Consider the following 144,179-nt stretch of genomic DNA (forward strand, 5'->3'; position numbering starts at 1 on the left):
CTGCACCAGAGGTTTTACTAATAATTAAGGGAAATACATTCTTCAATATTTTTTCTTTCCTAGAAAAATCTTTCACAGCCACAATATTGTCCTTACCCACTGTGCCAACATTTATGATAAAAGAGCTCCAAAAATCCATCTGGACCCGGTGCTTTATCACCTTTCATCTGGAAGATGGCACTGTTCACTTCTTGGTCCGAGATAGGGGCCAATAACAATTCATTTTCAGCACTCGAAACCACTGGACCATGCGCACAAGGGAGAGAATCAAAATGCACTTCATCCTTTGAGAGAAGTGAATGAAAATAATTACGACATTCATTCTCGATTTCTTTCTCATCAGTCACATAAGAGTCATTAACAGCCAGTCTATGAATGTTATTGAATTTTCTCCTACCTTTCACCGAGGCCATAAAGTAGAGTTCTTATCTCCTTCCTTGAGCCACTGGAGATACAGGATTTTTTATGCCATTCAGATTCTTCTTGAAGGAGAACCTTGTCAAGCTCTTTCTTGAGAGAGATCCCCAGATTAATATCATCAAATGTGGTGCTGGAAAGTATCCATACGATGCTGCACCAAGGTCAATTGCTCACGAATAGAAGTAGCTTTGTCTTCAAGACGTCTACCTTTTAAGCATATCTGAATTGTATTTCTGACCTCATCCAGTTTATTAAGAACTCTAATCACAGGGCAACACGTCACATAAAAGTTCCAACAATCAGCAATAATGGCCATAACATTCTGTTTCAGAAAACCACCAAGAAAAGAATTTAAATGAAGACCGATTATTCTGTCTAATCACTTCCAAATAAAATGAGTAAATTGTTGTCTGCAACTGATCTGGGGAAAACTTTCAACATGCTACGTACCCATGCCCACGTCATCAAACCATGGATAATTAATAAAGCATCTGTCAAGTGTGCATTGAACGTTAGATAGACCCTGCTGGTTATTAGACCACGTAAATCTGGCCTTGGGATCACCAATTTTGAAAAGCCCTCCGGCCGCAATAAATTCATTGAAGTCAGACGAGCACAAAGCATTAGGAGGCGACCCGATTTTCTCTAAAGCATCTAACACAATTAAAATCACCAATGACAACTCATGGCTGACAAAAAGTGCTCCAAAATTGTTGAGATCTGTGTCCATATTGGTTGCTAAGATACAAACCAGCCACCATAAATTTCTTATTGCTTGATTTCTCAAGCAGTGAATACCAAATAAATCCATTATTAATGTGGATATCCATACACTCAACTCGAGATGGATCCTAGAAACACAAGATATACATTCTATCATGAATAGATAAAGCATCATGAACCGTACAAAAATCAAAATACTTAACTTCAACTTCTCAAAGCCAAGAAAAAAAAATCATAGGTTCAATTATGATAATCTCAAGACAGTAAGAATAGATAAACAATTGAAGTTCCGTATGAGCGGAAGGCTTCGCAAAGCCACAAAGATTCCAAGAGAAGATCTTCATTAAGAACCTACTTTATTTGGAACATCGCCACCCAACCCCACCCCATCCCCCGAGGCCTATATGTAAAACCCATAATTTTTTGATATTTTACGAGAAATAATGGCAAATTTAAGGCTAAAATATTATTTAAAATTTAGAAAAAAAACAAATTATAATACAATCATTAATCAAAATTTAGAATAAATTTCAAGTTGAGAATTTATTCTGAATCAGGGTTTTGATTTTTAATCATATCTAGATTTAAATTTAAAATTTTTAAATATGTCTAGAATATTATAATTAGAGTTGAGTTTGATTCGAATCTAAATTAAGACATAATCGAATGTTAATTAAAGTTTGAAAAATATAAAAAATTATATTTTTGTTGAAATTTAATCTAAGATTTTAAATTTAGTTTAGAAGTAATACATGTGATCCTTCAGAGTATTTCTAATAAATAAAATAATAATTAATGATGAATTTTATAAAAAAAAAAGTTTAAAAATACCCTAAGATGAATTATAAGAAACATCTTATGAAAAATTAAGGTTGATTCGAGTTGATTTTAGTGAAATTTGCATTCAGAATTTAGTTTATAAAAAATGATAGAGTTTAATAAAATAACTGGTAAATTGCATCAAAATAAAGTCGACTAGGATTTTAGATGAATCTAGGATAATTTGATATGTTTGCAATGTGAATTCAATAAATTTGAATTTAGTTTGATGAGTTCTAAATCTAATCTACAAAAAAATAAAATAGTAACACAAGAAAGTGTAAGACTTAGAAAAAATATTTAAGTGTACAAAATACCCCTAGATGTCGTAAGGGTTTTAGTGACCATACTAAATTCCTTTTCTTCATAAATTATTTCTGAAGAATTTGAATTATCCTCAGAAAGAATATTTTAAATAAAGAAATTTAAAATACATGTATATTCGAATTTCAATAGTTGACATGTATTTACATTTGAACTTAGTTTAATTTCATTTAGAGTCATTTCATTTAATTTCATATCTGAGTCTTTAAAGAATTGAATTTTAATTTTAAGTGAATTAATTAGAAATTAATCTAGTGGAATGGAATTTGTAACTAAACTAAAGTTAATAATTTTGTAGGAGTCCATAGGTGAGTTGTCCCATCCTATGTGGCATCCATTTTAATTTTTAAAAAGATAAAATAAAAGTAAAGCTTCAAAACCAAGTTAAATTGAAACTTTCTTAAAAACAAGACAAGTTTTGAAAAAGTTAAAACTTACCTTTTTTCGTATACAAGAGAGCTTCTTAGAGAGGGGCATCCCCTCCTAGAGAATTCTAGGAGGAGAATGGCTGGACAGAAAAAATAAGAAGAAAGAAACATGAAAAAAGGAAAGAAAGAAAAGAAAGAAGAAAAAAGAAAGAAAGAAAGAAAGAAAGAATTGTGGAGGAAGCCCTCACAATTCCTTTAACTTGCATTCATTGATTAAATGCCCAATCTCTCCATAGTAGAGGCACTCATCTAGAGTGTAAGTGGGACCTTCATCATCTTGTACACTTAAAGTATTTTCTTGATTCACCAACACCTGGGATGGGACAGGACCACTTTCCCTAAAGTGCACTGCAACCCATATTGCAGCTAGCGGCGCTTGGTAAGGAAATGAGAGTCTGAGTTCACAAGGATGCCTAAGGATAGGTGGAGGGGGTTTGGTGGTCTAATAGTCTAACTAGGACATCTGGCATCCTTGAGTTAAATGTGTATATATATATATATATATATATATATATATATATATATATATATATATATATATATATATATATATATATTTGACATAAATATAAATACATATATATCGGACATATTCAGCCATCGTCATTGTATACAACTTTTCCCTACCTCGGAGATGGTATGAATCTTTGATGATTATGAGCATAGGTTTTTAACTTGTTCGTGTCTCGATATGCATGTCAAAGGTACAAAGTCTCATCCATTATGCTGATGTGGTGTGCTAAAAAAGTTTTTATCGTACTACATAAAGAATGAGGTTAAATTCTCATTTTTGTGGAAAAGGCGACAATCGCGTTGCACGAGTTGAACCCAAACCTAGTTCTAGTCGCGCTTGCTTTGAAAAGAATCAAGTTGTCTCGGTTTATGAGGTTAAAATCCCAAGTTCAAGCTAGCTCGGTCTAACCGAGCCGAACCCAAAAATAAAGGGAAGGGGATTGGTACAAGAAGTCGAGCCGCCTGGTTCAAAAAGAGATTGGGGACCTGGGGTCCAAGACCAAGCTGGGCTCGATGGCTAACTGGTCAGGCTCGGTGTCCCATAAGAGACTAAGCTTACTCAACTGGGCTTAGTAAGAGGCAACCTAAGGCTGCCTCTGGCTGAGCCAGCGGCTTCCGGGGGTGACGGTGGTGCAGATGGCATCGTTGTGGTTCTTTAAAGGAGTAGGGCCCTTGCCCGTTGCAGGAGACACGATAGGGGTTGGCCCTACTTCCTAGCCACCAAGGTTGGCGGTTGGGCAGTCCAACAAGGTTGGTGGTTGGACCAGGCTCAACTAGGTTGAGCCCAGTCCAGTGCAAGTCGACAAGGGGGGCTCAATTGGGTCGGGCCCAATCCCTTGCCCAAGCCTAGGGGCACTCAGGGTGGTGGGTGGGCTCAACTCAGTCGACCCAACCTCTTCCCTCCACTAGAGTTCTAGGCTCAAGTGGCTTCCCAACACCATGCACGAGGCACATAGGAAGGTGGCGAGAAAAGGAGGGAACCGACGACCGGGCCACTGCCGAAGGCAATGGTTGTCGTGGGCAGCTGAGGCAAAAAGAGGAAGAGGGGCGGAGGTGAGTGGGGTGCTCAACTTCCACCCTACAAAAAAAAATAGGAGAGGGTGCCAAGCACCCTCTTGTCTGGTGGGCCAAACCCACCTGGGATGGAGGCTCTGGTTTTCTGATGGCGGTTTAGCAGGGAAGAAGAAGAAGATGATGGCGATGGAGAGGAAGATCACCTACAGTGGGGGGGGTCGGGAGACAACTCCGATGAGGGTCTGTTGGAGGTGCATAAAGGAGGAGGTGAGGGAGAGTGAGAGAGACAACAATCAGAGAAGGTGAGAGAAATCAGAGAGAGAGCGGGAAATGAAATAAAAGAACCCTAGGGGGTTTAAATAGGAATGTAAGGGGGGGTCAGTTTGCGGGATGTCGATAGGGGGTGTCGACATCCTTGGTTGGATCCAATCGGATCCAAGACCACCTATATATATAATTAGGTCATCGTGTGTTTTGAGAATCGATCCCTATTTCTGGGTCCAATTCTAGACTCCAAATGTTTATTAATATGAGTCTCTTTTGAATCCAAATTATTTTAAGGTTGGATCCCTATAATTGATCCAGACTTATGTCTAAATGGTTTCAAGTGATCCGAATCTCCCCAAAGTCCCATTTTTTTTGAAATACTGTGAACTAGGACCAGGTCCATTAAATGGATCAGAGTACTTGTTTTACGGCTCTATAAGTTCGGATCCGTACTGGATTCGAACATAATAAACTAAGAGATTCAGTGAATCTCACAAGTGTCAAAAGTACCATTGGAACCGGTTTTCATGGATGTCGATCTGTGCGGATTCTCTATCAAGATCCAGATTCATAATAAGTTTGATTAAGCACTATACCTTTTTAACATCCAAAAGTTCATCGATTTATTCATGGTCGATTAATTTTTTCATAAAAATGTTGAAGAGAAACCCAAAAAATTTGCAGACTTTATAGTTGTGCTTGCGGGGGGATGTCAATACATATGAACCCGATCCACAATGCTATATACAATCCAAACTGAATGCTATGATCAAAGAGATTAGATCCATTCATAAGGTCTCCATTAGTAGCCAACTCAATAAGGAGTCCTCCAAGCAAGTCGTTTCTCACAAGACAAACCAAGACCATAAGAGTCATGTTGCCAACACAAGTCTAATTGACAAGATGTCTCTCTGTAAAAACGCCAATAAGGGTCATTCTCACGAAGGCTATGGTTGATCTCTAATGTATGGGCTCCTCTGTAAATAAGAGATCCTCTATCTCAAGATGATTGAGTGAGAGAGATAGAGGCATCATGGATGTAGTTCATCGTAACCAAACCACGTTAAAAAAAAATTCTCCCTTGATATGAGTGAGTGCTTGTGTGCGCTTGTGTTGTGTGAATTCGACCTCTTAGCCATGCTTGTCTAAATCCTGACTGTCAACTCGTTTTGTTTCAACTTGCCCTCATGTCATGCCTCCTTGTATATTATTCTTAATATAAAATTACACAATAATGATCAAAGGCAACTCACCAGATCCAGTACAATGAGAATATATTGAGGAGTCCAATCTTTGCATACGAGTACAAGCCACATCCTAGTGTATAGTGGCTGGATTTTGGTATCTGGTTGGCCTACATATTACTTTGCTTCAATTTGAACTATCATCTTTGTTTTGGATATCTAACCTGACTACCCTGTTTTCTAATCAGGTGGTCCCAATGCACGAAAGAAGCATCAATACGTGTGTTGGCTTGAGATCAAAGGTCTTTCTTGGTCTGTCCTAGAAGTCTTCATTCATCTGGTAGGCGTTAGTCATGGATTTCAAGTTGACAAAATGTCACAAGTTCGAAACACAGTGTGCTTGTAGGTAGTGTCCTTTGCAGTTTGTATCCCTTAGGCATGTTGGGAAGTGAGAAAGATGTAGGAAAAGTGATATTAGATGAAAAATCTGTATAGATTTTTCGACCCTTTCAAACCAGAAAGTCTTTTTCTTTGAGAGAGTTTACTAAAAATTACATTTTTTATAAGAAACATCTCCAAAAGAATGTTTCCTATCGAGAGAAAATGGTGAGTTACACTCCTCACCACCCATCTCACCACACCACCACCTACCACCTTCATCCATCATCCATCTCATGACCACCACCACCCATCTCACTACATCTCACCAACACCACCCACCACCACCACCCACCACCACCATCATCCAATAGCAGCAGACCACCATTGCATCCACTTCACCCAATCCCTCCTGGTGGCCCCTAAATCCCGATCACTCTCCCCCTCCAACCTCCTGGATGGCTCTCAATGGCACTACATTGAGTTTCTCAATGTCATGAAGAAGGCGAGGTGGAATGTGTCCTCTTCAGCAAGGACGACTCTACCCTATAACTCGCAATCGCCAACGGCCAATGACCCTAACCTCATCGACATCCTCACTATGAACTGTGTCAACATCTCTGTCTCTAAGAGTAAGGCAGGGAACAACATCCTCAACTTCTTTGCGACCTCTTCTTTCTCTTTCAGAGAGCTCTGGGTGCATCACCCTCTTCTCTTCTCAATCATGTCTCTCTCTTTCTCCCCTCCTCATCATGCACCACAAACAAGTGAAAATTTTTCACTTTAAAAAAAATATGATATCAAAACTTCTCTAGGTTGCACTTTCTCTTATGATTTTTTTTCTCACTTTCAAACGAAGCCTTAGGGCATGTTTGATGGCTTGTCTAGATTTGGACAAAATAAACAAAAAGAACGGAACAGAACATTGGTTCTGTACATTATGTAACAATTGTTCTAAGTCCAACGTTTGTTTGGATCGTACTCAAATGCTACGTTTCAAATGTTTGTTGTTTGATGACAATGTACAAACAACTTGGACAGTAATAGATAATGGGTCAAATTACTTCATTTTGGATTGTATGGATGAACGACTGGAAAAGATCAAATATCCTCCTATTCTTCCCCCTTTTACCTCCATTTTCCTTACTTTCCCTCTCTTACTTTTTTTCCTTCTCTTTCTCTTTTCTCTCTCTTTTTTTAGAAACTTTTTATAGGCCCTATAAGGGAGGTCGCCCCTCTTTTTTTCTCCAGACCTAATGGACTCTCTCTCTCTCTCTTAGTTTCCTAATTTTTTTGAAACTCTCCCAAATGTTACTTTTCCACATTTGGAAATTTTTCCTTTTCAAAACTTTTAAAACTTGTTCTTAACCTCTCTTAAGCAATAATAAGGACTCTTTTAGGAAGTCCTACTCTGCCCAAAAATGGAAACACAAAATTAATATTATTTAATTAACTAATTAATCCATTATTAAATATTAATTAATAAAAATTAACTAAAAACTTTCAAAAATATCCAAATTAACCCAGAAAGCTCCCTAACTTTATTAAACCCCAAAATAAAGTTGTATATTCAATTTAAAGCTGGAAAAACATTGAGCTTAGATTTGGATCCGGATCCAAGATCCAAACCTATATCCAACACAAAAATTCGAACAAGACTTGAATCAAATCCAGATTTGAGCAGGACTTAAATAAGACCCAAATCCATAAAAATTCGGATCCTAGGCCTTGGATCCAATCCGATCCAACTCTGGGTCCATTTTGATAAACTGCTCCTTTTTTGGAAAAACAGGATTTCTTGGCCAACTGTAGCCCAAATCAAGAAAAATAAAATATTGTTGCACTCAAAATTCTGAGATGTATCAAAGGACATATTGCACAAATATCAAAATCTGAATTTCACTTGAAAATAACCTGAATTTGGCTTGAATTTAAAAGTCGGAAATAAAACTTTTTCTCACATTTTAAGTGGCTCGTTTAGACCTAGGTGATGAGAGCTGGGCCAAGCCCATACTCAAAAGCATCGATCTAAAATCGATGTTCAAACGATTTTTTTCTGAGACTTAGCCAAATTTTCGAAAATCTCAAATTTAACTAAGTGTGAAAATATGTGACATTATAGTCTCACTGAGTTTCAGACTCAAATTTAGATATTGTCCAAGCTTCAACATCGTCATTTGGTTTCTTTGATTGGCTACTACGATAATCTCTCTGGAGAGATTGAGATCCATATTCAGTGAAAAATTTCAATTCTAAATCCATATTCAGGGCAAACATGCATGATTTTAGATATAATTGCATAATTGGATTCATATTTGGGCAAAAAACCATAATAAATTTGTTAAAACATGTAAAATAGTAAACAGATCGGGCTATATCCACCATTGTTTTCTTCGTTTTGGATTCATGGTACGGGTTTTCCTTTTGTTCTGGACGGGAAAAAGAGCACGGGTTTATATTCCATGCAATATTTTAGTGAAAAACCATGAGAAAAGGGTAAATATGCATATTTACTCTAAGATTCATGGTGGAAATTTATGTTTGTCCCTCCGAACGTATTTCAGGATATATATATATATATATATATATATATATATATATATATATATATATATATATATATTCGTGTTTATAAGCATGCAAGGATAGGGATTTGGTTTTGATCTTTGATCTGGTAGAATGACATGTATTTCGCATATCTTCGTGATTCATGGCGAATATGTAATGAAGGATCAACACAAGCACATCCTTGAAGATGAAGTTACACATGCACGATTTTGAACCATGTACTTAGGTGTGTAATGAAGCAATACAAATTTCATACGTATGTAGCAAAAATCTATATATGCATGTTAAATTCAGATTTCTGTTATTAATAACATGCAATAAAAATTTGTTCTTATTTAAAAAAAAAAAGAGTAAGGAATGTCCACATTAATATCCTGTCTCATGCATTTTTCTTGAGACAGACAGTGATGTTTTAGCCTTGTGAGAAATCCTATTTCGAAAAAGGTAAGACGTTGTAGGTCTAATCAGCATATGGGAGTTTTGTGTTACTTGAATTTCGATTTCACTTCTTCTCTTCTTGGCAGCCTAACACTACAACAAAGCAGTGGATTAGCGACGACCTCATTCCATCGCTAATCCGTCGCTAAGAGGCTTAGCAACGGATAGCTTACGTCGCGAATTATTCGACGCTAACTGGCGACAGAATAAATGTGTCACCAGTTCCGTCGCTAATTGCGACAAAAAAAATGAACGACATATTTTGTCGCAAATCTGCCGGTACTAAACGGCGACCTCGGCTTAGCGACGAATTTACAGCCGTTGTTAAGCCATCGCTAAATTATATGTATAGCAACGGATATATCGATCGCTAATTCGTCGCAAACAAGAAAAAAAAAGATTTGAAAATTAAATATCGAGAACGCTATAATTTATATTGCCTATACAAGTTATATTTCCTGTAAATAAAAAACAAAGTACACATAAAATTTCATATAAAAGGAAACTAAAACAATTAATCGTTCCAGTTTAATTATTTACAATTCAACAATTATATTTTCGAAACAAAAAAAATAGAACAAATTCAACACGTTAATCTAATCATCGCCAAGATTTTGTGCGTCTCCTTATTCATTGCCTTGATATGTCCCTTCAGCTCCGCTATGCTGATTATCGCTAGCAACCTACACAAGAAAAGAACAGTCAGTATTGATAAACAAAATATATTGAAATAAATTATACACTATATGTGATTTTATCATGTGCTAATATGTGTTCTAAGACAGTAAAAAAAACTCTATATGTGATTCTATCATGCTCATATATGCTCTAAGGCAGGCAAAAAACTCTATATGTGATTCTATCATGAATGATATGTGTTGTAAGGCAGTAAAAAAACTCTATATGTGATTATATCATGCTCATATGTGTTCTAAGGCAGCCAGAAAAACTCTATATGTGATTCTACCATGCTCATATATGCTCTAAGGCAGGCAAAAAAGTTATATATGTGATTCGATCATGCTCATATGTGTTCTAAGGCATTCAAAAAACTGAATATGTGATTATAGCATGCTCATATGTGTTCTAAGGCAGTCAGAAAAACTCTATATGTGATTCTATCATGTTCATATGTGCTCTAAGGAAAAGCAAAAAACTTTATATGTGATTCTATCATGAATGATATGTGTTCTAAGGCAGTAAAAAAATTCTATATGTGATTCTAGCATGCTCATATGTGTTTTAAGGCAGTCAAAAAACTGAATATGTGATTATAGCAAGCTCATATGTATTCTAAGGCAGTCAAAAAAACTTTATATGTGATTCTATCACGCTCATATATGATCTAAGGCAGGCAAAAAACTTTATATGTGATTATAGCATGCTCATATGTGCTCTAAGGCAGGCAAAAAACTTTATATGTGATTCTACTATGCTCATATGTGCTCTAAGGCAGGCAAAAAGCTATATATGTGATTTGATCATGCTCATATGTTTTCTAAGGCAGTCAAAAAAGTGAATATGTGATTATAGCATGCTCATATGTGTTCTAAGGCAGTCAGAAAAACTATATATGTGATTCTACCATGCTCATATGTGCTCTAAGGCAGTTAAAAAGTTATATATGTGATTCTAGACTGCTCATATGTGTTCTACGGCAGTCGAAAAAATGAATATGTGATTATAGCATACTCATATGTGTTCTAAGGCAGTAAAAAACACTAAATATGTTAAGGCAATCAAAGTTACATGAAATCTAACGACATGCAATATATTGCATGAAACTTTCATACCTGAGAGGGACCTGCAATCGAAGTTCCCCTGTTCAGCAAAAAACTATTGAACTCAGCTCGAAGAACGTCGACGACGGTTTCATGGAAGCAGTCATGCATTGTGTTCTTAACGATCTGGCGTACATCATCACCAGAAAGAATAGGATGCTGCATGGAGCTTATGTCGACGGAAGAAGTCTGTGAGCCGTAACTGGAAGAAGCAATAACAAGTGAAGTGTTCATATTACTCCCAAACCCGAACACACGACCCTTTTTGGGTTCACCTGCTGCAGTCACCCATGCTGCAGGATCAAATGATGGATGCTGAGTAGCGTCATCTCCATATCGCTCTACCATCTGTTGCTCATATGCCTCCTGCAAAATAATGTTTAAAGTATACATTAATAATTAATGATAACATTATGATAACTTGCATATTGCAATGATTATTAATAGAATAAATATATACCGTTGTCGTGTTCGCCTTCTCTGATACGAAGTCTCCTGTGGTCTTCCGTTTATGTGTTTCAACAAACACATCCTTATATGGTACAATGCCTCCTTTTTTTGCTTCCTGCGAAGTTGAATGATAAAATATTTAGTTAACAAGTTTGCAACAATACTTATAAAATTAATATTATATATTGATGAGTTACCATTTTCTTCAGGTGACTCCCAAATGTCTTAGATCCACCTGTGTGTAGATGGGCTTCGAGCATTTTTGCTCGATTTTGTGCAGCCTTCGCAGAGCGATTTCGAAATGCATCCCCCACCCACTTGTCGCACATTACATCATAATAATCTATCCTGATAGTAATAGGGCCATGACCCTTCCACTGTAGTGGATCATCTATTCCGCTAGATGCTTTTTTTGTTGTAGTCTTCATATTGTGCAGCATGTCTGCAAATCGATTGGCAACCACCTTCTGCCACACCTTCCTTGCATCATTTTCCTCCACCGTAGATACGAAGCGATTCGAAGCCTATAAATATTTTCAGAAAGTTATTAGACATGACTAAAAAAAAATTAAATATGAAACACATTAATTTTGAGAAACAACTGTATATCATGAATGAGGACCACAATCTATCTATCATCTCTTTTGGATACTCTTTCCATTGAGCGACTGGTCCTGGTAGATGTTGAAGAAGTGAATTTCTAATCTCGCGTACTATTTCTTGTGGCTCAAACCTCGTGTTGTATATGAATTGGTATATAGTAAATATCAATATAAAATATTTATAAGATATGTAATAATTGAAAACGAAATACTTACGGTCGATTATCGATATATACTATTCGAACAAGTCTTCTTGTGCCAGACTGAGAAGACCTTGCATCTTGTGTTGGCTTCTGACTTGTGTGATCAACTGGTGTAGGTGGGCCGTGTACAGGAGAAACATCATCTGTAAAAAAATACGTTAGAAATTCTCAGAATGCGCATTTCAACTAATCAAGCATCCAATTAGTTAAATGATATACCTATCACAGGAGCCCGTGAATATGAAGGTTGGGTCTGGCTACTACTGGATGAACGACCACTGTAACCTCCACGAACCATATTCTAACAAATAACAAATGTCATACAATACATTCAAATAATTCACATTAAATATTACAATACATTCAAATCATTCGCATCAAGTATTGCAATACATTCAAATGATTCACAACAAGTATTACAATATATTCAAATAATTCAAATCATTCACATCAAGTACAATACAACCCATTCATTCTCATCAAGTATTACAATACATTCAAGTCATTCACATCAAGTATTACAATGCATTCAAGTCATTCACATCAAGTATTGCAATGCATTCAAATAATTCACATCAAGTATTACAATGCATTCAAATCATTCGCATCAAGTATTACAATACATTTAAATAATTCAAATCATTCACATCAAGTATTACAATACATTCAAGTCATTCATATCAAGTATTACAATACATTCAAGTCATTCACATCAAGTATTACAATACATTCAAGTCATTCACATCAAGTATTGCAATGCATTCAAGTAATTCACATCAGGTATTGCAATGCATTCAAATAATTCGCATCAAGTATTACAATACATTCAAATAATTCAAATCAATCACATCAAGTATTGCAATACAACTCATTCATTCGCATCAAGTATTACAATACATTCAAATCATTCACATCAAGTATTGCAATGCATTCAAATCATTCGTATCAAGTATTACAATACATTCAAATAATTCAAATCATTCAAATCAAGTATTGCAATACAACTCATTCATTCGCATCAAGTATTACAATACATTCAAATAATTCAAATCATTCACATCAAGTATTGCAATGCATTCAAATCATTCGTATCAAGTATTACAATACATTCAAATAATTCAAATCATTCACATCAAGTATTGCAATACAACTCATTCATTCACATCAAGTATTACAATAAATAAAAATAATTCAAAGCATTCACATCAAGTATTGCAATGCATTCAAATCATTTGTATCAAGTATTACAATGCATTCAAATAATTCAAATCATTCACATCAAGTATTGCAATACAACTCATTCATTTGCATCAAGTATTACAATACATAAAAATAATTCAAATCATTCACATCAAGTATTGCAATGCATTCAAATAGAGGTTTGTATTACAAGATTTTGCTCACTAGCTTGAGAATTCTTCCTCGTCACTTGTTTGACTTTCATATTCTTCTTCTTCTTCTTTATTGTTTACCCATCCACTTGGTATATCATTTGGATCACATTCTTCTATGCATGTTTCATCGTTCAATTGAGATATGACATGCATATCATGCGCAACATTGTGACTATAAGAGAAGTCATATATATCATCTGATTGATAGTAACCACTGTATTCAGCTAACTTGTCTTCCTGTAACTGATCATACTCAGGGTATAGTTTGGACTTCACCTTGCAAACTGCTCACCATTCATTTCTATCTGACTTTTTCATACTCGGATATGAAGTATAATAAACTTGTTGATCTTGTGAGGCTAATATGAATGATTCATATGTTCCAAACCTTGATTTATGATTCACCCCTACAATGCTTGAGGCTTTGTCGAGCCTTGTTGCAGTTGGATCAAACCATTGACACTTGAATAAAGTTACCCTATTATTTATGCCTAAGTAAGTCAACTCCATTATTTCCTCTATAACACCGTAGTGATCATGTTTATTTTCACCATAGCTGCTACCCTTGACACGCACGCCACTATTCATCGTTGATTTGTTTACACCATAATCTTTTGTATGGAATCGATAATCATTTACTATATACTCGTTGTAGCATTGCACAACTTTGGTCGGACCATTTTCTAAATCACATATTCCTTGATCTTTAACATCACCATGGCGGACCTACGCATAAACATAAACAATGATTGTGATCACGACCAATTAAGTAACTTAGTGTTGTTTACAAGTACAAAATTTATGTTAGCGTCCTTACCAACTGTTTCAACCACTACACAAACTTAGTTTCACGTTCTTTTTGTACTTCTGCATCAGTGAGATGTGAAACTTCTCTTTGCAACTCCAGATCAAATCGTCTGCAAACCACAAATACTTATATTATCGAACCATGTATGCACATATAGAACATAAAAGGATTTATAATTGTGTTGCGTCTACATATACTTACTCGATGTATGGGTCGATCGCTAAGCAATTAAAAAGAATATAGATGTGTGTTGCGTCTTGCTCTCGATCTGTCAAGAGCCTTGATCAGCAACTACCAAATGCATACCCAAGTGGTTGAAATATCGATAGCTTGTATGCTGCAGTTACTTGTTCTCCATTATCGTTACGAGGCAGACATGTGTAACGTGTTGGAATGTGAGGTTCAAAATATATAGATGAGAAATTTGAAATCTCTACTAAAGTGTACGCCTCACAAATAGAGTCTTCTACTCTTGCTTTATTACGAACCTTTTTTTTGAGGTCAAACATGCATCTGTCAAAAATATACATCAAATTTGAAATATCTGTCATTAAAGTGACAAATATAAAAAAGCATATACCTTTCAAATGGGTACATCCATCGATATTGCATAGGGCCACCAACTCTTAGTTCATATGGCAAATGTATAATCAAATGTTCCATAACATTGAAAAATGATGGCGGAAAAATCTTTTCTAGTAGACAAACAGTGGTGATGACAGAGTCCTCGAGATTATTCACATTAGATACTACGACTTCCGATGCGCATAATGTTCTAAAAAATCCACTCAACTCAGACAATACCCCCCATATAGGTTTGTCTAACATATCATGTAATGCTAGGGGTATCAATCGTTGTATAATGACATGACAAGCATGGCTCTTCAACCCATATAACTGTCAATCTTCACAGCCCAAGCAATGTTAAAGACATATCCATCCGAAAATCTCAATTGTCTCAACCATTGACATACATGCTTTATTTGATCAGGTCCAAGCACGTACTTTGCCTTAGGTTTCAGTACTTTGCCATTATACTCTTTGAGTTCGAATTCTGGTCTTTTATATATTACTTTTAAATCCATACGGGCCTTCGGATTATCCTTCATTTTCCCTTTAACATTCATTACTGTATTGAACACATTATCAAACACATTTTTCTCCGCATGCATCACATCCAAATTATGTCGTATCAATAGGGTCGGCCAATATGGCAGTTCCCAAAAAATAGATTTCTTTGTCCAATTGTGATTATTCCCAAATCCACGGAAGGGTGTTGGACATCGAGAATATGTTAATGCATCTGGAAAGTATCGCAATCTTTTTAGAATCTCTATGCCAGACAATCTTGTGAATGGACCTTCCATTTCAGTTGTGCTTGCTCTAAACACATTCCTTTATCGTCGAAACAGATGGTCGCTGGGTAGAAATCGACGATGGCACTCAAACCAGCAAGGCTTCTTTCCATGTGTTAATCTAAAAGCTTTGGAATCCTCCATGCAGTATGAACATGCCAACCTCCCATGTGTGCTCCAACCAGATAGCATACCATATGCAGAAAAGTCACTGATTGTCCATAGAACAACGACCTTCATATTGAAATTTTGTTTTTTTTTGGCATCATACGTGGTAACATCGTCATCCCACAGTACTTTTAGTTCATCAATCAATGGTCTTAAATATACATCAAGATTTTGGCCATGTGAGGTTAGACCAGGGATCAACAGAGACAAGAAAAGATTTGGACGTTTCATACACAAGTTTGGTGGAAGGTTGTATGGAGTTACAAATATTGGCCAGCATGAGTATGGAGTTGATCTACCCCCAAATGGATTAAATTCATCTGCACATAGACCGAGTCTAACATTTCGCACTTCCATTGTGAAGTTCTGATGAGTATGATCAAAGTGCTTCCAAGCTTCAGCGTCAATAAGATGTGTGATCTTGTTTTCATCGTGTCGAACTTTATTTGCATGCCATCTCATGTGTTTAGATGTCCTTGAAGACATATACAATCGCTGCAATCTAGGAGTGATAGGAAAGTAGCGGAGCGACTTGTATGAAACTTCCTTTGATCTCGTGCTACCATTGCCTCTTGTCTTTGGCTTGAACCGAGGATGCCCACATGACGGGCATGATATGTTGTTTTCTTGCTCCTTGAAATACAACATGCAGTGATTTGGACAAGCATCAATCTTTTTGTAACCCATACCTAGAGCGTTGACCATAACTTTCGCATGATAGAAATTTTGTGACAATTTCTCATCTTTGGGCAACATACTCTTCACAATCATGCACAAATGGTCAAAACATGATTGACTCAAGTTATACTCGGACTTCAAATTCATTAGTTGAAGAACTGTAGACAAGATAGTGTGACTCTCGCAACCGTTCCAAAGTGGTTCATCAACATCTCTAAGTAAATCATAAAATCTACTAGCTGTATCGTTTGGTGATTCTTTATCTACGGCAGTTCTTACATCACTAGGACTCATAGCAGAACCCAGTTTTGTTTCTGCGGCATCAAATATCAAATCCATATATGGATTATCGTGCACCACATTCACCCGTGCATCAAAATTGTTTCTAAATTCTTCTCCATGAAACATCCAATTCTGAAAATCACTCACAAAACCCTTCCTGTATAGGTGATGTCTAACGCCATGAGGTTTTACAAATCGATTATTCTTACAAATCTTGCAGGGACACCTAATCTGACCTGTGGGATCTACTGTACTGACACTTGTCGTTGCAAATTCAATAAAACTGTCAACACCATCCATATATTCATGCGATAACTCATTGTCCACTATCCTACGGTACATCCATTCACGGTTTGCAATCATTTTCGTATGATGTTACGAATAATAACCTAACCAGTTAAAAGAGAACCATCAGAATGCTATGATGAAGAAAATATCAAATTTATCATGCAATATATGATGTCATACAATAACAAGAATTTTGATGCATGCATTGATAACTTAATATTTTAATGTGCAAACTATTAATGACACGATACGTTCCTTTGAAGCATGCTTTCATTATACAATTTCACATGAAAGTCATAATCAAATTGAAAGTAACTACATGCAAGCATAGATACAATTACATCAAACATTGCAATACATCGAAATCATTCATATCAAACAATTGTCAAACATGTACCTGCAACAAACACACTTCAATATTCCACTAACTACTACCATGCCTAGCATGAAATCCGTACTCCAAAAATAAGAACACTTCTATTCTTATACATTAAAATCATGCTCAGCATGATCTCTGAACTTCAACAAAGCAACCCTAGATATCAACAACTATGTGAGTGTGTGAACAATAAAGTGTTACATCTAATAAATTAAATAACATGTGATGCACTTACACCACTTACTCACCACGGGTATTTACCCGATTTGCATTATTTTTGTCACTTACTTACCACGGGTGGATGAGCACAAGCGGGTTCCGTTGAGAAATCTGCAAAAAGCACAGTTTTAAAATTAAGTCACCACCTGCCGAAAAAAAAAACTGAGGCAAATAAAAACATCTTGCATAGGCCTTGAGAAGCTCAACACCCAATGACCTACCGAAACGCATGGGGTCGACCCCCTGCCAAAAAACAGTAGGGGGTCGACCCCTTGTCGGAACACAGGGGGTCGACCCCCTGCCGGAACAACAGGGGGTCGACCCCTTGCCGGAATAGCGGGGGGTCAACCCCCTGCAGGAACAGCGGGGGGTCGACCCCCTGCAGGAACGCAGGGGGTCGACCCTCTGCCGGAACAGCAGGGGCTTGACCCCCCTGCCGGAAACCGCAGGGGGTCGCCCCCTGCAAGAACAATAGGGGGTCGACCCCTTGCCGGAACAGCGGGGGGTCGATCCCCTACGTTTCGGCGTGGGGTCGACCTGCTGCGTTCCTGCATGGGGTCGACTCTTTGCCAGAAACCTCAAAAGGTCGACCCCCTGCCGGAACAACAGGGGGTCGACCCCCTGCCGGAAAACGCAAGGAGTTTTAAAATTTACCTGGCGGCGGCAGCAAAAGGCTGACGGGGATCGACAACCAGCGACGGTGGACGGTGGGGACCGGAGAGAGGCCGGCGGGAGGAAGAGGGCGGCAGGAGGGAGAGGAAGGCGGGCGTGAGCGGGAGTTGCGAAAGAAGAAAAGAAAAAGAGGGTTGAGATTAGGAGTTATGCGACATTTAGCGACTTATTAATTCCGTCGCTAAGTCGTCATAAATCAAAACACGTAAATGGCGACAAAATATATTCCGTCGCTAATTAGTGAAAGAAGATTTTTTGTCGCAAAATACATTGTTAAATGGTGTGTCTATTATGACAAAATTTTCCCTCACAAAATATGTTGCTAATTAGCGACGGATAAGGCGACGAGATATATTTCGTCGCTATTTTCGTAAATTTCATTGATTATAGCGGCAGATGTGTTTCACTCATTTATCCGTCGCTAACTAGCGACGGAATAATTCCATCGCTAAATTTTGTCGCTAATAACCTATTTTCTTGTAGTGTAACTGCAACACAAGTCAAGCGCTTTTATGTAATTTGGTTACAAATGGCAGGGGGTGACACTAGTGAGATCTGAACCTGAGAGATTTGGTTAGAGATATCCATCAGAATTATTTTGAAGAGTATAAAAAAAATTGATGGTTTGCTAAATCACCTATTTTAGTGCTGCAAGTGCATGGCAATATTGTTATATCAACTTCAAAATTTTGTTTTGGTGCCAGAACTTTTTGACAGCTATTGTTCTGTCATTATATATCTCAACTCCAATGCTAGTCATGCCAAAATATTCTACTGACCATAGATTAAGAAGTCAACATCTATTGCTACATGGTATGAGTTTTGTCACTCTTATTGTTGTAACTGAAAACATTCTCTGCATGCAACTTTGTACTTCATATAGGTGATCATTCATGAAGGTAGGCCAATGTTTCATGATTTTTTAGCATTATTCCTACCACTTGATGCTTTATAGAATCAAGATGATATTGGCTCTCAGTTAATAGTTGCTATTGACTGATACTGTGTATAACGTAAGTATTTTTAACACCCTTTCATGGTCAATCACACAGGTTATCTGTCAAAATGTTCAACTCTATGTAGATTAGTTCAAAAGAGGATAGTACTAGCCTGGAATTTTTCATGCTCATCTGTTTATTATGGCTACTTCCCATAAACTGACGTGTTATCCAAGGTCTTTTATCATACTAAGTTATGACAAACTTACCTTCCATTTTCTAGTAGGTTGTGCCTGGAGATGGTGATGGATATTCCAACTTCCCTTCATGGTTTTCATTTATTACTCTTCATTCCACCCTGTCAGGGAAATTGACATGTGGGATGTATCTTAGCATAGGTCTGCACATGAGCAAGCTCAAACTGAGCCTGGACTGGGGACTGACCGAGCCGACTGTGTCAACTGGGTCACATGTTAAAAAAAAAGTTAGATGCTTAAGTAATATGTTATTTCAAGTGTGTTTCAAGTGCATGTGCATGCATAAAGTGAATGTGTTTAGTTATGTAATTGATTTTCAGATTTGTTATTCAATTTATATGTATGAAAAAAGAACAAAAATTTTCATGTGATTACACATCAGTATGTCATGTTTAATCGAAGTGTTAATGTACAATTGTTCGTATGTGCACGTGCATTCATGAAATTGATGTGTTTTGCATATAAGTAATTGCATGAATGTTTATATATTTTAATTGAAAAGATTCATGAATGAAAGCACGCATTTAACATAAAACATGTGAACTGAATGAAAGCGTGCACTTGGCGTGGTTGTGTAAGCTCATGCACATGCATATGAAATATTATTGTTTCATGCACATTTTTAAATTGATATAAATAAATGTGCATTGAGAAGCATTTAAAAAGGAATGCATAGTGACGTGATATTGATGATTTTTGTATATGAATACATTGTCAGTCAAATGGATCATCCTGGGCTATGTGAGCCTCGAGCATGTGTTGCTCTTGTTTTAGTTATTCTATGCATTACAAAAATTGAATGTAACGTTATAGTTTTTATTGAACTGTTTCATGATGCCACGGACTGTGGTCCCGTAAAGAGCTTGACATGTTGATTTGCAAGATTATGTTATTAATTCTGCATGTTGGTTTGCAAATGTAAAAAAGATGAATTAATAACAAGATAAAAGAAAGTAAAGAAACATGAAATTTATGTTTTCGTGATGTCCCTTCTTTAGTGCGAGAATCTTGAATATTGCAGTTTTGGAGAAACCGTGAGGATACTAAAACTTCATGTGCGTGATTGTTGCCCCTAAACCCGATATTGAGGTTCTTCTCATGGGCACGATTTTAGAGAGAGTCCTAAACTTTGCGTGGGGGTGGTGTGTAGACACAATGTTGTTTTGGTATACCAAGAAAGTGATGCCAGTGGATGCTGATTTCTTTGGTGTTCCCAACATTATATGTTTTTTTCTAATGTTCTGATGGATCCTGTTGTTTGTTGATATCGGTCAATGACTAAGTTTGAAACCTGTTAACAAAATACAAATTGTATGCTAAGTTACCCTGAAAACCTAACTTGACCTCTAATATTTTACCTGTTTTGAGTATCCGCGGGTAAAGGTAATAAAAAATGAAACTTAAATATATGTGTATCCTAATAAAGACTTGCATATGAAAAAAAACTTGATTAAAGATAATAAATTATGTATGCATTGCATTGAAATCACGCATATTCTTGCTATGCATTACATCATGCATATTTACTTATTTTCTTAATTGTGATATATTGAAGAATGCATGATGTTGTTCCTTAATGCATAGATTGTGATCTCTGTTGTTATTAAATGTTACTCAATGTTTAATAAATGTTCTTTATTGCATGAATGATTATTTGAATTGTAAATGTAATATATTTATGTCCCTCTAAAATATTGCATGAATCTTATTTATGTTCTTTTTTCTTATTTGAATGATTAGAGGGACCTGTACGCAAGATTTTTTAGATTTTGACACCCTACATTTTGTATTTTTCGCAGCTTCAGATGCCTAATAAGGAGGACTTGCTTTTGAGAGGAGTCACGAGGGGACCACACGACTACATGGCAGGTTCTTTGGATGGCGTGCTCTTTCCTTTTGCTTTCTTTACTTTTAATTAATTATGTCTCAGACTCTTTACATTTGAATCAATAAAGTTTGGTTTGGTTTGGTATGAAAGATGAGTATAAGATTCCTTGTGGTGGTGTTTAACTGTAAGGCCTTGGGTCTCTGGGAATGTTTTCGCACTTGTTTTTTTTTTTTTTTAAATCTGTATTTTAAGAGGTGTGAATTGGGGTCGTTACAGAGACCTTGCTCCGATATTGGATTTCCTCTTTTGATAGCAATGTTGGTGCCATCGTTAATCATTCCCTTTAAACTTTGCCAAAGCCAGCTACACCGAGAAGCAGACCCTCACTACACTTGTTGGTCACATCTAATATCTCTTGGAAGGTGACTAAGTGCCCCAAGTTTGAATTTGCCAAAGATATTAAGCTGGCAGTTTTGGTCTTATGAGAAGTAGTTGAAACTTTGCTCATGGTGTGTGAATTTCCATATAATGGCAATGGTAGTCACGAATGACCATGGTGTCACCTTTTTGATCTAAAAAAGATAAAGCAACATTAATACAAAGCTATCAACAGAATTGCTGCCAGGCTGCCCACAATCACTCCAAGAACGATTGTCAACTTCATCTTCTTTGGTTGTGAACCAGAATAAATGTCTCGGACAAAAAGTAGGCCATCCAAACTCCCAACATCATTGTTGATCTTCATGATCTCTAAACCACTGAGAGTGGCATTGGCATTATCCAAAACAGTCGAATTAGGGCCAATGCTCACATTTATGCGAGTTGATCCAGGAGAGGTATTGAAAACAAAATCTGCATAATATGGTATTCTCAACATATTGGCCTTCTTGGAGGGATCAAGACCAATTGCCGCAAAATCAAAATTGACATACACATTGAAGATGAGCTCATTCAAAGCATTACTAATGATATCACAGAAGTGAAGATGTATATAATACGGGAAGCTTGGATCAACAGAGAGAGACCATGTGATGTTGTAGTTGACATTTAAAACATTTGCATCTACCATTGCTTCAGAAGTGACATATACCCAATTGGGCGCAATCTCCTTGGTGACCATTGTTCGGTTGTTAATGGAGGTTGGATCCACATATGCAACCGTTACAGAGTTGTTAGAGAACCAACAAACCCTATCATTCTCCCAAGTTCTTCTTAATGTAACATTGATTGGGGTAATCTTAGGACCTCTCACATTGAGCGTGTAGATAGTTTCCAGAGCCAAAATTGGACATACCATTGAAAGGGGAACCAACAAAGACCTGCTCAGCCGCATTTCACTCTTCTCTTCGGGGACCAGGGACGCATCGATCTCTCAGACGACCAACCCAGCCGCATTTCGTTATAGATTTTTTTGCCGGCGAGGAACTAAACCTCGAGAAACAAGACAAATCCGGCGATGCTAGGGTTGGTGCCGAAGCTTGCAAAAGAAGAATCTCGAGAAGAAAAGGAAGAAGTGCAATCGAGGAGAGAAGTTTCTGGTGCACCCATCGATGCACGATTTTTTTTTGGTTCCCTCCATTCCTGTTCTTTTTGTAACAGAGGAGGAGGTGGATGAACAATTACGGTATATATTGAACACGATGAACGCACCAAACACCATTCGTCATGTCCAATGTTTTGTTAAAAAAGATGTTCTAAATGTCCTTTTCTTCCCGTGCGATGCACGGGACGAGCCATCAAACATGTCCTTAGTGAACAAGGAGGAGACGGAGGTTCACACCAATGAGTCGAGTGAAGAGTCATTTTTTCTTCGGTCATCTTTAAAAATGAAATTACAAAACAGTCCCCACCTCAACCATTTTTGTGAAAACATCCTGCCTTTTATGTCATTAGAGCTAATCTGCCCTTCCATCAAGGAACCGTCAGACTAACCATGATTTTTTCAACCCTACAGATCTTTCACAAAACCAAACCAACTCTCTCTCTCTCTCTCTCTCTCTCTATATATATATATATATATATATATATATATATATATATATATGGAACAAGCTCAGGCCACGGTGAACATGAGTTTTTTTTTTTTTTGCTCATGCCAACATCGTGACCGTCTGTTTTGTATTTTGAAAAGTTAAAAAGTCAATAGAACAGCTATATGCTACGTGGTATTCATCCAAAATGCAAACAGACGGCCACGATATTGGCATGAGCAAAAAGCTGATGTTCAGTACTTCCGTATAGCATTACGCTCAACACTTTCGAAGGTTATCCGGTGGCTCCCTGAAATCCCTTTTGCACCTTATAAGGGCTTCATTTTTAAATTTTTTCAAAACAGTCCTTTCATGGGGCAAACTTTCATTTTAGTTACTTTTAATGGTGATCATCAGCACAAGTTGATGGCTGCTAACCTCCGGACCCTTTTGCAAGGATTAATAAATGTTGGCCAAGTTGGTTAGCACTGAATGCTTTAAAAGATGAATCACCCCGAATATTGCAAGCACACTTGTTCCTGTTTTCCAGCATTAACAGACCCACGTGGAGCTGGTGAGCAAGAGGTCCAGGTTCAAATCCTTGTTTGAATTCGCCGGGCCCCACCAGATTTGGACTTGAAGACCCAATTCCAGAACCGAGCCAGGTCATCAGTTTAAAATCCGTTTCCGCCAACACTGCCCTGCGCCCCACCCCCAAAGCTCAGAAAGAAAAACGCAATCTCTCTCTCTCTCTCTCTCTCTCTCTCTCTCTCTCTCTCTCTCTATATATATATATATATATATATATATATGCGAAACCGAGGAGGGGGAGGAATTCCCGGTTTTTTTTCCTTTGAAGGAAGAAAGACCCCGAAAAACTCTAGATTGAAACCATCCTTCCTAGAGAAAGAGTGACAGAGAGGGAGAGAAAGGAAGGATTTCTTGGCGGTTCGGGATTGTGGTGAGGAGGAGGAGAAGAAGAAGATGAGGACGGGATCGGAAGGTTGGGTGCTGACGGTGACGGCGAGAACTCCGACAAACATAGCGGTGATAAAGTACTGGGGCAAGCGGGACGAGTCGCTCATCCTGCCGATCAACGACAGCATCAGCGTCACCCTCGACCCCGAGCACCTCTGCACCACCACCACCGTCGCGGCCAGCCCCGCCTTCCATTCCGATCGCATGTGGCTCAACGGCAAGGTGCTCCCTCCCTCTTCCTTCTGCCGTCCTCGTCGTTTCTCTCTCGGGAGTTGATTCTTTTGTTTGTGGTTCCGTGATTTGGGTTTTGTAACTTCTTTCTTACTGTTCTTCCTTTTTCCGTTTCTGGGGAGATTCTGGAATTGTTTTCTTGACTCATTTCCGTTGTGACGAGTGTTTCGTTTTTTCCCGTACGAGTCTTGATAAATCTCAGATCCGAGATTTGTTTTTCTTTGTTTTGTTTTCTTTTCTTCTTTTGTTTTTTTCCTTTGGCTGATCGAGAAGTAACCCGATTGTTGAATTCGTTTTCGGATAAATATTTATATTTTCCCGAGTTGGGACTTTAGTTATTTTTGAGGGGAATTTGGTTGTTGAGCAAGTCAATTTTTACTCCATATTTTTCTAGACATTTGATTTTATACGTATTTTCTTCAGTAAGTTGTGGGACTCATAATTTTTTATAGGTTTTCTAAATAGTATTGCCATGGTTTTTATGATTTGGACGAGTGTCTTGCTTATTATTTGAAATCAATTGCAAACATTTCTTTTTAGTCCCTTCTTTTTTATGGGGTTTCCATGTTTTCTGGAATATTGATTACTTCAATCGAACATCTTCATTCTTTTATCCAAACTCAAATTTTTTTTCTGCTTGCGTCCGTATGGATTCTTTCTTTAATGGAATTCCCATTTTTTATGAAAGGAATTTGAGATTACCATCGATTGGTTCATGGTGGGGATTCATCGCATTTACTTTTGTTTTTTACTTTGTTGGGTAGAATAGGAAATCTCTCTTTCTGGGGGCAGATACCAAGCCTGTCTTAGAGAAATTCGCAATCGAGCAAACGACGTCGTGGATGAGAAGAAAAAAATTCGTATTGCCAAAGAAGATTGGCAGAAGATCCATGTCCATATCGTTTCTTATAACAATTTCCCTACTGCAGCGGGGTTGGCTTCCTCAGCTGCTGGTTTCGCGTGCTTAGGTAAAAATATATCGTAATCTGATTGCTTAAATTCATGGAATATTTTGTCAAGGTTGCATGCTTGATCTGTTTAAGTGATTTGCAGTTACCATAATACCACCACTCACTACCCACACACATGCGCGCTCACGTACACATATACGCAAGCATGGATCCAGACAATCACCGAGTTAGATATAAAATTTTGAAAAACAAAATTTCGAGAAAACAGAATGTGTCGAGATGGTTATGGGTTGAAATACTGGTTTCTGCTTAGGCTCTGTCTGGGAGCTGGTGGTGGAGAGGAGATGAGTGATGGGAGTGGAGAAGAGAATGAGGGATGAGACTGGAGTTGTCAACTACATCCTTGTGAGGATGTGGTTGACAGGGGGACCATCTCCACTCCCTTCTCCACTCTCATCACCATTCCCATCTCCCAAATCCTGGCTTCCAAACACCAATTGGGGTAGGTGGGACTCATTAAATCCCCATCTCCCTTCCCATCTCCAGCTCCCAAACAGAGCCTTAGTGGAGAGGTTACCCTTCTTTCCTTCATTGGAAGGGGTTATTTTTCAATATAAGGCAGGGGTAAAATGCATAGCTGCATCGGGAGAGCAGCACAATCTTACCCAAGGAATCTTGAGGAGTCTCACTAAAATATTAAAAATTTTCCTTTTTTTTTAAAACAATAATTGTTCAAGTGTTCAGGAGCAAAGTGTCAGTGGATCTAATCCCTCCCATCCCTCTACATTGTCTTCTAAGATGTATCCATCATATTTATTGTTACATAACATGCGAAAACACAAAATAGTTCTACCAAATTTAACATTACAGAAATAAAACACGACCCGTAATTTGCTTCTAGATGGGGTATGATATATGTTTATTAAAATGAATGCTTGTTCTTATGTATCGTGATTGTTATACCATCATATTTTATAGAAAAATGCTTACTTTGTTTAACAATTTTTGTCTTGTCTAACTTCATCTTTATTGATTTGTAGTTTTTGCTCTGGCAAAGCTAATGAATTTGGCTGAAGATTTTGGAGAGCTCTCTGCAATTGCAAGGTTTGTTATAATAGAATGTTTGTGTCCTTTGGAAAAGTAGAGATATATATATCTAATGCCTTGAAAAATTTGATTCACCATCAGTTTGCAACACAAGCCAAAGTGGCAGTAAATTAGAGAGTCAAAATGATGAATGAGAGCACTTATGCAGTTAACAAGCTGGGAAGTACAAAAACGGAAAAACCTTGATTGGAATTTTCTGACATCTTTGATCAAGGACTCCTGGCCCTATCAAGACTAGAAATTTTTCAAAGATTAGAGGAGAAAGAACCCTTAATTCTCATCCATCCATCTTTACTAGTTATTGTTTCACATTGTTGAGGTTTCTGGCTTACAAAATGGAATTTAAGTTGCAAGATTTACTCCTAGTATAATCTTTGGATCATGCAAATCAAATCCTTCTTTGAATCCCCACTATGGTGAAAACCCCAGATGCCAATTATATCTGAAGTCGTATACACGGACACATAAAATAATCATTCAGTGATGTGGCAACAACTAATAGCCTCCAATGGGATTCAAATGCGGGACCCATTAGGATCTTATTCAACCCTGCAACAACTAAAATAGTATGCAATAAGAACACTCTAATTGCTTAGAATTCCTTTTTCTTTGAATATATTCACATAAACAGTGGTTATAAAAGCTAAAACTACTGTCAAATTTTATCAAAACATGAAAATATCTTCACAATGTCAATATTGAACTGAACTAAGATGACAATAGAGAATTGTAGAAGAAAAGGAACTAAGAGGATATGAGCTAGATGCATTCAAGGCTGGGGCATCTGCATCCTATAGTTTGTAGAAGATTATAGGCCTATACTTAAGTGTGAAAGTTTTTCCTGCATTAATCTATAAGAGAATGGTGCAAGGGCTTCAAGCAACACTAGTGCACCTTCTGTGACCAAATTGACCCATTACCCATGCATGTAATAGCTGCCCACCAACCATGAGTTTAGCATGCCTTTCATGTAACTTTTTTTATCTTCCTACATGCACGGTAACTTTATTTTTTTGTTGAACCTTGTAAATTTTGTTAGAACTTGTTACAACACGAATTGTAGAAGATAGTGCGGATCCGAGCTCCTGGATCCACATGCCTTTCTTTGTAGACATTAAGGGGTTGTCCAGGACTAGGTGAGACCCAGGTTGATGATGTGGCAAATGATATGGCTTCTCTAATGGTTGACAAGTCAAAGATCAAGAAAAGGAGAAGCAAGACACGTGTCTATTGAAATATATGTATACCATATATATATATATGTGTGTTAAAATGTATTCTTCAATCATTGTAATCATATATATATTATATATATATAAAGGTTGATACATATACATATATGGTATATATGTATATGTATCTACTTAATTATATATATAAAATATATATTTCTCTATTATTAGCCATATGGGTAGTTTAGTCATTTCACTTAATTTTACGCATATTCTATCTAACGAATATGATTGTAATCCTTATTATTTTTTCTTTTTTTCTTTTCGTATTTTTCAAAGTACAATTAGGGCCCCACTCTTAGAGACCTTGGAGGGGCTCCAACATCTATAAGAGAAGCCCCCTCCTTGCTTCTCTTGGGTGTTATAAATAGGGGACTTCCTCTTGTATTTTAGACATTCTTGAGGGAGCTTTAGCTCCATTGTAAAAGGGTTTTTACCAGAGTTGCCAGTCGAGGAAGCGGGAGCGGGAAGCGATACGTGAAGCGGAAGCGGGAAGCAAGGCATTTCTAAAATTTTAGGAAGAGGGAAGCACGGGACGACTTAGGAGCGAACCGGGAAGCGTCTCGGAAGCGACCTAGGAAGCGATCTAAGAAGCGAAGAAGGAAGCGACATAGGATTCAAATGAGAAGCGAAAGGGAAGCGATTTTGGGATATGATTCTCAATTTTTATTGTTTTTTTTATGTTGATTGCCAGATCGTATACATGAATTTAGTGTTCATCATTGTAAAATTGGCTGAGCATTGGAGATTCCAGATATTGTATTTATTGTTAATGTCCCTGCACACAAATAGAACACCAAGAAAAAATATGCAGAATATTTCTAAAACTCGACACGCTAACACTAATAAAATGTCACACAGCTAGCTTCATATGAATATGAATACTCAACTATAGGCACCAAAAGTAAGCGAGAACTAACAATAAGTTCACATCCAAATTGACTATATCACATCCATACTACCACAAATATCATACATGATGATATCTAAGCCATCTATACAATGAGATGAACTTATCTCACAATGCCGATAAGAGCATCAAGCCAAATCCAGGTTACCGCCTCTAGTACCACTTCATAAGCAGCACGAGAACTCAACCAAACATGAATAATATCAACCCAAATCACGTATGTCTGACTGATGGTATACATCAAAATGACCAAAATACAATCCATCCGAGACCCAAACACTCACCGATTGGATTACATTAAACAAAAAACCAAATCTGGACATAAGAAACCTCAATATCCAAAAATCACTAGAAAATCGATAGAAAATCAACCACTCAACTGATTGCCGGACGTCGGAGGTCGCCGAAGAAGGTCACCAGAGAAGGTTGCTAAATCGGCTGAGCGAGAGAGGGAGGAGGAGAGGCTCGAAAGAGGCGTGAAAAAACCCTAAGCCTCTCTTTCGAGTTTTTATTTCATGACTTTTTGAAATTTCCCATTTTACCCTTAATGAAAAAAATCTTTCTTTAAAAAAAGGGTAAAATGGTAAAATACGTACCCCTTTAATGGGGTATGCGTCCCCCATTAAAGGAGGATGCACTTCCTGTCATAAGCGCGCGCTTCCTCGAGCGTTTCGGAAGCACCACATTTCACGCTTTCGAAGCACGTATCGGGGAAGCGCGTATCGGGGAAGCGCGCTTCCTCTATAGCAGGGGCGCTTCCGGTAACTCTGGTTTTTGCCCTATTTCTCATAATAAAGAAATATTATTTTAGCCTTTTGGCTTAACCCCTTTGTGGGTTTATGGGTTTAGCACTTTATGTGCTTTTGATTGCCCCTTTGTGGGTTTGTGTATTTGCACCTTAAGTGTGCATTTATGGGTTCATTATCGAACCCTTTGTTTTCTAACATGGTATCAAAGCAAGGTCATGATCGGGTTGTCTTTTGGTGAATCAGAAAGCGTGTCACTCAAGAAACTTAAAAGAATGGTGAAGTATTCATTGCTTTTTTCTCTTTCTTGAAGCTATTCGGTATGTATCCATTTTTCTTAAAGTATTATACCTTATGAAACTATTTTCTTGCATTTATTTTGCACATTTTAGTGTTTGTGGTACTTGAGAACCCTTTCTTTTCGCATATCACATTTCACTTGTTCGCATGTTTTTAAATTTTCCTTTTTAAAATTGGTAAACTTGTTTGTTTTCTAAGATATATGATTGCTCAAAAATGGGTCTTAGATCATGTTTTTAAAAAATTTAATGTCAATCCTACTTGAACACTTGTATGGCTTTAGGAGTTTTCTATTTTTATGTTGACATCAAGTATTAAAAGCTTGAAGTTCATTTTTTCCATGCCTTTGTGCACTTGTGAGAGTTCTCCTTGTGCACACTTCTTGTTTTTAGCATTGTGTTTATACACAAATATTTGTTTTATATAGAGATTTTTACATGAATGAACACACATGGTTGTAATAAAAATCTTTTATATGTGTAGGAAGCTCTTAAAGAAGTTTGGTTGAGATTGAAAATTTTAGTATATGAAGGATTGTGATAATTCACATACTTCTCTACGCATTCATCGATTCCCCATCACATATAATAGTAATTTATGTTTTTTAAAATTGTCTTCAATTATGTAAGATTGATGATTTTTACATGTTTCATGATTGACTTATAAGTCAACTTCTAAAATTATATATGTTTTCTTGCTAAATGAGTATTATTGGCTTGTGCTTAATACTCTTGACTCTCATATGAAACCTAATTTGTTTTGAGGTCCTCTCTTGTTTGTGTGTCTTAGTGCACTTTTTGCGAAAAAATTGATATATCATTTGGTAATTCTTAAATGTGAATTTCTCACATTTGAATTAAGTCTTTCATTTTTTTGTATGAACCTTAAGTGGTTCTTGTTAATGATAACTATTTGTGAGAATTCCACGATTTTTGTGAAAAGAAGGATTGTAAAGGTCTTTCAATGTTTTTGGTTTATTTAAAGAATCTTTAAAAGTTTTTGTGGTAAGTATTAAAATTGCATATTGTATTTATTGCATAATAAGATCTTTTGGTATAAAAGGTTTCATTAGTTTGGATTTTCTTCTAATGGTGCAAGTTTATAAACTTGTTTGTTTGTATTTTTCACATGAGATTTCCAAACCTCTTGATTATATCACTTCTATTAAAAGATGCCTACGTTGGCCGTAATATGTTCTCATTTTCTTACATTGAATTGAAAATATAATTGCATAATTAAAGCTTGAGAGTCTTTAGCATTGCCCTCTTTCAATAGAGACATGCCTTTGTGCGTGTATGTTTATTTTTACTCCTTTGTGCGTATTTGTTCAAGTGTTGTGTGAGTGCCTTTGTGCATATCGTCTTCAAAGTATTTTGTGCTTGTATGCGTATTGTCTCTTTTGTGAAAGTATTAGTGCTTGCTTGAATACTCTTTAAAGAAGCTTTTATATTTTGGTGCCTTTTTCAAGGCTTGTGTATGCATTGTCCCTTAGTGGACTTGGCTATTGACTCTTTTATTTGTCCATTGTAGGACATTGTAAGTGCTTATAGCATTTTTATGTCTCCGCATATCTCATTACAATCAAAGAATATTAAAGCTTGGTTTTAGTCTTTATTATCTCAAAATGATTCTTTCACATAGCATTGCGTATTCAAAAGAATGTTGTCTTTAAAGCGTATTCTTTGCCTTTTATGGCACTCTTATGTTGTCCATCACAAGTTGTTGTATAATGCATCCTTTTTTTGGCTTTGTTATTAATGTTTGTTGGGGTGAGTTATGTGCACTTTGTGTTATGTCATTTTAGATTGTCAACTTGTAGTTTGACTCTAAATGACATGTTATGTGATCTCTGATTATGAGTGTATCACTCATTTGCTTTTGGCCATTGATTTTATTTTGGATGCTTTTAATTATGTATACCTGTGATTGATGTCTAAGGTTTGAAACCATAGTGTTTTAAGGTATATTAAAAAAATTAATGTTCTTTAATTGTATTTCCATTACAAGCTTCCTTACCTCAAGTGTTTTCTCCTTTTATGCCTCTTATCTAAGTGTCATCGTATGTAGACAAGAAATATGTTGGCTTTGTTCTCTTGATCTAGTAGCTGAAAACACTTGTTCTGAACGTCATTATATATAGACAAAGATTGTTGTTTCACACCATTGTGTGTGATATTAGCTCATGATTGGCTTTTGTGTCCTTGTTCTAGTCGCTTGTATACTCATTTCAAGTGTCATTTTATGTAGACAAGAGATATGTTGTCACATCTTAGTGTGCGTTTTAGCCCATGGTTGACTTTGTACTCTTGTTCTAGTAGCTGAACATACTTGATTTAGAGTGTCATTATATGTAGATAAGAGCTCTTTATTCACATTTTTATGTGTGATTTCTAGTCCATGTTAGCATTTATACTCTTGTTCTAGTCGCTGATACACTAATTTCAAGTATTATTATATGTAGACAAGAGATGTTTACACACTTTCGTGTGTGTCTTTGGCCCATTGGTGGCATTATATTTATGTTTTTGTTCTAGTCGCTTATACACTTGATTTGAGGGTTTTGGAGGTTTAATAAGGTGATTACTTGTAGTAGATGAACTATTGTTGAGATTTACAAAATTCCATATTTATGGAAATTTGAAATTTGGTTTTAATGAGATTTTCTAATTCATGTTCATTTTATAGCACAATTGCTATGTGCACATGTTTTCTTTTAATCAAAGAATATATTTTGGTTGTTTTGTCTTATAAGTGAAACTTTTGAACTCTTGTGTTTTATACACTCTCTTTTATCATATGCTCTTGAGCATTTCCTTTGTGAAATCTCCTTTAAGAGAACTGCTCAATTCAATAACACTCGTCTTTCTCGTCTTGTAAGTTCAAGTAATATACCTCATTAAAGTATGATTGGAACATGTTCATTAAATGACCTTTTTAGTATTGATTCATTTCATTACATGATTCATTTCAAATAAGTACATGTTATTATTTACTAATCCTCACTCGTATGTTGCTGCAAAGGTTTTCTCAATATTAGCTTCTAAGCAGTGAATTATTCTTTTTTTCTTGATTTTTTAATTTTTCCACACTTTTTCTTTCTCTTTTGTTGAGCACTATTTCAGATTTTCAGTTTCGTGACCCGTGTAACGAGCTTTGGGTCAGTGACTCTCAGGCCAGACAACCTTAGGGCACCAGATACAAAGTATCCCTCAGATTTAATTGCTCGAGTCACTAGACCTTTAATTTTCATAGTTTACGTATAGTCTGCTTTTCTGTTACGTGTAATGTCAACATCTATTAAGCTCTTTATAAAGTTCATGTAACGAGCTTTCGGGCCAGTGACTTCCAAACAAGATGGTTTTAGGGCACCATATGTAAACACCCCTCAGACTCTACTTGCTCGAACCGAATATGTCACAGATATCAACTAGACAAAGAAGTGATTTCCTTCGTTATCCTTTTTGGCGTGAGAATCAAACACTTCAACTTGTGTCTAAGCCCAGCTACTAGGGAATACGAAGATATCAAACAACTAAACATATGCTCTTTTCACTTTTTGAGCTCTTTTTTCAATTTCGTTTATTTGCTTAATTTTTCAAAAATAAAACTGTGTATATTCATACTTGTGATTCAAAATAAACTCAAATATGCATCTATCGTCATCTCTTTGAAATCCACATAAACAACCATGTTTTTCTAGATCCGTGTTCGAATTTTTTTTCGTGGGGCTTAAAAATTCTTTAAAAACATTAGATTATGTAAACTAGTCATATAAGTTCAAACTCATTTCTTAAAAACCTAATTTTTATGAGTTGTCATCAAAAGTGCAAGTACAAAGACAAAGACAGAAAAAGATTTGGGTGTGCAACTACACCCTTCCCCGTGCTTGAATGACACTGTCCTCAGTGACACTCCCCCATGCTTGTATCAAACTGAGTGAATGCATACGAGAACAAAAATAACTGGGAGAAAAGGTAGAAGTCACCTAATCCTATCTGTGGAACCTTACCTGATGTGGCATGCGAATGGCTTTGCAGAGGTTCCACCTGTCTAACAGTATGCAACTCATAAAAATTGCACCACACAATAAAATGCATACATAATCTATCATTTGCGCTCCTGAAAGAAGAAAACTACCTAAAAACAGAAAAACTACAAGACTACTAGTAGTACATCACTGAAAAACTAATAAAATAAAATACTATAAAATCTGAAATAAATACTAAAAAATATGAGAGATTAACACGAAAATGTTTATATAACTTAGAAAAAAACTAAGGATTAAACTATAAAAATTATCTAAAAATACAAATAAATAAATAAATAAAATGCTTTATTAATGAAGCAACAAGCAATAAGAAATAAAAAATTTAAAATAAATACTAAAAAAATGCTTGATTGATGAAGCACACCTTAGGCCGACGTCTTGAGGCGCAGAGGGCCTTGCCTTAAGGCGAGACATGCCTTTTGCGCCTCAAGGTGCGCTTTTAACAACACTGGTATGTACACTGAAAAGGACCTTGCTAGGCATTTCTTTTTACAAGAAAAGGTAAGATGAACTAAACAATGAGACATGAGTGTTAGAAACTGTTATAGTACTCTATCTAATATATGGGATAAACTTTTTCTCCTATAACCTCAATGGGAATGAAGTGTTATTGCCATGAGGCAATAACAAATGGAGAGAAAAATATTTTTCTCAATTTATCGATGGGCTTTGTCTTGAATTTGAACAACTAAGAGGATCCCTTCTTCATAGGGCTTCTACTCTTCTTAGTGAAGTTTTTGCCGATTTATGCCAAAAAGAGACTCACTTGGCTCTTAAAAAAGACTTTGATGAAGTTTATGCTGTATCTAAACTAAGAAATAACATGAGGACATATAAACCTTCTCACTTTTGAAAAAATAACAATGGTGGAGGAAGAAAAATTGTTTGTCACCATTGTAATGAAGTGGAACATCTTAGACTCGATTGTCAAGGTGACTTTCGTTGTAGATAGTCCAAGCAATTCAAATGAAAAATCAAGAAAAGATGGAGACATAAAGGACTCCATTGCTCAACTTACGAAAACTCTCCAACAATTCATGAGAAACAACTTTTCCATGCCTTTCACCTCCGGTGCCACGGTCTCATCAACTCTCGATATGTCCTCTTGGATCCTTGATTTGGGTGCCTCCTTTCATATGACTCTAAATGCATATCTTTTATCCAAGCCAAGTCTTAACTCTTTTAAATCATTTGTTTTCACGATCGATTGAACATCTTTAGATCTTAAGGGAATGAAAAATCTTGAAAAGTTTTTAAGACAAATAATTTTATGTTCCAAAAATTAGAATTATTCCAAAACTTAATTTAAATATTTTTTTCATTTTTCAAATTACCGATTTTGGATGTAGTGTCTATTTTTCACCTATCAATTGTTATGTGATTGTGTAAGGCCATAGAAGAGGAGACCTATATTATATGATTTTTTTGTCCTTGCCATCAAAATCATTTTGTAATCATGTCCAATCTAAATATTTTGTTACTTGGCATAAAATGCTTGGTCATCCTAGTGTCTCTAAGTTGTATCTTTTTTCTTTTTTGGAAAAATTTTGTAATGAAAAATAATTTACATGCAATGATTATATTCTTGAAAAAATGCACTCTTCCTTATCTATATAACAACTTTATTTTTAAAAGACCATTTGAATTAGTGCATTCGGATGTATGGGGACCGACACCCGTTATGTCTAAGGGTAGATATTTATATTATGTTGTCTTTATTGATGGTTTCACTAGATACACTTAGGTTTACTTTATTAAAAACAAATCCGATGTTTTTTTTTATCTTTAAAGAATTTCATACCCTTATTCAAAATCAATTTCAAAACAATATAGCAATTTTTAGATCCGATTCTGGAGGAGAATACATGTCAAATGAATTTCAAAATTATCTTAAACAAAATGATATTATTCATCAAAGATCTTGTCATAAAACTCTTCAACAAAATGGTCTTGTCAAAGGGAAACATAAACATCTTATTGAAACAACAAGAACTCTTCTTATTTCTAGAAATGTTCCAAAGAACTTTTGGGCCGAAGCCACTCTTTTCGCAATTTATCTTATAAATAGAATGTCATCTTCATTCTTAAAAAATGTTTCCCCCCTTTGATAAAGTATTCAACATATCTTCGGATTTCAAAAGACTAAGAATTTTTTATTGTAAATGCTTTGTTCATAGTGTTATGATGTTAAAAATAACAAACTTTATATTTCAATAAATATGTCTTTTTTTGAAGAACAAAATGTATTTGAATCTCAAAAACCCAAGGAAGATGTTGATTATTCGTTTCTCTTTGACTTATTACTTAGAAATGAGTCTAAAAGTTATATTGGTACTATTTGTGATAATGTTTGTGATGACAATTCTCATCAAAATAATAATTCTCCTAATGATATCCATGTGTATACTCGGTGAGAGGGAAATGAACATCAAAATACTTTTAACATGTATTCACAAAACATTTCCTTAGAAGATCAACTAGAAGAATCCATGCCTAGGCGTCCTTCTAGGAGTAGTAAACCTCCTAAAAAGTTTGTGTCATATGATTCCTTTTCCCCAAATTATAGAACTTGTCTAATGATGATCCACTCTTATCACGAGCCTTCCAATTTTAAAGAAGCCAAGCAACATACACATTGGATTGATGCTATGAAACTTGAATTAAAAGCACTAAACAAAGTTAACACTTGGACAATTGTAAGTCTCCTCTTAAGAAAAAAGGCTATTGGATGTAGATGAGTTTATAAAGTCAAAACTAAGGGTGATGGGTCATTGGAAAGATACAAAGCTTGGTTAGTTGCTAAAGGGTATACACAAGAATATGAAATTGATTACGAGGAAACCTTTGCTTCGGTTGTTAGGATTACTAGTGTAAAAACCTTAATAGCCTTAACATCCATTAAACAATGACCTATCTAGCAATTAGACGTCAAAAATGCTTTTTTAAATGAGAACCTTTGTGAAGAAGTCTACATAGATCTTCTATTGGGTCTTGAGTTTGAAAAAGAAAAAATTCTTAAACTTAATAAAGCTTTTTGTGGTATTAAACAAGCTCCAAAAGCTTGGTATGATCACTTTAGTAAAGTTGTTCTTGATAGTGGTTTTACTTCCTGTTATATTGATACTGTTCTTTTTGTTAAGAATGCAGGTGATTACATAACTATTTTATGGTTATATGTTGATGATATGATCATAACCGAGAATGATAAAAAGGTCATGGAGTTTATTAAAAATATTCTTAAAAATAATTTTGATATGTCTGACTATTTTTCAGGGATTGAAGTTGCATATTTTCCTTGGAGATATGTTCTGCCTCAAATGAAGTTTGCATCAGATGTTATTGCTAAATCTGGTTTGACTGACGAAAAGAAAGTGGAGACTCTTGAAGTAATTAATGTTAAGATGAGAGCCAATGATGAACTTCTTTTAGAAGACCCCACTCCTTATCGTCAATTAATCAAATCTCTAACATATTTGTATATTACCAGGTCATACATTGCTCATGTTGTACACAACGCAAGTCAGTTCCAGAATGCTCCTCCTACTATTCACGTGGCAACTTCGAATTATCAAATATATGAAGAAAACTATAACAAAATGGCTATTGTTATTTTCTTCATCTCCAAATTTAATTGCTTATATTGACTCTGATTGGGGTGAAAACCCTAATGATCGTATTTCTACCATGGGTTATTGTGTTTTTCTTAAAAAATCGTTAATTTCTTGGAGATATAAGCAGCAGTATAAGGTTTCTCTGTTTTCCACAGAAGCCGAATATAGGGCAATGACCACCACTACAACCGAACTTGTTTGGTTAAGAAGTTTGCTAAAAAATATAAGAGTTATCATCTCTATTCCTTCGAAGCTATGTTGCGATAACAAAAGTGTCATCTACATTGCTAGCAAACATATATTTTATGAACGGACAAAGCACATTGAGATGAACTGTCACTATGTTAGAGATAAGTTTTTACGGGGCACTATTGAACTTCCATACATCACTTCAGAGTATCAGCTTGTTGATTTTTTTACCAAAGCCTTACCATCCTCTAGGTTCTCATTTCTTCTAAGCAAACTTTTGGTGATTTCACCGTCAGTTTGAGGGGGGGGGTGTTAAAATATATGTATACCATATATATGTATATGTATATTATCTCTTTTTTATCTTTTGTCTTTTGTAATGCCCACTAGGGGCAATTTAGTTTTTTTCTTCACTATCAAATATGCATGTGCATTGAGATTATTTTTTAGTTTCTTTTTTATTTTTCTTATTTTTGTTTTTTACTTTTTGGTTAATCATTGTAAGGGGCCCACATTAGAGTTGTTGGGATATGTGACTATTGGGGGGCTCCCAACAACTCTATAGGAGCCCCCCCTAGGGTTCCATTCTTTGTATAAAAGGGGGTGAGTCCCCCCTTTCATTCTCAATGCTTTTTCAAGCATATTACAATACATGGTGACTTATATTTTTAGTTCGGTGTTTGCACTTTGTGGCACATTGTATTTGGTCCATTAGTGACATCTTGCTTATACATTTGTGCTTCCTTGTAGTCACTTTGTGATATTGTTTTTGGCACTTGTATTTCATAGAAATGTCAAGCCTAAAAGACATGTCAATTAAGGAGTGGGGTTCACTTAGGGGGAGCATGTCATGCTAGAGTGTTCTATGGGACGTCCCTTGTTAAGATATGTATATATATACATATACTTATATATATATACATTCATATATGTATATATATATATACATATATACTCTTTATTTCTCATTGTACATACAAATACCCGATAGGGGTATTTTGGTAATTATTTTATATCTTTTCATTGCTTTTTCTTTTTATCTTTCTCTTTTTTTCTTTTTTATTTAAATCTTGTAATAGGACTACTAGGGCCCCCAAGTGGTCCCTCTCTCCTACTTTTTCTCCTCTATAAAAAAGGGCTCTCCCTTTTGTGATGTATTGGCTTTTAAGCCTTCTTTTTCTCTTCTTGAATAATATTCTCTTTGCCTTTTAGGCACTTTACCCCTTAGTGGGTTATTTGCGCACTTTACGTGCTTGTGTTTTCGGCTCTTTGCTTGCCTCTTTTAAAGAGTTCTTTGCATCATTTGTGCTTCCGCTCTTTTCATTACATGGTATTAGAGCCATTGGATTTTTTATTAATCTTGGAAGATCTTTTGGAGCTCTTCATGTTCTACCTTTCCTGTCATCAATGGAGCACGAATCAAGAGTTGAGCTCTCCTTCAAACTCAATGGCATAAACTATCTTATGTGGGCATCGACTATGGAAAATCATCTAAGAGGCAAGAAGTTGTGGGGTTTTGTGATGGACACCACTCTTGAACCCTCCTTAAAGCTCACCAAAATTGAAGGAGGTGTTGAGAAAGCTCCAGATGGTGAAGACCGCATCAAGGCCATTAATGATGGCCAATCCAAGTTAGAAGATTGAGAAAGCAACCATGTCAAAATTTTGGCATGGTTCATGAACAATGTTGATATTAAAAATTGTGCCAACATTGCAAAATTTAGGAGAGCCAATGAAGCATGGTTCTTCCTTAAGGGTATGTATACCAAAAAAGATCTAGCTAGACAATTTTTTTTGTCAAGAAAAAATTAAATCTACTAGACAAGCAAATATGAGTGTCTATGATTATTTTAGTGCTTTAACCCCTCTTTGGGACAAACTTGTTTTTTTTGAGCCCAAGTGATTGGCTCTAAAAGATATTGAGTTAAGAAGAGAACAAATTGAAAAAGAGCATTTCTTTCAATTGCTTCATGGGCTTAGGCCGGAATTTGAACAAGTTAGGGCATCTCTTCTTCATAGAAGTAAAGCCTTACCTATTAAAGATGCTCTTGCCTAAGTATGCCAAGCCAAAATTCGTAATGAGTATAAAAATAGAGTGATTTGTCACTATTGTAATGAACCGGGGCATATTAAGCCGGTTTGTCCAAAGCTTAAAGGAAAGGTGGCCACAGTTGGAGAAAATTCTCCAAAGAAGGAAGAAGAAAGAAGAAAGAAGAAAGAAGAAAATGTTAATGGAGATATCAAAGAAACTCTTAGTCATATTTTTGAAGTCCTCTAGCATCTTTTCAAAACTTCTTCAACATCAACTTCAGGAGCCGCCATAGCCCATTCATCATCACCTCCAGGTATGTGGATACTAGACTCCGGTGCTTCTTTTCATATGACATCTCATAAAAACTCTTTTTCTAATGTTTTTTTCGAACTCATATCTTCTTATGTTTCAACTGCCGATGGGACATCTTTAAAAATTGAAAGTATTGGAACACTTCTTTAAAATCCTTTCAAATTTTTTTTGTCCCTAAAGTAAGAGTTGTTCCAAAAGTTAATTTAAATCTTTTTTCAGTTTCTCAAATTATCGATCATGGTTGTCAAGTCTCTTTCTCACCTAAAGATTTCACCGTGCAGGATCTCCAGTCAGGGAAGCTGATTGGGCAAGGCCATAGGAGGGGTGATCTTTATTTTATAAATTTTTTGTCTCTTCCATCCAAGTCATTTTGTAATTTTGTAAATGTCAAAAGTATTGAAGTTTGGCATAACAGTCTTGGTCATCCAAACTTACTTTTTAAAGATGTCTCTTTTTCTTTTTTTGGACAATACTTGTAAAAACAAACACATGACTTGTAAAGATTGCATTTTTGGGAAATCTAAAGCTATTCCATTTCCTCAAAGAAATTATGTTTCCACATGACCATTTGAAATTATTCGTTCCGATGTATGGGCCCTTCTCCTGTTGTATCTAAAGGAGGTTTTTCTTATTATGTTGTCTTTGTTGACAACTTTACTTGATTTGTGACAAGTTGACATTGTGGTTCTCATAGGATGATGAACCAAATCTCAATGCTACTGCTCTTGTGAAGAGTACCAAAATAGTTCTCATACTACTGGTACCACCTGATTGCATCATCCTCCATGTGTAAAGTAGCTAGGTTCACCCTTTCATGCTCTTCAATTTGTGTTATCTTAAAGTATTGCTCCACTTTAAACAACCAGCTGTTGGGGTCTTGTCCATTGAACTTTGGGAAGTCCATTCTAGGCTTTCTTGCTTGCATTTGACTATGGGTGTGCTACTGGAAGCTTCATTTCTTGTCCTTCCCATGGTTGCTTCCACATTACCACTACTCTTCCCTTGATTCAAGGTCCTCAATTCTTGTAAATTTCTCAATATAGCTTCAAGTTTGACATCCATGGCTCCTATCTTTTCTTCCATGGAGCACATTTTTTGTCTTAATTCACTTACTTCACTGCCCATAGCTTCGATCCTCTCATCATGCTCAGCTTTAAGGCCATCAACAAGGTTTTGGGCTCGTGTGGCCATGATTGTGGACTGGTTCAGTTTTGACTGTTAACTAGGTTCAGGTCCGGTTTTTGGTGTGGTGAATTGGGTTCAGTTTTGGCCAAGTCTCAATCAAGGCTCAGTTTGGTCATTCATTAGGGTCTCATGGGTTTATGGTCAATTGACTGAGTTTAGATGGGGTTTGAAGAGTGCTCAATGGAGACAAGTCGGAATGGGTTAGGTTCTGTTTGGTACAGTTCTGGAAAAACAGGTTGCACTTCAAAATTTTTATCTCCTTGTACAGTTGTCAAAAAATTCTGAAATTTTGTGGGTATGGAGTTAACACGTGTGAGTCTACAATAAAAATTTCAGGGTTAGATACCAAGGAATTCTGGAGTTATGAATTTTTGAAATTGGCCAATTTTCTGGGTCTGGTTTGGGGTTGGCCTGAGCAGGTTATCACCCTTCCCAAGATCAAGAACTTGGTCTCAACACTTCCAAACAGGATCTCTTCACCAAAATTCGGTTCCCACACACTCCAAGAAATACCCAACAATGGAAGAAAACAATAATTCTCAACAGAAATTCTACCCAATCACCAAGAACAAGATGATCTTGGTCAAGAAATTGAGAACTCTAACAAGGCTTGTAGGGAACCTTGTGAATTCGATCAAGAATTAACCGAAGATTGCATACAATCTCAAACAATCGAAACCCTAGCTTCAACAAAGTTACAATGCAGTATATCTCTGACCCAACTGCTAATTCTAATCAAATCTGAAAATTTCTTCAAAAAAATCAGCTGCCTTAGAAAACTCCAACATGGTGCATGCATGCACAGGTGAGCACAATCTTTCGGCACCCAACTTTGATTTCAATCACCCCAGGCTTCAATTCTTATGTCATTCTACTCCTTGTATACTGTAATTTCATATATCAGAGTCAAATTGAATCACCAGCAAGAACTTGGAAGTTCCCAAAGAAATTCGCCCACTTAGAATACTAGCAAGAAGGTGGCCATGCAACACATGGATTGAATCAGGATTTCACCCAAAATCATGGAGATCTCTAACGAAGGCAATTTTGACATGAATCAACTCACTTTCTGATGCTCCTTCACATGCCTTGGACCCAAAAACTGGTTTGTAATAATTCTTGGACAATTCCACAAAATTCAGTCATATGTCTGAATCTTGGAGCTCAATTGTGGAGTGATACTCAACACAAGAACTCACGGGACTTGAGTCCTCCCACACCAAGACTCTGATGAATGATGAGTTAAGATGAAAAGTTGAAAACTCACCAATTAACCCTTCTATTGAATTTCTTCACCTGAATGTAGATCCACTAATTGATTTGATTCTTGGATGTAGTAGACTCCAATCTTGAGGCCAATGGACTAGAGCTCCTCCTTGTGGGTTGAGCTTCTCTATGACACCTCTCTTGATTGCAACTCCACAACCACAAGGTCCGTGGCCTGCTCAACATCCTTGGGAGGTCATAGTAATGGAGGTGTTAGGGAATTGGGTTGGGGAAAATGCAGATGATAGGGAAGAAATCACAAGCCGGCTATGGGGAAAAAGGGAAATCAGCTAGGGAAGGAAGACGAGAGGGAGGAAGATGGTGGTTTGGGAGGTTGAGGGGTTGTTGTGAAGTGGTTACGGGGAGAATCTCTTGAGCTAGGGTTTTTTTCCTAGCTCTAGAGCCAATGGATTTCCTTTTTAAGGAAGGGTGGCTTTCACAAGACAATTCAAGAAGAATTAATCTTCAAATTGATTTCAAAACCATAGAATGAATTGCAAAAGCTCCAACTAGCCTTTATATAGCCTAAGGCTTAGCTAACTACTCTACAAAAATTACCCCCATATCACCGCCTAACCCAAATTACAAAAGTACATATGAGTCCCATGTAGCTGACCCCCTTATAGAGGACCCTACTACCCCGGCTAGGCTACAGTACATGTATCAGTGGACAACTGCCTTTTACTAATGAATAAGTGGTTAAGTTTATGAAAATGCGTGTCCATTGTAATGAAACAAGGTACAATAGAACAATAGGGAAACAAACACAATGCCAACAAAGGGCTTTAATAAACTCACTTAAAGTTGGTCACTAATGGACCAAATACAATCTCAAAAGAGATAAAAATACCAAACAGCACAAGAGGCATACAAGCCTATAAGATGGGAAAAAACTCTAGAGAAAACCCTCAAATGCTTCTAAAAGCATTGAGGAATAACAAGGGAGTGAGGCTCTATTTATAGAGCCTCACTCCAACACATGGGAGGCAGTCCAGTTCTTTGGACTGCCTTCCAACAGTCATTATTATGACTGTTGGGTGGCAGTCCAACGTCTAGTTGGACTGCTGCCCAACAATCATATTTTGACTGTTGTGCACAACAGTCATAAATATGACTGTTGTGCCTAAGCTGTATGACAGTTTATTTATTTATTATAATGTTAAATTACATTTCAGTCCCTAGTGGACTGTACTATATGATAAAAGACAAAAATACCCTTATTGGGTATTTGGATACAATTTTATTTTTAACACACCTCCTCAAACTTATGGGGAAATCACCGAAAGTTTGCTAAGAAGATACAAAAATTGAGGTAGTGGAAGAGCTTTGATGAAGAAGTCTGCAATCTGAAATTCGGACTGGACATATGGCAATGTAATGGTCGCCTTCAAATATTCTTCGCGAACATAGTGACAATCCATCTCAATGTGTTTTGTTCGCTCATGAAATGTATGATTGTTGGCTATATAGATGGCACTTTTATTATCACAACATAGCTTTGAAGGTTCTGAGACATCAACACCCATATCGGAAAGTAGTGCTCTCATCCACACAACTTCAGTGGTTGTGGTAGCCATTGCCCTGTACTCAGCTTCCGTAGAGGATAAAGACACTTTATGTTGTTTTTTGCATCGCCAAAAAATGAGAGAATCACCTAAAAATACACAAAAGCCAGTAGTTGAGTGACGGTTATTGGGATCTCCTCCCCAGTCAGAATCAGTGTAAGAAATAAGACTTAAAGATGAGGTAGAGGATAAGAATAGTCCTTTAGATATAGTTTTCTTGATATATCGAACTATTCTTAATACTGCACTCATGTGGACGGTTGTGGGCGCATGTTGAAATTGACTTGCAGAATATACGACATGCGCAATATCTGGCCTTGTAATGGACAGGTACATCAACGATCCAATAAGTTGTCGATAAGGGGTTGGATCATCTAATAATACTCCATCTTCAGCTCACATTTTCGCATTTATTACTTCAGGAGTATCAGCATATTTTGTGTCCGTGATTCCTGAACGCTTAACAATATCAGCTGCAAACTTGATTTGAGATAAAATATATCCTCTTGGTGAGTAGGCTACTTCAATTCCTAAAAAGTATCTCAAAAAACCAAGATCAGTCATATCAAAAGATTTTTTAAGCAAAATTTTAATATCTTCAATTTTCTTTTGATCATTCCCTGTGATGATCATATCATCAACATACAAAAGAAGAATGATCAATGAGGTACCTATAGATCTCACAAAAAGAGCAATGTCAGTGTAACAAGATTTAAATCCAAGTTTTAATATCGTACCACTGAACCGATCATACCATGCTTTAGGGGCTTGTTTAAGCCCATATAGGGCTTTTTGAAGACGAAGGACCATGCCTTTTTCAATAGACAGACCAGGGGGAGGATCCATATATACTTCTTCATTTAAGTTTCCGTTCAAAAATGCATTTTTAACATCTAACTGATATATCAGCCATTTTCGAATGGATGCTATAGCAACTAGAGTTCTAACTGTAGTCATACGAGCTACTGGGGCAAAGGTTTCTTCATAATCTATACCATATTCTTGAGAATATCCTTTTGCAACAAGTCTTGCTTTATATCTCTCAAGAGACCCGTCACTTTTTGTTTTAATTTTAAACACCCATCTACACCCTATTGTCTTCTTTCCGATAGGAAGAGGTTGAATTGCCCAAGTGTGAGCCTTGTGTAATGCATCTAATTCAATTTTCATGGCTTCAACCCATTCGTTTATATTTTTGGCCTCGTTATAGTTGGATGGTTCATGATAGGAATGAATGGCTAGAAGACATGCCCAGTAGTTTGGTAAGAAGGATTCATATGAGACAAACCTACTTGGAGGCCTATGTGTTCGTTCTGACCTTCTAACACTAGTTTCTTCAGTATTTGTTAATTGATTATATCTGTCAAGGGCACATGGATGCTCCCCAGTATTTCGTCTAGAGTATTGAAGAAGATCTTGAGGTGGTTCACTACTTGAGTCATTAATAGACTCGAAGGTTTCAATATCATTACTAATACCTTTATTGGGTAACAAATCAAATAAGAAAGCATACTCGGATTCTTTCTTAGGAACTTCAAAATCAAATCCACTGTCATTTTCTAGAAAGGTAACATTTCTAGAAACATAGAGTTTATCATTTGTTTTATCATAACATCGATATCCTTTTTGATTATCAGCATAACCAAGAAAGACACATTTTATGGCTTTAGGAGAAAGTTTGCTATATTTTTCAAGAAGCACGAAGCATTTACAACCAAATACCCTTAGCCTTTTTAAATCAGGAGAAATTTTAAAGAGTTTTTCAATGGGAGACTTGTTTTCCAAAGTTTGAGAAGGCATTCTATTTATCAGATAGACTGCGGTTAGGGCAGCTTCAGCCCAAAATTGCTTTGGAATTTCTTTTGAAATAAGTAGGGTTCTAGTAGTTTCAATGATATGACGATGTTTTCTTTCAGAAATCCCATTTTGTTGAGGTGTCCTAGGGCATGATTTTTGATGCACAATTTCATGATTTTTTAGATATAATTGAAATTCATTTGAAAGAAACTCTCCCCCAGAGTCGGAGCGGAAGACTTTAATATTTGTTTTAAATTGATTTTTAACTAGATTATGAAAGTTTTTAAAATATGAAAAAACTTCGGATTTGAGTTTTAGAAAGTAAATCCAAGTATGTCTACTAAAATCATCTATAAATGTAACATAGTACGAATAACCACCTTTTGACATAACAGGAGCGGGACCCCACACATCCGAATGCACTAATTCAAAAATTTTATGTGTCACAGAGGTTCTAGACCCAAAAGGTATCATTTTCATTTTTCCAAGTATACAATCTTCACATACAAAATTTTTATCTTTACAAAATTTTTTCAAAAATGGAAAAAGAGATAATTTGGATATACTTGGGTGTCCTAATCTTTTATGCCAAAGATCTATATTAATGTCTTTGACATGATTACAAAACGAGTATTTTGGTAAACACAGGAAATCCATGTAGTAAAGGTCTCCTCGTCTATGGCCTTGCCCAATCAGCTTCCCTGACTGGAGATCCTGCACCCAACACGCCTTAGATGAGAAGAATACTTTACAACCACAGTCAACAATTTGAGAGACCGAAAAAAGATTCAAATCCAGTTTGGGAATGACTCTCACTTTTGGAACAAAGAATTTTTTTGAAATATCATCAAGGTTTCCTAAGCTTTTGACTTTTAAAGAGGTACCATCGGCAGTTGACACACATGAAAAATATGATTTAGTGCAATCAGATAATAGAGACTCATTATGAGTCATGTGGAAAGAAGCACCTGAGTCTAGAATCCAAGATGTCTTACCTGGAGGAGACGAGGAAGAGATGACAGCTCCGGATGTAGAAGGTGTAGCCTTAAGAAGTTGTGAGACGGCTTCTGCTATTTGAGCAAGATTTAATTCATTGAAGCTGCCCCCTTTTCTTGATTCTTGAGGTTCTTCACTTAAGGCGGCCACCTTTTTAAATTTGGGACATTCCGGTCTTATATGTCCAGGTTCCTTACAATGATGACAAATAATTTTTCCTTTGTATCTTCCCTTGTATCCTCCTCCATTGTGTCCTTCTCCATTGAACTTCTTCTCAAAGTGAGGTGGTTTATATGTTTTCACAAAATTTCCGGGCCTTGCCATGGCAAGGACCTCATCATTAGACTTGTGCATTCCAAGTCTTGTCTCTTCTTGACAAATTTGAGCAAGGGCCTCACTTATAGAAGGAGAAGTGATCCTATGAAGTAAGGAAGATCTTACTTGCTCAAATTCCGATCGAAGGCCATAAAGAAAGGAGAAAAGATTTTCTCTTTCGATTTGGGTCCTTCTCATATCAATAGCCGAACCTTCCCATTTTGGTTCCAACATGGCTAATTCATCCCAAATAGGAGATAAAATACCGTAAAAATCTCTTACACTTTTATCTCCTTGTTTTGAATTACGTACCTTATCTTGGAGATAATAAAGTCTAGCCATATCCTTTTGGATAAAAGTACTTCTTAGAAAGCTCCATGCGTCACATGCCTTCTTGAATTTGATGATATTGGTGGCGATCTTGAACTCCATGGTATTCATAAACCATGAGAGTATTTGTGCATTGCTTGCCTCCCAATCTTCCAATTTATTTTGGAATTCTTCCAAGGCTTTTTCTTTTTCTTCTTCGGACAAGGCTTTGACTTGATCTCTTTCTCTTCTAGTCAATTTGAGTTGTGGTTCACTAGTAGAACCACTAACAAAACCCCACAATTTTTTTCCTTTGATATGATTTTCCATAGCCGTCGCCCACATCAAGTAGTTGTTTTCATTGAGTTTGTAGGTGATGACGGTGGCGAACTCTCTTTCTCCCATAATGAATACTTGAGTTTAGACTAGAGAAGATAGGGAATGATCAATGATCGAAGAACACTTCCTTCATGAGATTCTCCTTCTTTCAAGAACCTTGCTCTGATACCATGTAATGAAACAAGGTACAATAGAACAATAGGGAAACAATCACAATGCCAACAAAGGGCTTTAATAAACTCACTTAAAGTTGGTCACTAATGGACCAAATACAATCTCAAAAGAGATAAAAATACCAAACAGCACAAGAGGCATACAAGCCTATAAGATGGGAAAAACTCTAGAGAAAACCCTCAAATGCTTCTAAAAGCATTGAGGAATAACAAGGGAGTGAGGCTCTATTTATAGAGCCTCACTCCTACACATGGGAGGCAGTCCAGCTCTTTGGACTGCCTTCCAACAGTCATTATTATGACTGTTGGGTGGCAGTCCAACGTCTAGTTGTGCACAACAGTCATATTTTTGACTGTTGTGCACAACAGTCATAAATATGACTGTTGTGCCTAAGCTGTATGACAGTTTATTTATTTATTATAATGTTAAATTACATTTCAGTCCCTAGTGGACTGTACTATATGATAAAAGACAAAAATACCCTTATTGGGTATTTGGATACAATTTTATTTTTAACATCCATGTGTTTGAAACTTTGAATGCAACTTAGCCTGCTCAAAAAGCAACCAATCTGGAGCTAGATATAATCTTGGACTGATGTAACTAATCCTTGAGTGTCTGATGGAAGTAGGTGTATCTTATATCCATTTTTGCGTGGTGCCTGTGTTTGGCATAATTCAGAAATGTCAATCAAGTATTCCTAGCTAATGGAATTCTTCATTTTTTTATCATAGATTATAAACTGTTTTATACATTGTTTTAATTTTTTTTTCAATAACTTGGTGCTGAAATAGGTTTTGATGTGCATCTGTTTCCAATGCCAACATGTATTTATCTCATATCACATATCTTGTAGCAAGTAACTAATCAAGTGCCATTAAGTGGCAGCAAGATAAGATTGTGTTTCAGTAAGATATTGGTTAAGGTTTGTAAGGATTGATAATCTACTTAAGAGATTTGATATTTTAAAAATAACTTATACCTTAGTTCGACTGTTTCTTCTTTGCTTCTTTTCCTTTTATGATTACATCATGTTTATGGGAACAAAAGTATGCATGGTTCCCTCCAGGGTTTTGGGATTTTGCAGTTTTTTTTCTTTTCCAATCAACTACTTAGGCACTGGTCTGAGCAAGGTTGAGCATTATTAAGACTGTCAAATCATGACAAATAATTTTTTCAACGATAAGTATGATCTGGAAATAATTTGTGAAGTTTGAATCAACTGAAAAAAACATGAGTTGACAATTTTGGTGTGGAAGCATTTTCATTCATCTGTAGCATTCAGTTGTATCAATGCATAACGCTATGTATAATCTATGTCACAGGGACTCTTCAACTAGGTGCCGCACCTGCACCCGATGCTGTCAACCTGACCCTACTTTTTGACTATATATATATATATATATATATATATATATATATATATAATTTTTTATATTTTTGCCGCACCCCCGCACCCAAGTTTTTTGAAAGTGCCGCACCCCCGCACCCGCACCCATGTGACATAGTGTATAATGATTTCATGTGTATGGACTGGCATATTGCAGGCAAGGTTCTGGAAGTGCTTGTCGAAGTCTCTATGGTGGATTTGTTAAGTGGGTGATGGGTAATGTAAGATTTATTGCTCAAGTTTATTTTTCCTAATTACTACCTGGATTGATATAAATATTTTTTTTTGCGTATCACATGTATTTCCAATTTTTGAATTGAAAATTTGCATTTTTTTCAAGGATGTGGCGGGAAGTGACAGCATTGCTGTACAGCTTGCCAGTGAATCACATTGGGATGATCTTGTAATTCTCGTTGCAGTGGTAATGTTCAACTTGATCCTTCTACCCCTTCATGGTTGGAGATCAGGAGTTTCTCAAGTTGCTAAATGCATCATTGTGTTACATTCCAGGAATCTCTATATTTTGGGCATAGATCACAGCCTCCTTGTATCTGTTCCTTTCCATTTTAAATCCTTGTCTATCCTATTGAGATTCCATTCCAGTTAGCACATATCATGCATGTTATCTTCCAGTTTAATTAGGTATATTATGGCTGATTCATCTGATCATGCGACAGATAGATTTTGTTGATTGTGTGAGTTTTGGACAGTTTTAAAACTTGTTGAGTCCACTTGGTGTTTTGGTGTTGAGTCCACTTGGTGTTTCGGTTGAATCGGCTCAACTTGGCCATTCACTTGGTCAAAAAATTGAATGACTAGGTTTTCTACAAGACTAGGTCGAGTCACAAGTTGACTTTTTTCATACGACTCGGACATGACTCGGCTGAGTCACTCAGGTGGGTCAACTTATGACTCGGCGGAGTCATATATATATAAATTTATGTATTTATTTATATATTTTATGAGTGTACATTTTGTTAAGATAAATGTAACCTTTTTATATGTACTATTATGTATATACGTATGTATTTATGTTACATAGGTGTGGGTGCGGCGATGCGGCACTTTAAAAAACCTAGGGTGCGAGGGTTGCGGAAGTGTGTGTGTGTATATATATATATATATATATATATATATATATATATATAATTTTTAACAATTAATGTAGCGCCTCAAAATTTCGAACCTTATAATTTCTTTGAAATAGTTGAAAAATTCCTTTTCTTTACAGAGTTTATTTTTAAAATCAGCGGAAACGATTTCTTTAAAAGAAAAAGGACAGGTTTGACAACCTTGGGCACGTTAGCGAGAAAACAAAGATTTACCATGGACGATCTGTAATAATACTTAAGAAACCATTTCTTCTATTTAAAGAGAGTATCAAGTTTGTACAAAAATTTGAATTTCCTCTAGGGAAAACCCGTATAAAAAACCAAAATGTTCAGGAGAAGAACTACGAGCAGAAACAGTGGATCCTTAAATCATCTCGCAGTCACGCCATCGCCTGATGCACCTATTCGTCACCTGTACCCATGAAATAAGTTAGTTTTGCGAAAAACTAGTAGGAGAGTACAAAGACAGAAAGAACTAAATTAGGCATAGATAATTTATGCAGCAGGTAGTAACGAGCAAACTAAGCAGATAAACTGGAGGAACAAGCTAAGTACAACAAACTGAAAAAGGGTGAGTATGCTCAATTTAGTTATTACTTGATAACCGGCCATGCGGGTACATACATGGCACGTGAGTCAAAACAGTCGAGTCCATGCCGAGTGTTCATTATGTTAAGTATTTTAAGATACCTCGGTTGTCTGACTGAATCCTATTCCTATGGAGACGACCGATGGTCGAGAGAGTAAGTCCCCAAGGCCTGATAGAGATGCATCCAACTTCTGCACAAATGTTAGGCTAACTTATGTAGCCCCTATCTCTCCCCCTAACCTCCGATGACTGGGGAAAAACGAGTCTTTTGCCCTTTTAAAAAGCCATAAATGGTCTGTCCATCGGAGTTGGTACCCTTCGTCCTCTCTCTTGACGAAGCCAGGTTGAATTGAGCGCGACGAGGTTTCTTAGCCGTTGCCTCATTCTTCATGCTCTGGTCCATTAGACCGAAACGAGCATCTTGCCTATGAAGGCGATCCCATTTTTATATGTGTTTTCAACAACGTGCACTAAGCACTAATCGAGGTCATAAGACTCTCTCATCCAATCGTCGTAGTACTAACATGCCTCGCATGTTCAAGAGTACACTTTACGAGGAAAGGGATATAGGTCCTTAATAGGAGCCTCGGGAGTGTGTTTCACAGAGATATAATGTTTTTAAAAAGCTATTTTAACATTTCAAATCTTTCGAAACGACACACAACTTGCCAACATATGACATGTGATTTTCTCGAATCTGACAACTGATGACACAGTGTCTAGGTGCTATGCAAGTCACGACACTGGTTTTGGTAAATGAGCTTCACAAATGAACCCATCACCCAACAACTTGATCTTGCCCCAGATCGAGGGTTTTCCCAAAATATATTGGGTAAAAAATAGAGGAATAGGTATTCCTTCTGAATACGCTGTGTCGATGGCAAGGCAAGAACAAAAGACAATAATGCGGAAAGCAAGAGCTTGGGCGCGAAGTGCGACGACAAACAGAAACAAGAAATGCGAAAACAAAGGACAAGGATCGCGAAACCGCGTCCTTGAATTAAAGACAGTAAGTAGTAAATACGAAAGCAAAAGCCTGGGCGCAAAGCGCGACGGCGAACTGAAACAGGAAATGCGAAAGCAAAGGACAAGGATCGCGAAACCGCGTCCTTGAATTAATAGACAGTAAGTAGTAATTGCTAAAACAAAAGCCTGGGCGCAAAGCGCGACGGCAACAGAAATAGGAAATGCGAAAGCAAAGGACAATGATCGTGAAACCGTGTCCTTGAACTAAAAGTGTACTTATATACGTATATGTATAAAAATATATCATTAAGTCCTTTCAATCTTTAATTATTTAAGCTTGATTTAATTATTTAAGTCCTTGTGCAACTTCTCCTACCTTGGGGTATTGCGAGAATGAAGTCGTCTACGAACGTAGGTGATCGTCGGTTTAGTTCGCGGGGCGCGAACGGGATCCGTTGCGTAACACTGCAAAAGTACGTTGTTTAGCATGCATAAAATGAATAAAGATAGGGAGAAAATTCGGTTTCTCCGCAACTCAACGAGGGGTCATTGGCCCCTATAGTTGCGAAAGAGAACGGGGTAGGGTCCAATGACTCATGCTGTTAAAGGAGATGGTTACAGGGGCCATCGGCCCCTGCCGGATATCTAAAGGAGGGGCCCCTGCCGTGATAACAGTAAGAGGGGCAGGAGCCTTTGGCCCCTGCTGAGTCTTCAAAAGGAGGGGCAAGGGCCTTCGAGGCCCTTGCTGGGTTTTAAAGGAAGGAGGGGCAGGAGCCTTCGGCTCCTGCCAGCTCTTCAAAATTAGGGGGCAATGGCCGATGACCCCTGCCAATGAAATAGGGAGGGGGAGCGCAGGGGCCAAAGGCCCCTGTCGAGCCTTTGCTCGACAGACAAAGAGACAGGGGCCAGAGGCCCCTGTCGGTTAAAAGAGGGGCAGGGGCCATTGGCCCCTGCTCGGTTTCCGATAGGTGCGGCTCCTGCCTCCTTTCTTAAGGAGAGGGGTAGGGGCCATCGGCCCCTACATGAAAGGGAAGGGCAGGGGCCATGGCCCCTGCCATCTCCTAAGAGGATTAGGGCAAGGGGGGCAGAACCCCTTGCCTGTTTAAAAAGAGGAAGGCAAGGGGGCGGAGCCCCTTGCCTGACGGAAAAGGGAGGAGGAAGGCTCGACAGGGGCTGCCGGCCACCTGCCGACCTTCCGGCGAATCAGAGGAAGAAAAGAGGGGAGCCTACCTGGGCTGCTGAAGGAAGGGAGGTCGCCGGGAAGGGGGGGGGGGGCTCGCCGGAGAGGTGACTGTCGTGAAGGGGGGTTCGACGGAGATGCAAAGAGAGAGAGATGGAGTCTGGGAGAGAGAGAGCAGAGACAAAGGGGAGAGAGATGAGAGAGAGAGTCGGGGGGTCGGGGGAGGCTCCTAAGCCCTCCCCTCTCGCCTTTTTATAGGGAGGGGCGTACACAGGGCCCACCCCCTGTGTCGCCGGAGATCCCCCTCCCTCTGCGGGCTGCCAGCCCCTCTGAAAAGGGTTTTCGAGGGGCTGGCACGGGTTGGATCTGGGTCGGGTCTGGACCCGACCCGGGTCCGATCTGGACCCGACCCGGGTCCGATCTCTTTTAATTTTTTTTTAAACTGGGTTTTACAATTAACACTAATGAAACAAAAACAATTATCATATCATCAATTCATCATGCATAAATTCATGCAATAAATCAAATTAACAATCTATAATTGCTATTCCTCATCAATAAAAAAATAACACCACAATTAAATCAACCTGAATATATTATGGCTACGCTAAGTGAATTAAGATAAAATTCATAAAAAAAAAACTGGTCGAACTAAGAACCCAACTCAAGCTTGGGTTCGGTTCTGGTGAACCCAGGCCTGAGTTCACCACGGCCGAACCTGATCGGCCTGAGTTCGGTTCTGCTGAATCCACCAGTCTTGGGTTCGGCACTTGCGACAACGAGGGGGAGTTGGAGGAAGGAGGATAAGGAAGAATAAGAAAGATATGAGGAGAAAGAAGAAAGAGAGGAAGATGCAGAGAAGGAAGAATAAGAAAGACATGAGGAGAAAGAAGAAAGAGAAGAGGAGGAGGCCGAGGAGGAACGAAGAGAGAGAGAGAGAGAGAGAGAGAGAGAGAGAGAGAGAGAGAGAGAGAGAGGTACCTTTGTGGATGTTGCCATCGTTGAAACAGGAGGAGTGGGGTCGAGGAGGGTTGTCGTTGTCGGAAGAAGAGAGGAGGGGTCGACAAGGGGGAGGAGTCGGGGTTGATGGAGGAGAGAGAGTCATGCCCTAACCCCCCCTATTTTTGAAGGTCCAAAATGGACTCGATTTGATCGAGTCCATTTTGGACAAATTTAACCCTCGGTGCGGTCAACTGAAGTGGGTACTGCACATGCACCAGCGTCGTGTCTCGTTGACACGGGTGCAACACCTTGTTAGGTGAGTCCATGCGACATAGGTATGTATATATATACATATATATAGTTACATATAATATATATCTTAGTCAACTTAGGTTGACTTTATCTAGCCATTGGACCCTCTCCAACGACTAGAAGGGATCTCCCTTTATTCCCTCTTCTCTATAAATGTGTGGGTGTGTCCATGTGAAAGGTTTGAGAGAGTGATGGGTAGTTTTAGGTTTTTTTTGTGTTTTTTGAGTGTATTTTAGTGAGACCCTTATGCATAGTGGGCAAACCCAAGTCAGATCGGTAAGTTGCTGGGCCACTGAGCCACCCCAACCCTGGTTTACCCAGGATCGGGTGTGAATCGGTCTGGAATCGCCCGACTCGGTGGCCCATCGAGTCAGTCCTGAATCATCCGATTTAGGACTGAGACAGTATGCACTAGTTTAGTACAAAGTTACCAAGTCGTATCGGGTTATGAACTGGTTCTCCCGATATGAATCGGTTCGTTAACATTATAAAGGTTTGTTTTCGAGAAATCTCTCGCTTCCTTCCTCTCCTCAAATCCTAACACCAGGCCACTGACCACCAACGGCCGCCTCTGGCAGCCAAGTCTCTCTCTCTCTCTCTCTCTCTCGGTGAGGCAAGCTCAACCTCCCTCTCTCTCTCGTTGGGCGAGGTGTGCTCAACCCCTCTGTCTCTCTATCTTGATGAGGCGAGCTCAACGCCTTAACCCTCTCTCTCTCTCTCTCTGAAGCGAGGCCCTTGTCTTGAAGAAGGGGCATAAAAGGAATTTGAAAAAAGATGGGAAATGCTTTATGCTCAGAATAGAGAAGTTTGTTTTAGTTCAAATGAGAACACTGCATGAAGAATGTTACTGATTGGGACTGTATACAATTACATTGGATCAGGTCTTTTGGCTGACATGAATGTATAGCTCATTTTTTATGGCATCTTCTCATTTGGGATAACTTTAACAGCTTTCATGCTATTTCTCTCGTTTCAATCGATAACATGTTATTTTTCTTGAGGATCATTCTAGTGTTTCATATGAGTATTTTATTTCCATGTGTTGTGCACCTTATGGTACTGTGAGTTGACAATGTCATAGGTATTACCACAGCCTATAATATGATGATTTTACTAAAATGGATTTGGTAGAATGGATGTTATATATATATATATATATATATATATATATATATATGTGTGTGTGTGATGATGATGCAGATGGGCAGTTCTCTGAAGATTTTTATGATGTCAATTATATTCGCTGTCATAATTCTGTTCACAAATGCAGGTAAGTTCACGACAAAAGGAGACAAGTAGCACTATTGGAATGCGTGAAAGTGTTGAAACCAGTCCACTTTTAGATTACCGATCAAAGGTATCATTGGGACTAGCTATGGATTGTTTTCTTGAATATGGTGCCATAATTCCTAGAATGTTTTTAGAAGTTCGAACTTTTTTGATGTTTACTTGTGGGATACATTCTGTCGGTTAAGTTCATATACTCTTTTTCAATTGATATGTATTGGTTAAGAGAAGATAATAAATCCTGATGTATAGAATGATGACTAGATGATTGGACCTAGAGCCCGTGATCCAGGAAACTAGAATTGTCAGGAGTATAATTTGTGTCATATGGAGAGCTGACTTGATAGATTCATTCTGGGTTTCCTGCAGATGCAGGTGAGTCAGATTGAGATGCTCTGCTCAATGTCATCTATCTCGATGAAGGCTGGGCAACACTTTATGTCCATGTGGCTTGATGTTTAATTTATTCAAATTTGAAATTTCTGATTACTATGTTCTTATTATATGCCTGAAATTCAAATCCTTGCTAGAATTTTAAAAGCTTGTCTACCCAGCGTTATTTTGTCATTTACAGGTTGTAGTCCCTAGCCGTGTACTTCAAATGGAAGAAGCTATTAGAAGTCACAATTTTGCATCTTTTGCCAGTTTAACCTGTGCAGAGAGCAATCAGTTTCATGCTGTCTGCTTGGACACATCCCCCCCAATATTCTACATGAATGACACATCACACAGGCATGTTCCTATTTACTTAAGAGTGTGTTTGATACTCTCAGATCTCACCTCCAAGTGTTATGCTCAGATCTAAGATATGAGGATTTGAGGTCCGACCCCCCAAGGTTGGATCTCCATTCCCCTTTCTCCCTTTTATCTCTCAAAAATTGGATTTGAGATCTGAGGTAGCCTTCAAATACGAGATCTGTGTTTGTTATACCTCAGGTCTTGGTGTGGGGCCCATGCCACCTCATATCTGAGGTCTGAGGGTTTTAAACGCACCCTAAGTGGGCTATCAGAATATGCATTTTAGTTCCATGTTTTTTTGCTTTGCCTTCATATTTCTGGATTCCTGGTGCACTAAACTAAAGGATGCTTTGTGGTTACAGAATAATAAGCTGTATTGAAAGATGGAACCGGTCTGAAGGTACTCCACAGGTTTGTATATTTTCTAATCTGCAATAAGTCATAGCAATTCAACTGTAGTACTAATATAAGAAAATCAACTGCCTGACATGGGATTCAAGTCAATTGCTTGAAGTGGTCATGAGGCCGTGGGCTTTAGCCTGACTAGGTCATCTAGGTCCAAGAATCATATAGACACAGGAGCCCATCCTGGTCACTTTCTGAGCCTTATTGATAAGAACATAGACTGGAGCGACCAGGAAGATTCCTTTCAGCCCCATGATTTTCAACTTATTCAAGATGTTTCTTCAGTTGCTGATAATAGGTTTTGTCAATGCTGTTATGGCTTACTGACGGGTTATACATGTACCTTATAGATTGAACCATTCTACTCTTTATTATCTTCACTCGTGTTAGGGCAAATTGGAGACTTGCAGAGTCATGGAACCAGTTATTTTCTTTTGGTTTTCTTTTATGGTTCAACTTAGTTTACTGCAAGTGGATCCAAATAATAATGTCTGCCTGAATGAGTCCAAGACATACAGCTCAAAACTTGTCAAACATGGGTTATGATTTTATCCAGGTAGGACATGCGTAGGTCTATGTCAGTTATAGTTGGAGGCTAGATGAGAGTATTCTGTATCAAACTGACAAGACGTGATAAATTATTGCAGGTAGCTTATACTTTTGATGCGGGGCCTAATTCAGTACTGATTGCTCCAAACAGAAAAACTGCTAGCCTTCTACTTCAAAGGATGCTTTATTATTTCCCTCCAGCTCCGAACACAGAACTAGCCAGGTATTTTAGCTCATGTTTGTTCTATTAATGTTTCCACCATTTTTGTGATGAGTGAATTTAAAGAGGAAACTGATTACCATGTTGAAAACCTGGGACCTGAAGCGGGGGTTCAAGTGATCAAGCTACTAAGGGGTTTGACAATTAATTAGCTATATAGGCTGACAGAGCGCCTATCCTATTGCTTTGGTGTTTCTAAAACTGACTGAGTCAGGGTTAATGATTCAAATTCATTGTGAATTCTGGACTCTAAGGTATGAGTTATAGTACATTTCTAGATGGGACTGGAATTTGAAGTGTAGGTATGAGATTAAGATGCTGGTGGGTAGTTGAGTATTTGAGCATATGTTGGTAGTAAAACTAATTTGAGACTGGTGGATTGGGTTTGGGTCTTTGTCACATAGACACTCCAACTTACCCCCGTATCGTACCCCTTTGCATGCTATTTTCAGTGAAAAATTGCACAGGAATGCCGTCCTTTTCATGGTGTCCATGTGACAGGTTTGGGTGACGTTCAAGGGAAGTGATCTACATATCAGATGAGATGGTGAATAGTGGGGTCACTGAATGCTCATGTAGATGAGTAGGTGCACTCTAAACGTGCCCATCATACCTATGTGATCGTTGGGGTGTGTGTGTGCATTAGTCCAGAGCCACACCGGCCTGTGAATTTGGGTCTTCGGGGCACTCAACCACAACCACAACCAAAAAAGGAGGAATCTCCTGCTATATTGACCTTTGCTTTTAAGATGTTGCTTTTGCAATTGGAATGGTAATCCTATTTGGGAACTTTCAGCCTCTAGGCTCTTCCTCTGTGTAGTGCTTCACTGGAAATGCAAAGTTCTCTCTTTGCGTGTAGTACTTCACTGGAAATGCAAAGTTCTTACTCTTTGCGTTTTCCACTTCAGTTATGTATTGGGAGACAAAACCATACTGCAAGAAGCGGGTTTGCAGACAATGGGAGACGTGGAAGCCCTTCCACCACCACCAGAGACAGTGGATAAGCCTTCTTCCAAATATGTTGGGGATGTCAGCTACTTCATCTGCACCAAACCCGGCCGGGGTCCGGTATTGCTCACCGATGAGAATGATGCCCTTCTACATCCTCAAACCGGTCTCCCAAAATAATGCCAGCTTCATTGAGATAAGTAACCCAGCCGGGTTTGGTGACTATTGTTATATCTAATTGATTAACAAACTCTGCCTTAATTTTGATTGTAATCGCTTTAGCTGGAAAAAAATTGTTGTTATCATGCACTTTGTTATCCCTAGTAACTCAGGTTGGATTTTTTTGCGTATTGCAACTGTAAACAACTCTTGTTCTTCAATCAAAGAATTATGACAATCTGATTGGCAAAAATGTCCAATCTATGGATAGGAAGCTGTTGATTCAATTTCTGAGAATTTTCTTGTTTGTGGGCCTTGGTGAAGGGCCCGTGTACATGCCAAACTGGCCTGATCTGACCCAACCTGAAGCTCGTTAGAGTTCTGCTGAACAGGCCCCAGCTCTCTCTGGCTGACCAAACCGACCTAACCCATATTGGGTTCCGCTGGAGCCCAGTCTTATTGAGCAGGCTTGGGTCGAATCTGGAGGACCATATAAAGGATGACCAGGCGGGGTTCATGTCAACTCTGTCAGAGATTGATTTTTTTCCCACCTAGACCTAAGCCTGTCTTGGATACTGTTTGAGGCCTGGGTCCTATCCCAGACCCGGCTGATCCTATGTTTGGTACGAGGACCCATCCAACCTTGATGGGAGGGGAACTATGGGGACACTTGATTATCCTTTTAGGCTCTGTTTGGGAGCTGGTGTTGAGAGGGATGCGAGAGTGGAGATGAGAGCACAGTTTACAACATCCTTGTAAGGATGTTGAACTCTGCCTAACCTAATGATTGGAGCATCCCGAACTCCCAACTTCGCTCCAATCTCCCCTCCCAATTATGCCAAAACAATCACTTGAGACAGACGAAGGGGGTTCTTGAAAATCTATCTCAACTTCCAACACAGGTTCCAAACAAAGCCTTAATTTCTCAAATAGGTTGTGTTTGGCTCCTTGATTATTCCCCCGCTTCCTGTTCCAACATAACTTGGTCGAGGTTGCACGAATACGTATTGCACTAAGGATGTGGTCCCAAGCGAGGCAACTATCAGTGCATCTAGCCTACTTGATTCAAACTTAGTTGTTATATTCACTCTATTTTACAATAGTTTCTCTATGATAATAAAAAAAATGTTAATTTATGTTTTTTATCATAATCACTAGATTTGAAGCTTATGGAACTTTCATGGGTTGCCATTAGCAGCCGTACTGAACCTTCCAAGTTCCGAACTATGGAAGATCAAGAGACCATTTTTGTACCAGCAATATGTGTTTAGAGCCAGTAGATATGATGGTTATTTTTTTATGAAACTCTACCTTTTTTTTAATGAAAGATACGATGCATTTTCTATCTGCCGGTTCAACACCCCCACAAAGACAAACTGAACTGTTCAAACCCTACAAGGACCATTTTCAGATTCATGTGATAACCATGCAATTGATTACAGAAGCGGGCATAACACACATAAAAATAAGAGAAAACATACATAGGGAAATTGAAATTTCCATTTATATTCTGAAATATACCCAAGGAATTAAAAATGCTGATTTTAGCACATCAGAGATTAAAACTTGTCCAAAAAACAGTCCTGAATTAAGTACTTATTGCTGATCAAAGGCAGTAATATAGTGACTGCCTGCGATGAAGAACTGCCACAAAGATATTGGGAGTACTGCACGGTGGCAAAACAATGATGAAAAACATCTTCACATCACTCAATCAACTGATAAGGCAGTAGGCTTCTCTCCTAGTAAAAGTGCCCTTAAAATTGCGATGCTGAAATTGTCAGCACACAGGAACATGTGGCCTGCTCTTCTAATCTCGTGGTAGTGTATCCAAGGAAGCCGTTTAGCAATGTAGCTCTGCAGCAAAACGGGCACAAACCTGTCTTCATCCCCATGCCAGAGGTGGACAGAGGCTTCATTGTTTGGAAATGGGTTGTCAAGGTCCAAAGGATCGAACTCCCAACTTCCAAATCCAATCATTACATCACGATGGAGACTTTCAAACTCACCTTGCTGCCTTACCTCATCCTGGAAAGTGATGAAACAAAAAGGAGAAAAAATAAATGTTTTCAAAAGGCAAATGTGTACTAAAAGCATACACACTAAAGCAGATCATTAAAGTGGAAATGGACAGAAAGCAGCAGCACAATTATCATGGCATTCGTGAAAAAAGAAGAAAAAGAAAGTAGAGCGCTAACAAGAAAAAGATGCTACAGCTATGATAGGAAAAGATAAAATAAGATGTGAGTTGTTAGAAAGGGATTGACTCAATAGTTTAATTGAAGTCTGATATTCGATCTCTTTGAGCAAAATAATATTGAAAGATATAAAAAACAACTTGCAGCTATGATAGGAAAAGATAAAATAAGATGTGAGTTGTTAGAAAGGGATCGACTCAATAGTTTAATTGAAGTCTGATATTCGATCTCTTTGAGCAAAATAATATTGAAAGACATAAAAAACAACTTGCAGCTAGTGGGTAAAATCGGTTTCCCACTGCAATAGATCTCCACGTCACCTTTTACAGAGTTGCAATAAATAGGGATGGCAGAATGAACTTTTATATATAAATTATGCCCTATAGGATGGAGCCAATGTTGTGAAAAGCGTTGACGCACAGTGAGGCGCTCCACCAAAAACTGAGGTGAAGCGTAAGCCTCTATTTTTTTTTTAACTTAAAAAAACTATCTAAAATTATAAATAAATAAAAAATGCTTTATTGATAAAGCAATAACCAACAAAAAATAGAAAATCTCAAATAAATATCGAAAAATATCATATTAACATGTAAAAATAACATTAATGCAACAACTTATCTACGTATGTATTTAAAAAATAAAATATGAGCATTCATTCAATAAAAAATTAACATTAACAACAAAATGCATATTGGCATTAACATCATGTCATCATTAAAAAATGCATATTGGGATTAACAACCAAATCTTAATATATTTGTCCAAAACTCTTTAAAATGAGAGTGTTAACATTCATAAGTGCAAATGAAATACTCAAAAAACATATAAATGGCCATAGTCCAATGAAATAAATTAGGGTTCTTGTGTCTCGTCATCATCAACATTCAAGTCTTCAATATCATCTGAGGAATCCATATAAACAAGTTTTCCTTCATCCTCATTCTTTGACTCTTTCTTTGACTCTTTATTATCTGCACTTTCTTCCTCTACATCATCAGTCACTTATTTTGTTTTTATTTTTTCTTCAATAAAAAATCATATATTAAATACTTATTGTATCTAATTAAAAAAATACATTTATATTCATAGCAAAGTAAAAAGAATATAACTTTACCTAGATCTCTTGAAGACCTATCTTGCCTAGAATCACTTTGTGAATTGTCAACATTCGAAATAATTTCTTCATTTGCTCTATCCATTGCCTCGTACAAAAATCTCAAGTGAAACTTATTCGCATCGACTAATCGCAGCACTTTCACGATAGGCAGCATAACTTTAATTGCATATGATATGTCAGCCCAAAACTTATAATCATTAAAAACAAAATGAGCAATGTTCTTAGCATCAGATTTTTTATATTAATTAGATCTAAAATTTGAAAACAATAACATTGACTTCAACTATTTCTTGTAACATCCAATACAGTGAGATATGTTGTGGCAAAACGAGTGATTGTTGGACGTAGAAGTTCTCTCTTCTTTGTGAACTTTCTCATCAAATTTAATATCAATGCATGACTATAGATAATGTTTTTGCCTTTTCTATTGTATCTTTAAAAATTGATATCTTTCCAATATCTTCTAACATCATATCCAAGCAATGCACCGCACATGGTGTCTAAAAACATGTTTTTTTGCTGTTAACATATTCTTAACAACCACATAAATTTGGTGCATTATCTATAATCAATTGCACCACATTCCTTTCACCAACTTCTTTAACAACTTCTTTAAACAACTTACACAAATTTGCAACAGTTTTTTTCATGTCGCTAATGTCAATAGACTTCAAAAATATTGTCCCAGATGAGTTGGTCTTCCTTTTCCATCTGTCCAAACATTTTCCATAATGTTGCAACCAACTTTTGGCCATTCTTTTTTGAACTCTTTTAAAATTTTATGAGTACAGTCTACGTTATCCTTCAAATTCCACGTTCTAATCTTGTGGTAAGAAGGTGGTTTGAACCCTCGCTCATAATTTGCAATAGCTTCTACTATTGAACTAAAATCTGGATTGTTGCAAAGATTAAATGATAGGACATTGAAATAAAAAAATTTACCAATGGCATGACTGTTAAAATATAGTGCATATATTTTTATACCTAATTGCTATATGTATATTTATATAATATACGTATATCAAGGGTATTTTGGTTATTTAATAACATGTAATATAATACAATCCAATAGGGCTGTAGAGTCTTTTTTTTTGTATAATTCAAAATGATTGTTGGAGAGGCAGTCCAACGACTGTTGGACTACCTCCCTTTCAATGTATGTGAGGCTTTATAAATAAAGCTTCACCCCTCTATGTAATGTGTGCTTTTCTAAGCATATTGTGTGTTATACAAAAATATGTTTTTATATTGTGTTCTTATGGAATTTGTGCTTTTGTATTTATATTATGTTATTTCCTTAAACTCAAATCCGAAGTTTTTTCGTACTTTAAAAAATTTCATAATCTTGTTAAAAATCAATTTAAAATAAATATTAAAATCTGCTACTCTGACTCAGGGAGAGTTTTTTTCAAATGAATTTCAATCCTATCTAAAAACTCATAGTATTTTACACCAAAGATCTTATCCTAGGACCCACAAATAAAATGGTATTTTCGAAAGAAAACACCATTATATTATTGAAACTACTAGAACCCTACTCATTTCAAAAGAAATTCCAAAAAATTTTTAGGCCGAAGTCGCTCTCACTGCGGTATATCTAATAAATAGAATGTCTTCTCAAACTTAGGAAAATAAATCTTCAATTGAAAAACTCTTTAAAATCTCTCCCTATTTGAAAAGATTAAGGGTTTTGGATGTAAATGCTTTGTGCTTCTTGAAAAATATAACAAACTCTCTCTTAAAGCTATAAAATGTATTTTTCTTGAATATGCCACAAATAAAAAAGGGTATCAATGATATGATCCAACAAATGATAAACTTTATGTCTCTAGAAATGTAACATTTCTTGAAAATGAAAATGGATTTGATCTTGAAAAACCTAGTCTCTTCCTCAGGCTCCATGTATCTGTAATCTCCAATAATCAGCGTTGGTGCAGGGACATGAGGGCTGCTGTTGAAGGGCGACACATTTCAGGACGAGCTTATGATTTGATTAGTTCCTATGTTTGTGAAGATGTTCTGCTTAAGGGCCCTTTATTGTCTATGGGTTATGTGATTTTCTTGCTTCAGAATTGTAATAATTTGATTTGGAAAGACAAGCCACTAGATTGGATACCCTCCGAGGGTGATTATTTACAACCATAAATTCGGGGTAACCCCCCAACATTATTGTTAAAAAAAAGAGTTTGGATGTTTTTTTAACTTCCTCAAAGAACCAATGATTATGGCTGAGAATAATTTGTAAAAAAGATCCAAAGTCTTTTGTCCTTGACAAATTTTGAACACATTAATTGTCATAAGTAGGGGTAATAAGTAGTCCTGTAAGAAGCATAGATTAACCCCAACTTTTAAACTAAGAGTTTACGCTTATATTAACCATGAGAACAGAAATTATAGTTCCACAATTCTATGAGACACTCTCACAAGGGTAAGATGAATATCCTTAGATGTATCATGACTAGCATGCTTGACATTTACTTTAACTGTGTCTACAAGTTAAGTTGCCAATTTCTAAAATATAGAACTAAAACACCACATATTAAAGGCAGAAAAAAGAGTTGGGTAAGCACAATAATTCATTACTTTTGCACTTCAGAGTTTTAGGGCTGATTTCTAAGCAAAAACAAACAGAATATGCAAAACTTACCTCATGAGTCAAATTTTGGAACCTGGACTTAAGTGATAGATCATGGGCATTGTAAAGTTTCGGATCATCCGCTTCAACACTAGAACCAGGGAACCATTTCTGAGTCATCCACCAGTGTGTTAACCAAGGCAAATAATGAGCAATTCGAAGCATCCACTGATCTTGAACAAACTGCTGGTAGTATGCCTCTTTACGTAGGTTTGCAGGGAAACTAGGCCACCAGTAGTTGACAACAGGAGCTATAAGTGCTGCTCCCGATAACCTGTTATTTTCAGTTTTCAGACATTAACCATTCATTGCTAATGGAGAAAAGGGAAAAACAAAGCAGTAGAGGAAAAGATGATAACCTGAAAATTTTCAGTAAGTCAACAATTCTCAAAGCATCCTAAAAATGTCATATTGCATTTGAACTGCTAATGTGATTAAATTACAAACTACTCTTCCAAAAGCAGGTATATAAACCATAAAGTTATTTCCAGATGGACTAAACAGATTCTTGTTCTTATAGAGGGAATAAAATAGGCCTGATTGTTAACAATAGCAACATAAGTTCAGCACTAACAACAAAAGCAATAAAATGAAACACAAGAATATTACAATAAGCAGCAAAGTACAGTACCAAACTCTTTGAGAAGAAGACTGATTCCAGCTTAATCTAGGTGTCGAGTTCATTACCTATGGGGTATGTACTTGAGGCAACTCCAAACATGCTGGCCTCCCATAGAAAAGCCAATAACATAAAATTTTGGACCAAGCCCCAAGCGATCTGCAAGATCTTCAAGATCGAGCGCTTTGCTCTTCACTGATTGTTTCGGGTTTGGATCACTCTGGCCATACCCTGGCCTGTCAATAGACACCAAATATGCATCTAACTCTTCCAAGATATCCTGGAAACCCACCATCAGTTTGTTATTCAATTTTGCTGTCAAAGAAACCAGAAGCAAAGGAAAAAGGCAAGGTAGACACAGAGAGAAAATCAGAAGGATCCCAAAGAGGAAAAAGGAAAGGAAAAAGATCCTACCATTGTCACAGGCAAAACATCATGGCGGCCTTGATCGAAACCATGAACGAAAATAATCTTATGCTTTGCTTTCTCTTTAGGGACTCCAGCTTCTTTGTATGCAAGATATCTTCCATCTCTGAGCTTAACTCTAGTTGCTGTATCAGGAGGACCGTTCCGAGAGCCACATATTTTAGGAGGAGGCGGTTTGATTGCCTGGTACACCCATGCCACAACACCCACCAACCCAACTATGGAAATTTGGGCAAGCATACCTGAAACAATTTGATCTTAACATCAACTTCACATCCAATTTGTCAGGAGTGCATCAGTGGCCAAACGTCGTTATCTTTTAAAAGAAACACTCAACCTTTTTTTCCCTCACACCATTTCATTTGCTTTTTCTTGGTTCTTCATTGAGAGATTGAATTGATTTTGTCTATATGGTCAAAGTCAGTCTTTTCTTTAATTCTTAGAAAGAAAAAAAAAGAAAAACAAAGAGAAAATTTTAGCAATAACCACGTTCTGATCTTATTTTCTGTTTCACTAGTTTATTTCTTTTTTCATATTTGTAGAACTTGCACTAAGACATCTCTGGATGAAACGCCCAAATGAAAAACAATAGGTTTCTTTCAGGATCTACTCCAGGGTCTTGATAAGTGAGAAGGAATAGGAGAAAAGAGAAAAGACATCGACTGTCATTGCCTAACAACACTGGATAGAAAGAAGCAAGAAGTTCACAAATTTGAAACATAAAGTTCTCATCCTCCACATTGAAACCATTCCCTTTTCCCAGAAGAGAAATCATCCACTTGATAAAAGGAGGAAAAAAAAAATCTGTTGAAACACAATCAACACTTAAGATGGTATCTTAAAAAAAGGGAAACTAAAGAAAACAGAATAAAATCTTCCACACCCACACCCACACCCACACCACAAAAGCAAATGAACAGAAGGAAAACCAGAAACAAAATGGAGAGGCCACCTGATGGAAGAGTTTGAGTTTTGGCGCCTTTTGGTTTGCCTGGAGTGAGCTCTCTCTAGCAGAAGAGGGTGATGATGCCCTTCTATGGCCACCCGCTAATGGTGTTTTATACTGTATTTTTTTTCAACGTCGACCCAAAAAAATGACCGTTTGCCCACACGCTTGAGAACGGGAGACGGGTGACAAAAGTTCCATCTCCTAGTCCAGGGACCAGGACTATTTTGGCTCCTGGAGTTGGTTACGATTGGCGATCGAGTTTCGTGTGTATGTCAATTGTATTTCTCACAAATATCGCGGATATTTTGAGCCGATATAGTCCTCGATAATATCACAATACTTTAAAAAATATGACTTCCTTTTTAAATGTCAGATTATCAGCTGGGTATTTACCGATGAAACCATTTTTATATTTTGTATGTATTTTTTATTTTTATTTTTTTCACATTATATTATATAGTTTTACATTTTTAATATTTATATTTGTCAATACTTTCTCGAGTTAAAAAAAAAAAATGATTTATCGTTAGATTTTCCCTCGCCCAGGTTCGTGACATTGGATTTGATTACACGGGTTCTAGAATGGGCTAAGAGTAGTCAGAGCTGTAAAATGGATCAGACATGATGGATCTGGATCCATGTCCAAGCCATGTTCACCAAAATCAGACATGGCAACTGATCCAAAGGGCGTGCCTCCCTGATTGGATCCATATCCCTAATCTATTCGGTCTGTTAACGACCATAAGATGCCAATCTTGGCCCTTAATCGCAGATAGATGTGGATCCTGTTGAGAAACTCGGTTTTGATGTCACATAATATGATACACTGTCTCATTTGATTTTATATGATATGATAATATGTTCTCTTGAAATAATGTTATATTATGACTGAATATGTTTTGCCTTAAATTTAACGAGTATTTGATGCAAGGATATCTCACCCAATAAGGATGGAGACTTCCTGTTCAAGTACAACTATGGTGCAATCATACTCCTTGAAGAAAAAACTTGATGAGCCATGCTTTCCTAAAGTTCAAATGAAGAAATCGGCTACCTCAAGATGAAGATTTTTTTCTTCTTTAGAGTCATATGTAACAGAATCTTCAGGAACTTGCATATTGCATATTACATACACATTCATAAAAACTATATCATAAAAGTATACGATAGTTTCAAAAAGCTCCTTTTTTGAAAACCAATAAGTGTACCTTCTTACAACCTTTTATGAAAAAGATATCTTGTCATATAATAATTGTACCTTCTTACAACCTTTTATGAACAAGACATTTTTTCATTGTACCTTACACTATATACAAGACAACATGAAAAAAGGAATGTAGGAAAAAGACAAAAACATAACATCGACTACATGGAGAAAACAAATAAAATATGTTTTTGAAAAGACTCTAATTTCCCTCTTTAAAGAAATATTTTTATAAGAAGAAGACAAAAAACATAAAATCGACTACATAAGAAAAACAAATAAAATATGTTTTTGAAAAGACTTTAGTTATCTTCTTTAATGAAATGTTTCTTAATACAAGAAGAAGACAAAAACATAAATCGACTACACATAAGAAAAACAAATAAAATATGTTTTTGAAAAGACTTTAGTTATCTTCTTTCATGAAATGTTTCTTAATACAAGAAGAAGACAAAAACATAAATCGGCTACACATAAGAAAAACAAATAAAATATGTTTTTAAAAGGACTCTAGTTACCTTTTTTCATAACCATAGAATGTCGACTTACTTGAAGTCATCATTCTCTCTACAAAGCATTAAATGCCTTCTGTAACAAATCCTTGTTAAATATCCTTCTCAAAGAATGTCGACCTTCTTTTTGGTTCTCATTCTCTCTGGAGACTTTGAAATACACAACATAAAGAAAACACTTGACATGACTATGTACAAATAAATATCTCAAAGCACTCATAGTACTTACACTCATTTAAAGTAAAGAAGTACTAATGTACCTCAAATCATTAATTAGAATAAAGACAAAACTACAACCCAACGTTCAATGTACTATTGTAAGGAATAGACTTTTTACATAAAATATGTATTACCTAAAATATTACAACGACTAGTGTACCCTCTATTTCACCTTTATGGAAAAAGGCATTCTCGAACTTCTCTAAAAGATGTTTTTGAAATGACCTAACATTTCACATTTTAAAAAGTTACAATTCCAAAATGTAACGACTACTTTTTATAAGCTATATAAACACACACAAAAAAACTATTCAAACAATGGAATAAAATAGACGTGTGAGCTTACAAAGAGAAAAATTTTATTCGTGATTTGAAAAGAGAGCCTTGAAAAAGAAAGAGAAAAAGAAAAAGAAAGAAAAGAGAAAAAGTCAAGTCCAGCTCTTTGACAAAGAGTATCCTCTGAGTGACAAACAGAACATTCTTAGAATCCTTCATTCGTGCATTCATATCATTCTGAAGGTTCTATAGGAAGTATTGTAACTCTGTTATTCACTATATTCCTTCTTTGTTTAAAGAAGTAGACCTCTGTGAAAGAGGGTGTTGCCCTTCTCTGTTGAGAGAAGAAGACCTCTTGGGAAGAGGGTGTGCCCCTTCTCTGTTGAGAGAAGAAGACCTTTTGGGAAGAGGGTGTTGTACTATTTATCCGGTGACTCAGATGTTATAGTGGAAATCTCAAGTGGTTTGCTTGGGGACTGGATGTAGGTCTGGATATTGACCGAACCGGTATAACTTCTGTGTTTTATGTGTTGTGCCTTATTGCTTAGTTATTTTATTTTATCGATCATAATCATATTTCACTATTCACCCCCTCTAGTGGAATTTCATTTGGTATCAGAGCAGGTTTGCTGGTTTCGACATAACAAGTCTTCCAGCACAAATGACATCTACCTCTTATGCTCGTGATATTGAAGGTCAACACGCATCTCGTCCTCCTTTCTTCAATGGCTCCAACTATGGATATTGGAAGTGCAGAATGACTATCTTTCTCAAATCCATAGACTTTGCTGTATGAAAAATTGTTGAGCATCCATACACATCTCCATCCGCAGACTATAACTTATGGTCTGATGAAGAAAAGAAAATGACAAACCTAAATGCAAAGGCTATGAATGCCTTATATTGTGCCATTGATCAGAATGAATTCAACAGAATATCTATATGTGAATCTGCATATGACATTTGACATTCTTTGGAGGTTATTCATGAAGGAACCAACAAAGTAAAAGAAGCCAAAATATCATCTCTTGTTAGAAAATATGAGTTGTTCAAAATGAACAAAGATGAACCCATCACAGAGATGTTTACCAGATTCACCAACATCACCAATGATCTGAAATCTCTGGGTGTAACATATTCCCAGACTGAAAAGGTGAAGAAAATCTTGAGATCTCTCACAACTAATTGGGAGAAAAAGACTACTGCTATTGAAGAAGCTCAAGATTTATCTAAACTTACATTGGACGACTTAATAGGCAATCTTATGGCCTATGAAGTCCACATGAAAGAAAGAAGGGAAGAAGAGCAACCAGTAAAAAAAACTCTAGCTTTCCCAGCCCTATCTGAGAATGAAGACTCAGATAAAGAATTAGAAATTGCGCTACTTATCAGAAAATTCCAGCGCTTCATGAGAAGGAACCGGCTTCCAAACAGGCACAAGGAAAGAAAAGATCTTAAAGAAGATTCCATGTGCTTTCAGTGTAATAAGCTAAGCCACTTAAAACGTGACTGTCCACTTCTCAAAAGAAAGTCCAAAACTGAGGAACCAAAGAAGAGGTTCTTCAAGAAAAAGGCTCTGCATGCTCAATGGGATGATTCAGAACCATCCACTAGTGAAGAGTCAAGTGATGATGAAGCCGAAACTGCAAATATGTGCTTCATGGCAAACGAAAGTTCGGTAAGTGAAATCTCTGATTTTTCCTTTGAAGAACTTCTAGATGCTTTTCAAGATCTATTTGAAGAATCTAGAAAATTGAGTTTCAAAAATAAAGTTTTAAAATCTGAAAATTTAAAGCTTTCTCAAGAGAATGAAAAACTCAGCAGTGAAAATTCCGAGTTAAAAAAGAAAAATCTTATGCTTATATCTGAAATTTCCTCTACTAGCTCCAAAACTAAAAATATGCAAGTAGAAATTTCAGAGCTAAAAAGTAAAACTGAGAACCTCATGAAAACGGTTTTTAAGTTTACTAAAGGTAAAGAGAACTTGGATAAACTCTTATCCTCTCAGAAGGTCTCTTTTTACAAGAATGGTATTGGCTATTCTCACTTCAAAAAACCTTCTTGTATAAATCAAAAGACCACGTTTGTGAAAAGTTCATCTGGACCAAATAAGGAGTATTATAATAATAATCTTTTTAACTCCTCTAAAGAGATAGACAAACCCAAATCCAAATGGATATGGGTTCCAAAGTCTAACAAAAAAGGACCAGATTGGGTACCAAAAAGGAGATTTACTTAATGTTTTGCAGGCTCCAAAGAAGAAGAACAAATGGATACTAGATAGTGGATGTTCAAAGCACATGACAGGACATCCAGACCTTTTTGCTGTTCTTCATCATAAAGAAGGAAGAGCTGTCACCTTTGGAGATAACAAAAAAAGTTTGATAATTGGTATTGGAAATATTGGTAACATAGACAAACCTCTTATCAAAGACGTTCTCCTTGTTAAAGGCTTAAAACATAACCTACTAAGTATCAGTCAAATGTGTGACACAGGTTATAATGTTAGCTTTAATCATGATGCATGCCTCATAGCTGACACCAATGAAAACATCATCTTAAAAGGTATAAGAAAGAATAATATATATGAACTATACCTAGAAAACATCACAGAACATTGCCTCATAGCTAATAATGACACTCAACATCTATGGCACATGAGAATGGGCCATGTCAATTCTAAATACATGTCTAAACTAGCTAAAGATAAGTTAGTACGTGGGTTACCCAACATATCTTTTAAAAAGGATTATTTTTGTGATGCATGCCAATTAGGAAAATTGTCAAAATCTTCTTTCAAATCAAAAAATGTCATTTCAAGTAAAAGACCTTTAGAGCTTCTCCACCTGGACCTTTTTTGGTCCTTCTAGGGTAGCTAGCCTTAATCATAATAGATATGCTTTTGTCATTGTAGATGATTACTCAAGATTTACTTGGGTAATATTTTTGAAAAACAAAAGTGACACGTTTTGTCAGTTTGAAATCTTATGTAAAAAAATTACAAAACGAAAAATCGTGTTCTATTGTTAAAATCCGTAGTGACCATGGAGGAGAATTTGAAAATAAACTCTTTGAAAATTTTTGTAACTTGCATGATATTTCTCATAACTTTGTCTTTCCTAGAGCTGCACCTCAAAATGGTGTAGTAGAAAGAAAGAATAGAACCCTTCAGGAATCTGCCAGGACTATGCTCCAACACAATAATCTTGCAAAATCTTTTTGGGCAGAAGTTGTTAATACTGCATGCTACATAACAAATAGAGTTATCATTAGACCCTTATTAAATAAAACTCCCTATGAACTATTCTATGACAGAACTCCAAGAATAGACTATTTCAAAGTCTTTGGATGTAAATGCTTTATCCTAAACACAAAAGATAGCCTGGATAAGTTTGATGCTAAATCTGTTGAAGGCATATTCTTAGGATATTCAAGTCATAGTAAAGCATACAGAGTTTTCAATAAGAGTCATAATACTATTGAAGAATCTATGCATGTTAGTTTTTGTGAATCTATTGATCAATCTGTTCATATACAAACTAATGATGATGATGTTGAAAGTACAAATTTATTTTTAGATAACACAGCTAAGTCTAATGAAGATGATCATCAAAGAATCTTTGTCGATATCAAAGATCATCCTCAAAAGCAGATTTTGGGAGAACTAACAAAGGGGGTTCAAACTAGAGCTCAGCTAGAACGGATTGCAAACATGGCATTCATTTATCAACTTGAACCAAAGAAGATTGATGAAGCCATCATTGATGAGTTCTGGATGCTAGCCATGACTGAAGAACTGAATCAATTCCAAAGAAATGACGTTTGGGATCTTGTACCTAGACCAAAGGATCATTCAATCATTGGGACAAGATGGATCTTCAGAAACAAGCTAGACGAAACAGGTAATGTTATAAGAAACAAGGCCAGACTAGTAGCTCAAGGATACAACCAGGAGGAAGGTATTGACTTTGATGAAACATTTGCTCCTGTTGCTAGACTTGAATCTATTAGAATGCTATTAGCATATGCAAGCTATATGGATTTCAAATTATTTCAAATGGATGTTAAAAGTGCTTTCTTAAATGGTTTTATAAATGAAGAAGTCTATGTAAAACAACCTCCAGGATTTGAAAATGAACAATACCCAGATCATGTTTTTAAACTCAAACGTGCTTTATATGGTTTAAAACAAGCACCTCGTGCTTGGTACGAAAGACTTAAAACCTTTTTATTAAAAACTGGTTTTTTTGTTGGCAAAGCAGATTCTACACTATTTGTCAAAGTAGTGAATAATCATACCCTAATTGTTCAAATTTATGTCGACGACATCATCTTTGAATCTTCTAACAACACTCTCTGTGAAGATTTTTCTAAGTCCATGCAGAAGGAATTCGAAATGAGTATGATGGGAGAACTCACCTACTTTCTTGGACTGCATATTAAGCAAACCAAGGATGGAGTTTTCATCAATCAATCTAAGTATGCTCATGAACTTCTGAAGAGGTTCAACATGAACTCAACTGCTTCAAAATCCACTCCTATGAGCACTACTACTGTGTTGGACAAAGATGAAGATGGTAAGACTGTTGATACAAAGGTATACCGAGGTATGATAGGCTCACTTCTTTATTTAACTGCTAGCCGTCCAGATATAATGTTTAGTGTTTGCTTGTGTGCTAGATTTCAGTCAAATCCAAAAGAATCCAATCTTAAAGCTGTAAAAAGAATAATGAGATATTTAAAAGACACAGTTGATTTTGGATTATTCTATTCAAAATTCTCTACATTTGATCTAATCTCATACAGCGATGCTGACTTTGCTGGAAGTAAATCTGACAAAAAAAGCACAAGTGGAACATGTCACATGCTAGGGCACTCACTAGTATCATGGTTCAGTAAGAAACAGAACTGTGTATCATTATCAACTACTGAAGCCGAATACATTGCTGCTAGCCTAGCCTGTACTCAAGTTATCTGGATGAAACAAACTTTAAAAGATTTTGGTTTAAATTTTGAAAATACAACTATTTTCTGTGATAATACGAGTGCTATAAACCTATCTAAGAATCCTATTTTACACTCACGAACTAAGCACATTCAAATAAGACACCACTTCTTAAGAGAACAAGTCTTAAACAACATAATTAAACTAGAATTCATACCCACTAATCAACAGTTAGCAGACATATTCACTAAACCATTAAAACATGAAGACTTCACACGAATTAGAAGAGAACTAGAAATATGCAAACTAAGTGACTTATAAATTAATTACACTTAATATAATACTTCTTATAAGTCTTGTTTAAATCTTATTTTAAATTGCTTTCCTTCTTATCGATTTTAGTTAGTCAAACTAAGTTTCCATATTCACGTATTCTTATAAGACACATTCTTTATGTCATTCAACTTGTCATCTTTCAAGTACACATCCATTATAACTCCTTGTCCTATCTCCTTTTTCTCATATCCATAAAAACTAATTGTATTAAAAGCTATCCTAACAATGTTCACATCACTCAACTCCTTTAATATTTTTTGTCCTTTATGAAATCTTGTCTTACGATAAATTGTTTCACCTCTCTACTTAGTTTATGAGAACTCATACTCTTCATTAGTTAAAATCGAATGACTAGTTGATCTCTTTAAAAGATCTAGTTGCTATATTCACACGTAAATTTTTTTTACTATATCATCTATTATATCATAGCCCAACAAACTATCTATTATCATATCTTTCGTATACAAATTAAGCCTCCATTCTTGTCAACTCTTGTTTAAAACTTTACCTTGTCGAGTTTCTTTAAATAAATCATATCAATCATAACTTTATGTCTTTCATCAACCTTTTTATTACTTCTTTATCCTTCACATATGTCATCTCACTTCTCTCTATGACAACTCACATTTATTACTCTTCATTCATAAATAATTCTTTGTCTCCTCATTTCATCTCTCGAATACATTCTATTATACATTTTTGAATCCAACCCCTCCATGTCTATTCTTATTTCAATTCTTATATATTTTTAACTCTTTCTCCTTTTTGTCTCATTATCTCTCTTACCAATAGTCAAAGTCAAAATGTGTCCTTCTCATATCCATGTATACTCATAAAAATTACAAATATTAATCATGAAACATTTTTTTTGGCACTCTTTTCTTTAAAATGTCATATCTTTCAAAGTACACATCACATGGTCACCCTATGACCTTTCTTTCCATCCGTGACCTTATCTCTCTCTCTCTTATTGTATATCTCTCTAAAATCGAGAACCTTTAAAGTCTTGCCTCCAAGCAAACATTTATTTATTCTAACTCTACTTTATGTCATATCTAAATCAAGTAAATGTTGTCCTTTATCATCTTTCTCTCATCTCTAGATATCCACATCATCTTTTTATGTCTTTAACTCTCCATTCACGAATTTAGAATCCCTTCACATAGAGTAACAAGTTGTTTGTCTTATTAGGCCATTATTTTCAAGATCAATCATTTTTTTTATTCAACATGACACCCCATACTCTATAAATGGCTTCCCTCACTAGTCGATAAACTCATCCATAGAAAAATCTATATATTTCAATAACCATGTCCTCCTCAATCTAATATAATACACTATCCTCAAACATTGATTTGATTCGTCATTCACAAGTCTCCTAACTTACTACTCACGGATTTCCTTATTTAACTAAAATCTAAAAATTACTCACTTCCAATGTCATTCATTTCATATCAACAATTATTTTCTTCCTTCTATTTAATCAATTGGTTCATCACTTACCATTCCATTCGAACTTTTCTATCCTTATACAAACTTTCTCTCGGTTCTAGCTCCTTTCTCTCCTAGTGATTTATTTTCAAGGCATTCGATAATGGCTTCCTCCTCCACCAATGTGATCACCTCCGCAGATCTAAGGTACCCAGACCTTATTCACCACTTTCAGTACATTAACACCTTGCCAATTCAAACTGGCAAACTAGTAAACTTCGACGCCTTCACATCCCTTGACCTCCATACCTCTCTTCAAGATTTTGTTCCCATCTTAGGAATGACTAACTCCATGACCTACTATCCTCATCTCATCAAAATTTTCTATACCAACCTCTCTGTAGACCGTGACCACACCACCATTACATCCATGGTACATGGAAAGCTCATCTCCTTCAATATCTCTCAACTAGGCTGCATACTCAACCTTTCCTCCTATGGCATTGAGCTTCCTAACATAGTTCTGATAGATCGAACTGTGTTTAAGAAAGTCCTTCTCTCCACTCGCTGCACCAATTTCCCATGGCATACGAGCAATCTGAAACCTCATGCTCTAATACTCTCACACATCCTCTCATCCAACGTCTTTCCAAATCTTCCTTCCAAGGGTTTCGTGGCAAACGAAATCTCCCTTCTCCTATATGCAATCTTCTGCAACTTTCCCATCAACTGGTCCAGTATCATTTTCAATAACATGATCAATTTTTGGACCTTCCACTCTCTTCCTTTCGGGTACTTCATCACCCATATCCTTCAGCACTTCCAGGTGCCTCTCCACCAAGACATCATTCACCGGTCTGATCATGCATTCGATGACTCATACCTCCCTGAGGAAGGGTCCCCTCGAGATTACTCTGACGATGAAAGCACCAGTGAAGCTGATCCCCCAGCAAGCTCTGACCCCAACATCTTCGCTACCCTCGTCGACATCCAAAACACACAGGCTCTACTTCTCAGGAATCAAGCCTCCCTTCAACAGGCATTTGACTCCTTGACAATGGGCCAAGATTCACGTCGCCGCCGCCGCAAGCTCAATCCCACTGACTCTGACTAATACTCCTTCTCTGTAATAAACTAAATACTTTCGGTCTGTAATATTTTTTTTTACTCTAATCCCTCCTTTTTGTCCATGACAAAGGGGGAGAAAACCTGTCTCCATTATTGGAGAAATATTCTCTCTTTAAACATTATTTCACTTTTTTATCATATTATTATTTCTATGCATAATGTCTTTTTGACAGGGGGAGCATATTTTGTCATCATCAAAAAGGGGGAGAATGTTGAGAAACTCGGTTTTGATGTCACATAATATGATACACTGTCTCATTTGATTTTATATGATATGATAATATGTTCTCTTGAAATAATATTATATTATGATTGAATATGTTTTGCCTTAAATCTAACGAGTATTTGATGCAAGGATATCTCACCCAATAAGGATGGAGACTTCCTGTTCAAGTACAACTATGGTGCAATCATACTCCTTGAAGAAAAAGCTTGATGAGCCATGCTTTCCTAAAGTTCAAATGAAGAAATCGGCTACCTCAAGATGAAGATTTTTTTCTTCTTTAGAGTCATATGTAACAGAACCTTCAGGAACTTGCATATTGCATATTACATACACATTCATAAAAACTATATCATAAAAGTATACGATAGTTTCAAAAAGCTCCTTTTTTGAAAACCAATAAGTGTACCTTCTTACAACCTTTTATGAAAAAGATATCTTGTCATATAATAATTGTACCTTCTTACAACATTTTATGAAAAAGACATTTTGTCATTGTACCTTACACTATATACAAGACAACATGAAAAAAGGAATGTAGGAAAAAGACAAAAACATAACATCGACTACATGGAGAAAACAAATAAAATATGTTTTTGAAAAGACTCTAATTTCCCTCTTTAAAGAAATATTTTTATAAGAAGAAGACAAAAAACATAAAATCGACTACATAAGAAAAACAAATAAAATATGTTTTTGAAAAGACTTTAGTTATCTTCTTTAATGAAATGTTTCTTAATACAAGAAGAAGACAAAAACATAAATCGACTACACATAAGAAAAACAAATAAAATATGTTTTTGAAAAGACTTTAGTTATCTTCTTTCATGAAATGTTTCTTAATACAAGAAGAAGACAAAAACATAAATCGGCTACACATAAGAAAAACAAATAAAATATGTTTTTAAAAGGACTCTAGTTACCTTTTTTCATAACCATAGAATGTCGACTTACTTGAAGTCATCATTCTCTCTACAAAGCATTAAATGCCTTCTGTAACAAATCCTTGTTAAATATCCTTCTCAAAGAATGTCGACCTTCTTTTTGGTTCTCATTCTCTCTGGAGACTTTGAAATACACAACATAAAGAAAACACTTGACATGACTATGTACAAATAAATATCTCAAAGCACTCATAGTACTTACACTCATTTAAAGTAAAGAAGTACTAATGTACCTCAAATCATTAATTAGAATAAAGACAAAACTACAACCCAACGTTCAATGTACTATTGTAAGGAATAGACTTTTTACATAAAATATGTATTACCTAAAATATATAACGACTAGTGTACCCTCTATTTCACCTTTATGGAAAAAGGCATTCTCGAACTTCTCTAAAAGATGTTTTTGAAATGACCTAACATTTCACATTTTAAAAAGTTACAATTCCAAAATGTAACGACTACTTTTTATAAGCTATATAAACACACACAAAATAACTATTCAAACAATGGAATAAAATAGACGTGTGAGCTTACAAAGAGAAAAATTCTATTCGTGATTTGAAAAGAGAGCCTTGAAAAAGAAAGAGAAAAAGAAAAAGAAAGAAAAGAGAAAAAGTCAAGTCCAGCTCTTTGACAAAGAGTATCCTCTGAGTGACAAACAGAACATTCTTAGAATCCTTCATTCGTGCATTCATATCATTCTGAAGGTTCTATAGGAAGTATTGTAACTCTGTTATTCATTGTATTCCTTCTTTGTTTAAAGAAGTAGACCTCTGTGAAAGAGGGTGTTGCCCTTCTCTGTTGAGAGAAGAAGACCTCTTGGGAAGAGGGTGTGCCCCTTCTCTGTTGAGAGAAGAAGACCTCTTGGGAAGAGGGTGTTGTACTATTTATCCGGTGACTCGGATGTTATAGTGGAAATCTCAAGTGGTTTGCTTGGGGACTGGATGTAGGTCTGGATATTGACCGAACCAGTATAACTTCTGTGTTTTATGTGTTGTGCCTTATTGCTTAGTTATTTTATTTTATCGATCATAATCATATTTCACTATTCACCCCCCCTCTAGTGGAATTTCAGATCCGAATCAAGGTGACCTACATATTACTTTGGTTGACTGGTTCAGGTTGACCCAAATGAAATTCATGCCGGTATTTTTTTCTTAACATTTGTGGAAATTCCAGTTTTGGCCCGGTTGGATACCGGATCCAGATCCAACCCATTCGCAAGTACAGTCCCATCCAGATACACTTATTTCCTTATCTGCTCCCTTGTTGTCCAACCCATATGTAGGCAGCAAAAATGCATTGGAAATCCGACTTCCACATGGAGCATATATAGTTTGCTTAATCAAATCGGCCGTTATACGATCCAATTACGTCAGATTTGGTAGGGATCTTCCGAAATCCCACCTGAAAATTCATAAGAAAAGTATATGAGAAGGAAACAAACCCCTTTAGGCTTGTGTGCTTTGAGTGGGGACTTCTAACAGAAAGTGATGTGCTTAATTTGATTAGGTTGGATTCAGATTTATGTGGGTTTGATGTTGGATCCAAACGGGTCCGCTAAAGTTCAGATGCAGGTTTATCTAAAGAAGAACCTAATCGGATTTGGACCTGTTAGGTGTGGGTAGATGATAACCGGACCCATACAAGATCAGGTCTCTCTTCTTATTCTTGAAGGACTTTATTAGGTCTAGACTTCTAGTCATACAGGATCTTTTATTTCTTTCTTTATTTTGTGTTGGGCACTGACAAAAGAATTCCACATATATAAAGAAAATAATTTCTCACGAGAAATTTGGTGGCCATTGTCCCCATGATAAAGCCCTCATCAGTATTAGGGATGGCAGTGGGGCAGGGCGGGGCGGGGGACAAGGTCTCCACCCCCGCCCCGCCTCAAGATTTTATCCTCCACCCCCGCCCCGCCTCCCTGGCGGGGATGGATTTTATCCTCCACCCCCGCCTTCATGTCCTCCATCCCCGGTTCAAACGGGGATGAGGCGGGGCGGGACGGGGATATTGCGGGGAAAAGTGGTCGGGGCGGGGATGAGGCGGGGATCGTGCCGGGGACGGGGCAGGGTGGGGAAAAGTGCATGTCCATCCCTGCCTCCACCCCCGGACGGGGATGGATTTTAACCTTCATCCCCGCCTCCATCCCCGTTTCATACCCTTCATCCCCGGTCCAAACGGGGCGAGGCGGGGCGGGGCCTCGCTCTCCCCCGGTCCACTGCCATCCCTAATCAGTATTGGTGAGTGGAGCTCTGTCATGGACCCATAGGAGAGAGTAGATCAGGTGATCTGTCAAAAGTGATTTGACATCTTCACCGTCCATTGCTTCATCCCACAAGGACCAACATTGTGGACGGTGAGGATGCCAAATCACTTTTCTAAAAGTGATTTGGCAGATCACTTGATCTGCTGGTGCACTAAAATGAACTTTTCATTGTATAAGTAATATATTAACAGTGGTCCTGGAATGTTTTAACAACGGCAATAAATCAATAATACAGATTGCGATTTTCTTCTAATAATTGAAGAATAAGTTTGGAAAATGCTGCAATTGCTGTGTTAGTATAGCTCTAGGTTTTCCTTGTTTTCTCATTGTTGTAAGGAACTAGCAGGGTTGGAGAAAATTTTCACTTTGTTTTTTTTTTCTTTTGTTTATTACACGGAGATATCCACGGCAACAATATAGGCTATAATATAGCTGATATATAGTGATGTATTTTTTTTTATTTTGTTTATAGGCTTCATAAACTATAAATTCCCCCCCAAAAATAATTATCATGATGATAAGTTTTGAATAACAACCATTTTTTCTCTCTCTTTTCTTTTTATTCTAGATTTTGTTTTCCAAAATGAGGTGGGGTTAGGAAGAAACCAAATGTTGAGGTATTCTTTCCCGACCGTTCATGATTCCTCAATTTATTCATATTTATTACCCATTTTTTATAGAAGGTAACTATTCTTTATGTTCCTTCTGTTATCTTTATTTTTCTTGTTCTTTATTTTCCCTTTCACCTTGTGGGTTTGCCATGGTTGTAGGTCTAGTCTTTTTAATTTTGTGCAAATCTTTGCATGTTGAACTCTATTTACCTTTTTTTTTTCTCGTGTCAGTCCTTTCTGTTTAAATGCAAATTCCTTTAATTCATTTTATAACTTATCCTTTGTATGTTCCAATATTGTGGTGTTTTTTTTTTTTTTCACTTGAACATTTGCTACAGTCAAAATTGCCTTCTAAAAAGTTTTTTTTTTTTTATTTCATCTAAGTTCACAGGTTTGAATATGCACATTCTTTGTTCACATCTTTTTTTTCCTTAATATTAACTGATGGTTGCAAGTAATAAAATTAATCTAGTACTTGAAATTTTATTCATTTTCATTTATATTTTAATAGTAACTAGGTTGCTGATAAATTAACGAAAATATAAGTTACATATAACCGATGTGCGATATGGGTAGCAAATGATAAGTTGACGATAAATTAACTTGTAACCATACTCAAGATCGGAGACCTGGCTGTGCTTGTCATAGGCTGCCATGACTACGATTGTTGTTTCGGTGGCGTACAACTCTCCATGAGTGCCCCCATCAACCCTTAGTGAGCTTCCTGCTTTGCCTTGCAGAAGGGAGCACCCACACTGGAATTCGAACTCGGGCTATGAGGAAACCTCCTTAAGGACAAGCCTGAAACCACGTGAGCAACCTCTAAGAGTCGAAATTCTCACTTTGTTGATGCACCAATAATGGAATCTACTTTAAATTCACAAATCAAATGATACTTGCAAAAAATATCAAAACCTAGAGAGTGTTTCTTTTCTCATGAAAAGTAAAAAAAAAAACCCATAATTTTCTTGATTTTGCATGAACTTCCTGTGCTTTTGGTAGGATACATGTGTACCCAAGACTTTCTCTTAGGCTCGGAGGTAGGTGGAGTCTGTGTGGAAGGTTGTTATGTTACATAATAAACTTATCCATCAAATTTCAGTATATCTCAAATTGGTTAGAATTGGCCAATTCCAAACTATTGGAATCAAATAATTGTTTAGATTTTATATCATTTAATAATTTTACTATGCGTTTCAGTATACTGCCGTTACATAATTTGATGACTTCCCTAAGAAAGTTTAACCATTTGCATCTATTGACCAATTCCACCTTAGTTTTTAGGTGGTAAGGTAGGGCCATGGGTCGTCAAACCAGAGGTCAATAGCTTTTAGGTGGTAAGGTAGGGCCAATGGTATGATGTATAATTGGTGTGGGTCTGCCTAACCCCCACCTTAATTACCTATTAAAATAACTCATTTGAATACATCGCCCACTAAAAACAAGAACTGAAGAATTGCACCATCATATGTTTAAAAATGATATTCTGCAAAATAGAAAATATGATATTCTCAAAGAAGCAAAAATGTGTAAGAATATCAATTATGCCCAACGAATTGAGCATGAAAGTGAAAAAAAAAAGCATATGAGAAATAAACAATTTAGAAGGCCAATATATTACATGCATGCTGATAATTTTCTCTTTGATATTAATTTCCCTCACTATCAACTTTGGAGGAAGTTGACCAATTACATCCCACATGGAAGGAGGGGGACAAAAGCATCTTTATGATGCATGTTGACATCAAGAAATCTCTGCCCTTCTTCCTAACTTATGGAACAGGGTTGGGCTCCGCTTGTGTGGTAGGAACAGCTAGTGCACGTCACCTTGTATAGGAACGTTGCAACTTGCATTTAAATATATATATATATATATATATATATATATATATATATATATATATATATATATATATATATATATATATATATATTGACTCACCAACTTCATGAGTTTGTTGTCTAGCACGACTTTATTAGGTTTGAAAAAGAAAAGAGCGGAATGGCATGATTACAGTACTCCAAAAGAGGGACTATTTTGGCTTCTAACTCACTTACCCATGGGTCAGTCTGTATTACAGATGTCATTCATCCCATCACACACACCGGGTTGGTAATAGGGCTCCAAAGACTTGGCCATCATATCTTTGTGTCAAATAGCACATCGGATTCATTGGACAAGATTAACAGTCCTAATGGACTGTCATGAATGAGAGCAAATTCTAAGGGACTAAAGATACCTTAGATGCCATGCATTCATTTGATGAACGTTATGGGTCCTAACAAAAACCTTGAGAGCCATTCAAGTTAATGAACTACTGAAACAAAGAGTTTGTGGCTGCCGATAGCTGCCTCTAACCGGATGTGCTCTCATTCAAAGGGAAGCAGAGATCAGGTCATGCTGAAAATGAGCTTTTTTGCTCATGCTGACATCGTGGCCATCCGATTTGCATTTTAAAAAGCTCAAAGTCAGCAAAACCACGTGACATTCATCCAAAATGCAAACAGACGGCCACGATGTCCGCATGAGCAAAAACGCTCATTTTCAGCATGACCTGATCTGCTTCCCATTCTAAGGAGGCGTTTGAATACCTTAAACAACAGGCTCAAAGTTGAATATGGCATGGAGCCCCCGCACCAGATCTTAGCTTTCTGTCATGATATTAGGCATTGTTGTGTTGCATATCATGTGTTTGAGTAAAAGAACATGAGAAGGACTTCTGAGGCCTGCATTTGAATTGTAAGTGAACCTATATACTTAACCAAGAATTAGAGCTTTTTTCAGAAGCTCGAAAACCAAAAACCGTCTTTTTCAAGACCCTGATAGACCCGTTTTACCTGATCCAACCTCTATAGACTCTTTATAGCTTAACCTACGACCAGATACCCATTCCACACCATCCTCCATGTCCCTCTAGATGCATGGTTTTTTAAAAACCGACTATTGGATCATCCAATTATGATGCATAAGAAAGATCTTTTAAGGCTTGAAAATTAACGACTTATAATTTTCTTAAATATGCAAGCATAAAAAACCACATTTCTTGATCCGATTATGATGATCCAATAGTCGATTTCAAGCAAATGGATCACACTAAATGCAACTGCAAGGTTAAATTTGCAAAAAAAAATCTATGAAAATCTCAATTCATACCAATTTACATATTACTATTTTCCTTAATCTAGGATAACTAAAATATGTAAATTGGTATGCACTGAGATTTTCATAGGTTTTTCTTATTTTTTTTCTAAAATAACACTATATGGATGCAATCTAGATGCATGATTTCATAAAAATAGACTCTTGGATCATCCGATTATGATGTATAAGAAAGATCTTTTAAGGCTTGAAAATCAATGGCTCATAATTTTTGTAAACATGCAAGCATAAAAAATCACATTTCTTGATCCAATAGTCGATTCCAAACAAATGGACCATGTTGAATGTATTTGCAAGGTTAAATTTGCAAAACAACCTATGAAAATCTCGATTCACACTAGTTTACATATTTTGTTGGTTTACATGCACTACAAGAAAACACGTTGTTAGCGACGGATTACAGAGCGACAAACATCCGTCGCTATAATCAATGAAGCACACGAAACCAGCGACGGACTATAGTCCGTCGCTATTTAGCGACGGAGTTTGCGACATACTATTTTGTCGTTACGACCGCACGATTTGCTGACGACTCTTGTGACAAACTCAAATCCGTCGCTACTTAGCGACAGACGTGGCGACAGAGAGCAGTCCATCGTGGGTTTTGTAAATTTGATTTACGTGGGCTTAGCGACGAAATTAATTCCGTCGCTAAGTTTCGAATAACCCTAATCCCAGACAGATTTTCCTTTTCTTCTTTCGCTGCTCCTGCCGTTCGCCACTCCCGCCGTTCGCCGGTCCCATCGTCCGCAGGCCCCGCCGCCCGGAGGAAGGTAAAGGACCCCCCCCCCCCCCCCCCGTGTTTTATGGCAAAGGGTCGACCCCCTGCCGTTTCCGGTAGGGGCCCCCTGTCTTTTTGACAGGGGTTAAACCCACTGTCGGAACAACAGAGGGTTAACCCTCTGCCTTTCCGGCAGGGGCCCCTTGCCCTCTGCCTTTCCGGCAGGGGTTAAACCCCCTGTCGGAACAGCAGGGGGTTAACTCCTTGTCGGAACAGGCAGGGGCTTAACCCCCTGCCTGTTCCAGCAGGGGGTCGACCCCGGCAGGGGGTTTAACCCTCTACCTGCTCAGGCAGGGGGGCGACCCCCTGTTGTTCCGGCAGGGGGTCGACTCACTGGCAGAAAGGCTGGGGTCGACCCCCTGCCCGAACAGGGGGTCAGTTAACCCCCTACGTTCCGTAAGGGGGTTAACCCCCTATGTTCTGTAAGGGGGTTGACCCCCTGCCGGAACAACAGGGGAGTCGACCCCTTGCCAGAACAGTTTTTTTTTTATTTCGTAGTGACTTCATTTTGAAACAGTGTTTTTTGTGCAGATTTTTCAACGGAATCAGCTCGTGCTCAGCCACCTGTGGTAAGTAAGTGTAAAAAACAATGCAAATCGGGTAAGTACCCGTGGTGAGTAAGTGATGCAAGCGTATCACATGTTATTTAATTTAGTAGATGTAACACTTTATTGTTCACACACTCACTTAGTTGTTGATTTTTAGGGTTGCTTTGTTGGAGTTCAGAGATCATGCTGAGCATGATTTTAATATATGAATATTGAAGTGTTCTTATTTTTGAAGTACGGAGTCCATGCTAGGCATGGTAGTAGTTAGTGAGATATTGAAGTGTGTTTGCTGCAGGTACATGTTTGCCATTTGTTTGATATGAATGATTACGATATATTGCAATGTTTGATGTAATTGTATCCATGCTTGCATGTAGTTACTTTCAATTTGATTATGACTTCCATGTGAAATTGTATAATGAAAGCATGTTTCAAATGATTGTATCGTGTCATTAATGGTTTGCACATGAAAATATTAAGTTATCAATGCATGCATCAAAATTCTTGTTATTGTATAACATCATATATTGCATGATAAATTTGATATGTTCTTCATCGTAGAATTATGATTGTTCTCTTTTAATTCGTTAGGCTATTATTTGTAACATCATAAAAAAATGACTGTAAACCGTGAATGGATGTACCGTAGGATAATGGACAATGAGTTATCGCATGAATATATGGATGGTGTTGACAGTTTTATTGAATTTGCAATGGCAAGTGTCAGTACAGTGGATCCCACAGGTCAGATTAGGTGTACCTGCAAGATTTGTAAGAATAATCGATTTGTAGAACCTCATAGCGTTAGACATCACCTATACAGGAAGGGTTTTGTGAGTGATTATCAGAACTGGACGTTTCATGGAGAAGAATATAGAAACGATTTTGATGCACAGGTGAATGTGGTGCACGATAATTCATATACGGATTTGATATTTGATGCTGCAGGAACAGAACTGGGTTCTGCTATGAGTTCTAGTAATGTAAGAACTGCCGTAGATGAAGAATCACCAAACGATGCAGCTAGTAGATTTTATGATTTACTTAGAGATGCTGATGAGCCACTTTGAAACGGTTGCGAGAGTCACACTATCTTGTCTGCAGTTCTTCAACTAATGAATTTGAAGTCCGAGTATAATTTGAGTCAATCATGTTTTGACCATTTGTGCATGATTATGAAAAGTATGTTGCCCAAAAATGAGAAATTGTCACAAAATTTCTATCGTGCGAAAGTTATGGTCAACGATCTAGGTATGGGTTACAAAAAGATTGATGCTTGTCCAAATCACTGCATGTTGTATTTCAAGGAGCAGGAAAACAACATATCATGCCCGTCATGTGGGCATCCTCGGTTCAAGCCAAAGACAAGAGGCAATGGTAGCACGAGATCAAAGGAAGTTTCATACAAGTCGCTCCGCTACTTTCCTATCACTCCTAGATTGCAGCGATTGTATATGTCTTCAAGGACATCTAAACACATGAGATGACATGCAAATAAAGTTCGACACGATGAAAACAAGATCACACATCCTATTGACGCTGAAGCTTGGAAGCACTTTGATTGTACTCATCAGAACTTCATAATGGAAGTGCGAAATGTTAGACTCGGTCTATGTACAGATGGATTTAATCCATTTGGGGGTAGATCAACTCCATACTCATGCTGGCCAATATTTGTAACTCCATACAACCTTCCACCAAACTTGTGTATGAAACGTCCAAATCTTTTCTTGTCTCTGTTGATCCCTGGTCCAACCTCACATGGCCAAAATCTTGATGTATATTTAAGGCCATTGATTGATGAACTAAAAGTACTGTGGGATGACGATGTTACCACGTATGATGCCCACAAAAAACAAAATTTCAACATGAAGGCCGCTGTTCTATGGACAATCAGTGACTTCCCTGCATATGGTATGCTATCTGGTTGGAGCACACATGGGAGGTTGGCTTGTCCGTACTGCATGGAGGATTCCAAAGCTTTTAGATTGAGGCATGGAAGGAAGCCTTGCTGGTTTGAGTGCCATCGTCGATTTCTACCCAGCGATCATCCGTTTCGACGACAAAAGAATGTGTTTAAAGCAGGCACAACTGAAGCAGAATGTTCATTCTCAAGATTGTCTGGCATAGAGATTCTAAGAAGATTGCGATACTTTCCAGATGTATTAACAGATGCCCGCAGTCCTACACCCTTCCGTGGAATTGGGAAGGATCACAATTGGACGAAGAAATCTATTTTTTGGGAACTACCGTATTGGCCGACCCTATTGATACGACATAATTTGGATGTGATGCATGTAGAGAAAAATGTGTTTGATAATGTGTTCAATACAGTAATGAATATTAAAGGAAAAACGAAGGATAATCCGAAGGCCTGTATGGATTTAAAATTAATATGTAAAAGACCAGAATTGGAACTCAAAGAGTATAATGGCAAAGTACTGAAACCAAAGACAAAGTACGTGTTCGGACTTGATCAAATAAAATATTTATGTCAATGGTTGAGACAATTGAGATTTCCAGATGGATATGTCTCTAACATTGCTCGGGCTGTGAAGATTGACGATGGACAATTATATGGGTTGAAGAGCCATGATTGTCATATCTTTATGCAACGATTGATACCCCTAGCATTCCATGATATGTTAGACAAACCTATATGGGGGGTATTGTCTGAGTTGAGCATATTTTTCAGAACATTGTGCGCATCGGAGGTCGTAGTATCAGATGTAAAGAATCTCGAGGACTCTGTCATCACCACTGTTTGTCTGCTAGAAAAGATATTTCCGCCAGCATTTTTCGATGTTATGGAACATTTGATCATACATCTGCCATATGAACTAAGGGTTGGTGGCCCTGTGCAATATCGATGGATGTACCCATTTGAAAGGTATATGTTTTTTTATATTTGTCTCTTTAATGACAGATATTTAAAATTTGAAATGTATATTCTTGTCAGATGCATGTTCGACCTAAAAAAAAGGTTCATAATAAAGCAAGAGTAGAAGGCTCTATTTGTGAGGCGTACACTTTAGAAGAGATTTCAAATTTCTCATCTATGTACTTCGAATCTCATATTCCAACACGTTACACATGCCTGCTCCGTAACGATGATGGAGAACAAGTAACTGTAGCTGACAAGCTGTCGATATTTCAACCACTTGGGCATGCATTTGGTAGTTGCTGATCAAGGCTATTGACAGATCGAGAGCAAGACGCAACACACATCTATATTCTTTTTAATTGCTCAGCGATCGACCCATACATCGAGTAAGTATATGTATATGCAACTCAATTATAAATCCTTTTATGTTCTATATGTGGATACATGACTCGGTAATATAAGTATTTGTGGTTTGCAGACGATTTGATCTGGAGTTGCAAAGCAAAGTTTCACATCTCACTGATGCAGAAGTACAAAAAAAACGTGAAACTAAGTTTGTGGAGTGGTTGAAACAGTTGGTAAAGAAGCTAACATAAATTTTGTACTTATAAACAACACTAAGTTACTTAATTGATCGTGATCACAATCATTGTTTATGTCTGTGCATAGGTTCGCCATGGTGATGTTAAAGATCAAGGAATATGTGGTTTAGAAAATGGTCCGACCAAAGTTGTGCAATGCTACAACGGGTATATCGTAAATGGTTATCGATTCCATACAAAAGATTACGGTATAAACAAATCAATGATAAATAGTAGCGTGTGTGTCAAGGGTAGCAACTACGATGAAAATGAACATGATTACTACGGTGTTATAGAGGAAATAATGGAGTTGACTTACTTAGACATGAATAACAGGGTAACTTTATTCAAGTGTCATTGGTTTGATCCAACTCCAACAAGACTCTACAAAGCTTCAGGCATTGTGGAGGTGAATCATAAATCCAGGTTTGGAACATATGAACCATTCATATTAGCCTCGCAAGCTCAACAAGTTTATTATACTTCATATTCGAGTATAAAAAAGTCAGATAGAAATGAATGGTGGGCAGTTTGCAAGGTGAAGTCCAAACTATACCCCGAGTATGATCAGTTACAGGAATATGAGTTAGCTGAAGACAACAATTACTATCAATCAAATGATGTCTATGACTTCGCTTATGGTCACGATGTTGTGCATGATATGCATGTCATATCTCCATTGGCCGATGAAACATTCATAGAGGAATGTGATCCAAATGATGTACCAAGTGGATGGGCAAACAATGAAGAAGAAGAAGAAGAAGAAGAAGAAGAAGAAGAAGAAGAAGAAGAAGAAGAAGAAGAAGAAGAAAGTCAAACTAGTGACGAGGAAGAAAGTCTGGCACAAGAAGACTCATTCGAATAGTGTATATCGATAATCAACCGTAAGTATTTTGTTTTCAATTATTGCATATCTTATAAATATTTTATATTGATATTTATTGTGTAACAATTCATGTGCAACACGAGGTTTGAGCCACAAGAAGTAGTACGGGAGATTAGGAATTTACTTCTTCAACATCTACCAGGACCAGTTGCTCAATGGAAAGAGTACTCAAAGGAGGTGTTAGACAGATTGTGGTCCTCATTCACGGTATACAGTTGTTCCTCATAGTTAATGTGTTTCATATTTAATTTATTTAAGTAATGTCTACTAACTTTCTGAAAATATTTGTAGGCTTCGAATTGCTTCGCAACTACGGTAAAAGAAAATGATGCAAGGAAGGTGTGGCAGAAGGTGGCTGCCAATCGATTTGCAGACATGTTGCACACTATGAAGACTGCAGCAAAAAAAACATCTGGCGTAGTAGATGATCCACTACTGTGGAAGGGCCATAACTCTATTACTATCAGAAGAGATTACTGAGATGAAATGTGTGATAAGTGGGCGGGAGATGCATTTAGAAATCGCTCTGCGAAGGCTGCACAAAATCGAGCAAAGATGCCCGAAGCCCATCTACACACAGGTGGATCTAAGACATTTGGGAGCCACCTGAAGAAAATGGTAACTCATCAATATATAATATTAATTTTATAAGTATTGTTGCAAACTTGTGTACTAAATCTTTTGTCATTTAACTTCGCAGGAAGTAGAAAAAGGAGTCAATGTACCATATAAGGATGTGTTTGTTGAAACACATAAACGGAAGACCACGGGAGTCTTCGTATCAGAGAAAGCGAGAACAACGATGGTATGTATTTATTCTATTAATAATCATTGTAATATGCAAGTTATCATAATATTATCATTAATTATTAATGCATACTTATAACATTATTTTGTAGGAGGCATATGAGCAACAGATGGTAGAGCGATATGGCGATGACGCTACTCAGCATCCATCATTTGATCCTGCAGCATGGATGACTGCAGCAGGTGAACCCAAAAAAGGTCGCGTGTTCGGGTTTGGGAGTAATCTGAACACTTCACCAGTTATTGCTTCTTCCAGATACGGCTCAAAGGCTACTTTCGTCGACATAAGCTCCAAGCAACAGCCTATTCTTTCCGGTGATGATGTACGCCAGATCATTAAGGACACATTGGATGACTACTTTCATGACACCGTCGCCCCCTTTCTCCGAGATGAGATCAACAATCTTGTGCTGAACAGGGGATCTTCGATTGCAGGTCCCTCTCAGGTATAATCACATATTCAGTTTTTTGACTGCCTTAGCACACATATGAGCATGATAGAATCACATATATAACTTTTTGTCTGTCTTAGAGCACATATGAGCATGATAGAATCACATATAGAGTTTTTTATTGCCTTAGAGCACATATGAGCATGCTATAATAACATATAGAGTTTTTTTATTGCCTTAGAGCATATATGAGCATGCTATAATCACATATAATTTTTTTTGCCTGCCTTAGAGCACATATGAGCATGCTATAATCACATATTCAGTTTTTTGACTGCCTAAGAACACATATGAGCATGATAGAATTACATATAAAGTTTTTTTGATTGCCTTAGAACACATATGAGCATGCTATAATCACATATTCAGTTTTTTGACTGCCTAAGAACACATATGAGCATGTTATAATCACATATTCAGTTTTTTGACTGCCTTAGCACACATATGAGCATGATAGAATCACATATATAACTTTTTGCCTGCCTTAGAACATATATGAGCATGATAGAATCACATATAGAGTTTTTTTATTGCCTTAGAGCACATATGAGCATGCTATAATAACATATAGAGTTTTTTTATTGCCTTAGAGCACATATGAGCATGCTATAATCACATATAATTTTTTTTGCCTGCCTTAGATCACATATGAGCATGCTATAATCACATATTCAGTTTTTTGACTGCTTAAGAACACATATGAGCATGATAGAATCACATATAAAGTTTTTTTGACTGCCTTAGAACACATATGAGCATGCTATAATCACATATTCTGTTTTTTGACTGCCTAAGAACACATATGAGCATGTTATAATCACATATTCATTTTTTTGACTGCCTTAGCACACATATGAGCATGATAGAATCACATATATAACTTTTTGCCTGCCTTAGAGCATATATGAGCATGATAGAATCACATATAGAGTTTTTTTATTGCCTTAGAGCACATATGAGCATGCTATAATAACATATAGAGTTTTTTATTGCCTTAGAGCACATATGAGCATGCTATAAGCACATATAAATTTTTTTGCCTGCCTTAGAGCACATATGAGCATGCTATAATCATATATTCAGTTTTTTGACTGCCTAAGAACGCATATGAGCATGATAGAATCACATATAAAGTTTTTTTGACTGCCTTAGAACACATATGAGCATGCTATAATCACATATTCAGTTTTTTGACTGCCTAAGAACACATATGAGCATGTTATAATCACATATTCAGTTTTTTGACTGCCTTAACACACATATGAGCATGATAGAATCACATATATAACTTTTTGCCTGCCTTAGAGCACATATGAGCATAATAGAATCACATATAATTTTTTTTGCTTTGCCTGCCTTAGAGCACATATGAGCATGCTATAATCACATATTCAATTTTTTGACTGCCTTAGCACACATACGAGCATGATCGAATCACATATATAGCTTTTTGTCTGCCTTAAAGCACATCTGAGCATGGTAGAATCACATATAGAGTTTTTCTAGCTGCCTTAGAGCACATATGAACATGCTATAATCACATATTCAATTTTTTGACTGCCTTAGCATACATATGAGCATGATAGAATCACATATATAACTTTTTGTCTGCCTTAGAGCACATATGAGCATGATAGAATCACATATAGAGTTTTTTTATTGCCTTAGAACACACATGAGCACATGATAGAATCACATATAGTGTGTAATTTATTTCATTATATTTTGTTTATCAATATGACTGTTCTTTTCTTGTGTAGGCTGCTAGCGATAATCAGCGTAGCGGAGCTGAAGGGACAGATAAAGGCAATGAACAAGAAGACGCACAAAATCTTGACGATGATTAGAGAACTGTGTTGAAGAAGTTCTATTTTTTTATGTTTTCTAATTGTAATTGTTGAATTGTAAATAATTAAACTTGTTAATTTTAAGGTGGAATGATTAATTGTTGTGGATTCTTTTTATATGGAATTTTCTGTGTGGTTTGTTTTTTATTTACAGGAAATATAAATTGTACAGGAAATATAAATTGTACCGTTCTCGGTATTTAATTTTCAAATAATTTTTTTTAATTTTTTTCGTGTTTGCGATAGATTAGCGACGGAACCATCCGTCGCTATTCATATAATTCTAGCGACGGCCTAGCGACAGACGTAAATCCGTCGCCAAGCCGTGGTCGCCGTTTAGTACCGGCGGATTGGCGACGGAATACAATGCTCGTTAGTCTGGCGCACTTAGCGACAGACCTGGCGATGAATTTATTCTGTCGCCAGTTAGCGTCGAAAAATTCGCGACATAAGCATACCGTCGCCTCGTCATCGTTAATCCGTCGCTAACAGGCATAGCGACGGAATGTGGTCGTCGCTAATCTACTGCTTTGTTGTAGTGATGTTACAGTCTCCCTTGATCCAAGGTAACTAAAATATATAAACTCGTATGCATCAAGATTTTTATAGTTTTTTTATTTTTTCTAAAATTTCACCATACAGATGTAATCTAGATGCATGGTTTTATAGAAATAGACTCTTGAATGATCCGATTACAATGTATAAAAAGAAACTTTTAAGGCTTGAAAATGAATGACTCAGAATTTTTATAAGCATGCAAGCATAAAAAATCACATTTCTTGATCCGATTATGATGATCCAATAGTCGATTCCAGGCAAATGGACTATGTTGAATGCATCTGCATGGTTAGATTTATAAAACTGACGATTTGAACCATCATCGCTATTAACCCAAAATTGGCGATAATTATTGTCATCATTATTAATCTAAAATTGACGATAATTATCGTCGTCAATATATTGAACAACTAGTTTAATATAAAACCGATGATAAGTATCATCATCATTATTAATATAAAATTGACAAAAATTATCTTTGTTTATATTAATCTAATATAATGATAATTATCGTTGCCTTTAATAAAGAATTGACGATGAATATCATCCTTGATGTTAAAATTTCATTTTTCTCTAAATCTTTTTGGATGAGGGTTCCCTTCTTTTCATTTCCGCCTCTTTTCTTTTTTCCATTTGCTCTCTTATGATGAGTACTCATCGTTTAATGATCTGTCCCCAAACTAGAGCAACAAGCCCCCCAAGGAGACCATCCTTCTCGACGGCTGCAACTACGAGCACTGGCTCATTGTCATGGAGTTCTCGGAGAACCCGAAGCTTTTCGAGTATGAGATAATCGCCGACTACATTAAAACCCTAGCAACCATCGTCAAAAGGTACCGTCTTTTTGTTCTTCTTGGCCTTTTCCTCTTTCAGTTTCTTTAAATTCTTGCCCTGAAGGAGAAAAATTTTCTTTTGTTCTTGTTTTTTATGAATCTTGGGGTTGATTTATTAGAAGGAGGTGAAAAAGAAGATCTACTTAGTGTGCACGACAACATATATTGGATTTACTATTTTTTCTTTCCATAAGGTTTGAAGTTATGGGAAAAAACGTCATTGTAATTTTTTTTAATGTTAGCACACTTGCATAAAGAGCATCCAAGTTGTAGTTTATGAGAAAGATATAAAACCTTTCTGCTATCTTTTTAGTGCTATATCCTTGCATTTTTTATAGAATATTTTGTTCCTATTGCATCATTCTTGTATACGGTTGTCACTTGTTATTCTGTCAAATTTATCTATTATTTAAGACTGAAGTTCCTCTTTAACATGTTTCTAGCTTTACAAGGCATTAGAGTCCTTGCACCATTACTAAGAACAACTAGAGACCATCAACCATTCTCTTAAAGTAGGTGAACACATTTTACTTGTTGAAAAAAAGAGGAACTCAGATCACTCGGTGCTCGTAAGTTTCATGCTTTAAATCTCTTTGTTTTTAGCATCATTCTTTTTATTGTTGACTTGGAAGATGAATTAGGCTAGGCAATTTGAGGTATCATTTATCCTCTAGTTGTTCGTCTTTAATCTTTTGTAGGGACTAGTAAGCTGTTTTTCTCGAAAAGACTTCATTAAAATATCAAAATCATCCAACATGATTGTTATATAAGAGTTTTTTTTAGTTGTTTCAAAAACATTTTTTCTTAATAAGACTATTAGAGCTTCTAAAACCTCAAATCCTCACATGATATCAATTCATACATGTTATGGGTGATACACATTTTATTTCATAGTCTGGATTTTTTTCAGCATGCATATGCATCTTGATACTATGCATAAATGCAAGATGAATTCCTACATGAAAAATTGGCTAGAACAGGAGAATCTTGTAAACCATTGGATGTTGCTTGGATTCACCACCTGTCCATCTTCTTCAAGCTGCAATGTCAATGACAGCACCACCACACTTCAAAGCTTCTCCTAGGGCATGAATGAGGACGAAGAAAAAAGAACAAGAAAAAAATAAAAAAGAAACTCAAACAATTAGAGAGCTAAAAAGGGAAAAAGAGAAGAATAAGGTGGGGCATGTGAGGGGGTCCTATTATAAGCCCGCATCCCACCATCCTCTACTCTCTTTTAGACTCTCCTCAAGAGAGATGACTCTCTCTCCCAAAAATTGAGTGGGAGAGGAGAGTCCAAAAACGTTCCAACCTTTCCTTGATTTAATAACATATTAATTAACTCTGCATAGGTCTCCATTTTAAAAAGGACTCCTACTCTATTTAAAAACCCATTTTATTTTCTTTTTTATTTTATTAATATAATTAATTAATTAATTATTCAAAGGGAGAGGTGGGGACGTCCCACCCTCTTGGAGTCTTCTATTGATTTAAGTCCAAATTCATATGGACTTCCACCACTAAGAAGAACCCACCTAAGGGCATCCAACCCCTAGGGTCCATTTACATTTAATTAGAGATCCAATTAACTCTAATTAAATATCCAGATCCAACTTATCACTAATTGGATCCCCAAATATATTAATTAAAGATCCATAGTAGATCCATTATAATATCCATGATCTACATTTAAATTTATTTTTTTCATAAATAAAGATCCAAACTAAATTTGAATCTCCAATTCCACATTGGGATTTGATTTTTCTTTATATTCAAGCTTAAATTAATATAACATAAATTCTCAAATCAATATTCACACAATATTAGACATAAAAATTCATTCTTTATTTATTTAATATCAAGAAAAATCTCAATTGTTACAGGTCCTGGGTATCTCCCTTGGGATCCTGGAGAAATCTTCCATTGTGTAAAGAACACTGAAGGAGGGGATGGTGGGCACACAACAAATACTATCTAGATCCTGCTCAGATCTACCAGATCTTTTTGCTCAAAAGGATTGAATCCTCTAAAGGTCAGAACTGAGGACGATCTTAAGCAGGTTTTTTGTGTCAGCAATCTGACATTAAGAGATGCAAAATTCATGGAGCCTCACAGTTATTGCAGGTTTGTTTGATGGTGAAAAAATTTAAGTAGAATTTTCATTTATCTTCAAGAACCTTTCTCGACTCTAGCATAATATTAAAGGCGTGAAATTCTCCATGTACAAGGTGTCATGGTCTTTTTCTGATCAGCTTCAATGCTATATTGATCCACGATCAATGCTATAGACGATCTGGATTTTGTGAGGAAAGGTGGAGTATGGAAGGTTGTGGGACAAACCTTAATTTTAAATCAGTGGTACGTACCCAGGCAAGCCTTGGAAGTTGGAGGTAATGCGAGCCATCCCGATCTGCATTCAACTTCTAGACTTATCACTAAAGATATGGGGCATTGACTTCTTCATGGAGGAAGGTTAAGCGATATTGATGTCGATACCTGAAATTTTCAGCGTGATCTGTTTGCTTAAATTTGTCTTAAACTTCCTACAGGATTTTCACCAGTTAATGAGGTGGAGGTGGAGATTGAACATAAGATTTTTTAACCAACCAATGGAGTTCGAGAGCTTTATTACTTTTTGTTCTTCATGTGGTTGGGGCCTGCCTACGTTTCTCAGTGAATCAACAAACTTGCGAGCAAGTAAATTCAAAAGGTTGGCAGAGTGTTAAACAAAATAAATTAAATATGAAGGGAAAAAGTTGATCAACCATCTCGGAAAGATGCATCTAACAGATTCAATGTTCTGTAATGTCTCCACCTTTGAGGTTAGCATCCAAAAGTGGGACTCAAAAGGGTAAGGCTGATCTCCAATGTAGAGGCCTCCTTAATTGGCAAGACACCCATCACACTTAGAGATGGGAATTCCCTAGACCGTGGCACATGGGTTTTGGACCTGGTTAGTGGATCTGTTAAAGTACCTGCTACTGGGTTGGGTTGACCCATAGACATCATGGACTCAAACTCTTTGGATTGTTCCTTTAAGAAAAGGTTGTTATCTTCCTCCAAAGTGAGCCATATGTTGCAGGAGTTGGAGACTAGAGAGAAGAAATCAAATTATGGCCTAAAGTTGATCGAGAACAGTGGTAATATGCAGTCTCATAGAACAGAGAAAGCATACCCTATCTTGGTGCAACATTCGCTGAAGGAAAGGAAAATATCTATTGTGTTGTTGGATGCAGATGAAGTTGTCAGTCAAAATGCTATTGTTGTGCATGGAGCTTTGTCAAGCTTAGTCCTATATAATATAAATCCCAATGAAAGTTCTAAGTTGGAATATTAGAGGCCTGGGGAGGTCATGGGCTAGGAAGGCGATGTTTAATCTCATTAGTAAAGTGAAGGTGAATGTTATCTTTTTTTTGGAAAACTAAGCTCACTAAGCAAGGTAAAAAATGCTAAAAAAATAGGTTCTACCTAAAAACAAGATTTTTATTGAACAAGACACCTTGTTGGTTTTAACTTTTTACTAAGCAAGTTGCCTACTTTGAGTAAGCAAGCTCACTAAGCAAGTGTAATTCATCTTTTCAACAAAAATCTTAAGGATGTTTTTAAGGATTAAAAAAAAGTTGAAATTAAAATAAGTATGAGCCAAAAATACTGAATTTTGTCCTATAACTCTTGACATGAAATGACTCAGTCAAAAGTAGATGAATATCCAATCAACTATCTCCCATGAAAACATTATCATAGGAAAAAAGAGTATGCATTGATTTTTGAGGGTTTCTTTTTTTTTTTGAGAAAAGAGGTTCCAGTGTTAGCGTTGCCACGATGGGCTACACAGAAACACATGGGATGTCGTGTTATAAAAAGCCCTACTTTTCCATGGCATATTGCACCCCAAGTGACAAAAGTGTGAAATTTTGTGAACACTACTGTGGATATGTAATACCTACAAAATTTTAAAAATATTATAAAGAATAAAGATAAATTTTATTTAAAATAATAGCTTGAATTTAGTTCATATTTAATTTTAATTAATGTTACTTATTGTTTGGATTTTAGTTAGAATTTAATTTAGTTTAGCATTTCATTTTAAGTTGAATTTCAATTTGGGTTTAATTTGTAATTCAATTTAGAGTGGATTTGGATAGTTATAATTTTAATACCTGGGTCTAATAAATGAATCTCGAATAATCTAATAAATAGATCTTGGATATTCTAATAAATAAACCTTAATTTGAATTTGCATTTATTTTAGATTTAAATTGGTATATTGGACACATACGGTGGGATACCCCAAACAATGTCATTACTATTTCAAAAAAAAAAATTGGTTGATTGGTGGCTCACCAATTAAATTAGAGTCGACCTTGACGTTTTTCACCTTAAGGGCATCAAGATCGACTATTTATGTATCCAAATTGGTGGTGATTTGAACATTCTATCGTTGGCCAAAGTTTATGCCTAATTGTAGGTCAAAAATCAGTGTTTTTCAACATCAATTATTTTTTTTCTGGCAAATTTGTGCATGTACGATTAAATCGAAGACCATTAAGATGATCTATGTTTTAAGGGCTATCGAATCAACTATTTAAACATGGAATTTAGTTGAGTTTTCATATCTGTAAGACTTCTAGAAGGATAAAGTTCTTATAAAGGTAGGAGTCTCTTTGGGAGACAGATTGTAGAAAATTTATAAAAGGAGAAGAGGAAACCCTTCGCTCAATTTTGACCCTCTCTCTCTCTCTATCCTCTTTTTCTACAGACCCTAGGTTCAGACCTCTATAAGAGCTTGGAGGTGGAGCTAGGGTACATGACCTATGCATGTAGACGAGTTTTCTACACTTTCTACGACCAAATATTAGTCTAGATATGAAAAGGATATGTTTTTCATATGTTTTCATGGTTTCAAAACCCGAAATAGGTTTTTGGGAGGTCAATTTTATAAAAAACTATGTTCTGCGTTATTTTGATATGTTTCATATATATAATTATGTTTTGAATTTTTGATCTATATGAAAATCATGTTTAGATGTGTTTATGCATGATTATATGATATTTTAGTGGATCAAAATCATTTTTTGGTGAATTTTCATGGTGGATCTGGATGTAGGATTGATTTTTTGTTGTGTTTCTTAAAATAGCATACTATTTTTCTGAAATCTTGATCCGAGCAATTTATTTGTAAAATAGATTTCTCTTAAATGGACTATGAGAAAATTATGAAAATTTATAAAGACACTCTACTCATGCGAGGAAGATTTTAGTCTAAACCATGTACTCATCTGAGTTTGTATAAGGGAGATATGACCTCTACAAATTGATGTAGAGAATCTGTCTCTAATAGTGAATCCATTTTGATATATTTTTATTAAAAAAAATCATATCCCTGTTATTTCGTATTATTTTGATCCAACCTTTTTATGATTGATTCTTGATATATATGTGAACCTATGATAAAAAATTTGTATTATGATTCATTATGGTTGAAGAATTAAAAATCATGCAAGATAACTTAGATTATGTATTTTTTTTGTCCTATTCAGGGACAGAAGTTACAGGTTGTATAAAATTTGTAATTAATGTTTGATAATATTTTTGTCTTCTTGGTTTTTTTGTACTTGTTATGAACATGTCAAGCTATTCTCTATAAAATTTCATGAATTTACTTCGTTATTTATGATGTCTAGTTTGAGCTTACAATGGATGAACATGCATGTTACACGAATAAAAAACATATCATCATTATAGGATTTTTATAAATTCCCTTAATGATTTTGAGGACAAGTTTTTGCCTATATTCAGGTAAGATGTATGTGAATACACTGAATTAATTTGAGGGCCAAATATTAGTTTATAATTGCTAGTAGATTTTAAAAGTTGGGTAAAATTTTGTCCACACAATTATGAGTTGAGAACATGTGTTTATTTGATTGTTCGAGTTTCAAAAGTGGACTCCATGGACATGAAATGGTTTTAGAGGTGAATTTTGTTTAAAATTGACTTATTTATGCATTGTATATAGGCCTAGTGTGGTGTTGAATTGTACTTTAACTTTTATGCATAATTTGTATGCTTTAATACATGTATGGTATGTTATTTTGATACATAGCATGAATGTAATGTACGAATGATGATTTGATGTATTGTATGATTAGAAGACATGCAAAATAGTCTAGTGATGTGCATCTTGATGTGAATGAATGTTATGTTGTGTTGTAAGGCATGAAAGATGCATGCACATTTGAATGCTCGAAAGAGAGCCTGTGATTATGTGAAATCAATGTTGTGCCCTAAATGAGGCAATCTCTGACCTCAAGGTTTTTTTGTTGTTTAAAAAAAAGCATATTTTCAGGTTAAAATTTTGAGATGTTACGGATATAATATCAAAGCTAAGGTTTTAAAATACTTGGTTGTCTTGGGTCATGACTCATCCAACAATCTGGCATTACAATGTAAGTAGGTTTCAACATAATTATTTGATTGTTATATTATGATGTGCTTGAATTTATGTGATATTATTGCCTAATTGTGTGTATTTGAACACCTAGAAATAAAATTTTAAGGACATCACACGATAGAATTGACCCGAGGGTAATGGGTTGTTTTTGGTTGATTTATAGATGGCAGAACGTCAACTATAGGTTAGACCACATAGAGGGATTTCCTATTGGGAGCCCTCAATACCCTTACCCATACATGTCAGAACCTCACCAACAACATTGGCAATGGCATTAGGAATCATGGAATGGAAACCATGGAGTGAGTTATAAACGGTTCATGGACATGGATCCATTAACCTTCACTGGGAAGGAGGATCCTGATGCAGCGAAAGAGTGGACTCGAGCAATCGGTGAAATTTTCCAAGTTTTGGAGGTTCTAGAGGATAAGAAGGTGACTTTTGGTATGTATCAACTAAAGAAGGATGCCAAAAGTTGGTGGGAGATTGTTCGTGAGGTTTGTTACATGCCAACCTAGTTGTATAATATGATGTGAGCACGTTTTTTTAAGGTATTCCTAGAGACCTACTTCCCACATCATGAATGTGATAAAAAGAAGTAGGAGTTTCTTGAGATCTAGTAGGGAGGCATGAGCAAGGCAAAGCACCAGGTGGTCAGCAGCAGTAAGGTCTAAAGAAACCCATGGGACATGTCTACATTACTATAATGGAGCAACTGAGAGGTGAGTAGGTATTAGGTGTTTCGTTAGTCAATGATAAGACTATTTTGATATATTGTGAAAATCAGAATGGCATAGTGCAAGCATGGTGTAACCCCTTTCGCTTATAACCAGTGAATTTTGCCAGACAATTACGAGTAAACAATAAACCTTTGACCTACACATTAGATGAGCATAACCCAGTTGGTTATAATTATACATAGGTAACCTATGTACTAGGCATACACATAAAAATAGGTGAAAACACCAAAATTATAAGAGAATTTTGTTGGTAGATTCCACCCAAATCTAATAATCATGGTATTGAGGAATTTATATAGGAACCTGAGGCTATTATGAGGCCAATTTGTTGAGTAGTTCAGGTATCAAATTTTGATGATGAAATTTTTTAAGGAAAAAAGATGTAACACCTGAGAATTTTTTATAATTTTTTAATAAATAGAGATAAAATTCATGTTGAATTCTTGCTAGATTTTAATTTGAATAGTCATAAATTTTAAAACCAAGAGTTAATTGGTATATAATCGTAAAGAAATTATGAGGAATAAAGATGAATTTCATTTGAATTAATGGCTTGAATTTAGTTCATATTTAATCTCAATCAATGTTAAATTATTGTTTAGTTTTTAGTTGGAATTTAATTTAGTTTAATGTTTTATTTTATGTTGAATTTCTATTTAAGTTGAATTTTAATTTGGGTTTAATTTAGGATTTAATTTAGAGTGGATTTGGATAGTTATAATTTTAATACTTGGGTCTAATAAAGGAATATCGAATAATCTAATAAATATATCTTGAATAATCTAATAAATAGATCTTGAATATTCTAATAAATAAACCTTAATTTGAATTTAAATTTATTTTGGATTTAAATTGGTATATTAGACCCATAGGGTGGGATGCCTCGAATAACGTCATTACTATTCTAAAAAAAAATTGATTGATCAACAATTAACCATTTAAATCGGAGTCAACGTTGATGTTCCTCATCTCGAGGGCATTAAGTTTGAGTATTTATATGCCTGAATTGGTGATGATTTGAGTGTTCTATCATTGGTCGAAGTTCATGCCTAATTGCAGGCCATAAATCAGTGTTTTTCAACATCGACTATTTTTCTTGGCTAATTTGTGCATGTATGAGTCTATTTGGGAGAGGGGCTCTAGAAAAATCTATAAAAAGAGAGGATTTGACCCCTCACACAATTTCAACCTTCCTCTCTCTACCCTCTTCTTCTTGAAACCCTAGGTCCAGACCTCCATTAGAGCTTGGAGGTGGAGTTGCACATCTATTGGTGGTAGAGCTTGACGATGATCTGATCCGATAAAGATGGACTCGTAGTCTCGACTATTTTGAGGTAGGGTTTCGTTAACTTTAGATGAGTGTATAGGCTAGGGTATATGATTCATGCATGAGGATGAGTTTCCTACGCATCCTACGACCAAATATTGGTTCATATATGAGTAAGATATGTTTTTGATGTATTTTCATGGTTTCAAAACCTGAAATAGGCTTTTTGGGATATCGATTTTTGGAAAAAGACTATGTTCTACGTTTTTTGATATGTTTCATATATGAAATTGTGTTTTAAATTGTAGATCTGTATTAAAATCATGTTTAGATGTGTTTATGCATGATTAGATGATGTTTTAATGAATCAAAATCATTTTTGGTGAATTTCCATGGTGCATAATGTAGGCTAGATTTCTTATTGTGTTTCTTGAAATAACATGTTATTTTTTTTGAAATCTTGATCTGATCAGTAGGTTCCTAAATTTGATTTCTCTTAAATAGACCATGAGAAAATTATAGGGACACTCTACTCACGTATAGAGAGATTTCATTCCAAACCTTACGCTCATCTGAGTTCGTATGAGGGAGATATGACCTCTACAAATTGATGTAGAGAATCTGTCCAAAATAGTGAATATATTTTGATAGATTTTTATTAGAAAAATCATATCTCTCTTATTGCATATTAGTTTGATCCAACCTGTAATGGACTGACAGATTTCAAACCAAAAATACTAGGATTTTTTTTCAAAGTTAACATGTTATTGATTTTGTTTTTCTTTTCTAATATTTAATAATACAACAGTCTCACTAACGGACATGTTCCAACCGTACCAATACTAGACGGCTCACCTGAGCGCAAACATGTCTTAGTCTCCTAGTACCAGATCTAGTATAGAACCACCGTTAACAAATTCGATTGAAGCCTTATATAGAAGAAATTAATTAGTTTAAGACTTTCATCATTGGCATTGCCTTAACTAAAATAAGCTCTAAGGGGTCAATGTGCATATGTATCGACGTTTAATAGCTCTCTAGAACAAAGTTCAAGAATAAAGTGCCTAAATGACAAAATCTTTAAGTTATTATTTATGTGAACAAACATAGCAACAAATATTGATTTGAAATCAGTTTACTAAGCTAAATTTTTGGTTAAATCTCCCGGACACATTACATTTTAAAAATATTGCCATTCAATCAACTATTAGAGAAATTAATTGAAATATGAAATAGTTTCATTTAAATATTAAATCATGCAAGCCATTGTTCAAAAATAAATAATTAAATAGTCAATGAATATCGAATTAAAAAGACAAGTAGCTCTTGAGATCTCAAAAACATCAGTCATCACAACCCTCTTTTAGCATCCTACTCTCCCTCCAGAGATCACATATTACCTGAAAAATATTTTATTTTGAAAGCATGAGATTTTGAAGAGTCTCAGTAAGATTCACACAGCTAACTAAAGATACAATACATAAAGCTTGCATAGTATGCATCAATCACCAAAGTGTAATATTCAACATTTAATAAGCAAATAAACAATTAAACATGAAGTTTATGGATTCATGATTCTACAAAAGTACACAAGCTTGATATAACAATTTCAAGCATACATAACTGCATTAGTTGAAATCAAGGCATTAAATAATATGCATGAATTCACATAATCACATGAATATAATAAAAGTGCAGAAAGATAAAGTGCACAAGTATTTTATATTCCACTTGATTACCAAATATCTATTGGGTATGCGTAGGACCAACACGAAATAGACTAGACTATTAAGATGTTTATTATGCCATGTATTTTAATTTCCCAAATAGTTGACTGAGTCCTCTCTCCCAAGAGTGGAGTTAAGCTGTGAGAGGTAGTGACATGCTAAGAGAGAATCTACTTGAGGGTGTGGCTTTGTGCCACAATAATGATCTTGATAATTCACTTCTGCAAAAGTATCAAGAACATGTCTACTTAGGATATAGAAGACAATCCTGGTCCCCTTAAATTTTCTAGGCTGGGGGACCATTGAGGCATTACCCCTCACAACATAATAAGAAAGAATAGGGCCCAGAGAGTTTCATACTGCCTACCATCTCTAAGGTCGACCACCAGACATTCTGGTTCAACATACATTGGTAAAAGCATACTTAAAAATATATCATAAGTTATCTTTATTAATTAGGCTATAAGTAAATGCATCTACCATTTAGGCTAGTGCATTTCTATCTCACGGTTCCCTATTTGTAATATTAAATTATTATTTTATTGAGCACTCAAAGTGATCATACAATCCTGTGAGATTTATATCATCCTGCATTCATTTCACAAATATTGCATCTTAAAGTATACCATGCATTCTCATAAGAAGGAATCATGTCAACATGCTATTCAACAATTTACTCATGCAGTATCACATAATTTCAATATTCAGAAATAAGCATGCATCAATATCATAAATATGAATAAATCTGAGAACCACAATTCTAATATCATTGTCAAATTATTTAGGTCCCGTGGCTAGAGTAGCCCAAAACCGCCCAATAGAGTCGGACCTGTAAAGAGGCCAATGAGGCTTGGGCCTCTGGGCCCCCAAAAAAATTAGGGGGCTATTTTTAAGGCCAATGAGTATTGTTTAGGTGGTTTATATAAATATTTTATATATTTTTATTTAATATAATATAAATATTTGGAATATTATATTTGTTTAATGTGAATGCAAATTTTATTGTTATTTTGATTCTTTAAAAAAAATTCGGAGGTGCTTCCCCCGAACTCCTACTATTAATAGGGGGCCCATTTTTTCCCTCTGCCTCATGCCCCATAAAACATAGGTACGACTCTGCCGCACAACCAAAACATGTTATTAATTTATAATACAATCAACATATACATATTCATCTTTTCACATGCTTTGCAAATACAATCATGGTCATACTCAACTTATTATGAAAATAAACACATTTAAGTATCATAAATGAATTTACTCATAAATATTAAATACAATTTGTTTAGGAGCCTTTTTCTAAAAAATAGGGCATCCTCACACTACAACCATAATTTACCAATTACAATCTAATCCACTTTTATCTCTATCATAAATATTTATATCAGATCTGATGTGATTCAAAACTGAATTTGTGAAAAGTTTAGAGAAAACATCAAAACATAATTAAAGTCATAAACCCAACTTTCCAGACAAGAGCTCTCATAAACCCTCACCGAGAAAATCGACAGGACTCCAATTAATGTCTTGATTTTTCAATACCCAAATCATATCAAACCTAATTAAAATATCCATGATAACATAATTGAATCAATGAATCCACTACAACTAACTCATAACAAAAACACATAAGTCGATTTTTTCAAGCCAAACCCCCCATAAGCCTAAATTGAAAACACTTATATATTTTTAATTATGTTTAGTTGTAGCCATGCTTGAATGATATAAATACACATAACTTAATTCAGTTCATGTTGTACATAACTTGAAAAAATCATATCTCAACAATATATGCTTTTGGAAGAATCAAAATCCAAGAAAGAGCTTAAAATCCTAAATCAAATTATGAGAAATCGAGGTTTTGATTCTCTCAAACACAAATCATTAAATCTTTATTAAATCAAGCATGAATTCAAATATTAAACAAGCTAAACATGTGGAACATAATCATATAAATAAAAGTACTTTATTTTGTAATCAATCAAAACAATTGATTTACAAGACAATCAAGATTTGGTAGTATATTTCAATTACAACTTGCATAACTCCAAACTCAGATATTTTTAAATGTTTAGCCCTTTGTTTATGATTCAATAAAGTCTATTAACACTGATAATATGCAGTATATATCAAAAAAATAAGATCCAAATGTGTTTACTAATTAATCACAAGCACAACTCGTTAAGAAAATCTAGATCATTGATGACCTATTTTTATAAAATCTATCAGAAACAATTGATCGCATAAAAAATCATGATATTTTTATCGTAGCTGCTTGTACCCGTCAAAAATACAACATAATAAACCAATCTAAAACATAATGAGTACAAAAATAATTAAAAATCTTTTACGGAACCCCATTCTGATAGAGTTTTAAGCGAGAATTAGTAAACTAGAATATTTTTGTCGGATTAATGCTTTTCTTAAAATTTATATACAACATTTTTGAAAAAACTCTTTTTACATAGTCTCTTATTATAGGTCAGATTAATGCTTTACACAGTTTCATTTGAAAATTTTATAAAATATTTAGAGTAGTTTTTCTTGGGCGTTTATATCTTTTATCAGAGTTAGGTTGAAATAGTCCTGTAACCAGAGCCAGAAACTAGAGCTCTGTTAAAACATACATTTCTTTCTCAATACGAATCTGAATAAGGTAAAACATGATTCTAAAATTAAGAGCAAGATGCATAGATTAACACAATATTTTAGTTAGATTTTTTAGATTGATATTCTAAGAGATATTGATTTATTTTTTAAACTGGTCAGAAATAATATATCAGTCATCACAAACTTAGGTTTCTCAGAAAATGTTTTTGTTAAAAATCTTCTTGAATCTATAAAAACTTTGAAAACTCAATATTTTAGATTTAATCAAATACAATATGGGTTAACTTATGAATAACATCAACAACAATCAAGTTATGACTGAATTTAATATGAAGCAACAAAGAAACCCTATTTTGGCATGCTTTTCAAAATTGTTTTTATGAAAAACTCATGATTTGCCGTATTTGAATTCAAATAATGATTTATTCATAAAAGAAAATATGTATAATAGATTTAGACATGTAAATATGTTGCTGAAAATAAATATAACTCATATATTCATGCTTAATGTACATAAAAATCATTAAATGCATAAATTTTACCTGAAAAATCGATAGATCCCTAAGACAAAGAAGAAATCAGATAGTATGATCTCTACACCACCACAACCACTAAAGTTTGTACAGGTTTAATGGCTGTACACCCTACTCGAGACCTCCTAGATATTTTTTAGGAGAAGAAAAAAAAGAAAAGCAAAAAGAAAAAAAGAAGAGAGAGATTTTTTGAAAAATGATAGGGGTATGAGAGAGGGGGTATATATAGCCTCTCCATATCCCTAACCTAGTTAAGAAATGACTCTCCCTCTCCTAAATCGTGTGGAGGGGGAGAAGAGTCCTTTTTAGAAAATAAATCTACCTTCTAGACTCCATTCTTTCTAGTTATTTGATTTTTTTAAAAATTTTATTTAAGTAGGATTATTTGGTTTGACTATTCAACAACTAACCATTAACAATTCTAACAATTATTAACTCTTTAAGAGGTGTGAGATGTCCCACTCTCTTAAATCTCTCAATTAGTGATTTAAATAAAAAATATAATAAAAAATCTTAATTATTACTTTTATATATTTATTTAATTATTTATCTAAATTAAAACTAGATAATACTTTAATTTATATGGACTCCTGGATCCAAATGGGGTCCACATAGGACATCCCCTATGAGGGTCCAATCCATAACCATTGGGTCCAATAAATGTTTAAAATTAAATTCAATCTAAACAACACCCCAAATCTATATTGGATCTAAATACCGATTTTAGATTCAGAACCGAAGTCTAAGATCTAAAACCACACAAACTCGTTTAGTTTTCATACCTTAGCCTTTTCAATTATTCTTGAAATATTCTTCATAACTTGACAAAAGTTTATAATTAATCGAAATCAAGAAAATCAAGAATTCACAATTATAGTTATAAATGCATCAATAATTCATCATTTATTTATTTTAATTATAAAAAAAATCTCGGGTTTTACATAACATTTTTATGGTTTATTTTTTATATATATGTGAACATGGGATAAAAAATTTGTGTTCTGATTCATTATGGTTTGAGAATTAAAAAACGGGCAAGATAATATAGATTTTGTATTTTCTTTGTTTTGTCCTATCCAAGAACAAAAGTTATAGGTTGTACATAATTTTTAATTAATGTTTAATAATGTTTTTGGCTCGACTTTTTTATAGTTTTGTGGACATATCAAGTCATTCTTTGTAAAATTGCATGAATTTACTTTATTATTTATGATGCAGTGTTTGAGCTTACAATGGATGGACATGTTCAGATAGACTTGTTTCATGATGACGTTTGATGACCCCAAATTCGGGACCAGAGATGTGTGTAAGGTGAAATAAGCCACAAGTTATTTGAATGTATACCCTGGGCCTTTGCTACTGAATTTGGGTTGTTTGTGTAGTACCCACATAATTGGTGAAAAAAGAAATAATCTTGTGTCTAAGATATGCCATACATCATTTAAATAAAAAAAGACAATATAGATAAAAAGTTACTTATGCTATGCATACAGGGATCATTCAGTGTTTCTGGTAAGATCATGCATTGATTAACTATTCATGCATTGGTTATATGTTTATGCAAATTTGATTATATAAACTTGATTTTGTATTGCAAACATACCCTACATAATGCATGCATTGATTAACTATTCATGCATTCTGTTTATGCAAATTTGATTATATAAACTTGATTTTGTATTGCAAACATACCCTAGATAATGAATGTTAATCATAAATATGCTCTGGTTTAATGTTTGATGGATAACCTTATTATTGTTTTGAAAAGCTGTATGCTCATGCATTGTTGGTATTTTCCTATTGAGGCTCAGAATGAGTCTCATCCCAAGGTTATAATCATGCAGGTAATGATTAGATATGCTGAAGGGATGACGAGATTGCTGTGGGAGTGCCAAAGGCTAACTGTTTGTATTTTGGATTTGATTTGGTAAAACTTGATATTATCAACTTTGTTAAATGATTTAACATTTATTTTAAAACTTATGGATGATGATTTAAATCGTTTGATGTATGACTCAATTAGTTTTCTGTTGATGTACTAGTAGTCCGCTTGGAATTTTAACCAAAGTATATTTGGCTGTTTAAAAAAAAAACTTTGTACTTTTTTGTTAAAATTTTGGGTCATGAAACTTGGTGGGCATTTGAAATTATCCTGTAATTATAATTCTTTAGACAAGAAACTGGTGAGTGTTCAGCTAACCACGAGTAAAACAGGTGATTCTTTCCACTAAAATTCTTATCTGTCTTAGTATAGCCTCGGACTTAGCTAATGCACTTATGGCAACACCAAAGCTTGTCTTATTTTGTTTTTTGTGTCTTCACGAAAATATGGTGTTTTCGGCTGAACGCAGATTGGTTATCTTTATCCAGAAAGAAAAAAAAGAAACAAAAAAAAAAACAAAAAATTTGAAAATCATGAAAAGATTGAGTTTTGACTTATGTGAAGCGCTCTCTCTCCTCTCTCTCTCTCTCTATATATATATATATACAACAACAACAACAACAACTACGCCTTCATCCCAAAACAATTGGGGTCAGCGATATGAACCAAAAAAGAAATTCATTTTGGGTCTTCCACATGAATCCTTTTCCTCCAATCATTTCTATCCAACGCCATGTCCTCGGTGAGGTTCAAAGCATTCATATCCTTTCCTATCATCTCCATCCAAGTCTTCCTAGGCCTACCCCGACCTCTTTTAACTAATATATTTTCCCATTTCTCCAACCTTCTAACTGGAGCATCATTAGGCCTTCGCCGAATATGTCCAAACCACCGTAAACGATTCTCTCGCATCTTATTTTCAATGGGTGCAACACCTACCTTCTTACGTATCTCTTCGTTCCGAATCTTATCTTTTATTGTATTTCCACACATCCATCTAAGCATCCGCATCTCAGCTACACTCATTTTTTGAATATGATGTCTCTTGGCAGCCCAACATTCCGTACCATATAGTAAAGCGGGTCTAATAGTCGTCCTATAAAACTTTCCCTTCAACCGCAATGGCATTCTACGATCGCACAGCACTCCAGTAGCACTTTTCCATTTCATCCACCCAACCTTTATCCTATGATTTACATCTCCATCAATTTCTCCATACTTTTGAATGATGGATCCCAAATATTTGAAATAATCATTCACCGGTATATCTTGCTCACCAAGCTTCACTACACTCCCATCACTACTTCGTTGCTTACTAAACCGACATTCCATATATTCAGTCTTACTCTTACTCAACTTAAAACCTCTAGCTTCCAATGTCTGTCTCCATAATTCTAACTTAGCATTAACCCCAGCTCTAGACTCATCAATCAAAACAATATCATCAGCAAACAACATACACCACGGTACATTTTCTTGAATTGATCTCGTAAGCTCATCCATCACTATCGCAAATAGGAAAGGGCTTAAAGCAGATCCTTGATGTAACCCAACCGTTATCGGAAAATTGGTTGTCACCCCTCCACAAGTGCGGACATTGGTTACTACTCCTTCATACATATCTTTAATTATACTAATGTACTTGAGAGAAACACCTTTCTTCATCATTGTCCACCAGAGAACGTCCCTAGGTACTCTATCGTATGCCTTCTCTAAATCAATAAAAACCATATGCAAATCTTTGTTCCTCTCTCTATATCTTTCAATAAGTTGTCTAAGAAGATGTATAGCTTCCATAGTTGATCTTCCAGGCATAAAACCAAATTGATTCTCCGATATCATGACAACCTTCCTCAACCTAGACTCAATCACCCTCTCCCAAAGTTTCATAGTATGACTCATGAGTTTTATACCACGATAGTTTGTGCAATCTTGTATATCACCCTTATTCTTATATAAAGGCACCAAAGTACTCTTCCTCCACTCATTAGGCATCTTATTTGTTCGCCAAATCAAGTTAAAAAGATTTGTCAACCATTCTAAACCTTTCTCTCCCAAGCATTTCCAAGCCTCGATAGGTATACCATCTGGGCCAACTGCCCTTCTTGATTTCATTTTCTTCAAAGCCTCTGCAATTTCTTTCTTTTGAATCTTGCGCATGAAGTCACGATTTATCTCATGAAAAGGAATGGAGAAGTCTCCAAGATCTTGAGCATGACTATCATTAAATAGCTTATCAAAATAATCTTTCCATCTCTCCTTAATCTCCTCATCTTTGACTAAAACCCTTTGCGTTTCATCTTTGATACATCTAACCATACCCAAATCCTTCGATTTCCTATCTCTCATCTTTGCAAGCCTATAAATATCCTTCTCGCCTTCTTTGGTATCCAACTTGTCATAAACCTCCTTATATACCTTAGCCCTCGCGTTTCGAACAACTTTTTTAGCTTCCTTCTTTGCTATCATATACTTCTCCAAATTCTCATTATCACGACTCTTACTTAGATTTCTATAACACTCTCTTTTAACCTTAATAGCTAATTTGACATCCTCGTTCCACCATGATGTATCCTTACCTAGTGGTGCACCGCCTTTAGACTCACCCAATACCTCCTTAGCTACTTTTCTCATACCACCCGCTATCTTATTCCACATTGATTCTGAATCCTCCTCGAGACACCAATCAACTTCCTTAACTACCTGCGCTACAAACATTCCTTGTTTAGCTCCTTTCAGTGCCCACCACTTAATTCTAGGATCTATCCTATGTCTATCCCTTTTGCGGCATTGTCTAATTCTAAGATCTAAAATTAAGACTCTATGTTGTGTAGCTACACTTTCTCCTGGTATAACCTTACAATCGATGCAACAACCCCTATCACTCTTTCTAAGTAGGAAAAAATCTATCTGACTCGTATTAACCCCACTTTTAAATGTTACTAGGTGAGACTCCCTCTTCCTAAACCAAGTGTTTGCTAAGATCATATCATAGGACAAACAAAAATCTAAAATCCTTTCTCCACTTTCATTTCTTTCTCCTATACCATAGCCTCCATGGATATTCTCAAATCCATCCCTACTAATGCCTACATGTCCATTAAGGTCACCGCCGATGAAAAGCTTTTCTCCATAAGATGTCTCTTGTACTACTCCATCTAAATCTTCCCAAAATTGATGCTTAATGGAATCATCTAAACCTACTTGAGGTGCATAAACACTAATAATATTAATAATATCCGTACCTAATACTAATTTAATAAGTAAAATTCTATCACCCTTCCTACGGACCTCAACTACATTATCTATAAACTGACGACTCATAGCAATCCCTACTCCATTCCTATTCCTATTTATTCCTGTATACCAAATCTTATATCCCCAAGGTTCTATCACTTTAGCTTTCTCACCTACCCATTTGGTCTCTTGAAGACATAAAATATCAATCTTTCTCCTACACATAACATCTACTAACTCTACCAACTTACCAGTTAAAGACCCTATGTTCCAAGTGGCTAACCTAATTTTATGGTCTTGGACTAACTTCTTTACCCCCACCCGTCCAACAAAGTGAGGGAACCCTTGCCTATTTGACACCACACCCGGGCGCCGGTGTGACGCGTCGCTTCTGGGCGACGACCTAGCAACCCTTGCACATTTATCACTGCCTCCGGGCCTAGAGAGTACAGCGCGTCGCTCAGTAGGGAACGCCCCAACGAAATTCTCATATTGGTTCATTTTCATAGGATATGACAAAGTTTTTATGCTGGCTGTCACAGGCCTACCGCAACCCTCCTCCTTTATCCGGGCTTGGGACCGGCAGTGTATAACTACACAGGCGGAGTTTCTCTCTATATATATATATGATAAAAAAAATAAAAAATCTGATAAATATTTTTTTAATGAGTAGGTTTGAGAGGTTTTCTTATTGGGTAAGTTTTGATTATATGGATCAGTTCTTGGAGCATTTGATTCTGATGCATGAATATGTTTTTATAAGGTTTCAAAAATCATGGGCTTATAATTTTATAAATTTTTAGGCTTCAAATATCATTTTTTTTCATCCAAAATGCTTGTATTCTAAAAAAAATACCAAAATCCGATAAAAGTTGCTTATTGGGTAGGTTTCGGCGGTTTCCTATTGGGTATTCATTTCCTTAGATTTGGTTAGGATTTAAACGTCGAACGAAAGGGAAGCTTGCACACGCGCCTCTCTCTCTCTCTCTCAATGAAAGGGGAGAGCTGACTGTAGCACACGCCTCTCTCTCTCTCTCTCTCTCTCTCATCTGCTGATGCTGGTCGGTTTCAGCGTAAAGGCTACGACGGCCACCAAGAGCTCCTTCACGGTAAGTATTCTCTTCACTCTTTCCCTTCACTTCAGAACTCTCAAATCGAACTCCCTCAAATCCCCACATTGCGACGACACCCATCTCGTGAATCTCATCTGCACCACCATCGCCAAAAACCCTAGAGACTTTCCCCGCCGTTTTTCACGCGCCCGCTTGAACGATTCGGTGGTCGTTCGCGTCTTCAATTCGATCAAGAAGCAACCGCTGATCGCCCTTCGCTTCTTCCGGTGGGCGGGGCGACAACCTGGCTTCGATCCCTCCCCCGGCTTCTTTTGCACCGTCCTGGAGACGCTCCTCGAGGTCGGGCTCACTCCCTCTGCCTACTGTGTGATGGAGGACGTGGTTAGGTTCAATTGCCATGAAATTCTTGACGTTTTGGTTGATGGGCATGTGAAATGTGATTCCGCGATTAGGATTCTTGATCTCCTTCTGTGGATTTATACGAAACAGGCGATGGTAGAGCGTTCGCTGATTGTTTTTTATCGGATGATTGGAAATGGCTACCTTCCGGATGTTCAGAACTGTAATCGAGTTATTAGACTGCTTAGAAATCATGGGTTTCCGGAGAAGGCGAGGGAGGTGTATGAATCGATGAATGAATTCAGGATCATGCCTACTGTTGTTACGTTCAATACGATGCTCGATTCTTACTGTAAGGAAGGAAGGGTTCAGGCTGCTCTGGAACTTTTGGAAGAGATGCAATCGAAGGGGTGTGTGCCTAGTGATGTTACATACAATGTGTTGATCAATGGGCTGTCGAAGGAAGGCAAATTGGCGAAGGCAGAGGAGTTGATTCATGAGATGTTGAATTCAGGATTGAAGGTTTCAGCGTATACATACAATCCGTTGATTTATGGGTGTTTTGCTAGGGGTAATGTGTTTGAGGCTTTTAGATTTAGGGATGAGATGGAGAAGAGGGGTGTTCTTCCTACGGTTACGACCTTTAATACATTTCTCAGTGGGCTGTGTAAGAGGGGGAGGTTGCTTGAAGCAAGGCAACAGTTTGAAGAGATGTTGAGGAAGAATCTGAGCCGTGATATTGTTTCTTACAATACTTTGATTGATGGGTATTGCAAAGCTGGGGACTTAAAGGAGGCCTTTTTGTTATTTGATGACTTAATAAGCAAGGGGATGACTCCTACAAATGTAACATACAATACACTTATTGATGGTCTTTGTCGAACAGGCGAGTTGTCCAAAGCCCGGGGTTTTATGGATGAAATGATCAATCAGGATTTTGTGCCTGATGTTCTTACATATACTTCCCTTATTAATGGGTGTTGTAAGACTGGTAATCTGGTAATGGCTAAGGAGTTTTTTGATGAGATGGTTGGCAAGGGAATACATCCAGACCGATACACATACACTGCCCGTATTGATGCTGAGATGAAGTTTGGTGACATCCATGAGGCATTTCGTTTACGTGAAGAGATGGTGGACAAGGGGGTGCTCCCTAATTTGATCACGTATAATGTTTTGATTGATGGTCTCTGCAAATTGGGAAATCTAGAGGAGGCTTATGAGCTGTTACAGAGGATGATTAAGGATGGGTTTGTGCCAGATTGTGTGACATACACATCATTAGTGCTTGCACATTGTGAGAAGGGTGAACTCAGATTAGCAAGGGATATTTTCAGTGATATGCAGACGCGGGGCTTGTTGCCAACAGTTGTGACCTACACCATTCTGATCCATGCTCATGCACACGAAGGTAGGCTAGGAGGTGCCCACAGATTTTTCAACGAAATGGCAGAGAAGGGATTATTACCTAACGAGATCACCTACAATGCTTTGATTGATGGGCATTGTAGAGTTGGGGGACTTGAGGAAGCTTACAAAATTTTCTATGAGATGGAAGAAAAAGGTTTATCTCCCAATAAATACACATATACTTTGCTTATAAATGAAAACTGCAACCTAGATAACTGGCAGGAGGCTCTGAGACTGTACAGTGAAATGCTGAAGAGAAATATTAAACCAGATTCATGTACCCATAGTGCACTACTTAAGCATCTCCATAGAGACCACATACTTCATTCAACTCAAGTTTTAGAGGGTGAAGTTTTAGCTGATGCTAATGTTGGAGAAGATCCCAGCTTGTTGGACATGCATTGAGTAGCACTGCCATTTTCCTGGATCCAAAATATATTGTTACCATACAGTGTACAATTAGGACTTGAGTCAAGTTGACTAAGACACAGAACCTGTGCAATCAATTGTGTACATCTTGCGATGATCCAGTGGCTCATTCTTTGGCAGACAATCTTCAGTTTGGATTGATGCTTTCAACAAGTTGATCTTCTTGTTGCCTCATTGAAAATTTGGGTTCTCTTTTGTTTCTACCCTTTAACCTGCAAAGGTGGTGATTGCAGCAAATGCTAGTTCAAGATTAGCATAATGATGTGTAACTCTGATTTGTCGCCAGTAATTTCCCTTTGAGATGGAATAAGGATCTTCAATTGAATAAGATGTTACTTTGTTTCTTCTGAAGGTAATGGAGCAAATGCAAACAGTTGTGGAAGCGCAACCTTGCATGGACAAACTGCAGTCGATGTTAGACGACTAATTTATACTACATAAAAGCAATAGGCATGCTTTAGATACACATGATTTTCCAAGTGCACTGCTGTTTTTAATAGTGCACCTCATGTTAGTTTTATATTGTTGTATTCATTCAGCTCTTTATTGCCTTCAATGTATAGATACTGGCATCTTTCCTTACTAAGATGTTGAGAGAATGATGAAAATATTGAATGGACCCCTTATCATGGTGATGTTAAGGCATAGACTCAAACGATGCCAACCCATGTTCTACTCGTTTTCCCAAATTCCTCGTCATTTCTGTATGCATTTTTTCCCTAAAGAAATGTGTGTTCATTCTTGCTCTTTGTTCTACGCCCTGGCACTGCATAGGATCAAGTAAAACATAAAAGCTACTTCAATAATTTGGATGCATCTGTTAGGGTAAAATATATATTTCTTGGCATGCTTGTATGTCATTTCATTTCAAACCTATGCCTAAAGGATGGTAAGCATTGCTTCAAAAAGGCACTTCACATCTAAGGGGAAGATTCCTGAATTTTTATATCGGTTGTGTATCATGTGCTTGGTTTTTATAACCCTCCGTGACTGGTGTTCTTGTTTATTAATTCTGTGGCACACATACACCGCTTGTTGGAATTGATTTATTGATATATCACTCATCTTTTGCTTATCTCTTTCAACTGGGCAGTTTTTCAGTTTTGATTTTAGGCCATGCTTGTTACTTCTGGGCACTTGTAGATTATAGTCACCAATATCCTTCTTGGAAAGGTTTTTCTCAGGAGTGTTTTTTTTCGAAAACTTGTTTTTCTCAGAAAAATTTGGTAAAAAATCGGAAGTTGTTTTTCTCAGAAAAATATTAGAAATTTTAAAATTCTGAATAATATAGTGAATAATGAAAAGATAAGAATTAATCGGTTTCATGGTATTTTTTCTTGCAAAAATATAAAGAAACAATTAGAAAACTTTTTAAAGTATAAAAGAAACAAAAAAAAGATATTTAAAATGTATAGAAAAAGATGTTTTTTGAAAATCTCGGGAATATCTCAGAAAAATATCATGATATTCTAGGTTCTAGCAATATTTTAAAATTCACGGGAAAATATTAACTGACCTTGTAATACTGATATTATCGTAATATTTTCAAATTATTGGTGATATCAGTCACTATGTTGTAGACATAGTGAAGTTTTATAAGAAAAAAATGAATAAAAAATGATAGTTTCCCATCTGTTTAAAACATTGAGTGTCTCTAGAAATAAATTTTCCTTATTTTAATTTTTTTCCGTTGTAAATATTTGTTCTTCTGCCTATGATTTTTTTTTCTATTTCTTTGATTATTTTTTCTGATATTTTGTTGACAAAAGTGTAAGAAAATAAAAATTATAATATCTCATGCAAAAAAGGCTTTTTAAACTTTTGCTATTATGCTTGTAGTTTCTTGTGCTCTTAGTCTGTGTATGTAGCCGTTTTTCATTCTCTCTATTCATGTTGCATTCATGTATGAAAGTATTGCTGGGTCTGGTTAATTCCAAGGATAAAAAAAGTATGTCCCTGCTTGTGCACATTCTTTTGTCTTATGTTCTTTTTATTTTGTTTTGCAACCTAGTTTTGTTACTAGGCTGATGCAAATTTTTGTTATAGAAAGTATATCAAGACTTGCCGGTCTGAGCAAGAGCCCTGTCAACTTGTTCTAAGATCAACATGAGTTTGATTTTTGGGTTACAGCAGATGCAATGATGGTAATGGGGCATAACATATTAAAGGTTCATATTCACTTATTACAAATCTTTTGGTCAACATCTCATAGGGTGTGATTGATTGTGCGTCCAAGATTTGACGGAACAAAAGAACATAATAGACATAACACATGTTATGTATGTTCTATAGTAATTGTACTACGTCCAACCATTGTTTCGATTGAATAAGAAGTTGTTTTCCTAGTATCTAGGGTTTGATTTTTACATTGTACGGACAACTTAAACACATATGGATATGGGTCAGATAACTTAATTTTGGATCGTACGACTCGATCTGCCCAGTCATATGAGTGTTTTAACATTTTTATTATGGATTTTACCTCTGGATACAGATCTCGGATTATATATAAAACTAAAAAATGTTTAAAATTTGGGTAATTTAAGAAAAAATATAATTGATTATTTTTTATATATAAATGCTTTAATCGGTTTAATATTGGATCTAATTATGAAAGTTTATCAAAAATTTTTTGGATTTTAGCCCCCAAATATGGATCTCAAACAGGATTCAAGTACGAAAAATGTTTAAATTTTGGATAATTTGAAAAAAATAAGAATTCATATTTTTATATACAAATACAAAAATCATAAATAAATCATGAAACTTTAAAATGCAAGAAAATAATTCATAAATAAACCAAACAATTGTAAACTACAAGAAAAATAAACCATAAAATCAAAGAAACCATAAATAAACTGTAAAATTAAACATGAAAAATCTTGATTCAAGCTCTAATCAAAGAAAAACAACCCTAATCAAATACAAGGAAAGCCTTAAACAAACTAAGTATAAAAATCTCTAGTTAAAGAAATTTGATTCAAAACCCTAATCAAAGAAAATCAAAGGAAAAAAGTCCTAATCAAATTAAATATCAAAAACCTTAATTAGAGATATTTGATTCAAAATCCTAATCAAAGAAAATAAAAAAAAGTGCCCTAATCAAATCAAAGGAAAGCCCTAATCACGATCAAACACCCCCTTAATGAACAATAAGACTACCATAAATTTCTCACCTGTGAAATATCACAGATCTCATGCATTTTCCAGCAATGATTTTACACCAAAATATCAACCAAGAAGCCCTTCAAATGTGGAGAATACAGAAATTCCTGAAAATTTGTGATAAAAGGCATATTGCAAAATTGTGATAAAAGGCTTATTTTAACATTGTAACCAGTACAAGTGCGAACTGATCATGCTGCGCTTCTTTCTCCCTTCTTTGAAGATGAAGACTGATCTCATTGTGGAATACATTTGTTGACAATATGTTATCTAACCAATGATAAAACAAGGAACAGCAATCAAGAAGCAAAAGGTATTAAAAGATTAGCGTTCCATAAGATTGGGAGCATCACTGTCCCAGTCAACAAGAACGAATGTAGTTAGTATCTGACCCTGGGCACATAATATTAGCCTCTGTATGTCACATTGAATGAGCCTGAGTTAACAAGTAATAATCTGGTGTGTTGGTGACAATGCAACTATTTCATTTTGCTAGGTGGTAAGGAGCCAACAACGCCATGTCAAAGGCCTTCCTTCTGCCTCACTCATCATTGTAATCAGGGTTTCGTAAGCCAAAGATTGTTGTGACCTAGAATCCCTTGGGCCAGGCAAAAGTTGCTCTAAAACTTGATGCCCTAGATATGTCTTCATCCACATGCAATGCTAGTGCTCTTTCTGCAGTGAGCTCAAGATTTTGGTTCTTTCAGTATTGACCTACTATCTTTTAGAAGGCAATGGTGTGAAAGGTTCATATTTTGAAGCATGTTTACATCTTTCAGCAAAATTTTGATCATCAGTGTTTGGGTGTTAGAAGAAGCATTTGCTTCCAAAAACAAAACAAAGCCTGTTAAAATGCTTCAGATATCTTTTGAGAATATAATTTTATGTTTTATGTTTTTCATGTTGACTGTACAGTTACCTCTTACTAATGAAGCAATCTTCTGCTATTGTGTGCATTTAGCTTGGTCATGTCATTGTATAATCAAATTGCTCACTGTAGCTCTTAGCATCTTATTTATGTTGACAGAATGTTTACGCATAAAGATGTTTTTGCCTCCAATGGTCAAAAGTTTTTGAATTCTTCAAAGTAATCACAACTGAGTTTTGCTAATAATGGTGGTAATGGTCGTGATGGATGGTGGTGATGGTTTTGTTGATAAATAGTGATGATAATGGTAGTGTTAATAATGGAGAAGTGGTTGTAGTGTTGATGGTGGTGATGACAATGGTGATGGTGGTGGTGGTGATAATAACTGAGAAGTGGTGGTAGTGATGACTATGGTGTTCATGGAGAAGTGGTAGTGGTAATGGGTATGATGAGGATGGAGTGGAAGAAAAGTAGTGAAAAAAATTTAAGTCTCACAACTGTGATTATTCGTTGGTTATGTGGCGAGTAGGTTTCAATAGGTGCATATCAGTTTAGCTGGCAAAGTCGAGTTTCACTGCAACTGTGAGTTTTGCTGGATTGTTTTATTCAAATTCAACGGAAATCAGGTGGGTGGATATGCAATAAATATTGCAGTATCTTCTGACTATTATGTGAAATATCATTTTTCTCAAGGTAGAACGGTTAGATTTAATCATGTCTAAAATATCAGAAAAATCAAATTATAAGGCACTCAAATTCAACAGCTGGCAATTCATGCAAATAAGGGTGAATTGAAAATGACGTGTGACATCATGCTGTAGTCATGTCTATATAAATCCAATGTAAGTTATAGTGGTTTTTACTCTATAGTTTTCATCCATTATCCTGTAAAAAAAGTAGAAAAGACCTTAATCCCGATGATGTCTAACCTAAAAGCATGTGAGATATATAATGGTTGCTTGAAAATTTGCATAATTTAGTCTGTATGACTTTTGACATATGACATAACATAATATAATGTAATGTTTAAAAAAGAAATTTCTTCACACGGAATATGCATCTCCACCTACAGTAGATAGAGTGGTCACGGTTTTGGATCCAAGGCTTCTTAAGGCTGGATCAGATGCAATTACATTGCACATTATTGATGTGCTACTACACTTGAGCACCCTCCATCGCTCCATACAACCTGTGTTATGAACCATGTCAGATTTGACCCCAAAAAGTCGTTTTGGATTTAGATCCGTTCAAGAGACCCAATCTGACATAGACTGGAGGCTTCCTATCTAGATTCTTATTTTTGGTTTTATTCTTTTTTAGGGTTTATTGAGAGTTTGTGGTTCACGTTTTGCCTGAGTGATTGAGTTTCTCCTTCTACATGCCTATCCATCTCACACAGGCCGTTCTCCTACCTTGCTGATGATCTACTTTAGAACAACCTTAAGTTTCATTTTTTGGAAACCCTGCCAGGTCAATCACCTCCTTCCATTTTTCCTCTCTTTTCATTCAAACAACTCATAGCACAATTGGTAAAATTGATCCATCAAAGAGGGTAAATTTAACCAACCCTGCAGCACTACTATGAAATTTGCCCCTCACCCACAACTCTTCTTGAATTCATTAAGGCTTCTATCATCACATTAGTAGAAAAGTTGAGATTTTGAAATTCGTTCAAGGAAAAGATTAACAAGCCCGGGATAATCTTAAGAGTAGCATTGATCATCTAATGAACACCCGTTTTGACAGATTAGAACGAGCACTTGCAGAGTGCGTGCATGTCCTCCCTCTCCATCCCGTGACTAATCCAATGAGATGGGAAGGCACCGCCGGTGGAAACCCACCCAACATTTTTTCGTCGGCCGGATCCGGCCTACTTTGCCTGCACAAACAGTCGAAATCACTGGCTGCATATAAGCACCCAACGACCCCTCGCCAGCCATGGCCACCCGAAGCGACACCTACCTGCCAGTAAGAGGCTCTCGACACTCGCAACACAATAGAGAGAACCACCATCCTTCTCTCTCTCTTATGCTACACCCACGATCACTGTTGCTAAAGCCGCTTACCACCATCGTCGAACTCTCTCAGTGTCAACTTCGAAGGAAGTCGACCAGACCCCTCTCAACCCTTGTTGTAATGGAGAACGACAGAGGAAGAGGATGACCGGGCTTCGTTCCTGTCACCACTGCCTGCAATTGTCGTAGAGTCACTGAGCATCCATGACATCGTGTATCATCACCATGATACCCCTCTCACCCAGGATCCTTGACCAGGCCCTCTTAAGCTCCTGTATATGGCCGCCCACGCTGAGAATCAAACCCATATGGATGCATAGCGTCTTGATATAGGTTTTGGCTTCACACGAGAGCCAGAACACGATGAGGTGCTTTTCTACATCATACTCGAGGTCTCGTAGATGGTTCAAATTCGAAGTTGTCATTTAATGGTAGAGATGAGTGGGGGACACTGGAACAGGGCACCAGTGAGGGTCTCGAGTGCCTGAGCAACCTTAGTGATGATCAATATCCTATCGTGGGAGATTTGGCAGTTTCACTTTCCTTATTTCTCTCATTAGCTTTCTGGCATGTATATCTCTTTTCTTACTTTCTCTATCTCTGTGGGACTGTTATTATAAGTACCTCTTCCTGTTGTACTCAAAAGCATGAGAGAATAAAAGATGAACGATCGATCTTCCTCTGTGGATGTAGGCTACACAGGCCGAATCACGTAAACCGTGTGACTCTTCTACAGTGTTTTTGATCTCTTCATGGTATCAAAGCCAGGTTCATTTCTTAAGCAAGGCTGGTCGTCACGAGTGCTGCAAATCATGACGGATCACCACAATCACTCCATCGGTGAAAATGCTGGACGGATTTCTCATGTTGAAGGATCTACCACCAAAATCGTGGTTCACGAACAAGGTAATCCGAGTCTCAAGATCACCAATACTCTTTTAAATGGATTTAATTACCTTGCTTGGTCTAAAGCTGCTACTCTCTTCTTGAGTGGAAAATCCAAACTTGGTCTGATCAATGGAAGAAACCCTAGACCTCCTTTGGATGATCCTAAGTCTGATGATTGGGAGTCCAACAATCATCTTGTAATGTCATGGCTCCTAAATTCTATGGAACAAAAGATAGCGGATAATTTCTTATTTCTCGAGACTGTTGAAGCCATATAGAATGTTGTCCGTGAACTATACAGCAAGCAATACAACATTGCTCGCATGTATCAACTTACTCAAGAGATCCGAAATAAAAAAAAGGGGACAACTCCTTTAAGCGAGTATTTGGGCACGTTGAAAGGAAAGTGGGACGAACTGGACTCCTACATTCCTTCCACCACGGATCCCTCGCAGATCAAAAAAATAAAGGAACAAGAAAGAATTTTTCAAATTCTTGTTGGTCTTGGAAATGAGTATGAACAACTCAGGAGTCAGATTCTCATGACCCAAGATCTTCCTTATTTAAGTGTTGTCTATTCCACTCTCATGCGTGAAGAATCTAAACGTCGAGCAATGGGAACTCATCATGAAATCGTCCTGACTGATGATGCTGAAAAAATAGACAAATCGGCTTTTACTAGTTCATGAACAAATGCTAATGAAACTGAAAATAAGTTCCAACTAATGGACCAAAAGCCACGGTGCTCTCATTGCCGTAAGGTGGGGCATACAAAAGAAAACTGCTGGTTCATTATAGGTCGTCCTGGAAAGAATGGTGGTTATACTCACAAAAGGAACTTTGATCAAAATGACTACAAAGGGAAGGCAAATCAGGTCTACGCTGAAGATAGCCAAGTTACATTGGAAAAATTGGCTGAGATGATTAAAAGTCTTCAAGCTCAGAAGTCGTATGGCTGTTGAAACAACATAGCCGACATTTGCTAACACAAGTATGATTCAAAAGTCTGATTGTTTTTGTAATATTTAATGGGTTGTGGACTCGGGAGCCACTCATCATATGACGAACCATGGCAATATCTGTGATAATCTCGTTCTATCCAAAAACAGTAATCCGGTTATTGCCACCAATGGTACTCATATACTGATCGAAGGAAAAGGCACTATTCGGTTGCTTGATCATAACTTGGATGCTCTATACATGCCAAACATTTCAGAAAATCTTCTATCTGTTGCCAAAATTACAAAAGATCTAAATTGTTATGCCATTTTTTCTGACTCAAATGTGGTATTTCAGGACAAGACGACTCAGAAAACGATTGGTGAAGGAAGTCGTACTAACGGACTTTATCATTTAAATATGATTGACAGAGCTCTCTTTGCAGGAAATAATGAAGGAAATAAGTGGCATAGAAGGATGGGTCATCCTTCCTCTCGTATTTTAAATTTTTTGTTTCCCAATGTTCAATTCAATAATAGTCTCTGTGACATTTGTCAGCATGCAAAAATGACCAGACCTGTTTTCTCCACTTCTGAAAGTGTTAGTAAAAATACTTTTGATCTGATTCATTCAGACGTATGGGGACCAGCTCCTATTGAATCCATTCACGGATTCCGGTACTTTGTACTGTTTATTGATGACTATTCCAAAGTTACTTGGATCTATTTAATGAAAAGCAAGTCTGAAGTTTTCAATCACTTTAAGGCATTTTACAAAATGGTTGAAACCCAATATGCTCACAAGATTAAAATGCTTTGTACTGACAATGGGACAGAATACGTAAATCATTGGTTTGAGGAATTCATCAAAGATCAGGGCATTATTCATCAGACTTCTTGTGTTGACACCCCCCAACAAAATGGGGTCTCTGAAAGAAAAAATCGTCATTTACTTGAAGTTGCAAGAAGTCTTATGTTTCAAAGTAAGGTTCCAAAACAATTATGGAACTTTGCTGTTGCCACAGCCTGTCACATAATTAACCGAACGCCTAGCAGACAGTTAAGTTACAAGAGTCCAATTGAACTTCTGACTGGGTCTAAGACCAACATCCATTATTTTCGCACTTTCGGGTGTACTGTTCATGTATGGATTCCGTCTCATAAAAGAGACAAGCTTAGTCCTCGAACTAAGAAGTGTGTGTTCGTTGGATATAGCTCCAGCTCAAAGGGGTACAAATGCTATGATCCAGAAAGTGGTAAGCTTCATGTGTCGCGAGATGTATGCTTCAATAAAGATGTTCCTTTCTTTGTCTTAAATGATGGTTTTCAGGATAAAAGTCAGGGGGAGAACACTACTCAGACAATGGAGGACTATGACAATCTCCTTTGGACAGTTGAGACTATTTTAGAGAGTGATCAATCTGTTAATCAAACGAATTCTCCTATGAATGTTGACCCAAGAGAATCAACTGAAAGCTCCTCTCAACTCAGAAGATCTGAACGCGTTCGGAGTACTCCAAGGTATTTAGCTGACTACGAGACTTACTGCTCTACTGCCTGCCCCATAGAAAATCACATTGGTTATAACCAGATCTCAAAAAGCTATGCCTTGTTCATTAAAGAGCTTGATAGCAGAAAAGAACCTGAAACTTACCTCGAAGCTAAAGACAACAAGAACTGAAGCAAAGCCATGGAAGAGGAACTTGAAGCCTTAGAGAAAAATCATACATGGGATCTTGTGAAACTCCCTCAAGGGTTCAAGGCTGTGGGATGCAAATGGCATTATCGATTAAAATTCAAGAGTGATGGAACTCTTGACCGATACAAAGCTCGTCTCGTAGACAAAGGCTACACCCAAACTCAAGGTATTGATTACGAAGAGACCTTCCCTTCTGTTGCTAAAATGAATACTCTGCGCATTATACTTTCTATTGCATGTAACTTTGATTGGACTCTTCATCAACTTGATGTCAAGAATGCATTTCTTCAAGGAGAGCTAGATGAAGAAATTTATATGACACTTCCGCCTGGTCATCCTCAAGAAGGTACTGATTCTGTCTGCAAGCTTAATAAAGCCATATATGGTTTGAAACAATCTCCTAGAGCTTGGTATCTTAAGCTCAGCAAAGCTCTTGAGAAAATTGGATATTCCAAATGTCATACTGATAACACTTTGTTCATGAAGAAGAACAAAGTTAGTACTACATTCATTCTCATATATGTCGATGACATCATTCTAACTGGTAATGATGCAAAAGAAATAAAAGACTTAAAGGAATATCTTCAAGTCACTTTTGATATCAAGGATCTAGGAAGAATCAAATATTTTCTTGGCATTGAGATAGCTCACTCCAACAAAGGGTTGTTCTTATCTCAGCGCAAATATGCACTTGACATCCTTCGAGAAACTGGGAAGATTGGTGCACGACCAGCTGATACTCCTATGGATTCTAATTGTAAAATCAGTGCTCAACATGATGAACCACAGGTTGACAGGGAAAGGTTTCAACGTCTTGTTGGAAGATTAATATACCTTACTGTAACTTGTCCTGATATATGTTATGCTGTTAGCTATGTCAGCAGATTTATGCATGACCCTCGGGTGACTCATATGAATGCTGTTGATCGAATTCTTCGCTATATAAAAAGATCACCTGGGCAAGGGCTTTGGTATAAAAGGAACAACAATGCTGACATCACTGGATTCACAGACGCAGATTGGGCGAGTGACATCCTTGATAGGAAGTCCACTACAGGGTACTGTGTGTTCGTCGGAGGAAACTTAGTCACTTGGAAGAGCAAGAAGCAGAAGGTTATAGCCAGGTCCAGTGCTGAGGCTGAATACCATGCTATGGCAGATGGAGCCTGTGAACTCACTTGGACAAAGAACCTTCTCAAAGAAATGGGGTTTTCCACAAAAGAACCTATCGACATGTTCTGTGACAACAAAGCTGCTATACATATCGCTGCTAACCCTGTCTATCATGAAGGAACTAAACACATAGAAATTGACTGTCACTATGTGAGGAACAAAGTTGTTGCTGGAGAAATCAGAACTCTCTTAATTGAAGGCAATGAGCAAGTTGCTGATGGACTAACCAAAGGTATATCGATGTCTGATCTACACCAAGCAATGAGTAAGTGGGGATGTCATGACATACATGCTCCACTTAAGGGGGAGTGATGATCAATATCCTATCGTGGGAGATCTGGCGGTTTCACTTTCCTTATTTCTCAAATTAGCTTTCTGGCATGTATATCTCTTTTCTTACTTTCCCTATATCTGTGGAACTGTTATTATAAGTACCTCTTCCTGTTGTACTCAAAAGCATGAGAGAATAAAAGATGAATGATCTTCCTTCGTGGATGTAGGCTACTCTGGCCGAACCACGTAAACGTGTGACTCTTCTACAGTGTTTTTGATCTCTTCACTTAGAGATGTCCAAAATGGCAGAATGGAGCCTGGCGATGCAATTTTACTCCTTGTTGGCACCTTGCTGGGACTTGACGAGGTGGGTGGTGCAGACGATGCAGACGACGAGGCTGCCAGTGACCTTGGTGTAAGCAGCATGGTGATGGTGGGGGCGCCTCCACCGTCATTCCCAGCTTGAGAGGGATGCGCCCAGATGACCCGTGTTGTCAGTTGTCAGGCGACCACACAATGGCCATCACTGCCCAGTCGGAGGACCGCACGCCGGTTGAAGCCCCTCCCCGAGCCCTGCCAGGCCCGTCGGGAGGGGGACCCTAGTTACCCACATTGGGTGGGGTTCTCCCACCTTACTTGATAACCTGGGTGGCGAGATGGTTTGATTCAGAACCGGTTTGTCCCCCAGATACAAGGCGAGACCAATTATATGGTCCCAGACTCAGTTCAAACAGGTCTGGGCCTAGTTTTGGCCCAATTTCACCCTCTATAAATCAGTTTTCACCAATGTCAAATTGGTTCAGGGCTGGTTCAGGCCAGTTCTTGGATCCAGAATCCTGTTCCACCACCCCCAACCTAAAATTGACCTGAACCATGTCGTTTCCTAGTTATATTGACCCATTTTTTACCTTAAACCCATCAAATTTGACCCATAATGACCCAAATAACCCATAACCCAAAACCGTATTTAAGTCAAATAGATCCTTACCCAATTCAATCAGATCATATACAAAGCCACTTCTCTACTTATCCAAGCTCCAATTCAGTCTAGGATCTAACCTGGACCCTAACCTTAACCCCGCCAAATCTATATCCAAACCAAGATTAGACCCAGACTTTGCATGTTCCAAGACCCAATCCCATCCGGGCATGTGGGAGAACCACATGCCTAGCGTTTGACCTCAGAGGTAACAAAGATCAGTTGCGGCAGTAGTTTCCAGAGAACTCTCGCCTAGAGGACAAACAAATTTGAGAGGGATGGATTGTTATGAACCGTCCTAGATCTGACCTCGAGAAGCCGTTCTGAATCTAGATCTGCCCAAAAGACCCAATCTGACAATGATTATAGGACTTTCTTTTGTATTTAGATTCTTATTTTGATCTTTTACTTCTTTTAGGACTCTTAGGTAGATTCTATAAATAAGTGTTATTATTCATGAATGAAATTAATGAAGTTTATTGAGAAAATTCTATTTTCACTGTATGGTTCATGTTTTGCCTAAGGGATTGAGTTTCTCCCTTCACGTGCCTATTCATCGCACGTAGGATCGTAGGATTAATTGTCTCCCTCCTGCCCTGCTGACGCTCTATCTTGGAACACCCCCAGGCATCCCTTCTTTGAAACTGCGCCAAGTCAATTGCCCTTCCACCTATTCTATTTTCCTTGCCTTCTTTTCATTCAGACAACTCAAAGCATAACTGCTAAAACTGGTCCTTTAAGAGGGTAAGTTTAACCATCCTCGGAGCCCTACTTTGGAATCTGCCCCTTCTTAGGATAGGGTTCTACCAACCTGTCAGTTGTGGGGATCAACTGTAACGCCCTAAAATTTTAACCCCAAAAAAATCATAATTTTTTTCTCTTTTATAATTAGTGGAAACAATATTTTTTCTTTGGGTTAAACATTCTACGAGGGTTACAATATGAACAATCATCATAACTGAATTAAAATATGAATAACATTCACTGTTAAAATTTAATTCAGTTTCAATAATTTAAAATTCGTTTCAGAGTATTTTTCAATTCAAAATAATAATAAATATTTTTTTAAAACTATCCTCGAGAACGAAATAGACTGGCTCTCAATGTCATCCTAGTATCTCGCATCCATATTTTATGCATGAGTAGATAAACATACATGCACTTACCATTGCAGAACAAAATAACTTTCATGCATGAGTGAATTTAATTGCTTTTATTTAAGTTTTCTTTTTACATGATATGCCATGCTTAAATAAATGCACAAACAATGAAGCTTTTCACTTCTTAGCCCTATAGGTACTACACATGCTTATGTTACGACAATGAAGCCGTACACGATACTTCAAGTACAAGGTTTTGATGATGAACAAGTGAATCAACTGCATTTCAGCTAAGGCAATGAAGAAAGATGACAATAATTGAAGAATTCAATGAAGAATCTTTGAAGACTAGTGTGCAAATGTAAAATTCATTAAATGTCTTAGATTCTTGTAAGAGCCTTACTTAGAGTACATATTTCGATTGCATTTCACCTAAAAAATCTTTAGAAAAACTTTTCTAAAAGAACCTTTCATGAAAATTATTTTAGAAAAATCTTTACTTAATTTTTCATGTTTATTAGTCGACCAACAGACTCACCAGTCGACCAACTTTTTTGCGCCAATTTTTTTTAAGCTAAAACATCAACTTTCTGAATTAGTCGACCGGACAAAATGTTTGTTTTTAGAAAATTTAGCAGTAGTCGACTGAAGGTTTTATCAGTCGATCGGACAAAATGTTTGTTTTCAAAAAAATTTAGCAGCAGTCGACTGAAAGGTTTTTCAGTCTACTGATGATTTTCATCAGTCGACTAACTTTTCTTTAGTCGACTAAGTTTCAAACTTCAGAATTTCAAATGGCTCTGTTAAACACATTAGTCGACCGACGATAACTGTCAGTCTGCTAATATTTGATTTCAGTTGACTAACTACTGTTCCAGTCGACTAATTTTGTCGTTTTTCCTGAAACTTTTAAAAGGCATATCTTTTCATTTTTCAAGCGATTTGATCGTTCAAAAGTGATTGTTTTGACACCCTTTCATACCCTCAACGTATGGAAACTTTCAACTATAAATATGAGTGTATTCCACACTCAAAATCATCGAATCCAATCGAATTACATTGAATTACAAAGATCAAATTCTTTGCTTTTCACTCCTACTCATTCAAGTATTCATTTTCTCACTCACTTGATATTTTCACTCCAGTTTTTCACTCAAATTCTTTTGAGAGACAATGAATTTGTGAGTTGAGTATTTCAACAACCTCAAAATCCAATTGCATTTCATTTGCATTCATAAGAAGGGCTCGTAGGTTGATTGTAAGTTGATTATTTCATTTTTCTGTAAAAAGAAAAGGACTCCTTGGTTTAAAGGAGTTGCTTGCTTTCAGTAGGTTTGTTACTGAAAGTGGGACCAGATTTGGTCTGTATATTCTTGTGGTTACACAAGATTGATAGTGAAAATCTTAAGCGAGTTTTGCTTGGGGACTGGATGTAGGTCTGGAAGACCGAACCATGATAAATTCTTGTGTTCTTTGTGTGATTGCTTTGCGAATATCAAAATCTTTCAAAATTCTAAAGACATTATTTAAAAGCACTATTCACACCCCCTCTAGTGCTTGTTGCCTCGATACCACAACACTTTCATTTGGTATCAGAGCATGTTTGCTATATTTTGATCTTACCATCATCTAGCATGACAACAACATCATCTCAGCATAAAGAAGGATGCTCCTCTGTTCGTCCTCCTATCTTCGATGGAACAAACTATGGATATTGGAAAGTAAGAATGAAAATATTCCTATAATGCATGAATCTTGAAATTTGGAGAGTTGTTTAAGAAAAGTACCAAACGACATCAACTGATTTTAACCTATGGACCGATGAAGAAAAGAAGACTGCTTCACTCAATGCTAAAGCTATGAATGTGTTGTATTATGCCGTTGACAAGGTAGAGTTCAATCGCATCTCTCAATGTTCCACAACAAATGAAATTTGGCATACACTTTTTGTTACTCATGAAGGTACGTCAAATGTAAAGGAATCTAAGATTGCTTCTTTAGTTCATAAATTTGAATTGTTTAAAATGAAGCAAAATGAGTCTATATCGGACATGGTAACAAGAATGAACGATATTACTAACACTCTAAAATATCTTGGAAAACAATATTCGCAAGCATATTTAGTTAGAAAAATCCTAAGGTGTTTAACTTCTCAAACGGGAGAGAAAAACCACAGTAATAAAAGAAGCAAATGACTTAAACACCCTTTCTCTTGAAGATTTGGTTGGTAACTTAATGGCATATAAAGTCTAACTTCATGATAGACAAGAAAATTAACCCAATAAGAAATCTCTTGCTTTCAAGGCTACTTCTGACTCTTAAGATTCAGAAGAAGATGAAGATATTGCCCTCATCACTAGGCAATTCAAAAGATTCATCAAAAAGAGAAGATTTCAAAGAAAGGTAAAAAAACTAATTCTTCTAATCCTAATGAAGTCAAGTGCTTTAACTGCAAAAAGGCAGGACACATTAAGAAAAATTATCCTCTTCTCAAAATCAAGACTAAGGACCAATTCAAGAAGAAAAAGGCATTTCAAGTAAGTTGGGATGATAGTGACTCCTCTTCCGATGAAGAATCTAATGAAGAAGTCACCAACATATGCTTTGTAGCACAAGAAGATTCAGTAAGTCAATTTGAGTATGATGATTTATTAGAAGCATTTAATGATTTATATGCTAAATTTAAGAGTCTAAGTTCTAAAAACAAAGAGTTAAAAACTGAAAATTCAACTCTTGACTCTCAAAACAAAGTATTACTTCAAGAGATAGAAGATCTTAAGAAGGAAAACTCTTGTCAAGCATCTGAGATAAAAGAAATTGGAATTAGAACCAATATCTTACAAGAAAAAACATCAAGTTTGAAAGAAAAATCAAATGATCTTCTTTCTATAGTGACTAAGTTCACTAATAACCAAGATAATCTAGAAAGACTTCTTGGTTCTCAAAGATGCTCAGTTAACAAAACCGGATTGGGATATAGCTTCTTTGATACTCAAAATAGACCAAACTATATGGTGAAGAATCAAAGACAAAATTTTCAATCATTGATTCAAAGAACTCAATTTTCTAGTTATAATAGAAATGCATCTAATCATTGTACTTATAAAGTTTATAAGCCTAGACATAATTATTCTAAAAATGCTAAATCTTTTTATAAAAAGAATATTTATTCTCAAAGGAAACCAAAATCCAAATGGATATGGGTTCCTAAGGGTAATGCTCATAGACCCAAAAATAGAAAGGGGTCAAATGCTTTGTCTTCCAATTTTGTTGTAGGTACACAAAATAAGGAGCAAATGGATCTTGGACATCGGTTGTTCCAAACATATGAATGGAAGGCCGCAGTTATTTTTCACCCTCCAAAGTAAGGATGGAGGAACTGTCACCTTTGGTGACAATAACAAGGGAAAAGTAATCGGTATTGGTAACATTGGTAATCCAAAATTTTTCTTGATAAAAAATGTTCTTTTAGTAGATGGTTTAATGCATAATTTATTATCCATTAGTCAATTATGTGATAAAGGTTTTCTTGTTTCTTTTGAACATGATTTATACATAATTTCTGATTTTCAATCTAAAAAGATCATTTTTAAAGGTAAAAGAAGAAATAATGTATATGAACTTTATCTAGATGAGTTATCCACTTTTAATGAAAAATGTCTTATTGCTTCAAATGAAATTCAATGGTTATGGCACAAGAGACATGGACATGTTAACTTTAAATTAATTTCTAAGTTATCCAAAAATGATCTTGTTAGAGGCCTACCTAGAATACCATATAAGAAGGACCACTTATGTGATGTTTGCCAAATGGGTAAATAAATCAAGAGTTCTTTTAAAGCAAAAGATATAATTTCAACAAAGCGTCCTCTTGAACTTTTACATTTAGATCTATTTGGCTAGAATTCAAAGTTTGAATGATAGCAAGTATGCTCTTTTTATAGTAGATGATTATTCTCGATTTACTTGGGTAATTTTTTAAAAAGCAAAAATGATATTTTTTTTTTAAATTTTCTAAACTTTGTAGAAGAATTACAAATGAAAAATCTACATCTATTATTACAATTCGTAGTGATCATGGTGGTGAATTTGAAAATGAATCTTTTTTAAAGTTTTGTGATTTACATAGTATATCTCACAACTTTGCTTTTCCTAGAGCGGCTCCACAAAATGGAGTTGTTGAAAGAAAGAATAGAACTTTGCAAGAATGTGCTATAACCAGGCTTCAAGATAAAAATTTACCAAAATACTTTTGGGCTGAAGCAGTAAATACAACATGTTATGTTCTAAACCGTGTTCTCGTTCGACCATTTTTACATAAAACATGTTTTGAATTGTATTATGATCGTATACCAAAGATCTCATATTTCAAAATTTTTGGTAGTAAATGCTTCTTGTTAAATACCAAAGATAATCTTGATAAGTTTGATTCAAAATCAGACGAAGCAATATTTCTTGGATATTCTTTTAGAAGCAACGCTTATCGTGTTTTTAATAAAAGAACATCTTGCATTGAAGAATCTTTACATGTTGAATTTGATGAGAATTGTGAGCAGGTTATACCTCTAAGCGAAGGAGAACAAGTCATACTTCAAGAAGAACCTTTGATAGAGAGCACTTCTCAAGAAAATATTCTTCTTCCACCGGTTTGGAAAGAAGTTCTCAATCATCCATATGAGCAGATTATTGGAGAAATAAAGAGTGGTGTCCAAACCAGAAGGCAATTGCAATATAGTGCAAATATTGCTTTCATATCAAAAATAGAACCAAAAAATATCAATGAGGCTTGTGATGAAGAATTTTGGCTTTTGGCCATGTCTAAAGAACTAGGCATTTGATCATTATTAGACTTATATTTTTTTTTGGAATTTTTTTTTACTTGAAAAATTTTAAGACTAACATTTTTCTTGAACTTTGTTTACTGTTATAGCTTTGATAAAATGACATTACTTTTCGTGACCTTTGATAATTTTTGGGTTATAATATTTTGAACTTGAATTTGCATTTTGCTTATGCTATGATTGCACTTACTTCTTTTGATTATGACAAAGGGGGAGAAAAAGACCAACATGAAAATTGCATGTGAAAGCATTGAAAATTGCAATGCATGAAGTAAATTGCAAACATGAAAATTGCACGTGACAACATTGAAAATTGCAATACATGAAGTAATAATGGAAATGCAAAACAATCAATATGTGATATATGTGCTTTGATTGTGCTAACTTCTTATGTTTTGCAGCATATTGATAGGGGGTAAAATCTCCATCCATGCATCTAAATGCTCCATCTTTGACTAGTTTGTCATCAGAAAAAAGGAAGAGATTGTTACGACAATGAAGTCGTACACGATACTTCAAGTACAAGGTTTTGATAATGAACAAGTGAATCAACTATATTTCAGCTAAGGCAATGAAGAAAGATGACGAGAATTGAAGAATTCAATGAAGAATAATTGAAGACTAGTGTGCAAATGTAAAATTCATTAAATGTCTTAGATTCTTGTAAGAGCCTTACCTAGAGTGCATATTTCGATTGCATTTCACCTAAAAAATCTTTAGAAAAACTTTTCTAAAAGAACCTTTCATGAAAATTATTTTAGAAAACTCTTTACTTAATTTTTCATGTTTATTAGTCGACCAACAGACTCACCAGTCGACCAACTTTTTCGCGTCAAATTTTTCTAAGCTAAAACGTTAACTTTATGAATTAGTCGACTAATAGACTCTTAGTCGACCAAACAAAATATTTGTTTTCAAAAAATTTAGCAGCAGTCTACTGAAGGTTTTAACAGTCGACCGGACAAAATGTTTGTTTTCAGAAAAATTTAGCAACAGTCGATTGAAAGGTTTTTCAGTCTACTGATGATTTTCATCAGTCGACTAACTTTTCTTTAGTCGACTAAGTTTCAAACTTCAGATTTTCAAATGGCTCTGTTAAACACATTAGTCAACCGACGATGACTGTCAGTCTGCTAATATTTGATTTCAGTCGACTAATTTTGCCATTTTTCTTGAAACTTTTAAAGGGCATGTCTTTTCATTTTTCAAGCGATTTGATCGTTCACAAGTGACTGTTTTGACACCTTTTCATATCCTCAACGTATGAAATCTTTCAACTATAAATATGAGTATATTCCACACTCAAAATCATCGAATCCAATCGAATTATATTGAATTACAAAGATCAAATTCTTTGCTTTTCACTCCTACTCATTCAAGTATTCGTTTTCTCACTCACTTGATATTTTCACTCCAGTTTTTCACTCAATTTCTTTTGAGAGACAGTGAATTTGTGAGTTGAGTATTTAAACAACCTCAAAAGCCAATTGCATTCTATTTGCATTCATAAGAAGGGCTCGTAGGTTGATTGTAAGTTGATTATTTCATTTTTCTGTGAACGGAAAGGACTCCTTGGTTTAAAGGAGTTGCTTGCTTTCCGTAGGTTTGTTACTGAAAGTGGGACCAGATTTGGCCTGTATATTAGTGTGGTTATACAAGGTTGATAGTGGAAATCTCAAACGGGTTTTGCTTAGAGACTAGATGTAGGTCTGGAAGACCGAACCAGGATAAATTCTTGTGTTCTTTTTGTGATTGCTTTGCGAATCTCAAAATTCCAAAGACGTTATTTAAAAGTACTATTCACCCCCTCTCTAGTGATCATTGCCTCGATCCTACAACACTTTCAGCTTATCCTAAATTAAGACCACGACTCAAGATGTGTATTCTCAAACAAGTTGTGTCTTAACCCTGACCGAACACCTTTCACCAGTTTTGGGTGAGGGATGACCTTGTCGAGAGAGAGCTCCCAACACCTTCAACCTGATACATCAGACTTCACTCATGAGTTCCTTAACTTGTCACCCCACAATTAATATGGATGCTTCCCCTATCTCTATGGTTTGGAAAGAGCAACCTTTCATGATCAGAAACTTATTCCACTGAAGTACTACTTACCCTCTCATTGTAAGCTTCAATGAAATTAATGTTCACATTACATTCTTTTAATATCATTAATTCTATTATTTTTTTCTATATACACACATAATGATTCTATCACTAAGATTCATGCCTCCAGTTTGGGCATCTTGATGCATGATTCAATGCTAATAATGCTTTCATGTCATGCATGTAATTATAATTTATTCATGCATTTATTCATAGGCATTGAATATGATTAATAACATGCATCCATATATAGTCTCACATGTGACACTACAAAGCACATGCATATGCAATTCAATAGTAGTGTTCATTCATTTATTGGCATGCAATGACAATTCATCCAATGTCATGTTTATTAAAAATTTAAAACATGCATCTATACAACATTTCAGGTCACAATTGTATGTTAATTTAACATTCAAATTCATGCATTAACATCAGGAGTTTATACTTCTCATAACTTCACTGACCCATATTCAGTTCAGGACCTGGTTAGGCAAGTTTTGCCATGTTGTTTCAGCCATCACTATTCTTTACATAGATTGAGAGTAAAACGTATTTTTATATATAACATGCACATTTTTGTTAACTTTCATATGTCACAAACCGTTCATAAAAACTCTTTCGAACGAGTGAGATACAAACATTTTATCGAGTAGCGGTCGTATGCCAACCTTATAGGTAATTATCATTCAACGTAGTCGATTGGCCACACATGTGTATATTATTCATTTATTATTATTATTTTTAGTCAGCGTAATAGCCAATGTACACAAATTTTATATATTTTATTATTGTACTTTTTCTTCTTCAGGACTGTAGCTGAGCTACGACCAGTTTGGGGCAACTATGCAACCTATTGCAACGTAATCGAGGTGCGCCAGCAAGGTCACTCCTTACTGGGCACCTAAGGCTATTGTGTGAGTTGTGGTCTTACTGACCCCAGTCTGCAGCACCTTTACGAGTGAAATTGGGTCTGCCCATGACCAATAAGGCACCTTGGTTGTCGTGTTTGCCAGGTGGTGTGAGTTTTATGAAAACAATTTTTAAAATGATATTTAATGAAAACTAAGTAAAAGCCAGACACCAAATAAATAAAAATCGGCTTGCACGAGTGGTAGAGTTAGGGTCGATTTCAGGGAACGAGAAATACTTTGTATTTAATCACATAATCTAACTACGCTTTATTGCCAAAAATAAAAAGAATTAATTAAATAATTTAACTAAAAGTGCTGCCCCTGCAGAGGGCTTAAACAAAAAAATAAATGGTTTTATTATAGACCCAATTAAATAAAATAAATCCTAATTTAAAAAGAAAAGAAAAGGCTTCAGTGCTTTGAGTTTTTTAGTTCCTCTATGTGTAGGCCATGTTTTTTTTTGTTCTCTGAGGGCTCCCTGAGGAGCTCTTTTGAGGGGACCTTTTAGAGACCTCAGAGGGCTCTTTGGGGGTACAAAAAGGGGCTCATCTCACGTCTACATGCTTCCCTGCAAAAACACAATCACAAAACACTGCAAAAAAGCAAATCTATGAGAAAATCAAATGTAAATATAAGAAAAAATCACAAAAATATGAACATGACTAACATGAAACAACTAATAACATGAATTGACTATGAACCACTAATAATAAGTAATACTAAAAGACAAAATAACAAAACAACCTAACTAACAAATCAAAAACCAAATTGCTAACAAGATAATGGTTAACTAATTCAAGAAATCAAGAACTAATTAACTCTAAAGATCAAGAAGACAATCAGCTGGACATAACAAACTACTTAATTAAATTACTCTAATATCAACAAGTTAATAAAAGTGAACAAGAACTAAGAAAGAAAATCGGCTAATAATAACCTATGCTAATCGGTTAACCCAAATCAACTAAAACTAGTTATTAACTATATGAAGAAAAAAAACTAACTAATGAATGACATGTAATGGAGGATGCGGTATGGATTTTGCAGACTTAATGAATAAAACTGGAAATAAAATTTACCCTAAGCTATGCTAAACATCAAATGCAATAAGAAAAGTAAAAATCAACTATCCTAATATGCATGAGAAATAAAAATTAATAACTCTAAAACAAATAATATGAATTCAATATGATTTAAACTAACTAAGGTAATCGAGAACTATGCTAAGCTACAGCCAAACACGATGCATAAAAAATAGAAAAATAAATAAATATTAACTATTAAGCAAAACCGAGAATTGTGAAAGAAATTGGAAATTGGCTAAACTAACCTTAACAAACTGATTGAATTTAATTAACGTGAATCTATCTATTCTATACTAACATTAACTAAATAAATAATCCTAATCTAATTACTGGGAAAATGAGAATTGAAACTAAAAAAATGCAACTATCCAAATAAGCTAAATTAAAACAAATTAACTAAAAACGATAATTGAATGAAAACAACTATTTCTAATCTAATTGATGAAAAGAAAATTTGTGGAATTAAAAGAAAACTAACTATTTAACTGAAAAAAGAAAACAAACTTTAATCTAAGGTATTCTAAAAAAAATGATAATCATATCGACTAAAAAGGAAACTTTATTTAATGGATCTAAAAAAATGAATATATAAAAAAATGTAAAGCAGGTTATACTAAACTAGATTTAACCTAAAACTAATCAAGAATCAAGAAAATATACGAAACCCTATGCTAAAACTATCGATATACCTAAATCATAATTTTTCAATGCTTAAATCAAGAAAATGGCTAACCTATATCAAAATAAAATATATTTTTTCCTTTTTTATTTTTCAGATGCAAGATATGAACTAAACTAGATTAAATATGCAGATGATGCAATGATTTAACAAAACTACATATAATGCTAAGCTTTATGCTATGCAAAACCTAAAACTACGATGAAATAGGAGAGAAGAAGCAAACCTGACGGCTTACCTCTGACGGATTGGATGAGAAGAGAAGATGGTTAATCCTAGCTGACGCATGCCTCCTCGACGAAAAGAAAAGGTTGCCGACGATGAGAAGGGTTCGAAGCAAGAAGAGAAAGAAGAAGAAGAAGAAGAAGAAGAAGAAGTGAGAGGGAGAAATCAACAAGGAGAGAGAATAAGGGAGAGATAGAGGGAGCAAGGGGGCATTTTCTCAAGAGGGAAAAACGTCCCCTTATGCTGCAAGAATCCTATTTATAATACTATAATTAGGATAAAATACTCATTTTCAAATAGAGTCTGATAAATTTTCAGTAATTTCCAAAAAAGGTCTCTTATTAGAAAACATGTTTCTCTAAAGTCAAAATTCCTAAACTAATTACAATTAGCTTAATTACAACATAATCTAACTAAACTACAATTAAGAAAATCCTAAACTAATAAAACATTAAAAATGTAGGGCAGAGTCTGAAATACACAATTTTCTGATAATTTCTATTCCAATGCGGTTTCTCAAAACTAATGATAAAAATGGGATTTTAATACAATTTTTCACTGGATCATGCATAAAATAGTATGAATAAAATGCAAAATGTATGCATGATCACAAGGGCGGGCATGGCCTGCGATAAAAGAAAGTAATCGGTTGGGCATTGGCAGGACCCAGTTGGTTTGCATCATCTAATATATATATATATATATATATATATATATATATTGTGTACTCATTTTTTATAAATAGAATAAGCTCAAAAACCTCCCAATTTAGCCTACTATTTTATATTGAAGATAAATCCAGTTTTTCGAAGTTGTGGTCCAAACACCCTCTCAAAATCTACTTTGATTTGCATCAATTAAAGAAGTTGAACGTCATTGTAGAAAGACCATGTGTACAACATTATTATCAAATATACATTAGAAGGAAAATAGTTCTTATTAGGCAAAAAAACTTTATTATAATTTCATGCTTATTCGAGTCAGTTTCTTTTTCATTCTTATATCAGGAAATCAAGAAGTTTGGCATCAAACCCTTCACACAAATTGTTCAAAATATAACTATATGGTTTCATAGTTTCAAAATGTAGTAGTCTTTCATAGTTTCGAATTAACTTAAACATACACACACATACATGAAGTCAAATCTAATTATGGTTCCTCACTTTCTTTCTTTTTTAAAGAAAAATGCCACTACCACAATCTTTTCATTACATGCATACAATTAATTTATTTGAAGCAGGTCTCTCCTTTACTTGGCAAAAAAAAATCCCTCTTAATTTAGCCATAGCCAAAATTAAAAGAAGATGAAACCAAAGTTGATGTATCCAAGGGTTGATCCGAGCTACCTTGAGCCATTCACACATGACTGATCCGTCAATGGATTAGTTCATGCCGATGGTTTAGCAGTTCAAGTAAGGGTGACCAAACTCAGCATCCACAACTCTTAATGCCTATATATATATATATATATATATATATATATATATATATATATATATATATATATATATATATATATATATATATTAGGGGTGGCAAAACCTGACACGACCCGCCAACCCGACCCGCCTCTTAGGCGGGTTCGGGTTTGGAAAAAACGAATCTGTTTAATAAACGGGTCGACCCGCCTAACCCATTTATTAAATGGGTCGGGTTCGTGTTAGGGGTATGCCAACCCGCCAACCCGGCTGACCCGTTTAATAAACGGGTTAGGCGGGTGGGTCAACCCACCAACCCGACCTGCCAACCCGACCCGTCAACCCGACCCGTCAACCCGACCCACCAACCTGACCCGCGAACCTGAGAACCCGTTTACCCGACCCAACCCATTTATTAAATGGGTTGGCGGGTCGTGTCGGGTTACCCATTTATTAAACGGGCTGGGTTCGTGTTTGCCACAGCCGACCCGTTTAATAAACGGTTCGGGTTGAGGTATGCTGACCCGCCAACCCGACACGATTGCCACCCCTATATATATATATATATATATATATATATATATATATATATATATATATATATATATATATATATATATATATATATATTACCTTGAAATAGATCAGACCCAGCCCACTTAAGGACTAGTCTGGTCTGCATCCAAGAGGCTTCAGAACTGATCCACAAGTGGATCAGTTCTATGAACCTTCTCATATTGATATCAAGAAGATTTGACTAATGCACCTTCCCAACGTCCAGATTGTCTAAAAACAGTTTTTTTTAGTTTTGTTGAAACACACTCAAATCTGATCAAATCAGTATTCACAAAATAATTTTTGAGAAAAACCTTGCTTTCATACCAAAATCAAGGTTTTTCTCAAAAACTGATTTCGGTACTTAGTGAAAGTGGAACCAATATCAGTCCCAACTATGTTAGGACTCATATACGAGTTCAATAACCGAGTTTTACCCGAAGTATGTTCGTGTGTACAGATCTTAGTTTACGTGCATCATATTAGAACCCATCAGAAGTCATCGAACGTGAATTCGCTAGTGGTAAGCTCGAACCAAATACCTCTGATTTATGATTGTTCCTGCTTGTCCAGCCACTACTCCAATGAGATATCATACCTCCAAAGGAAAAAGATGAGCAAGGAGAAAAAAGCGAGAGAATGAAGTACTTAAGAGTGAGAAAAAAAACAAGAAACGTTGGAAGAAGTAAGGAATAGGGAATAGGGAATAGGGAATAGGGAGGCATGTAATGAAGTTTCCTTTTATTTAAAGATGTTGACTTTAGGTCATAAAGAATAGGCAAGAATTCTGAAATTTTCTTTATTCCTTGTCTGTTGCTTGCTTAGAGTTTCTTCTAAATTTTGGTCACTCCAAAATTGTGTGTGAGAGAGAAACACCAAACCTTTCTTTACAAGTGACCTAATTAAGTAGATTTCTTAATTACATACTAAGGCTATATATATATCCTATTCTTTTAGCCACTTAAGACCTTCATATTTCAATTATGTTAATTTAGTAAACTCTTGGGATATGGCAAGTAGGTGGGGACGTCTCACCCTACTTGGATCTTAATTTACTTAATTTAATTAATTACAAGACCCCCATCCATTTATATTCCTAAATTGAATTTTAATTCTAATAAATTTCTAATTTAAAATTTTAATTGATCCAAATCCAAATGTGATTCAATTCTATTTAAGTTAAATCATATCCAATTAAATTCCATACCCAATTCCAAATTTGACTTCTAAATCCAAATTCAAGTCCAAATTCACCTTTAATTGAATTTAAATTAAATTAAGTTCTAAATACATAACATTTAATTAAATCTTAATTTAAATTCAATTTCTACTAAGATTCAAATTAACATGTAATTCACATTCCAAATTGACATTCAATTAAATTCTTAATGTAAATAAAATTTTGAATAAAATCATAATCTAATTATAATATCTGAGAACCATTTATTAAATCCAACTTAAATCATGATTAAATATCGTTTCAAATCAAAACCCAATTCAAGATAATTTTTCAGCTTAAGATTCATCTGAAATCCATTAGTTAAAATATCTTTAAATTGTAAGCGAAATTCAAGCCTATTTTAATTTCGTATCCAACAAATTTTCGAAATCTACTCAAATGCTGATTTAACGTGTAATTTGAATTTCATGATGATATTAAATATTAAAAATCTATATTTTAATTTCAGAAAATCACAGTTGTTACACCAACAGCAGATGGTGAGTGCTGAGGTGCAGCAACACATTTAAAATGTGCAATGTGATTGCACATGATCTTTTTTATGCTTTATATTCTCAATTTATTGCCCTTGCATCAACAAACTACTAAGAAAATATTTACCATCAATCAAGTTCTCACGTGATATATTAAATATAAAACATACCATTATCAACCATGAAGTTAGGGCTGATGACTTACCAAGATCCAGAAGTAGAGTTGAATCAGGAGGATCCAAATTTTCCAATTGGTAAATGAAAGGCGAAAAATAACTAAATGCATTGACCTGAATCGGTTCCGAATACATAATTGTTTATTAATTAGTTTATGATCATATCAAAGGACAATCTGTATTGGAGGTCTGATCGGATCTGATTCGTTTGCACTCTTACTTCTACAGTGGCTTGGCCTGGCGCATTAAACGGTAAGTGTGTGCTTTGTCCCAAATGATCCTCGCAGTCTCAACGTAGGGGTGGGCAACTGCCTGGCTTACACCCAAGGGGTTTGGCCTAGTGGTATGGGGCCTAGACCGTTTGACAGGCAGTCTAGCTTCAAATCTCATGGGCGTCACCCTCTACGTCAGCCGAAGCTTGGTGACTCCCTGGGGTTGAGGGGTAAGCCCACAGAGTTTTATGCTGACACGGACAGAGACTGTTAGTACGGCAGGCAGGCGGAGCAGCACAGTTAGGTCTCTGCGCTTAGGGCGGTTTCTTCGAGTAAAAAACTAAAAAAAGGCATGTTATGGCTAGGGGTGGCAATTTCTGACACGACCCGCCAACCCACCTCTTAGGCGGGTTCGGGTTGGGCTTAAGCCAACCCGTTTAATAAACGGGTCGACCCGCGTAACCCATTTATTAAACAGGTCGGGTTCGGGTTGGAGGTATGCCAACCCGCCAACCCGGCTGACCCGTTTAATAAACGGGTTAGGCGGGTGGGTCAACCTGCCAACCCATCTGCCCGACCCGCCAACCCATCTGCCCGACCCGTCAACCCGTCAACCCGACCCGCCAACCCGACCCGCCAACCTGCCTACCTGCCAACCCGATCCGTCAACCCGCCAACCTGAAAACCCGTTTACCCGACCCAACCCATTTATTAAATGGGTTGGCGGGTCGTGTCGGGTTACCCGTTTATTAAACGGGTCGGGTTCGTGTTTGCCACAGCTGACCCGTTTAATAAACGGGTCGGGTTCGGGTTGAGGTATGCTGACACGCCAACCCGCCAACCCGACCCGATTGCCACCCCTAGTTATGGCTCGTTAATGGATCTGGCCGACTGGGCCATTGACCAGGCTAGCCCAGTTAAAGCCCGGCCTGGGCTGGTCCATTGAAAAAAGCTTGGGGCCTGCAGCCCGCCCATTAGGCTGGTTGGGCCGGTTCAGGTCGCGCCACGCCTATATATTATACATATATTATATATTAATATATATAATTTAAATTGTTATAATATATAATTTATATATTAATATATATAATATTTTCAAGCATTTCTCTGTTGTTGGGGTTCCTTAAAAACAGGGTAAGAGTATCAAAAGATCAGCGAGGGCTCACACCAGGAAATCAAAGCAAGGATCTAATTTTCGATTTCCCTCATGTGGGTCTTCTTTTTTCTTCCATTCTTTCTTTGTTTTCTTACTTCATTTCGGTGATGAATGTCTGGATGCATAGTTCCATGACTTCTTATTGTCTTTCCACATTATTCTTTTTGGGAATGTGAATGGTTATTTTTGTTGGATTTCTGTTTGCATATTAGCTTTA

The 144,179-nt window shown here is 36.2% G+C and overlaps 3 protein-coding genes and 1 pseudogene across 3 annotated transcripts; 2 read left to right on the plus strand and 2 right to left on the minus strand.

The window, feature by feature from the left end:
* Positions 1-21,970: 21,970 nt before the first annotated feature.
* LOC149816936 (receptor-like protein kinase THESEUS 1 pseudogene) lies at positions 21,971-22,711 on the minus strand (annotated as a pseudogene).
* A 1,413-nt stretch (positions 22,712-24,124) lies between these two features.
* On the plus strand, positions 24,125-58,933 carry LOC149816937 (diphosphomevalonate decarboxylase 1-like). Its single transcript, XM_089986833.1, has 10 exons — positions 24,125-24,548; positions 25,327-25,525; positions 26,509-26,572; positions 49,449-49,512; positions 49,632-49,712; positions 55,663-55,749; positions 56,254-56,411; positions 56,780-56,828; positions 57,470-57,594; positions 58,500-58,933. Exons 1-10 carry the CDS (start codon positions 24,333-24,335, stop codon positions 58,717-58,719), a joined length of 1,263 nt encoding a protein of 420 aa, XP_089842959.1. The 5' UTR covers positions 24,125-24,332; the 3' UTR covers positions 58,720-58,933.
* Positions 58,934-60,177: 1,244 nt separating this feature from the next.
* On the minus strand, positions 60,178-66,760 carry LOC149816938 (uncharacterized). Its single transcript, XM_089986834.1, has 5 exons — positions 66,646-66,760; positions 65,682-65,935; positions 65,336-65,547; positions 64,661-64,922; positions 60,178-60,726 (listed from the first exon to the last, which is right to left on the minus strand). Exons 2-5 carry the CDS (start codon positions 65,931-65,933, stop codon positions 60,409-60,411), a joined length of 1,044 nt encoding a protein of 347 aa, XP_089842960.1. The 5' UTR covers positions 65,934-65,935; positions 66,646-66,760; the 3' UTR covers positions 60,178-60,408.
* Positions 66,761-113,504: 46,744 nt separating this feature from the next.
* On the plus strand, positions 113,505-116,410 carry LOC149816939 (uncharacterized). The gene has a single exon (XM_089986803.1). The coding sequence runs from the start codon at positions 113,589-113,591 to the stop codon at positions 115,758-115,760; it is 2,172 nt and encodes a 723-aa protein (XP_089842929.1). The 5' UTR covers positions 113,505-113,588; the 3' UTR covers positions 115,761-116,410.
* The last annotated feature ends 27,769 nt before the right edge of the window (positions 116,411-144,179 follow it).

This window comes from Nuphar pumila, chromosome 14 (assembly GCF_984573655.1).
Source record: "Nuphar pumila chromosome 14, dmNupPumi1.hap1.1, whole genome shotgun sequence".
Classification (NCBI taxonomy): domain Eukaryota; kingdom Viridiplantae; phylum Streptophyta; class Magnoliopsida; order Nymphaeales; family Nymphaeaceae; genus Nuphar; species Nuphar pumila.

Excerpts from the sequence above, each read along its gene's own strand:
- LOC149816937 (XM_089986833.1), top strand. The coding sequence starts at position 24,333 with ATGAGGACGGGATCGGAAGGTTGGGTGCTGACGGTGACGGCGAGAACT. Across the intron at positions 26,573-49,448 it reads GAGCTCTCTGCAATTGCAAG|GCAAGGTTCTGGAAGTGCTT; the intron begins GTTTGTTATAAT and ends GGCATATTGCAG. Across the intron at positions 56,829-57,469 it reads GGTCTGAAGGTACTCCACAG|GTAGCTTATACTTTTGATGC; the intron begins GTTTGTATATTT and ends AAATTATTGCAG.
- LOC149816938 (XM_089986834.1), bottom strand. The coding sequence starts at position 65,933 with ATGCTTGCCCAAATTTCCATAGTTGGGTTGGTGGGTGTTGTGGCATGG. Across the intron at positions 64,923-65,335 it reads CTCAAGTACATACCCCATAG|GTTATCGGGAGCAGCACTTA; the intron begins GTAATGAACTCG and ends TGAAAATAACAG. Across the intron at positions 60,727-64,660 it reads TCCAAAATTTGACTCATGAG|GATGAGGTAAGGCAGCAAGG; the intron begins GTAAGTTTTGCA and ends ATCACTTTCCAG.
- LOC149816939 (XM_089986803.1), top strand. The coding sequence starts at position 113,589 with ATGCTGGTCGGTTTCAGCGTAAAGGCTACGACGGCCACCAAGAGCTCC.